The following is a 129226-nucleotide window of genomic DNA, read 5'->3' as shown; positions in this document are numbered from 1 at the left end:
TCGTTGTTTTCTTTCAGTGAACTTGTGATTGGAACCGCGGAAGATTTAGGCGATTTATTTTATCCTTGTATGTGTGCTGTCTCTCTGGCCCTGTAACTGTAAATAAGAATCTGTCCGAAGTGTGTCACAATACTGAATATTCATACTTCATTTGTATGTTTACAAATATTTATATCATATTAATGTGTTATGAGTATTTCACTCATATTTTAACGTATAATTTTTTGTAAAAAAAAAAATAGCTTGCTCAGGAATGTAACTCCTGCTTATGAAACGTTGTGCCTATCGGAAAAAAAGATTAATTCCTGATGGATCGCATTTACTATGGATTTTCAAGGAAGGCATTGTGTCATAAAACGTGTTCTGCCAGTACTCAGATTATCACTGAACCCATATGTACCAAAGAGTGTCCAAAATGATTAAAAGTCAGTCAGTCGTTTCAGTGCAGATGTGTACACCTCCAGCCATGCAAGGAAATCCATTAAAATGATCCTGCAGCATCTGATTAATTTCTAAAATTTCATAACTCTTGACCCACATGGTTCTTTCATATTCGTTTTGTTGTTTTTCCTTGCAAATTTGAGTGATACAGACCTCATCTGTGGAGGTGTTAGAATAGACTGCAAAACACGTGTTACAGAAAATCACCTTTCTCTTTCAAACAGCGATGAGAAAATGAACTTGTGAGCACAGGGAAGGGGGTGAGTACACAACTGCCTGCATCTTCCACACATTTAAAATGTTCACTTGGCAAAGAAAAGAAGTTTTCGCTTTCCGCAGCGCACCGGTTCTTACCTTATGTAGGCCACCCCAGTGTGGTCCACCCTGCGCTGCCAGCCTATGGGCACCTGCGCCGGGGGCGGATGCCCCTCCCTCTCCCCTCCCTCGCAGTCTTTTCCTCCATTCATAGCTCTGGCTGTGTACAAGACACGTCAGGTGATAATCACTCGTCCGTAAGAGTCCTCGCATCACATGTCATGTTGGTCTTCCGAAAGGGGGACCACGCGCTGCAGCTCCTCTCTCAAAAGCGTAGGGTCGCCCACGTTAGCTGGATCATGGGGAGGTGTGTGGGGGGTGGGGGGTAGGGGGTGGGGGTGGGGATGGGGGGGGGGGTGAGAGACTGGCTCACTGTAGAACCAGGCCTCTGCAATCCTTCATTGCCGTTCCCTCTAAACGGCAGCGGGGCTTCGCAGCATTGTCTCTGTTAACAGGAGGGGGGGGGGGGGGCCCAAAACAGATCGGGGGGAAAGGGGGAAAGGGGAGGGGAGGGGACGAGGTCTGCGCGGACGAGGGCCTACATAGAGGAGGATCAGTGGCGTCTCATTCCCGCGGTGGGCGCAGATGTCTGGGGGAGCGAGCGGATGGCTCAGGCCGTTATCTCTCACAGCGTTTGGGGCTGCTGTTGACCGCTCTGGAGGGCTCTCATCTCTAATGAAGAGGGCGCGCGCTGACGATTATACTCCCGGAGCTCCTCATGGCCTTCGATTCCTCACAGCGAAATCCCCGGGACGTGCGGCAGGCTACACCGGGGCCTTCTCATGACTGCCTACCTGGGAACAAACATGATTAGAGACGGGTAAGACAAACAGGATTTTTTTTCTTGTTGTTGACACCTGCTGAAGATAAATTAGATGCGCGTTTTTTTGAGTTCACCAAAAATACACGTTAATGAGACGGACAAGTTATTCTCGAGCTCTGGGCGTATCGGTAATGAACTCACTCATGATGATGTAAACTGACTGTAAAACATGCCAGTAGCCCTGGGCAAAAGCTGCCTTCTTCTATCATAGAGCATAAAAATATGGGCATAATTAGAGAACACCTACAGGTCCCTTAGACTAAGTTGAAAGACACATAGGGATTAACAGTACTACCTTCAGGTAAAATGACTGCTTAACACTAACAGGTAAATGAGTTCCACGGATTACAAAAATTGTGACACTCTTTAGCATCACAGGAACACATATTTGTCATCTTCGGAGCTTCAACGGAACTCATTATTTTCCATAAATGTACTCAATTCACAGTTAAGTGAAAGTGACACTGACATCAATACAAGGAAGGAATACTAAGTGCATGCATACCTTATGACTACAGTGAGAATGATATGAGGTATGAGCACTGTGTGCATAAAAGGATATGTGCAGCACAGGGCAAATGCTTCATCCCCAGCTGTTCTATTACACATAGGTTACTCTTTACCGTAACTCATATTAGAAGTAAATATTAGGGGTAAATTAGTTAATTTCCACATCTTATCTTGGAGGCAGAATGTAAGTCTCCAGAGCTATAATTCTCTCCTGTTGATGTCATTTATGATGTCTCTCGCTCACAGACACACCCTCAGTATGCATTTTACCACAGAAGCTAGGGCTGACCTACTGCATGGGGGGGGGGGTGCCAGGGAAAGCACTATTGGGCGTCTGATGAAACACAAGAGTGGAGAAGAGAGAGGCACTTCTGATGCTCGGCCTGCGGCATGTCTGTTTAAAACAAAGAGACCACACACACAAAAACTTCCACAAAAGCCTCCTGTGGACACAGAGAATCAATCCAAAGGGGGTATTCATCTCCTCTCACTGCCAGCAGTGGTATCCTCGTAAAGGTATCGGCAGAGCTGTTGTATCAGTCCTAAAACCTGAATAATCTACTTTGTTCAGTGTCCTATAAGCAATCATAGCTTATTCAGTCACCCTGTTCACAGATGGACAGGCGCATGGGAGCAATCACAAAGCCTCTGCTCCACCTACCGAGGGGGGAGGGGGGGGGGGTGGGGGGGGTTGATGATAAATAAAGCAGCCTTTTTACTGCTGCTTTCTTACAGTGAGTGAAGTCCTATCTCAGCGCTCACAGCCACACTGGAGGGCAGAGCAACAGTGTGCAGGGCAACCAAGCCTCTAGCAGTCAGCAAACACACAGCATTGTGAAAATGCACCAGTCTTCACAAACCTAGCACATCCTCTCATACAGAGACAGTTGAAGGGTATCTAGAATGACGTTGTGGCAAAATAATGAGACGGAAAGTGTCAGGTTGAACGTTACCAGACACCATCGTTAGGGCCATTGATTATGCTTGGTATGTCCAAATAAACACAAATCTTTGAGTTTTCTTTTCCAAGCTTGCTGCCTTTTATTCGTGATCTCATTCCTTCAACCCATATTTTAAAAGCAGGTTCTGACAGCCAGAGAGCGACCGCTCCCCCAGAGGTAAAGCACGGGAAAGGGAACGCCCAGCACCCTCACCGGTTCCAAAAAAACGACAGTCGCGGCCGTCACGTGACTTCTGCTGTTTCGCGAGACGTTCCTTCCCCTCCGCCGTCGGTTCGGACAGCTGATTTATAAGGCAGGAGCGGGCGAGCGCTTTTCATGGCGGCCGCGCTGGTGTTATATTACACACGCTTCAGTCTGGCAGGGTGTGAGTCACGCTCGCAGCGCTTTTCCCCGGCGCTCTGATGACTAATGCCGGGCCGTGCGCACACAGAAACGCTGCGAACAGGACCCGGGCGCCTTTCACCTGCCTCCATGTTCATCACAGCGCCATACACCGATGTGTCTGTAATTTTATGATAATGCTCAACACTGTTTAATTTAGATCTCTGTTCCAAAATTACAAAAACAACATAGAGAAAGGCTATATGTAGGCAAATGAGTCTTTAGAGGACTCAAACAATATTATATTCCTTTTAATGTTCCAATGTCATGTGATTAGCTCATCTGTTAATCTATTCAGAATGTTTAGCCTGCTATCTTGCAATACCAGGGCAATTCAATATAAGCTAAACATGCTGGGGGGGAAAAAGCACACCTACAGAGTATGACACTGTTTCTTCGCTGCGATAAATCAACAGTGTAAAATGCAACACCCCTGAGTTTACTCCACTGGTTTAGGCTTGGAGGAAAAGAATCACTTGAAATATAGGGCAGGCCAGGCAGTCCTGGATGGAAGGTACTGTCCCTCAGGAGGTCAGTAGTAGATTCTGCTGCTCTGTAGTATTTTGGCAGCATATGCTCAGTGTTTTAGGAATACAATATCACTGCTCTGTGTACAAAAATAAACCCCTTAAAGGGCACAGAGAACGGCTGCCTGGAAAGCACAGACCCAGGGAAAAACACTGGGATCCAATGCGATTGGATGCACTTATGATTTGTTTATACTGAAGGCAAGCATTTTACTGGACACAGTCACTTGCACTCGTTTCTACTATAATAATGAAATCTACTGCATTTCATCCTCTTTCCTTGAGCGATTTTTGTTCACCATATAATAGAATGTGGAGATGCTGACATTCTTAATTATAATGCCCATCTTTCTAACTTCGTAAAAGCTGTAAAATCAGCAGAATCTCTGTACATTATGTCGCTCTTTCTAATAAAATGAAACAAACCTAACAGCCCTGCTCCCCCACCACCCCCACCCTCCCAAGATTAGAACTTTTTTTGGGCAGGAAATATCCTGGAAAAAACACTGCCTCCGATTCTTACTGTTAAAAGGAGAGAGGCGTGTGCACTCATATTCTCTTACGAAACATAACAATGGAAGCCCTAAATATTTAAACCAAAGTACAATATCTTTAAAACATTTTTTTGACCGTTGGCTGCAACTTCACAATGCCGAGCGGAGAGGACGCACTGGCACGGTGTTGGGTCCCTCCCCCTTCCTCCCCGGGACCTGTGTGTGAGCCGCCGAGCTGGCAAACACACATCCTGCACTCTCTGCACTGACACACAACTTCCACTCACAGACGTCCGCCACAGGACTCTGCCTTCCCAGAAAGGAGCGCGCGGCTCCGCATGACTCTCTAACGGCTATTCAAAGGCTCCAGTGGGCTGGCGCAGACGCTAGCGAGGGCGTGTGGCGTGCTGGTAAGGGGACGGCATTCGTGACCAGAGGGTTGCAGGCTCGAATCCCAGTGTGGGCACAGCTGCCGTAATTGCGAGCGCACCATTTAGCCTGAAATGCTACACACCCAGCTGCTGTAATATGCAGCCTGCAGCTTAAGCTCTGTGGGGCATCCGAGTGCCTCAGACAGTAAAAACCCTTGCTTCAAGCGTAAGATGAGCCCTTTAGTCCTGGTTTCGAACTCATTCGCCCACAATGACCCCAAGCATACACTGGCTAAACAATCTGGCTTCACTGTGCTGGGGAGGGGAGGTGTGCAACCGTCCCCTTGTTCTATTCTTGGCACCCTGGAACTCATATGAGTGCCGACGAGCTGCTCAGATAGCATCAGGAGGACACACCTATCCTTCAACACTGTTGGAAAATGTGTGAAAATAAGTTTGTGTGTATGTACTGCAGGACTGCGCATGCCTCACCCCTCATGTCTATATGGCTTCAAAGGTTGTCATTGCAGGGGGGGGGGGGGCTTAAATGCATAACTGATGGCTACTAAAGTTGGAGGAAAAAGGGAAAAGATGCAAAAAAAATATAAATGACAAAAAGGACCTACAAGCGACCCTCCGCTTAGTAAATACGTGAAGTAATGCAATGGACAGTTAGTTTCGCTGTCCCCCAGACCACATCCCGCATCTGGCTCAGACAGTCCAGGAGGGAGAGTGTGCTAGGACAGGATGACATGAGGCTGAGGGACATTCCGCTGCCTTTGAAAAGCACAGTCTGATCAGTGCGCACAGCCATCAGCTTGGAACAGCGGACAGAGGCTGCCAGCTCTTATCACAGAGTCTCTGGTTTCAAGGTCTAGGGCAGTGAATTCCATTTTTTTGACCCATCAGAAAACATTACAACCCGGTAAATAAAGAGTGGACAGAGAAATATTTTTTATTTTTTTTTTTAGTTCTTTAGAACCATGTACAGAAATGTCAGACACATTTTGCTGTGAATGCAAACCAAGTAACTGTGACCAACTCTGTGCCACAGCTGAAGCATCTCATGGGAGTTTGTGGTTCTTTTACACAGCAAGGTCCAAATTCAAACAAACCTCAATGTTACACTAACGTCACACCATCACACAATGCACACTAACAGCAGCAGGGGCTTGGTGGTTACTGAAGCACAGTAGCTGAAACTGAGGGGAATTTTGCATTAAGCAGGGTTTTCGCTGGGTCTTGGGAGGAGCTATGCAGTGCAGGCTGGGGGGCTGGTTGTTGGGGCAGGCCTTAGTCTTTAAGAACTAAGCAATTTCCCACGTAGGTGGTACAAAAACTGAACAGGTCTCCTAGTGCTCAGATACTCATTTGAATTAACCGTTGCTCATTACATTTCAGACAAAGCACATCACAGTTTTCATCAGGGCTTTAGTGAGAACACATCTTAGCTACACGTGTTCATAGCTCTGCCCTGTAATGACTTGTAATAACACTCCCGCCATGCTTATGTGTGTTCATGCTCATCTGTTCATGCGATGGCGCTTGTGTACAGCCCCCCCCCCCCCCCCCCACATCACATCACACAGCACCAGAGAAAAGGTGCAACCTGTAATGCAGCTTGCGGGTCGTCGCGGAGCACTGCGCGTGATGCATGCAGACGGAAACGCAGGGGTGAAAATGGATGGTACTGCACTGCATTTCCCGGCTCCTGATTGCGAAACGAGCGACGCGACGCACGGCTTTCCTCTCTGTAAGTGCAAAATTTCCAATCCATACATTCGCTGCAAATTAATGTAGCCTATACAACAGAACCGCTGACGAACAGCGTGCGCACTCTTTCTCCAGCAGCCTGAAAGCCAGCCTTACAATCCATGCGTCAGCTGGGCGATTTGAGGATTTCCATGGTGAATGTTGATGCTCACACAATAATAACTCAGCTAGCAGCGGCATATACGGAAATTACACCACGTATACACTTGATAGCTAACCAGCTACAGGCATAGCCACATAATTTAGGTAGTCAGCTACCTTTCTGCAATTTACAGAGAAAAACTAAGCACACACATGGTGAAACTTACCAGAGGACCACCTACAGCAAAATATTGGGTAAAATAAGATCCTGCTGGTAAATAGCTCATATGCAAAAGTTCAGACAGGAAATACAGGCTTTGTTTGACCTGTGTTTTAAACACAAGGCTTGAAAAACTGTAATAATGTCTTCATGTCACGCGTACAGTGTGCTGCATTCAACAAAAACAAAATACAATAAAACAAACAAAAAGCAATAAGCTATCAAGGGTCTGATTTTAAGAGGCTCTACAAAAAGAGCTGGATTCAAGAAGACAGGACAGGCAAAAACAAACTGTGGTTAATCTTACAGGTAATGAAAAAATGTGATAAATAGAAAAATGTGATAATGTGATGTAGAATTCAAAAGGTGATTAAAACTTTGGTTGTAAACTTTTGGAAAAAAAAGTAAATTAGAGCATAAATGCATCTTTAAATGTGAACCTGTATTGAAAAAAATGAGTTTTTAGACAGTTGTTAAAATGACAAAAGCAAGAACAAAATTGCTAATATTTTTGATTCAAACATGATGAACAAATTCTGTAATGGCTAGATAGGTAATTGAAGGGAACCAATTTGTAAGTAACAACAGCATTGTTAACGATAGTCCAAGTACCAAAAATTATTTTTTCCTGCATTTAGAAAATTACAACGCATTCCAATAAAATTACTGTCCAAATGATAATTTGTGCCAAAAATTATACAATGCAAACTAAAAAAAGTATTTCCTTCTCTGAAAATAAAGGTTTTTTAACAATTATGTGTGGGTGGAAGAGGGTAATGTTCAAGCAATTCTCAAAATTGACAAAAAAAAAAAAAAACCCACTGAGATAATGCAAATTAGAGCAGCTGGGTAGAGGATGTTAGCTCTGAGCTGCCTCGAGCGACCACTCCAAAATTTCTCTCCAGGGGTCACTTAAGGCTGGCCATTTCTGTAGGCTGCCGTGCTAACGCGGGGGTCTTTAGGCATGACACAGAGGTACTAAAAACAGGATATGAGGACATTGACTATTTTTCAGTACAAAATACAGGTCTATCTTGAGCAAACATCAGAGTATGACAAAAGCCATTGTATGCAACGAAACCATGAAAGACAACCTGCTACAAACGAAAATGAAACTCAACGTGGAATCTAAGATTCGGCTCTGACTGAGCGCAAACCCATGACATTCACACATAAATGATGCACTATTGTGCACAGGAGTACATCAAACCAAACAATTAGGTCCACAAGATGGAAATCAATATCAGTCAGCCTATCAAAAAAAATAAGCGTGTGCCAATATACAACACAGCAGAACCTATATAACATATAAGACCTTTCCCCAGCTTTCCCTTATTTTATTCATACAACATGCCCATACCAGGCCTGTAGGGTCTGATTTAACAAGTACTGCAACAGGCCTTACAATAAAAAGCAAAGGCTGTATTATGGTATGTAGGTAGGTAGGTAACCTAGATTCTCCATGTTCCATCTCCCTGCTACGAATCGCAGACACCTTTCCTGATTCTCACAACAAAGAAGGACAGAGAGGAATACAACTGACTCCGAAAGCGCCGGATTTATGAGACGCACATTTGTGCTGCTTTTTGGCTCAGTGCCCACCTCTCTTGTAACAAACTCCACAGAAAGATGCACTATTTTGGAATCGTTTTTTAGAAATAAACAAGGAAGACACGTAAACGTGGATGGACATTCGGCCAGTGAGTTTAACAAATTAGGATGCTTGTATAGTCACAGATGCAGCTAGGTAAACACAAACCTCACTTGGGGCATATGGGAAGGTCTCTGGGAAAATAATGAACCCAGGGAAAGGGTTTACTTGAACAAACCAAGCTTTTATTAATTAGCACTACTGGGGTAATCGACATGGCTTAGAATAGGTACACAATATCACTTCAATATTTTTACATGTCCAAAACTTGCTTAATTTTTCTGAGAATATAAAATGAATAATACAATGAATGATATATAAATACAATGAAACAATGAATTTCACACTTCAAACGGACTGTGTATATATAACGATATAAAATACAATGACAGGTATGGAGTAGTCCTATCAGCAATCTCAAACTAAACACATCTATTGGAGAGGAAAGTGTGGCATGGAAAACTAAGCACAGATGACTTCTCACAATACACTATTAAATTCATTAATAGAACACATTGCATTACAGCTGTGGTTCACTTAACATTCTTGGTATCATCTAGTCAAATCCATAATCTTACAATCTGGGGCACTGTTCCAACCTCAGCCAATATCCAAGTCCTGAGATTCCTCAAAAAAACGATCTTTTCCAAATGAACAACCATGGAGCTTGAGTGAAAGAAGCTCAGGAGTCTGCTGAGCGCCATTCAGACTCAATTTTACCAACAGTCAATAAATAAGCTTGTAATTGTATAGACCCTTAGCAATGCAGAGTAGATTACGGAACTAAAACTTCACCCAAGGCTGCCCTGCTCAAACAAATTACCACACGTGCTTTGATCATCGGGAAGCAAGTAGCTACCTTTTTCAGAGAGTAGCCACTCTGCATTTCATCGTTGGCTTCATCAAAAGAATACCTTATTTCATTGGACACTTTGTAATGGTACTGTACATTTAATGTTTCTGTGTGTCCACACAAATCTTTCAAGTGAGAAGTAGGCTATTTGTAACACGACATATGGAATTCTAGGAGACTTGAGCTCTGTCTTTACACTGCATCCACTTCACAACACATTTAGACTGCTTTGGTTAACCGTATACCAATAAGAGGACTTCCATGACCACATTTCATTCTCAAATAAAAATCTTGCCAGAAAGTCAAAGAACCTTAGAGGCTTTGTTTACATATTGACACATATTTACCTGAGCTTAGCATCATACATACCTAACAATGTTAACTATGCATAGCACACTTTAATTTCACTGCCCAGTCACATTAATACTGTCAATATTATGAGTCAGTAGAATAGAACTGAAGAAGAGGTAGCGGTTCAAGTATTTTCTACCAATGGTATTCAAAACCATTTAATAAACATGTTTTCAGAATAATGTCACTGCTCTTCATCACTGCTGCTGACACGAAGGAACTGATTACAATAGGTGCGATGCTACGCAGAGTGGAATTCTGGGTGCCGTATCATTTCAAAGACTCGGAGAGAAACAGAGAAGAAGAAACAAGACTCCGTTTCCCATAAATACCTTCTTTCTCCCAGGCATTTTATTTCCATGATAAAAGTGGCAAAATGATGTCACCGTCAGCCGCTGAATTTTCCTTCAGACGCTCTCAGAGCAGCAGCACGGGTAAGAAAGGAATATTCATAGAACATCAGTGAATACAATACAGTACATATGGTGAAGCAACATCCAGGGCACCAGGTGCAATACTCCTTCTTTGCCGTTGTCCCCATCCATCATTAAGGAATGGAAAAACAAACACACGCACACGCACGCACACACGCGCACACAACAGCCATCGATAAGCATTTCATAATCATCAATCGTAATCATGGGGCACAAACTGACAAAAACAAAAATGCATTTGCAAAAATGCATTTGAATTCAGCCCCCTTTTTCCACTCTTCCAACAGGTACCCACAGAGAGAAAAACAGAAATTGGTACCTACCCAAGTCCTATCCAAGCCTTAAAGCAGGACTCGTATCCGAAAGGTTGCCGGTTCGATCCCCGCTGGGACACTGCTGCTGTACCCTTGGGCAAGGTACTTAACCCGCAGCTGCCTCGGTAAATATCCGGCTGTACAAATGGATAACATTGTAAAGAGCTGTAACCTATGTAAGTCGCTTTGGATAAAAGCGTCTGCCAAATGAATAAATGTAAATGTAAATGTTAAAGCAACATATTGTTACGCACATTGTTACGCAACATCTGTTAGGCAAAATATTTACATTATGCTTTACGCTGCAGATGCTATTAGCCAGAGCAACTTAGCTTACAATTTTTAGATATTATCCATTCATATGGATGGATATTTAATGAGGCAGTTCGAGATGAGCATCTTGCCAAAAAGGACATGGTACAATAGCAGTGGCCTAGCGAGGAATAGAACCAGCAATCTTTAGGTTACGAGCCCTGCTCCTTATCACTCTATATTGTATTGTATTGTATTGTATCACTAACAAGTAATAGTGTCTCACTATCTGAGGGAAAAAATGAAGTTTTTCTCATGAAGGACTGTTGCACATTAGACAGAGGCTTTTGACTGGATTACTGCTCCAACTAACCGGCCTATAATCAGTAACACTGCATTTGCTCCTCAAAACGCTCTTCACAGGAGTGTTATAATCACAGAGGCTCACACAATCTTGCTGTGACAGGAACCAGCAAACCATAATGAACGTATGTCACGGTGGGCCTAGATCAAACCATGACCGGGCACCATTGCTTGCTGTAATATTATTCCGATGGGGTTCAAAAGCAAAATGCATGATGATAATTTCCTCCTTTGTGCATTTGATTTAAGGTCATGGCGCACCACAAGAGATACACAAGAATCTATTAGGGAACATCCATTCAGTGAATTTCAGATCTGTGGTACTACTGTATTCAGCACCTAAGTTAAAAAAACTATGCCACATTAGCAAACATACTGTGTATTTGCTCAGAGCAGGAGTAACATCAACTCATGCACAACACGGTATTAAGGAACAAAATGCACAAAAGAATGACCCAAACTTGACCTGCAACCAGCGAGACCAACGGGTCTGCAGAAATGAAAACTTTCTGAAGCCGTTTCCTACGCTACTGTCCCCATTTTGATATTAGCTTGCCGTTCGCTTCATAAATGTGGTGGAATGAACTATACTCAGTATATGAGCTTGTGTGAACCTGGAACCCAACTTCAGAAAGTCTAGCATAGATCAAGTATATGTCTGATACCCAAGACTGATACTGTTCAAAAATGCCACGTTAACTTCATCAGTGAACGGCTGCAATGTTTTGAAGTATACTACATTTCTCTGATAAAACAATTTCCCTCATTTTCAGGTCTGGCAGCACTGGAATTGTACAGGAAATGCTGGAATGGAAAGCTGACATGCTGAGTGTATTTCTTTGAGCAGGGTATTGAACAGGGTAGGTGCTGTGGACTTGGTACTGGAACTGTTTACCCAATGGTGATTACACAGATGTTTCCCAGGGCATATTTTGTCCAATCACCTCAGCTCTTAATTGTTTAACTGATGTCTCATTTGAATGGGCAATTAAATCATCTTGGACAAGTTATATAGGAAAATGTTAAGCATCCGTAGGTGCTTATGGGAAATGAAGTCCAAAGCTAGTGCACCACTAGTGAAATGGAGCAGGATCATAATTCAAATTAGCCTGAAAGCACCCATTCATGCACAAGATGATATTATCCAGGGCTGGTATTAATCATCAGTGGATGTCAGAATTTTGAACAAAAAAACAAAAAGCACCTGCAAGTCCCAAGAAACAAAAAAAAAAAAAAAAAAACACAAAATGGTAATGCTGAATACCCTTAAAGGCATTAATAAAAACTGTATTAATGCACTGTGCTCCTCCACATGCATCCAACAATGGGGCCACCATCTCCACCTCTCCACCAGAATCCACCATCATTCAGTTTCACTAGCACATTTACCCCTTTCAGGGGTGACCGCCCCCCAGCTGTGCGTTGGCGTACAGCAGCATGCCATTGCATCTGGGTGCAATATAATTCTGAACTGTAACAACAAGGTAATGTTGAAAAAACAGCACAATAAAAATCTAGCAAACACGCTACTGACATAGGTTGCACACAGCCATGTGAGACGCAGTTCAGGTTCAGCACAGATGATCACTTGAGGCACAGATATTAACACAAGCCTGCTGTTTAGAGGGTTAGTACTATGAGGGTTAGAACCATTTGAAATTTCAAAAGAAAATGCATGTGCTCGAGTGTGTGTGTGTACGTGCGTGTGTGCGTGTCTGAGATCTGCATTTTCTGGCAAACAAAGATCAGAGAACATACCACAGTAGGAACTTGCGGAATGTGCAACTGGCGGGAACAATATTCCAGGCGAAAATGTGGGATAGTTTTCCTTGGCATCATGATGCAGTCATTACAAGACGAACTGTAAGACTGGCTTCTTAAAAAAAAAAAAACAAAAAAAAAAAAAACGTTATTGCTGCTTATCTCCTGTTTGCAAAAACGGGGCGGGGGGATGCGCAGCTTTCGTTAAAGCAAGGTGCTGACAGATCAATTCGATATCAGCCTTTAAACCAAGCACCGGGTCGTCAGCTTAGCATCGCACCAGGCTGCAGAACTGGAGCACCACCATCTCCCTAACAACTTGCCTGTCTGTGCTCAGGTGGATGCAACCAGCAATCGCAAATTGAGGGGAAAATTGGATGGGAAGGAAAGTACATTGCAAAGCGCCGATTTTGAAACAACCCACAAAGGAAATAAGGCAGCAGTGAAAGAGCGCCACAAACCAACTTCTTTGGCAGGCCGACAAAGATTCTAGCAATGCGTGAAAGGGGGGAAAAAAAAAAACAGGGAGACTGAGGTCACGGGGCCTGAATGCCGTACCCAAGCTTCTGTTGCAGACAACATGCTAGTGCGGTGCAGTGCAGTGTGTTATACCTTGCACACACAGTAAGGGGCTGGGCTCCTAACTTGCCTCAGACTGTAGATGTGGCATCTCAACTGCAGGGGTAAAGGGGGGGGGGTGGATGAATCACAGTATTTTAAGTGGATTAGACCAAACGCTGTTCGTACCATCCAAGGACCTTCAACTAAGGAACGCTTATGCAAATATGTTTATGGAGGAAATGGGAAGAGGAGAAGAAATTGCCCACCTTCGAAAGCCTCCCTCGCTTCCCTGCTGACAGGTTGGGGCTGTAGGCAAGGGTTGATTCTGCCATGCAGCTGCTGGAACATGAGCTGAGCTTATGGAGTGGGGGGGGGTAGAGTATAAGTATTCTTCACATGGGCTCTGTTAGGTGAACTTCTTTGCTTAGGAAAAACAGGCTTACTTCCTGCTGCGATGACTTCCTTCATATTTCAACCTTGCATATTATGTCTTCTAAACGCTTCAAAGTTTTCTCCGTGCGTCCTTTATCATCATTACTCTTCTGTCACAATGTCTATTCTTGGAGTTTTACTTAATATGGAAAGGCAAAGCACGTTAAAACCTTGAATGAAGTGCATTCCCATTCACATCACGGCAGAGCACGAGAAAAGTTTCAATAATGATTTAAAATTTCATTACTGCTCAACATGCAGTTGAGAATTACTCTCAAATATGCATCGCCTAGGCAAAGCTTTAACTGAATAAGTATTTCCTTCTCCTCCTCTTTATTTGTTAAGATTTACTACAATAAAGACCCATATGAACGGCAGTGTAGCTAAGTGGTAATAGGAATCTCACTTTTCATCATAGGATTCAAAACCCAGGAAGGAACTTCAGATATGTGTTGGGTACTAAACCTGAACTGCCTCAGTAATCATACAGCTGTATACCTGGATAATATGTAAACATGGACTATTGATAGGGATGAGCTCTTCCAATATTCGTTTTCATCTCATTGCCATTATAACTTTTTCCACTAGCTGCTACACATACAGGCACAATGAAGAGAACACAGCTGGGTATCTGCATTTTCTGTAATGCAACTCCCTTAGTATGCAAACAACATTATGTGTTTAGATGCATCTGGTAAACAAAACATGACTTAATACTGTTAACACTGTTTCATGTATGCATAGAACATAAACTTAAACAAGACAACTAGAGAAAAAATATTTAGCACATACAAAAAAATTGACAAGTACAGCTTCTCCACAGCAATTAAAGGAAGTTGTTCCAGCATTTACTTCAAATTTATATTTTAAATGTTGGTAAAATCTAATGCAATGGAAGTATTGAAGGTTATTCAGGATTCACATTTCACTAGCATTTGCTGGAATGCTTTGATTACCTGATGCATACACAGCCATACAGCCAGTGTCAAACAATTTTCATCAAAGGTTGCAATGGAAGAACAATCACTCCAGTGTAGTCCTTCTGTCGGTAGAGTTTAAAGCATGGTTTGCACTACATTCTGAGAGGTTTAAATATGTCATACATTGGCTGTTCACTCATTTATAGTGGTTTCAGGTTCCTAACTCAAATATTAGTGAGCTAGCTACAACAGTCTTGGATTAAAGAAGATAGCCAGCTAGTTTGCAGCAAAAATTAACAACTGATGTACCTACTACATCAATGTTACTGCATGTTCACTGTTTTCAAACAACCACCATTTTGAAAATGTTGTTGCTGCAATTTAATGTAGGTACTGTCCTTAGCAACTGATCCTGGATGAGGATAAAATTTTACAGTGCATGGCTGGGATTAGGATTGGGGGTCAACAAGATGATCTCAGATCTGCTGGCTACAGCAGAAACTTCTCAGGATTTCAGCCGAGTGACAGTCAGATAGTGGGGCAACTGCATTATGAGAATGTCATTCAAATTTTGAAGGTAAAGCAAAATCATTATTCCTAACCATGGTTCTGTAAAACAGGTCCAACAGATGTGTCACCAAATTTCAACATCCCATTTTCAAGCAGTATTTTCTGTGCCTGAGCAATATATCCTCATAAGGATAACCAAGTAATTGATCCCGTCCTTCCCTAACTACTGGGGTAATCTTCAGAGGGACTACATGGGCGTTGCTGAGCCCTGTGGCCAATGGGCCTGCTTCCCCGACCTGCCCTGGTCCCTCCTCAGTATCCACAGCACCATTCTAAGGTGGCAGATCCTACAGAGAACTGCCTTCTCCATCATTAAAGGGCACCTTGGGCCGTTCTCAGACGCAATATTTAGTATTTCACAGTTAACATGGAACATATATGACAGTTGGGGATGGGAGGTCTCTGCTGCTTTCAGGATCACAAGATGCGTGTCATCTCCAGAAATCTCCACCATACAACTGGTGACTAATCAGATCGCAGCACAAACCATGGCTCCGGCCCCCAGCCTCCAAACAGTGAGCATATCACTTTAGGAGTTAAGGATATCTGCCAGTGGAAGATCAAAGCATCACTGATGTGCAAAGCAGGCCTTTACAATCCGTAAGCAAGCAAGAGCATTTAGAGTGAGCAGATTCTTCAGTACCACCCTGATTCCTGGGAAGCAGATGCATCACTAATAGCCCAGCAAAATAAAAATAACTTAATGACAAAAAAAAATGTTGAACAATTCAGAGCAATACAATTAACTACAATGCAACCGCTCGCCTGAAGTCTACCCTTAGAAGAGACATACTGCAGAAAAAGTTTTCACTGAACTTGCGAGTCTTCAATGGCAGAAAACCTCCCACGCACCACAATTTTTCAAGCTTTTATTGAAATTGGAAAATTTTCCATTTTTCTCCCTCTCAGTGTTGTTTTAAACTGCGTGACACCGAGTTTCAAAACTTACGTCATAGCAAGTAAGTTCAACAGTAATTGAGGCTATTGACCTTGCGAGCTAATGTCACAGTACGGACAAACTTTAATTTTTGTAGCTAGCTTCCTATTCTATGCAGAAGTAAAGAAAAACAACCAGTTGGTGAGCACGATGAAGTTCTTCTACTTAATGCCCATTACAAAGTGACCATTTGTAATTCTTGAGCCAACCAAAAAACAACTTCAACACTCCTCAGCTCCAAAATAATCCCATGTTACACATTACATTACCTTACAGCCTTGAGAACTTCATATGCCATGCAAACTGGGAGTAACAGTTCAGTGAGTAGCATGCAGTCATTTCACCTCATCAAACTGATCACCTGTGATGCACTGAATGAATATGATTGCAACAATTCAACAAAAATCCAGCATTTGTGAGTATCAAGTTTTCTTCTTGACTCATGTCCAGCTTTTTGGCATCTATGCCATTTGGATATTTAGAAGGTCACTCATTTATACACTCCTGACTTTAAACCTCTGGGACAGGAGAAGAGAAGTGTTTAGTAGCATTAGGAACACATGAAGTATTTTAGCCATGCTTTTTGGCACACATTTATAAAATTAAATGAAACCTGTCAGTTGAACCATTGGCAATCTCTTAGATATGAGTTTGTTTCATCAGCTACTTTTATGAAAAGCCTTATTTGGAGTCAAACAGCGCACTAAATATGATGGTCGAATTTATATCGAGCCTAGTATGTTTTTTTTTTTTTTTTTCTCCAGGCACGGGCAGCATTTTATGTCTGGTTGTTGACTTGAACTTGGAGGGTGATTTTTTTAAAAGAACTTAAGAATTTTTGATAACATCATGTCCAAAAATTAGCATGCCCAGTTCCTTTTTATAAAATAATCTATGGGCAGGTTACTATCATCGTCCACTTGACATGAAATGACCTTTAGCTATTCGCACTGGGCCGAAAGGTTCGCCTCTGTGGATCACACAAGCCACGCTGAAAGAAGCACCAAACAGCTATAAACTGCGCAACCACCTTGTCATTGCTGATGTTAGTATTAACGACGATGACGGCATGATTGAGGTCACCATGGTTACTGTACGGGACAGTACATTAATACGGTACACTGAGGAACTGGCCGTAGAGTTAGCTGGTATATAAAATGATACAGTTAAGATAACGCTTTCATCAAAGCTTAGCATTAACAGAACTCATCGAGTAAAAAGTATTCGATGTGATAAGTGCATCAGCATTTTCACTGCAGTACAATGAATGCTAGAGGGAAAAGTGCAATCTACTGTTTCAATCGGTTTCTTCAGCACCAAGAAAGTATCACTTAACTCACAAATTGGACTGGCAAAAGGCCAAAGAGAGATTCGCACTGTACGTCAACACATAAGAGAAAAGCGTTTCTTGAAAATGAAACGCTGAAAGAACTGTGGCACTCGTTACATGCAGCAAGCTTGCGTCCAGAGTGAAGTTGATTAGCTAGCTTGATTGGCAGACACGTTGTAGCAGAAACAGCTGGTGGGCATGCAAAGACTATCAAGAAGAAATCACAACTGAGATGCTGTAGTTGCCGGTCAAATCGCTATGCAACAACGCGAAATGGCCTTATGGATAAAACCTGACCATCCTATGCCACATATCCAAAAAGCATAACTAGCTATTTTCACTACTTGCTGCATTGACATTGTAGCTAGACGGAAATCAAGGTGGCGAGCAGCGGATTAGACTATAACGAGTAGCTGCTCAGAAAGCTATAATTTATTTTTTTTATTATTTTGAAAATTCTGAGTGAAATGCTTGATAGCCAATCTTCTGTCAAGTTCAACAAATTGCACTGAACTGGCTGGCTATCGAACTGTCATGTATGCATGTATCTGGCGATGGTTACAGATAGCCAACTAGGTATAAAGTAGAATGCTAACGATATCTATGCACATAAAGGTTGTTAGCTGGCTAGATGGAAATAGAATTGTAGCTTGCTACCTACGTAGCGACACAGAAAGCTTGCCAACTGCCTAGTTAGCTAGCTGTGTGTATGCAGCTAGCTAACTAGCTACCCAGCTAGATAGCTCTGAGCTAGCTAAATAAAGCTAGCTATAACTTGCTGGAGCTAGCCAACCACATAAATCCGTAAACATGCACATTTCGTAAATATTTACAGCTAACTAGTCAGCAAATTTAATAGCTATTTTACTAGCTAGTCTAACCCCGTTACTGCTGGTAACGTTAGCTACAGATAAAAAGCCTTTGAGAAAGATACCTAGCCAGCCAGCCAGCTAGCTAGCTAGCAATCTTCCCAAGCCAAGCAGGAGCAAAATAAAGCTAGTTAGCAGCTGTATATTTAAAATGATTGGAAGTGCCTAAAACTAAAAATGCACACCTACCTTTGATATCCTCCCATTGTAAGACAGAGTCAAATCACGACTCGGGCGCCCGAAAATAACGAAGTTTTATTCTATGTGGACTGAGGTTCCTTTCCTCTGTGCAATGTCTCCAACCAGGGCCAGAGACAGAGGGAGAGAGGAGAGCAGAGGGTTGTGTGCTGGAGGAGCAGGAGACAGAAGAGAAAAGAGGGGCTTTCTGGATTTTTCTCCTTAATATAATAACCGAACAGCCGTTTCCCCCATTTTTCCTGACCAGTTGAGTTCCTCGAAGCCTAAGGGTGGCCGAACGGCAGGTTTGAGCTGGTTGAAATGAGGCTCTGTCCCTTTAAAAATAAAAATAAAAAGCTTCCCCATCAACTGCTGCTGCTGGCTCTCTCTGGGCTTGTTGGGATAGAAAGATGGAGCTCTCTATCACGCCTGCGCCGCAGCCAGGAGCCTGGAGGAGAAGGGGGTGTCCCAGTGTGCACCGCGACGCGACAGGAAGCAAAGGCTGAAGCCGAGAACGTTTCCAGTCCTCCCAATATAATTTCTGTCGGAATGGGAAAAGTCTCGCTTCACATAACGATCTGATAAGGAAGATACAGGTACACGAGTGCTGTGCTTAATTGTGGACGGCTGTGATTTTCTCTGGAAATATTGCACTTTGCCTCTCTCAGCGCTGTGCTTGTAGTTAGCTAAACGTGATGGACAGAGTCATTTTGGTACATGTTTCAAGATTTGGCGCACGTTTTTGCACTACGTTTGCCCAAGAAAAAAAAAATCGAGCATCAGTTATGCTCTCTGTTTTTACAGAATGGAGTTAGCTTGCTAGAGATAGTTATTTAGTTGTACAGCTAGCTAAACGTGGCGGGGTCAATAGCACCTGCCTGTATTACCAAGATAGCCTTAGGTGGCTGGACTATTTGCTTGGCATGACATGTTTCATCCTCAGAATTTTTGCTATGTAGCTACTTCACTAAGAACGTACTTAACCTACTTAAAGGCACTCTGCAAGTAACCGAAATTCTCCACCGTGTAGCACTAGACCACCACATCACCATGTCACTTAGATTAACTCTGTTTTCTGAAGCCAAGGCTGAGGTCATCATGAGCAAACGAAAGTCGAAGGACAGCCACTTCACAGTTGGAGAATGCGTCTCACAGGTTTGTGTCAACGAGTGTGTGTCTGATGCACCTGCTGTTAAGAGCGTAGGTTTTCGGATGCTAATATTGCTGATGGCATATTTAATCACACCCCGTTGTGGCCAAGAGTTTGGCTTTTAATGTAAATGGATGTTACACTTAAGTGTACGACGTACTGTGCAGATTCACTGATCTTTATAGTACATGGATGGGCAGATACATTGAATCATAGGATCGGGTAAATGTTCAGATTTGGGTTGTGTTTCATGCTTCATGCTGTACAGATTTTTCATTTTACAGATTTGTTAACCTCAGCCTCATCCAAGTGTTTCAGTGCAAACACCATACCTATTTTATGAGGTGACCCAAAGTGTAAAGATAAGGGAGTAAGTATATAGAATTTAACATATTAATTTAACGACTCCCAAAAACATAGGTAGTGTTTGAGTGTCATGCTTCTCAGAATGATCAGGTGAACTAGTATTTTTTTGTTCATTACGTAGATTCCTCATCCTGCCAACGTTGCCCACCACATCAGTCGACAAATGGTCAAAAAACAGTAAATCTAGCCAAGAGTGACAAACTCAAACATGACCATAATCATTAAGATTTTTGAGTCTGCACAGAATCTGGGCAGCATTAGTTAAATAGAGGAGCCACTAATTGGATGTCATCTCCTACTGCTCCAGGTGTCAACCAGCTTCTGGTTGAAAGACGTCACTAAAATCCTTGTAGATTGCCAGGGCAAGGATCGGATCCCATTCTGTTTATGGGATTGCGATCTGTATTTACAAGTTGTTGCCAGTCATCACAAACCAAAGCTACTTTATTTGGAGTGTCATACTTGCAACATATACCTATTTGATTAGCGCAAGGGACCATCAAGACCAGATGAAGCAAAGATGTACAATGTGTGAAAAGTGACAACAAGAACCTTCATTGAGTGACAGTCCAGCAATAATAGGTATACATCTCTGGCCTTTTGCTTGTGTGATTGCCAGGTGCAGAGATTACTACGAGAGCGCTTCTGTCATCAGCAGCTTCCCACGAGGCCACTAGGGATGGAATCGCAACACAAGTATGTTTGATTGCCTTTGGTCTCTAACAAAACTCTCCTTCTGCAGATGTTGGCTTGATTAAAATTAAGTATCTATTGAACTGCTTAATGAGGACCTGGGCCTCAGAGTGCAATGTCTTAACTTTAACAACGGGCTGGTGTTCAGTTCCACTGTGGGATTGAGTAATCGTACCTGAGCTCTTTAAAGTTTAACTAGAACAATTAAAGAGTCTGGAGGGGAAAGTGGTGACTCTGTAATCACTCCCCTGGCAAGACCTGATGATGCTGTTGTAGAAAAGTAGGCTAGCTTATCTCCAATGGATGCTTGGTATGCTTCAGTGTGCTGTGTTTTTCTTAAAGTAGTCTCCAGGTTATGATAGTATTATTAATCTCTGTGTATAATTATTCAAGGGAATAATAAATTATTTTTCTTCAAATACATGCTGTGCAAAATGTGCAACAATGAGTGCCATGGTGGTTCTGGAGCAGGACATTATTTGAAAAGAAATAATCAGTTGAAGGTATGTGTACATATAGGGGGCACTAGTTCTGATTTATGGCTTTTTAACATGCAAAACAAAACCTGTGCATCTGTGCTTGGAGAATAAATGCCATAATCATTTTTTGTATTAGAATCATGTGGCCTATTTGGAGTCCTCCTGCTTGCCATCATGGTTCCCTTAGGAACTTGCCATAGGTTAGCAATTACTTTGTGTTTGAGTCTGCATGTGTAAGGTATGTTATTTGTCATTTAGCAGATGTTCTTATCCAGAGCGATCTACATAGGTTACAAGTTTATCCATTTATACGGCTGGATGTATTTACTGAGGCAGTTATGGGTTAAGTACCTTGCCAAAGGGTACAATGGCAGTTCCCCAGCAGGGAATTGAACTAGCAACCTTTTGGATATGCACCCTGCTTCTTACCACTGTGCCACACTGCTGCATGTATGTATAATTACGCATGCATGTCTGTAGATCTTACAATCAGCAATGTTTTGAATCAAATCAACCATAACTTCAGCATGTAAAATGTGATAAAATCTCCTCAAAACCGAATAAAGTAAAACTGTAATCTTAAGGGTAGAGATTTGACAGTAGGTCCATTATGATGTCAGCTGGCCCCATTTGCTGTGAGGATGGTATGGTTTAGACCTCGCACCTGTTACCATCAGCACTGTGTAGTGTTACAGAGCGCCAGGTTGGCTGAAGGCTTGTGGCAGGGGGACATTATGGATACTGTCGCTGCCTCTCTTTCAGACACTTGCTGGAGCTATTGAGGAGGACAGCTGTTCATGGGGAGAGTAATTCAGTACTCATCGTGGGACCCAGGGGAGCTGGGAAGACAATGGTATCCATGTTTGGACCTTTTTTTGGGGGTTGGGGTTCAATTTCCTGAATTCTGGGTCATGCCTGGTGGTCCAAAAGAGTATTTGAGTTGTTACAGACCTCTGATAGCTGTCCAGAGAGTTTTCCTTCTTCTGCAGTTAAATATACTGTACAGAATAAATTTATACAATGATGAAAGGGCTTTGCCCCATTTCTGTCAAAGTTATCTGTGAAGATCACGATTAAGGAAACTTTAGGTTGTTTTTCAAAAGCAAAAACGTTTGAATGTACCATATCATTTCAGCATGTGTGTACAAAACTGTCTTTATATTATTCATGTCAGGCTTTTTGAAAAATGTTTATATATAGTCCAGCTCTTCTTATCAGAAATAGTTTGTGGCGCAAAAGCCTAACCTGTGTCATTTTCAGAACGAACATTAAATGCCAACTTAATTTTACTGACTTGCTTCAAGACACATATTTGTGCCAGCAACAAATGGAAAAGTGTTCAGTTTTTGCACTCTAAAAGACAGGAGGGAGGAAGAGATGTTGGAAGTGCTGGGTAATTTAGTTTCAAGCACATGAAAAGGTAAGGTTTACAGTGTTTTAAAGACAGTTATAAATTTAGTTTACAGCAGGGCAAACACACATCCTCCATTAACTTCACCAGTATTGGGAAATGTGAAATCTAGTTTTGAATTAATCACATGAGATAAATGTCTTAAGTAAAAGTTTTCATCGAAAGGATAAACTTATTGGTAGTTCAGAAATGACTTTGCTCTGCATCTTGTAGAATGACATAAACCTGACTTGCGTTTACTTTTTCAGCTTCTGAACTGTGTACTGAAAGAGCTTCTGGAAGTGAATGAAGTAAAGAAGAATGTTTTACTGGTTCACTTGAATGGCAAGTACTGTTCAAATCAGCCTCTGCAGCACATTGCTCTGCATAAGGATCTGACCACCTCTGTGGAACTTTACAGGTCTGCTTCAAACTGATGACAGGATAGCCCTGAAAGAAATCACTCGCCAGCTTCACCTGGAGAATGTTGTTGGGGACAAGGTCTTTGTAAGTGATCTTCTGGTTGATGTTGCTATTTGGCTATCAGTAATAAAATATAGCCTTACTGCATTTATTTGATTCATAGTTTTTTGGGGGTAAAGTGAAAACACATTATCTTTCCTGAATTATTATTAGTTGTTTTGTTTGATACTTTTTGTTTTTGGAAATTTCAGTGTGTTTAGTCAGTTACACCACAGTCTACAGTGTGTAACAGTAAGTGTAAGTCTATTTGATTCCAACAAACCTGTGTCTTCTGTATAACCAAGAGTGATTCTCTGTTTCAGGGGAGTTTTGCTGAGAACCTGGCCTTTCTGCTGGAGGCTTTGAAGAAAGGTGAATGTTACAGTGTGGCACATTTTCAATAATCAGGGACTCTTATGGAGATGAGTGGTAGCTGCTTAAGTGTATTCATGTCTCAACTGTAGTGACTGCTTTTTCTTGTAATAGTCAACCCAGGGACTTGAGATGGAAAGTAACTAATGAGGTAACTCTAAAAAAAACAATACATCATATGTGGTAATATTTGTTAATCCCAGCGAAAGAGACACAGATAAAAATAAAATGTAAAACTCCATGGATGCTGCTGTATGTCAGGCTTGTGGCTGCATGTCCATCCCTCTCTTGCAACCAGCATGTCTGTATCTATGGAAGCCATATCTGGAAATAAAATAAAATAGGAGCAACATTTTAAGAAAATGCTTGTTAGGGCTCCCATAGCATAGGGCTTGTGGTAAGCTAACCACTGATTTGTCAAGTCACTTATGTATGGAAAAGGTTATGCTGTTAATGTTTGGCCTTCCACAATCCGTGCTTATAGTTTCGACAAGATGTCTGATTGGATATTGTCTGGTGTATCCAGGCAAGGGTGAAGAAAGACTGGAGAGGGTGAAATTTTCACGCTGTGATTGCACCCTTGCTCTGATAGGTCATCCAATCATAGATAAGCAACAGGTCAGGGCTGAATCATGTGTGTTTAATATCTGTTGCTCAGGTGACCGTAGCACCAGTCGCCCTGTGCTTTTCACCCTGGATGAGTTTGACCTCTTCGCCCATCACAAGAACCAGACGCTCCTCTACAACCTCCTGGACATCTCACAGTCTGCCCAGACGCCCGTCGCCGTGGTGGGCCTCACCTGTCGCCTGGTGCGTTCCCACGGCAGCTTGGTGTGGATAAATGAGGCTTCATGGATCAAGTAGTCCATGACGTCCTGTCATAACTGGCTGATCCAAGCCAGTCGTAATCCTTGGGGCTCTGCTGCAAAATCAGATAAGCAAGTTATTGACCTCACACAATATCTCCTGGTATTATGATGTTCATTAAGTTTCAATTACTTGTTGTTGGATATGAGTTCCGTAGTGTTCAGTGCAAAAACTTCTGCGGTAGTCCATGCACTATTGTTCTAAGATTGATTTAGAGGCCACCCTCCAAGCTAAATGCTGAAAAGGTTTGACATTATGCAGTCTAGGCTAGTCAGATTTTGAAAGCTTTGCTGAACCTAGACCCTAGATGGCACAGATTTGAATTCACTGATTATAAAGAACTATTTATTCTGTGGATGTAAGAGAGCTTTCAAAGTATTAGTGTGGTACAACTAGTAATACAGTCACTGCTGGGAAACAGAGGCTCCATATGTGACTTTGGGATTCTGAAACATTGAAATTATGAATGGGCATATTTCCTCTCAAAACCAGTGTCTAGACACGGCACAACAGCTGTGTCTCTCACCTGTCATCCATTTCCTCACGATAAGAGAATGAACAAAAAAAACATTAGATAGAGAAAGCACATCACAGGAAGGAGGGGGGCATTCACAGGATGGTAATGGCTTTTAGTATAAACACACTCAAAAGCAAGAAAGGCTTTTCTCTGGTCTCTAGCAATCAGATACCATTTTAAGCTTTCTCAGAGCTTGGCTACTCCGGTTCCCTTCAGATCATGAATCTCACAGCACTGGGGATTGTGTATTGTCTCCCTCTCCCTTTCCCCACACTGGCTGTAGCACGGTCATCGTAAACAGTTTTAGGGTGGTAGACCACCCAGAACATCAGGTTCCATCCCAAGATTGCAGCCAGGCAGAAGGAGATATTTAGTAAAACAATGGTGGTTAAGGACAGTAGCCAGCTAACTCAAGGGTACAGTTGCAGTTCAGGTCACATGGCCAGTGCTCTGACCACTGCAGCTGAATCATGTGCTATGACCTCATTTACATTCTTGAGAAGGTGCACAGGGTAATGATGGTCAGCAGATGCCTCACGCAGAAAATTCAGGAAAATTCAGGAAAACGATCAGACCACAGGACAGGACTGGCATTCCAAAAAATGCTCCTCTCCCCTCACAACTCCCCACCACATCTCCACTGATTTCAGAACAGGGGAGTGAGGGAAGGGGACATTTATCTACTCTGCTATACTATACTGGATGGGGCTCAAGCTCACTATGCACGCTCATTATACTGAGGTGATGATAATTTGTAACTGTATGTTTCACAGTATTTTGATGTGCCTCATGATATCTTATTCCCAATGACAACTACAAGGCTAGACAAGCAAGCATGGCTACCTGCAGTCTGGCTCCCCATCACTGGCAGTCAGGGGGAAGGGGGCAGAGCACACTGACCTCTGGTCCTTCTGTTAGGACGTCCTGGAGCTGCTGGAGAAGAGGGTGAAGTCCCGGTTCTCCCACAGGCAGATCCACCTGCTGAGCCCGCTGCGGTTCAACCGTTACCTGGAGATCGTGCAGCAGCAGCTGAGCCTTCCTTCGGACTTCCCCGACCACAAGTTCTGCGAGGACTGGAACGCCAGCGTCAAGGTGGGCTCTGACCCCATGATCGGCCTCTGTGCATAAAGTATTAAAGGGCTGGGCCAGTTCTCTGGAAAGAAATATCAGCCGTTATGCTCACAATTATCATTTATCATGGCTATCTGTTTGGAGCTAGAAATACATTTTAGACTGTTGGAAAATTTCAGTTAGTATTTGAAAATGAACATCAAGGGAAATGTTCAGTAGGACACACCAAGGGCACGGTGGCCTTTACAAGGGTTATCCACAATGCAGTAACCACAGATGCCTCTTAATGTCCTTAGACTGAAGAGCTGTGGCTTTTAACTGATAAGGAAACTCAAAGAAGCTGTAACTCTTAGAGATTTGACCAAAGCCTTTAACAGCCCTGTTCTCACAGACTGAAATCCCACTGTAGACAGTTGCATGCTTTGTGTTGACATTTGTTGTCTTCAGCAATAGAAAAAGGTGCTAATAGTACCAGGCTGGTAAGGAGTGAGTGGTGACAGAATGTTCCACTCTACTTTCGCATGATTTCATTGGGAGGAAAGGTATTGCACAGCATTATTTTAGCATTTAGTAGAGGCTCTTCTCTGGAGTGACTTACATAGGTTACAGGTCTACGTGTTATCCATTTACACAGCTCTACTGAGGCAATCTGGGTTAAGTACCTTGTCCAGAGGTACAGCAGCAGTGCCCCAGCAGGGAATCAAACCTGCAGCCTTTCGGTTACGAGCCCTGCTCCTTACCGCTACACCACACTGCCGATACATTGTTTTGTTGTCATTTGGTATTGCTGATGTGTTTAGAGTGAGACTTTGTAAAGAACATGTTGGGCAATGGTATATAACTGTTAACCATTAAATGCATAGTGAGATTTCTTTATTATTATGTTATTTTGCACAGAGTGTAGAGCCAATTCCTAAACTGATAGGAGAATAATCTGACAGAGATCCATCACACCTCACATCTAGTCTTTCCATGAAGTGAGATGTTTCACAAATGTTTCTCCATTCTTGTTTTTTTTTTGTCTTACAGGCATTGTGTGAAGACAAATCAGCAGAGGCCGTCTTACAGAAGCATTTTAACGCCAGCAAAGACTTCCGATCTCTGCACATGCTGTTGGTAAGGTTGGCGGGGTCATTCATACAATCTAACACAAAGAAGCTCAGCTGAGTTTATCAGTGCTTTTGGACTAGACTTAGGGTTATGGACTTCAATCTCATGACACATCCTGTCTAATACAGTGGGATACAGCTCTGGGAACAAGTTCTAAGAAAAGAACTAAGATCAGCTTGACTGGTCTGCGGACCTAAGCTCGCCCATCTCGTGTAAAGTAACAGTTCTGATCCAGGATCAGGGGAAGTTTGCATTAGACAGATTTGGGGAGATTGAAGGCCTTTGGTCTGTCCCTCTCCGCTAAGCGACGTAATTGTGTAAGTCCTGTTTTTCAGATGCTGGCCTTGAGTCGAGTGACCGTGTCCAACCCAGCTATCAGACCCGCTGATCTGCTTGAGGCCAGCCGGCTCTGCACCGCCGACTCAAAAGCCAATGTTCTGCATGGTAAATCCCTCTGTATCCTATAGTTACTGCAGCATTATAGAAATGAAGCTCATTAGCTGGAGACTTAACTGGAATGGAGGGTGTGAGGAACATGGAAGACATACACACACTTCTAGCTTTTGTGGGTACTTGGTTAAATTTGAAAAATTGAGACAAAAAATACTGTCAGCACAGTCATACAAACTTATTACGAAGAATGTGTAGCAAGTATAATAACAAGACCACACAATGATTGCAACGTTGTGAATTTTACCTACCCTAAAATAAGAAAACAGTCAGTGTACAGGGGTAATATGGTTATACACTGTACTCTCCTCCGGGATCCATGTCACCCACTCTCACTTTATTTATCTGAAAGTGTTGCAGACAAAATGATACAATGAGTAGTAAGTTTTATAGTCCATCAGTCATATTTCATTTGATCTGGCGTCCTTCAGTGGAATTATCTGAGTGCTTTTCAAATCCAGACATTGATATGCAATTACAATCATTAGGTATTAGTGGGGAGAATGATACAATCAGGATGACAGAGTAGTTGTGTGAAGTGCTAAGACAAATTTAGAAAGGATAAAATGGACAGCCACAATCGCCGTCTCAGCTGCAGTTTTGTTCTGCTTCCAGGTCTGTCCATTCTGGAGCTTTGCTTGATCATCGCCATGAAACACCTCAATGACATATATGACGGCGAGCCCTTCAACTTTCAGATGGTCCACAACGGTAAGGGTGCCCAAATGATGCAGGTTATTAGCCTGATCTTAAACTGGTCCTGATTTTCGTAACCTGTATGTTTCACTGCTTACTAAGTGAACTAGTAAGCAGTGTACTTTTCTGTTGTTTTCATGCCCCTTAACAATATTCATTTCTTGCAGAATTCAAGAAATTTATTCAAAGAAAATCTCATTCGGTTCATAATTTCGAGAAGCCAGTGGTTATCAAGGTGGGTCCATTATTCTTTATGTTCAAGCTTGATTCATTTGTGAAAACATACACTTTATTTTTTCCGGGGGGAAAATGTATAGGCTATATGGCTATCTTTTAGCTGTTCTTTGGTCTTGAACATTTCTAGATTAGTCTTCTCTGCCATCTAGTGGACAGGAAATGAAATTCTTTGTTTATTCCAGCCCCAAGGTGGATGAATACACTCTGAAGTTTGACATCACTACTAATGAACACCACTATATACACAGGCCATAGTAAACACACTACTTATGCATGAATAAGCCACAGTCTAAATTTCAGCCACCTAGGACATTTTCAGTCGGTGTATACCCTTAAGTATTTAATACCAATATTGATTTGTTTTAGGCCTTTGAGCACTTGCAGCAGTTGGAACTGATCAAGCCGATGGATGGATCCACTGCTAAAACCCAGAAGGAGTACCAGCTGGTGAAGCTGATGCTGGACCACAGCCAGATCATGGAGGCCCTACAGAAATACCCACAATGCCCCACTGATGTCAAACAGTGGGCTGTTTCTGCTTTTGGCTGAACTCATGTGAAAATGCTCACACAGAAAGATGCTGACACCTCATATGCCATCCTCTGGTGCTGTATATTGCATTGTAAAAACAGTATACAAAATGAAATGTTTCATGTTTTCAGTGATTTGATACCCCTATTTGTACTACTCTTGTCTACTCTTTTTATATTGGAAAATGTAATAAAACATCACCATTCATTAAAATGGAAGTGTTCATTTCTCTGTACATATACAGATTAATCACAGAATAGCAAATATAGTCTGCATCCTCAAGATCATGGAAATTTTATTAATTTGATAAAATCAGTAAAAAATAAAAAGTATATCATTTCAGACACCTCAAAAAGCTCTAAGCTATCATCTTTTGGATTGCTTTCAACTGTCCCTCCCATATGTCAAAATTATTTTTGTATTACAGCCATGTTTAATACACTAAAAACAATGATTCTCTAAGAATCCAGTGGGGATGACATTAAGCCACGCAATGGCTGAATATTTTTATACTCATATATAATTTGAGTGTGCTGATAATCTGATGAATCAGTATCCATGTTGGCAACAAGATACTCAAAACAGTTTATCTCAGACTTTGTGGGTTTTACCACCACCCAGTGGAAGTCATTGTTAAGACTAACATGGGACAAGCAAGTCCCAGCCAGTTATAAACATACACTGTAGGTGGGGTGAACAAGGTGATGTGTGTTTGGTAAGGGCTATGTGGTCTGTTGGCTATTTAAGTAGACCAATAGCTATTGTTTTTGTATTGATATCCCAAAAATATAATCATGTATTTACACTCAAATGCTACTTTAAGCAGTTTCCACAGTTGAAAGACCTCAGTCATTCACAGTGACATGAATTACAAGTAACACATTTACACATGATTTTTAAAAGTGTGATTTTTAAAAATGCAGATAGACCAGTTAAATGTAAACAACAGTATATAAATGCACAATTATACTAATGGATCCTATCCTGAATATAAGTTGGATAACTGTAGATAAGAAATCTGCTATATGCAGAAGTGCTCTCCCCAAATCAATCCAAACCAGGAAATTATGTATATAAACCTACTTACCCTATTTTTCTGTTGTATCAGCTGTTTGTACGTCCCGCCTCTTTCTCCTCTCCTACCTGCAGGCCACCATCCTAGGCTGTGTCTGAGGGTGCTCTGTCTGGCCTTGATGATCCTTCTCCCAGGGCAGATCCAGTGTTCCACTGTCCCCGTCCTCAATCCCTTCTGCTCAACAAGGTCCACAGTAGGGCCTCTCAGCATCACCCCACAGCCATGTTGACCCATTTACTTCCCTGAAGAACTGGACTCCAAGCCAAAGCCAAAGACACCAGTAGACCTGCATCACATTGACTGTAATATTGTACCTTTCCTCTAATGACCTTAAACTCACTAAAGTCATCTTACTGTTAATGACACACCAGGAAATCATGCTAGATTCTCACAAAGAGATGGTGAATATTTTTTGGGAAATATTTAGTAATATCTAGTATTTGTTTAATGATGATGACTAAGTAATTTCACTATTAATAGTATGTGTTTTTCACTCAGGAGCAACAGCCTTTTGAGATGCCTACCAACAAAAGGTTCACAGTAATGCTTTTGTATCTGCATATGCCCTATAGACATTCAATAAATTAATAATTACTTGTCCTTAGTGTTACTGGGATGTTCAACTAATTTTAAACCAAAGACCAGAGACCATTACAGTAGCATCAAACACAAAGGGCACACAGAGCAGTCACTATACTTTATTTTAGGGGGAAATAGCATACCATTTATCTGTACAATATTAACAATCAAATCCACCCAGGCCTCTGAAACAGTTTGTTAAATTTTTGCAAAACAATAAAAATGGCAAGTTCACTTTGACAGTAGTACAGTTGTTTTGTGCCCGTGACGCACTGAATATCGGCAGATAGAGAATTCAAGGTAACGTGGCTGAGCCATGTTAGCTTTCTGGCATAATATAGAGGTAATGCGTTTAACTTGAACTGAAACCGCTGTATAGAAAAAACACTGCTGGTCAAATCCCAGTTAACGTTCTTGTAACGTTAAAAGAACGCTGCGCTGGCATTACCGCGTCGCTGCAACATTCCAGCAACGGTGCCAGAACGTTACGCAATAGCTGGGATGTCTGAGGTAAACGATGTGTCGATCCAGGGGTGAGAATTTAGTGTTTCGTTGGACCGATTTAAAATAGAGAGCCTTGCGCCATGGAAAGGAAAGATGACTGTTTGGGCCTTAACATAAATTAATACAATTAAAAATATAGATATATAAAATAAACAATAAAATCTTATTTTGGAATAATTACTTTATAAAGGACTTTTTTGCTTCGTGATATCTTAGAAAAAAAAAAAAAAAAAACATGCTAAATTCACAATCTAAAAACGACATTCATATTTACATAATGTGCATTTTCCTTGAAGTCTGCTGCCAATGTAATGGGGAACAATTTTGGCTTGTATAGCTGGGAAACACAGAAGTAATTTTTTAGAACAAAAAAAACTCAGGTCGCTTCCCACAGAAGGAGGACGTGAGTTTTTATGGGGTTGGGGCATCTGTACAGCAGTTGGTGAATATCAGAAACGTGTGTCTATGAAATATTAGTGTTTTTAAAAAAAGAGGGAAAACAGACACTCTAACAATACCAGCGACTCTGAGGGGTCCAGTCACATGGCTACATCAGAACTTTTTACTTTAGCACAGGGAACAATGACAAAACGATGCACGGCGCCACGGCAGGTGTTGCGCGCACAGCAATTGGATATCCGCCTTCCTGCCCCTCCCTGCTTGGAGACTGCGTGACTTTCTTTTCCACGTTCGACGAGGCGCAGAAAAGCTTGCAGAGGTCCAGTGGTGTGAAAGCATTCACAGTGATGGAGGTGTTCTGAGCTGAGGTCAACCCTGCCGCATTTTGTCTCCCCGCCATTTTTTTACGTTACACGAACAAGATTGCTTTCTTAACTATAGCGCAGTAGATTTAGTGGGGTTGGTGGGCCTTTGCAACGCAGATCCGCCGATGCTGTTTCTCCGAACCTGCGCTCTCGGGAAAGCCGAGGAACGTTTACACGCTCGTACAGTAATATTGGCACCCGCCCTTGTGTTACGTTTAAGCTCAGGTCCGGCGATAATAAAATAAACAGCACTTGACAAGTCCGTGGTTGTAAAAAATGCTACAGTTTTTTAAGTAGTCGGTAACGTTGCTGTACCTGCGATGATTGCATATAGTTAACATTGTAAAGCATAGTATTGTATCCCTGAACGTTGTTGCTGTAACAGTCACTGTTAAAACAGTGAGCGTGTCCAAGAGGAGAAAGAATACAAAGATTAGCATAATCGCGCCAGCCTCGTCCGCACCGCTGCAACCGGTAACCTAATGGCTCGAATACAACTGGATATCCGCACTAAATCGCGCCACTCATAACGTTTTCCACCTCTTAGTCCCCACAACTGCAATATGTTCGTTTCTATCTGTCAATACTATATCAGGTTTTTGTAACAAAGTTGTTTCCTTTTTTGGCTTGTATCCTATCCCGCAGGGTCTGAGAATGATGCACCGAGAATGTTGAGGATTCACTGTAAATAATGGCACCCGGATGAGAGCGAGAGAAGTCACTTGCGGCTCTAAGCAGAGAGAGGGGTTTGAGAGACGAAACTTCCTGAGGTGTATCAAACAGCGATACCAACAGATCTTGATCGCTAATTCCTGAAACAAACGGGGGAACTAGCGAGAGACATGAACACGCACAAAAGGGGAAATATTGAAAAGAAATGAACAAAAATCAAAAGGTTTCCGCTACAGATACGTGTCACAACTCACGGAGGGCGGGGGGGGGGGGGGGGGGGGGTTAAAAAAAAAAAAAGAATAAAGGCATGCACATTGTTTAAAATGTTAATAGACACAGCAAACCTAAATAAGAAAGTGCTTTCAAATGTTATTTTGGAAGTTCAACTTTTTTTCGGGGACTTTTTCTTATCGTCAGGTTTTCAAAAGAAATACATTTCTCCAGACTATTCAACTGCTTAAAAATACTTGAAAACAGCAGGGCAAAACGACACTACACGAAAACGCTAAAACTGAAAAATAAAAGAATGAAAGGCAGAAACACTGGTTTATAAATGGCCATTTTGTGTTGGCATACTGTTAAATGCTGTTGTCATCTGTCATTTCTAAATGCATAAATACCAAAGAGATGTCAGATCTGAATATTTGAGATTGTTTTTTTTTAGTGTTATCAGACAGAACTGAGGTATTCCTTGTTGAGGGAGGTTTACAGTTATTTAAAGTAATGCTTGGAAGCAAATCCCAACAAATAACCTTGATTACCATTTTTTGTTGATATATGTACAGCAGCAGTACACTAAACATTCAGAAGCTGTTTCTTATTGGCATTACAATATTCATTTATATTAACACAAAAACAGCAAATGCATTTAAAAACAAGTTGCCCTTTTTATACTGAAATGAAATGAACTGTGGTGGGGTTTCTGGTATGTTGTCATTTCTTTTTTTTCTTCAAACTTCTCACGTCATAGAAAAACCAGCAGATGTTCGTCTGAAGAAGTCTTTTGCTTACTCTTCGATAAAAAACAAAAACACCTGCCAAAAGTCTGATTCAAATGACAAAGTCCTGTTGCCAAGGAGACCATGTACATTTTCTACCTTCGGTTTCTTCCTGTAAAGGATCCTGATTTTGTTTTTTTAATTCGTTGTTGTAATGTTCCTGGCTTACAGTAAAAAAGCCACAAGTCAGCAAGTCTTCAGGCACACATGTAACTAAACGTAGTGGGTAGAAACCAGTACGGGCGCAGATGCTCCTGATAGCCCCAGGCACGCCCTCTGAGCACAGTCTTAGGGCAACTGGCCCTGTCTGGATTACAGCAGCTCGGGAGGCGAGTCCCATTGGTCAGTGTTTGTGTTTGTGTTTGTGTGTGTGTGTGTGTGTGTGTGTGTTTGTGTATGTGTGTATGTGTGTATGTGTATGCGTGCACATGTGTGTGTGTCTCCGCCACCGGGGGGAGGGGCGGGCAGGAGTCCGATCCGCCCATCATAGGCTGGACTCCTTGGGTGGGAAGTCTACGTTCGTCACCATGGTGACCACGGTAACGATCTCCTCGGGGCCGATGACGTTGGTCTGCCGCTGCATCTGGATGACGCGCTCCTCCACGCAGCCGGCGGAGAGCCGCGCCTCCGCCTCGTGGTCCCAGCACTCCTCGATGGTCTCACACAGCATCGTCAGGCCCTGCGCCCATGGGAAGAGCCGTCACCTCTCTCATATTAGGGATCCAGGGATCCACCTTCCCTCTCACACTGCCACCATTTCATATACCATGCTAAAGATATGCGTTATCACGTTTTTTGCAACCCAAACAAATATGTATATATGATTTACCACTTGTGCCATATATGGCAGTGCCAACCTGAGTGACTTTTCAGAGGCAGTGGGGAAAGCACTGCACTCAACAGTAATTCCAGACAGACAGTCTACAGACGAGACTGAGAAATCACTCCAGCTATAAATACAGTTACAGTTCCCCAAATCAATAATTATTGTTTCAGCACACACACTGACAAAGCCAGATAATATATTAAACTGCCACTGAGTGTGTGTGAATTCTAGTCCTCCTCTGCTCCCGAGCAGTTTTTAACTTTCACGAATCTACTACAACAGTTCATGTGTGAGGACTTTGTGTCAGGTGACTGTTTGGGGTGGCCACTCACAGCGTGTTTCTGCCAGCACTCTCTCAGCACTGGCCGGAGCTTCTTGTGCACCACCACCTCCTGCATGTCCTCCAGGGATGGGTGCTGGCCCACCTCCTCCTCAAATGGCAGCATGTACTCATCCACCGGGCCTGAGGGCACAAGGGCACAGCGGTGAGGTCACAGCTCTGCCCGCCAGCTTCACATGCAGGCATCGAGCGGCATTCTCACACATGCAGAGAGAGACATGCACTGATACCCAACACAGAGACAGACACACACACAAATGTAGAGGGACAGAAAAAAATACATATGCACAAATGCACACATACATACATACAGATAGATAGACTGACAGACAGCCAAGGATGAAGGGAGAGACAGAAGGAAGGACAAACACTTAGATACACACGGACATACAGGGAGACAGGTGGACAGAAAGAGACACACACACACACACACTCAAGTTTAAAAACATGTATCATCACATGTTCATTGACTCCTGCATGAATTCATCCAGTCTGGAGGGGTACCATGAAAACTCCTCTCAGAACAGACTAATTTTCCACTCTTCACTGGAACATCTATCCAGCTGTGACTGTGAATGGAGAATTACTACACGCCCACTGCATGGTGTGCAGGGATCATGTTCAACACTGGGAAGCCTCTGGATCATTACACACACACACACACACACACACACACACACACACACACACACACACACACACACACAGTCAGCACTGTCCCCGAAGGAATGCCGCTGACTGTCACAGAAGACACAGTGGAGTCACTCACAGGGCCACTCCACAAGAACTGGCTCCATCCACACCCATTTCCACACTCTGAAACCACACCTGCCAATATCAATATCACTGCAGTACACCACACAGGCTCTGCACTGGAGCTCTACTGATAGTTATCCTGTCTACTGGCTACTGATGTCCAATGTAGGGACACTACACTGTTAACCAAACAGGCATGGGATGAGCTCCTTGGCCAAACTATATGTCATATAATTGTCATATAAGATGCTCAGAACAACGGGGCCAGGACCTGCAATTATTCTATATGCACTTTCATGGTGACTGTGCATGCATATGTGTGTAATTCACTGGTGACAGTGAGAGTGCTGTAATTAAGTGATCCACACTCTCGTCCCAGCTTCCCGGGGGGTTTGCAGGCATCCAGTTCTGTCCCTTACCGTCAGCCGCGGTGCAGCGGGATGCCAGCTCCCACAGCACCAGGCCAATGGCGTACATGTCTATCCTCAGGAAGGCGTCCCGCTGGAAGTTGATGGCCCCCTCCAGCACCTCGGGGGCCATGTACCGGCGGGTGCCCACCTGGAACAGACACATTCGGGGGGGTTTCGTGAAGCAGTAAACTCCAGCGACAACAGACAGGGCTGTCTCTCCTCGCCACTATCTGGCTCCCTCTGTTCCAGTACAGGAGACTCCACATCAATCGTCTTCATTAAGCACAGACTTTGACAGCCACCAGGGCCATTTCATGGACCAGAATTAGCCCTGAGTGTGTGTGGAATTCCCCACTTGGGCGTTTACAGCATCCTGATCTTATTCGGTCCTATATCACCTTGTCCACGTTGCTACCCTAGACTAGCCTTCCTCATCTTTCGGGGATTTACAGAGTCTGGGCCACCAGACGCCCACAGGTGTAGCAGGATTAATATTGACATTATTATTTCTCTAGTATTTCATATCCATGTTCCTGGGATTAGCTATTTTTTAGTTATTCATTTCTTTGTGGTCGCCTATCTGCTTTTATTTTGTTGAATTGTTTCGGTGTTCTTCCTGTGATGAGGCATTTTGGGATTTTAGTGATTCATGGGAGGTCACGTGAAAAGGGGGTGTGGCTAACAAAGGGTTAAGTCCCCTGCGCATCCATATTTCTCCCCTTTTACTGTACCCTCTGATGAATGAGGTCAGTGTGACATGTGCTCCATGTACAACTTTTTATAAAAGTTGATAATATCCATCTACAATCAACATGTATAATCCCGTCTCACATAGGTTCTGTATGGTTTTATTATCTGTGTATTGAGTGCAAATTTCGCTTTTTACTTATTATTTTTAATACATTCAATCATATACCGACAACACATGCTAAATGATTGACAAGCTAACTGCAAGTGCAGGATGTCAATCAGCTACCTTGCTAAAATTTTCCTGGCTTGTCAAACATGAGTTTGGTAACATGGATGTTCCATTATAAAAAAAAATTATTGCCGAATCGAGTGTTTGATGGTTGTGTCGTCGGGGCTATTGAGAGTGATTGCTGCGATGGTTTATTGACAGGTGGAAACGTTCATTCCACCTCGTGGATCCTCTTCTTTTCTGTTACATGCACTCTTATGCAGGTATGCATTGATTTTCTTTACTTTTACAAACATTGTGTTTCTGTATATTTTATTTTAGAAAGTGTAAAGATATGGCGATCACATAGTTTTGTTTAATCACTAGGCTATACGTATCATTATTATGTATCTGGTCCACGTGGGTGTATGTGTTAGCCACCTGCGCTGCCCCCTCGTTGCGCTGTACGCCCCCCCCCCCCCCCTTTTACTGTACGCTCTGATGATCGAGGTGGAAACGTTCATTCCACATCGTGGATCCTCTTCTTTTCTGTTACATGCACTCTTATGCAGATGACTGGCAATAAATACGAATGCAGCTACGTCGTCGTGGGTCTCCGTCTTTAAAATACATCGCAGAGTACAAATTGAGCCGGTTACACAGGGCTCACCTGCCCGTGAGTGTCGCCGGCGGACTTCCCTGCCTCGAACCTCAGGGCCAGGCCGAAGTCAGCAATGCAGGCCGTCAGGTTGCTCTTCAGCAAGATGTTCTTGCTCTTGATGTCCCTGTGTGCCGGGGGTTGGGGGGTGTCAGAGGGGACACGTGAGTAACAGGGACGGCACTGAGACCACACCTATGTATTACTAGGGTAGGTGCTTTTGGCCGGGGAGGAGAGTGTTAGCAGACTGGGGAGATGAAGCAGGAGATTAACACAATATTTGGTTCATAATGATGCATGCTATGACTGCTTCTGGCTGTAGAGGAAGATACATCTTCCCTGCAACATCAATAAATCATGTGACATGTTACATGCAGAAGTGGATTAGTACAGGGACAATAGTGAAATGACCAATGGAAATAAGGGGGGGAGGTGGTCAGCATGTGGATCAGTCAATAGGAACACACCTGTGGGCAACGGCGGGCTTGTGGCCATCCTTCAGGCCGGGGATGTCCTCATGCAGGTAGGCCAGGCCCCGGGCCATCGTCTGGGCGATGTGACACAACTCATTCCAGGACACCACATTAGCCTTCAAATAATCAGTCAGCGAACCCTGCAGAGGGAACACATTTTCAGTATCTCTGTGGTACATCTTGTGCCAACACATTACATGGCTGTAGCTGTGGCTTTTAACCACAGGAGGGCAGCTGCACCCAACCAGCCCTTGCCAGTTAGGCTCCCAGGGAGGAGGGTATTTTCGTTTTGCAACTCTTTGGCTGGAAGAAGACAAATGGCTCACTCTCAGAGGCATTTCATCATCAGTCTGCTGCAGCCTCCCAGCAGGGGGCGCCGTTGCGCCGGCCCGGTTACCTTCTCGTGGTAGGCGGTGATGAGCCACAGCTCCACGTCCATGCTGGTGCCCCGCTTCTCCGCACCGATGAAGTGCAGGATGTTCTCGTGTTTCATGCCGCTCAGGCTGTAGATCTCGTACTCATTCTGCCACGACTGCTTGTCCTGCGGGGGGACAGAGTACAGCAGGAGAGGGTCACGCCCACACCGCTGCCTGGGCGACAAAGGTCTCACAGCGCACAGCGCTTCAACATCACGATTCTGCGGCACGACCGAGCACAGCTTCAGAGCTCCAGCCCCTGAGTAAGGCTTACTGCAAACCCAGGGACACTCTCAGCACGCTGCAGTCTACCTTAAACCTGGCATTTAACATGAGCAGAGAACTGAAACTCCAACTCAATTTATAGTTTACTGTAAAAATATCTAAGTAAGGTGTTTATGTGGGCATTCTATGCAAACACAAAGACAATGGCCCTTAAGAAGCCTGACTGGTAAATTCTCAGAACAACCAAATGCTTTCCCTTTACTTTATTATCTGACATAATCACCCGAGGTACTATTTAAAGAAGCCTTGAAAAAGACCTTGTTAAGACCATCTGAGAAGAGCTAAGTGTTCAGATTTAAATGCGCAGTGGCCTGAGTACCCTGAAGCGACACGAGGAAAACCACTTGGCACGTACCTGAATGGGGAAAATCTTCACAGCCACAAAGTCGTTGAGCAGCTGCGCTTTCCACACACAGCCAAAGCGCCCCCTGGCTTTTATCTCCAGCAACTGCAATGGCTTCTGTCCAAGGATAGGAGAGGGGGGTGTGGGCCCTGGGTCCTGGAAGGCAAGAAACGCGGCACGTCAGGAAGGACTCGCACATCTGTTCTCAGCTGGGTGACTGGCAGCGGACAGCAGGCCACTGGCCTACGCTGAGCACTGTTCCGGAGCACACAGAACCATCTGCATCTGGTGTTTGGTCCATTACCATCACACCCCTCTAGGGGAAAAAAGCTGATCCTCAATCTGGAAATGAACTTTAATAGTTTTTACAGTAATTTATTTTCCAGCTACCAAGTTCACTTAAAACTCAGTATTTCAATGTATAGATACTTCACTCGATCAACAGTACAAAGATCTCTGGACCCGCAACGGCTGCCCTTTCGCAAGAATACCCAGGCAGCTCCTTCAGACTGTGGGTGTTTGCTCATTGTTTTAACAAGACCTTTACTACTGAATGCCAGCGGTAACTATGACAGGGTCAAGGAAAAGACCAACAATGGCAGGCTGATGATATTCCCTCCAGCACAAAGACACAGAAACAGTAGCTGTTTATCTTTTAACCACTCCCAGGTTTGACGAAGTTGCACAGTTGTGTAACATTTGTGCTTTTAATTCTGGTCGGGTGCCGCCGATAGGCTGCATCAGGTATCCCTCTGTCAGGATGTCCCCTGTGTGACATCCTCCTGTTGTGTGCTTTATAATGCTTGCATTTACGATGCTGCTGACGATCCAAATTTCTGCTCGCAGGGATTAAAGTTCATTGTATTCTGTTTGATTGTGTGGACTGGTGACCCTCACGTGCAGGCTGGGTAGATTGTGTAAGGGCTCAGGGAGTGATGAGAGCAATCCATATCCAACCAAACTTTTACATCCCGCTCCCTCTGTCAGCGGCACCTGTGTGTGTGTGTGTGTGTGTGTGTGTGGGTTGGGGGCACAGACCCCTCACCATACGTGTAAGTGACACTCTCGAAACTCCGGTCCTGAAACTTGTTTGAACACTGAGTGGGGAAGAGGCAGGGTGCCGTCTGGGCGCCCTCCCTGCGTCAGCGCTTCTCTCTCCGTGGGGGTCCCATAAACAGGCCTCAGCGGGAGAGAGGAAGAGCCGCTTACGTGTCTGCGCCAGCTCATCCGCCCTGACCTGCTGGGAACTCCCCCTCGGCCAATCCCGAAGTGGGACGAACAACTGTGCAGACGTGATGCAGCTTCCATACATCAGGCAGCGTCACTCACATTTACTGTGGGGGGCAGGACGTGAACGGTGGCATGCGAATTATACGAGAGGGCAAGCGATTTCAATGCTACGGCTGGCGGGTCACTGAAGCGTCCAGCCGGTGTCCTGCGGGCGCTAGCCTGCAGAGCACAAAGAGGCACAGCTCTAGTATGTGAGAGGAAATGGCAGCTTTGAGCACCAGCTGACTTAGCTCTGCAGGTGTTAAAAAAAAAAAAACAACAACAGAAAGCCATTGGGTTTGGGTGCTTCGTGCTTAGGTGCCATCACAGCTCTGTGTCTGGTCTTCTGGCACACACCAACACAGCACCAACTTCACAGGAAACAAAGGAGCCGCGCAAAACCAAACGACTTCCTCAGAAAGGAACACGATAAAAGGGCAGAGGGAGGTGTTAAGAATGTCTGCAAGTGACTGAGTTCTGTGTGCGTGTGTCTGTTCCAGCAATCACTCCTCCGCGGAAGTGTGTACAGAAGGCCTAGGACAAGCCAGACCACAGTCCTCCAACGCAATCCCGGGGCTCAATGCACACCTATCTGCCATAACCACAATTCAGGCCTCTGTAACAAATGACCTCAAGGAGAGTGTGGTGGTTTGGCAAGCTGGGACTGGAGGACAGGAGGGTTCAAATCCCCACAGAGACATTAAAACAACGTGCTTAATGTGAATTGCTTCGGTACATATCCAGTGGTACAAATGGGCAATATCACATATAAGCTTTGGGATGAGAAAATTACTTAGCATTTGAATAATATGTGGGTCTAATCCAGACTCAAAAAACATTTTGGAAAATTACATGCGTAACAGAAAATGTCAGGTCACCTCAAAAAAAAAAAAAAAAAACCCACAACATGTCACTGCAGAGAGTGCAAGGAGGGTGTCCTAACAGAAGTGAAGCAAAAATAAACAGGCTTGCCTGTATCTAGGGGCGTAATGTGAGGGGGAGCCAATCCATGCGGCTCTCGGGGCAGCGTGATCGCATGCAAACATAGACGAGAGCATTCCAAAAATAAACGGGTTAAATCAGCCAGCGCACGGGATTAAACTAATCGTTTCCACGTGCAACCTCCGACAGCAAGGGGGGGGGGGGGGGGGGCGGGGGGCGGAGAAGGGGCAGGGGAGGGGGGGGGGGGGGGGGGGGTATGAAATATAAATGAACTAGCTCAAGAGAAGAGGGGAAAAACAGCCGTGAGGTTTTTTCAAGACCGCGCTGTTTGGTAGCACACCGTATTTGTTGTAAGGGCAACACGCAGAGGCCGACGTCGCGTAGGGACTGCGGGCGTGAAGGAAGAAAATGAGCATTCGCCAATAAAAGTGCCCGGGCCGGAGCAGGGGCCGGTGGCGGGCGGTCCGCCGGCTGTAAACAACAGCCACTGCAGTGACATTGTTCAGGGTCAGCGCCATAAACACGCGCCGCGCTACATGCTTACGTTTGGGGTTTCGCGAAGTTTCAATAATTAAACAGATGCCGAGTCGTAAAAATTGAATTGAAAGCCATACCGCTTTTATCGAAGAGACGTCCCTGGGCGGTAATGGAAGCGCGGATGGGCCCATAACATAATATCAGGGGTTTTTATGTCTTTTTAAGAGGAAATACACCAGCGTGTTTTACAGGCCGGTCCTGATGGCTCTATCCCAGCATGTAGAGGCCGAAGCAGATGCCGTCTCAGCGCAGGTTACGACCTTTTGCTTTGTCTTATGGGGTGCAGTCACACCATTGGTAGCCTTCCCACACTGAAGGGTTTCGTGCCACTCGAGGTTCCATTATCCATAATTAATGGGAATGTACAATGGCGATAAGGGAGGGAGGTGAGTCTGTTACCAGGCAGAGCGGGACCCCGATGCGTTATTCATATCTGTCACTTCAGCGAGGCGCCTGTCAAAAATGTCCTGCGCCAGCACCTTTGTGGGGGGGGGGGGCTGAGGGTGCCTGGGGGGGTGAGCAGAAAGAGCGTTGCCCTGAATAAGCTTATTCCCCATAATTTAATACAGTGAAAGAGGAGGGAGCATGAGTGCGAGCCTCCGTCCGGGAATGCTGGGAGAGGGGGGCGGAGGCAAAAGAGGGCAGGGGGCGAAGCTCAAAAAAAAAAAAAAACCAGGCCCCTCCTTGCAAACATTGTTCCGCGCTGCATCTGTCACCCCCCCACCCCCCACCCCCTCCTTGGGGCAGCGGCGCACGTACAGTGGCCCGCTGAAGTGTCAGTGTCACCGGATCCCGACTCCAATCACGGGGTGGCTGGAAGGGGCGCATTACACTTTGTCAGCAGACGACGGGAAATGAAAGAATATCTGTCGCCTCTCCCGTTTACCCCCCGCCTCCCTCCCTCCCTCCTTCCCTGACTTTTTTTTTTTTTTTATTACAACAGGGCTGGCCTTCTTCCCCGGGCTTTTTTTAAGTGCTTTCTCAAAGTAGCGTCACACTTTTCCAACGGGTTATCAAGGACGCCGCCACTATTTATACGCGCCACGCGCTCAGAAAATAGATCGTTTAATAGAGAGCTAACCGCCAGTGTGACACACGCCTTTTGACTCAATTAAGCCCGTGTATGTATTAAGCCTTTTAATCTCAAATTTCTGGCATTCACATTAATTATATATTTCATGGAAACTATTGCGGCGCGGGGAAATATAAAAGGGAGGCCGTTTATTTGACATCATTATCAAATTTAGCGCACAAAGCTGTGCTGCTCATATTTTTAGGTTCTCTGTACTCAGTGCATTAAGGCGCTACGTGTCAGTCTGATGGAGCTTAAGTTGCTCTACAGAAAAGAAAGAAAAAAAAACCACAAAAGGCCTTTTTCATATTTTCACAAACATGGTTAAATCCAATTTGCCTTAATTGCATTACATCCGAACGCTAAAAGAGCAATGCAGAAGACAACGCTCACAAGAGGACATCCATGCTCAAGGAAGTGCGCAGGAGCGCCAGACGCGGTCTCATCAGTGCATGCACTTAGATTCAGCTCGGGTTCTGCAGTGCTTTCAGCGCGGGCGACGGAGAACATGACAACCATGCAAAACAAGGCTCTAAATTAAAAAAAAAAATCATTAGGGTGCCAATGTAACTGCGAGCGGGCGAAACATGTTAAAAACGTAAGGGTATCACCATACAGAAATGAAGGGGGTGGGGGGGGGGGGGGGGCGTACAATAAGCAACGGTCAGAATATCAGGCTCCCCTTTAAAAAAAAAAAAAATGCATTGGAAAAGTTGGAGTTAATTAAACTTATCTTACCTCTATCATTATATGAAAGGCGTGCTAGCAAAGGAAAAGAGGCAAAAAGAAATTACAGTTTCCAGTGAGGGTGAAATGGAGGCAGATACAACAGCTTCAGTGGGTGATTGATGACAAAGCCTGAAAAGTGTTTTTTTTTTCCCCCTCCCTCTCTTCTGCACCTGATCTGGGAACAGTGGTCTGCACAGCCTAGGGCTGAATAAATCCCAGCTGCATTGACCTCAGCTCAGGATATAGAAAAATTGAGGTGTGATAACAAACAGGACTCTGCAGGTAATGTCACAGCAGTAGCAGCTGCAAACCTGGACATCAACATCGGAGGGGCTGCAACCTGATCCTTCCCTAAAAAGGTGGACAGCTTTGTAAATCAGAGCTATGAGCCGTGTGAAGACTGGTCACGGACAAGGACGAGCCAAAGCACTCAAAACGTAGAGGCTATTACAAGAAAAGAACTGACAAGTTATAGCCCCTTACTCCATTCACGCTGAAGAGCAATCTATTGTTGTAGAAGTGAACCACTCATGCTATTAAGAGGAAATGAGGCCCACATGGTAAATGAAATTAAACCGGCGTAGCACAGCAGCATTAAGGTATAATTATTCCACATGTGTTTTACTGGATCCTCAGCCTATAAAAAGCTATAAAAATGAGACGGACTTTGTTCTGTAGGTATTTCAGATGCCAGGACAGTGAGACTCGATAAACCCTCATCTTTGGGCGGGTTTTCATTCATCCCCATCTCTGAGTCAGAAGATGCAGAACATTCCCTTTACGTTCCTGTGACGCTGCAGCAACCTTGTAACGCTGCAAGCCGCATAGCAGCGCCACTGTTCGGTGACGAGGGTCTTTTCAGAGTAAGGGTGAGCCCTGAAGAGTGTGTGTTCTGCGTTTTTATTGTTTGGGCCGCTGGACCAAAACAGTCTTGACCTTTAAAGGTCACCCCCCCCCCACCCCACCCCCACACAAAAAACCCTCTGCTGCTCCGCAATGCTCTCCTGATAAGCATTCCTAACAGGAGCCGCCTATAAAAAGCGGATCAATAATGAATGAGCGCTTCCTCCTCCCCCAGTGATTTGGATCACATTGAGCGCCGGGAACGGTGGCCGCGGGGGCGAGGTGGTGGGCATGTCTGAACAGCCCCGGCCGCTGCACGGGGACCCTGCACCTTTCAGCGGCTCTGCTTCTGGAAACCTCACTGCAGGGACCGTTCAGATCCCGGCTCCTGCAGATGTGACACGAGACATGTACCTGCCACAGAAATGGGGCGTCTGAGCTACTATAAAGCATCCTTTTTAGGCTTATATTGTTACCGTTCAGAAAGTGAAAACAAAGACAAAATAGGGTAAGAGTATCAAGCGGCCAGAAAATGCGTCATACAAGACTATTCAAGAGGGCAAAGAAACCTGGGACACCCACAGTGCAGGCTTGGCTTGTCCATGAGTGAGCAAAGTACATTTTTCTGAGAAAGTGTAATGCCAGAACAGTAGAGAGAACTGGTGTACTATGCTCTGCCTTTTTAATACATTACAAAAGTGTTTGTAATGATTACAGACCATTTCCCATGGGCATTATCAGTGTGGTGAGCAGGCCCCGAAGTATGAATGACTTTCTTGGTTTTATTTTAAATAATTTATACAGAACTATGAAAATGTTAAATGCTGACAGTAAACTAGTGTCACAGCACAAATTATTACACTTTGTGGGTGTTACATTGGTCAATATCAACTAATTATTGCCAATTAAGAACGTTTTGAATTCAGAGCTAACAAATTCTGAGTTACAGCATACAGCAGTTCTTTCACACAAACAGCTTACATAATGTTGCACAGACATTGTTTCACAGGGTTGTTCAGGAACAGAGTTCAGTAAGATCCTGCATAATCTTAGTGCTAATACGGCTACATGAAATGCTCTTGCACTCAGACTGAAAATCCTGCCCCTTTAATGGCTGCTTTTACATCTAACGTGCAAAAATGTGCTACTTCATCATTATTGCTGTACTTTCTGCACTGATTCACCTCCATTGATTAGGGTTTGGCATTATACAGGAAAACACTTGCAGCGACATGAAAGTAATGTGCGTCATTCATCAATCGCAACATTCCTTCGGAGGCGAGCTTTCGGCATAAAACGCAGCTATTTCCAATTCCATCTGTGCAATAAAGTCATATTAGAGGCAGTATAGCAATTGAGAGTGTAACCGCAGCGGGTGGGGGCAGCGGGTCCGAAGTCAAAGGTCAGCGGGAGCGTGTGTGTTCCGAGCAGATGTGTTATTGATTAAACTTTGATGTTGACGTGGGCCTGCCTCAGAAGAGGCCTTTTTATAGTAGTGGAGCTAAAAGCGTGCGAGCGATGTGCCTGCATTATTTATCCGTTTACTCCTCTCTCCTGCCTCTCTGTTCGGGACGCCCGCCGTGGAGCCGCGGTGCAGAGGAAGTCATGAATGGGAAGGTACGCACTCCACCGCAGCCTGCTTTTGTTACGGTGCCCCATGTGAAGAGGGGCCATGGGGGGGGGACAGGGGGACAGGGGGACAGGGGGAGACGGGCGTCAGGACGGTAAAGAGCGTGGATGTTGAGAGGCTCGTGATGACTCACCGCGGTCACGGCGGCCTGCGTCTCTGACCTCGGCTGGTGGGGTGGGGTGGGGCGGTTGCGGGGGGTACCTCAACCACACGACGAGCCCTCCCCTTCGAGGGGGTTTTTATTTCCCAACTCGTGGCATGACTCCACTTGTTGTAAACACACGGCCATGCCAAGGAGGAGCGAACACGCAGAACTCTTGTCCAGGTAACATCCTGGAGCAGTTACCGCGCGGCAAACCTGCTTAGACTCTGTGTCTTGGGGGCGCTGAGAGAGGGGGCACATCGCTGAGAGGAAACTGCTCCCAGACCATGCGGAACTGATTCGCAACAGATTGAGCCTCTTTGTTACAAATAAAGCGCTATTGTTGACGCAAGAGCTTGTTTTAAAAAAAAAAAAAGAAAGCCTGCTACTGATCGCATTTTTTGGGGGTGAAGTCATTTTCCTCTGCAGCCTACTGTGGCCGTGCTTTCATAGCCTCTTGTACAAACTGTTGTGTTTCTTACCAGCAAAAACATACACCAACCACATCACTCTCACCACCTCACACACACACATACATGCGCACGCACAGACACAACACAACCGTCAGCAGGGACAGTGGTGGGACTGAATCATTTAAGAGGTCAAAAAAAATCCTCTTGCTCAAAATGCCAGATAAGTGTTACAGTAGGGCATGGTACAGTAGAGTCTCTGACTTCCTGTTGCTTACAGGCATAGTAACTGTTTAATCAGAGGCTAGGGTCAGGGCTGGCAGACACCTTTTCTGTCTCCTAACATGGTGCTGCATAACTATTGCAGTATATTTTGACATTTTACAGTATGTACAGTACATGTACAGTAATGGAAACAAAGACTGTACTAAATGTATTTGTTAGGATTATTTCCCCATGTGCCTGTAGCTCCTTGTTATAAACATAATAGGTTTTCTTGCCAGTTGTCAACTGTATGAAAATAAGCTGCTGTGTATTGTTCAGTCTTCCTGCACCAAGTGCTTTTTCTTATTAATTAACCCCAGCTCTCTCCAAAGAATTTGTAAAACGCTGTAGGTGGACTCCTAATTAAAACTCATTGATGGCTCTGCATCGCCATTAGTGAATGAGGGCTGATCTATCTGCTCTGTCGGGGGTGTGCGCCATATTGTTAGCCATGTGAATAAATACCTGGATGTTGCTGTGAGAAGCTCTCTGCACCAAGCAAGTGTATAAAATTGGCATTTTCTAGCCATTTTATTGAAATAACATCAAAATCTAAAACAATGTTCTACAAGCCATACTTGGAGCAAGTGGTTCTCAGTCTAATGAAAGCATGCTAGTGTGGGGCACACAGGGTAGTTCTGAGAAAATGAAACCCAAGGGAGGTGTCTAGATGGAAGTGCCAAGCATATCTAAAGAAAACAGCTTGCTCGCTGTGTGGTTGGTATGGCCAACAAAAAACTGTCCCTGGTACTCCTTGCGAATTTGAAGACCTCTTCCACAAAATGTAAACTTCATTTCCAGCCCTTATCAGAGTCACATTAAATGGTTAATAGTGAGGCTAACTACAAAGAAAACTCCTACGTGGCCTCAAGAAAACCCAGGACCCTGAAGCCTCCGGAGCCATGGAAACACGGGGCTGGATTTCTAACACTATAAGGCACCCATTTTGCTACGCTGTTGCGCACAGTGTTTTTGTATAAGACGAGGTGAAGCTGAAATCTGACCAAGAGCTGATGGACCTTTCATAGCATTCATAGCAAGCTGCTCCCATGCCATCTTGGTACATCTAAACTGAGGCCAGGGAAGTGTGCTCCAACAGTGCTGGAGATGATCCTGGTTTTTGTTCCACCTGAGCTCTTAACTGGATCATTTACCACACTAAATTAACGCATGTGACCGTGTGCTCCAGGTACTCAGCATTTCTTGTGCTGAACACTGCCACCTGCATTCATTTAGCATAGTAATCAATCCAGTCATGCAATCCCCCTGGGATGTACCATCTCAGGCTCTCTGGGACTGTGGGTAGGTTTTAAAGGAAGTCAGCCACTAAAGCAGTCTGAATGACAGCATTTCATCAGCTGACACCTTACTGGCACCAGTTGCGTTCTGCCAGATCAGGACATAAGGCTGAGGCTGTGCCTTTGCATACTATATATCCAATATGACAGGCACCAATCAAAAATAATGAGTATGCAAGTTATGGGGGCCTGGTGAATGTGTTTGGGCATGTCACGTGAGGACCAGTGACACAGATCTGCTAAGGCACAGGACCGAGGCATGACAGCGGCGGATTAGATCACCGTTATTGCCGTCATGTCACATAAAGCGGAGGCGGTTTATCTCCGGGATTCTCCAAACAAGATGGACACACACTGAACACTGACAAAGCCACTGTACACCAGCATGGCCTGCAACCATTATGAGCTTACATAGTGACGCTTAAGTAGTAGCGGTAATACTGCTGATGTTGTATCTGTTCAGAAGTGTGGCTGAAATGTGGTGTTCAAATGATTTGGGCGAGGGTTAGACTTACTTGGGTTGGCACCAGGACTGGGGGGTATGCCAGCTTGTGATGGCGGTACATCCAGAAGGAGAAGAGGATGATGGCCGCGATGGCCATGATGGGCACCAGAGAGTACAGCAGGGTGTTAAACAGCGGGGGTGGCTGCGTGAACGGGTTCAAGGTCGCTGTGGAGAGAGGAGGCAAGAGCGGGACAGGGGGAGAGCAGGACAGGAGAGAGTCAGAAAGGAGGGGAAGAGAGTGGGAAAGGAGGGAGAAATGGGAGTAGAAAGAAGAGGGAGAGAGGGAGATGGGGAAGAGGGGGAGAAAGAGAGGGGGAAAGTAAATACATGGGGGGAAGAAAAGAGAATGGAAGAAAAATGGAACAATGGAGAGAGGAAATGAGGGAGCAAAAAAAAAGCAAAAAAAAAACAGAGGAAAGTGAGGAAAGAAGGAGGGGGGAGAGAAAAAAAAAGCAGGTCAGTCCACGTGTGATAAGACATTTCACTCTGGCGGAAGTGCGCACAGAAAATACAAAAGAGCAGATGACTAAAAAAACAACTCTTCAGAGAAGCGTATCAACACCTATTCACACACAGAGCACCTTTATCAGAACAAATCTCCAGCACAGAGTACAGAAATGTTATCTGGCCCATCTCTGATAAGTAGGCGAACAAAAATCTTAAGACTCCTGTCAGTTCCTGTATGTTAGAGCTGAGTGCCACCCCCCACAGGGTCATTTTGCTTGTGAAACAGCCAGGCATTCTCAGTTTGCACTGAGGCTGCCTGGATTTGTAAACAAGTAGCTTTCAGTTTTCCCTTCTAACACCGCAAGTCCTGGGTTGTGTGTTACAGCCCGTAGGAACGTTTACACAAAGGCACCTTCTTGCACTCTCTCACACACTCGCACAATCATACCAATGATGTGGTGCAATGATTTTTTTTGACAAATACATCCAATTACATTTAGCCCAGAGAATGACACCTGTCCCAACCCCCTTCGTAGATTTCAGCAAGATTCACAAAGCCTCCAGTCTACAACAATGTGGCTGCAAAAGTCCTGTTAAGAAGTCCTTAAGGAGTAAATCTGGGGATGATTCAAGTTTGTGTGACGTGGTAAGAGGGCAGGATTTCCGCAGTCCCACAGAAAGCCGGTTCATTTCACAGGGCTGTGTGCGAGGGCTACATCTGATCAGGCTCTCGCTGCCATCCCGGGCGTTTCGGTTACTGCCACGGTTTCCCGCTCCCCGTCTCTGTGACAGAACCGGTTTGGCTCCTGAGCTGTGCTGAGCCCGAGATTAGAGACATGCGGTGACCGCGGCGTCCCCTCAGAGGACCGAGTGGTTAATGCGGGCACTGGCGTGACACCCCCTGTGGCGGCTCACACCGCTAAACGCCACCATGTTCTCTAGATTCCTCCATGCTAACAGAGGCTTTCTGTCGGTGACAGGAGCTATAGAAACATTAGAGACCTGCTTTATGTACTAACGATTTTCTACTTAAGTACTTGTTAACACATTTCCTGTTCTTCAAAGGTGAGACATACTGCATGCTCATTTTGGGAACACATATTTTCGACTCCTAACGAGTCACGAGTTCAGCTTTAAAAATATGTCCATGCCAACAAAATCCTTGTATGCCGTCAATGAACTCATAATTAACAAGTCCTCCAACCCTGCACTTTATTGTTGTTTTGTTGTTGATATAACACAGTATCAGCCTATTTTTCATCTCAGCTTTTGTGTTGTATATGAGATGTTTATGGATGGGATTGTTATAGCGCTCCATGCGATGGTCAAATTTACATGAGCAAATACAATTTTTTTTTTTACATGTGTTACGCGCAACACCACACACAGTTTTTCAGTGGTTTACTTGCATCAGTTAGATCAGCTGTGAGACAGACATTTGACCACATTGCACTTGTTGCAAATGTAAATTTTTAATTGTGTCATTTGCGTCAAAAAAACACGGGGGAATTTAGATGCGATAGCATCTTTTCCCAAGCCTGACTACGGTGGCCTGCTCCCGACCCACATGGGGTTTTTTTTTATCTTGTCTGGCTCAAAGTGCGCACTATGCTCCACTCATTGTGTTTGAATGACACACTTATCTGGCACGATTAGCACTTACCATTTTACACCTTCCATATTCGGGCCCATTTATCCAGCTGGGCTCTTGCTGGAGCTGCTGAGGTAAAGCATACACCTTGCTGAACTCTGGGGATCAGCAATGAAACCAAGAGTTTCCAGTTTCAAACAGCCCACATAGTTCAGCAACACACAACAAGTATCCATGTTGGATAGTTTAGCCACAAGGACTAGGATTGCAAGGGCAATGAGAGATGTTCTCTGTAAAATCACGCTATTTGCTTTAATTGGATTATTTAAACTGATTGATTATGTTCATCTAATTTGAGCTTGAAATTTGTTTTAGAATTTAAAGGAAAAGCCAAGAGGCATTTGAAAATGTAACCCATGGAATGCGTTTACTTGGCCCTCCCTTGCCTGCACTGAGTCAACAGCCCTGACGAGGCTGGTTTGGAAATGCTTGATACGTCCAACCAAAAACTTTTCCAGAGATGCATTTTCTCACAGAGCCACCCTTCATCATAAAGCTATCAGTACCTTTCAATGTCTTGCCTATGAAGCCACAGCGTACACAAGCCTGTTTGAAGCGTTGTATTTCCACAACACCGAGAAAAAAAAACTTCGACTTGTTTAGAAGATCAGGTAAACAATATGATGGAAAGATTCCCTAAATGAAGGCACTGCACTTACAGTACAGTGATTATGAGACAGCTTTCTTCCTTGGCTATTTCAGTTGAGTTATATTAAAGACTAGCGGTGCAAGTTCAGACAGGATTGTGATATATTGGTACAGAGACCAAAGGAGATATAGATATATTTTACTGCTGGCTGAGGATGTTGTGACCCTGTAGCTAAATATAAATGATGGGTGGGAAAAAATCTCTCTATACAAGCATACCGACATAAAAAATTAAGATAAAAAAAAATTTCATGAGTGGTTGAACAGGGACTTCCCTACTCTGATTTAAACTCTGAGAGGTGTTCTGTGTAGTAATGCAATGGAAAATCATACCATTGCCAAAAAAAAAGCCTTTTCTGGAGTAAGAAGAAAGGCACTCATTCACAGTCCTCTGTGCTTTACCTCCCAAAATACATTTATTTATTTGCTTATCGCGCAACTTTTAACAACGATCCCCTTACAAAAGGTGACACAGAAATGTCTGTTTCTTAGCTGAGTTAGGCGTTTGTCAAGAGAAAAGCTAATCAACTCTGGCAATATCAAGACCATGCAAACGATCCCGAAGGCTAAGCTGGCAGCAGGCAGGGGAAATTCGGGACTACATTACACACCACATTCACCCCAACGGCAGATCAAGTTTAGACTAACGTTCTGCCCTGTAGGCATTATGGATTAGTACATCTGGATAGAGTGAGAGTAGGGGAATCACTGTCTTTCCAAAAAGAGTCCAAGACCGACAGCCTTTGATAAAGGCTCAATTGCTTTTCTCATCATGTTTCAGGGTTGCCCAGAGAGTATCCCCCAAAAAGCCTTTAAAACAAAAAATCATTTCTGAATTAAATCTTCTGGTTCTGTAAATTTTCACTTCAAACGCTTTACTTTTTTTTTTTACTTTGAAACATTTTATAAACAAAAATGGGGGTGTTGCTTTCTGGGCAACAGCTGTACGAGGCCTGCTTGTCTTGTACCTGAGGCACGTGAGGTATCCAGGGAAATTAAGAGGCGGGAGCCCATTTTAAGCACGGAAGGTAACTGCCCTCTGTTCAGGGCTGTGCTCGGCCATGGTAAATCTTAAGGGCCAGAGGTCACCTATATGTCCGCAGTCCTGTCAGATTTCTCCACCATGCCCTGTGGCCCCGCTGACGTGCTCGCGCCCGCCGCTGCTGCCGATGACGGGTCACGCCATACAGACAGAGAGGGTTCCGCCGTGGCGGGAAGGAACACTTACTCTGCACTGCCTGGGTGTCGGGGCTGTAGAAGAACTTCTCGTTGCACATGTTCCCCTCGCAGCAGCAGAAGAAGACGTCCGGCCCCTCCTTCTTCTCCACACACTCGCTGCTGTAGAGAGACAAGACACAAGCGCACACATGCGCGCACACACACACACAAAATCCACTGTTACCATCACAAAATAAAAACCGTCTGCCTCAAACAAGACTCCCTGGGGACATGGGCTACACTGTTCTGCACTATGCATGCATGTACAATGATACTAGTGAGCGAGATGAGTGAGAAAACAAAAACACAAAAAAAAAAAAACAAAGGTCACATACACCTGCATTTCCCTGCAATATTTTATTCCAGGAACTAGAAATTCTGGCTGACTGTGTCCCATAAACTCCAAGCCACAAAGGGCCCGGGGGCAGCGCATCTACGTGACTGTTTACACTGTTTCAGCACGCGAGTGCCTGTGTATTAATAAGCATCTGTTAGCGTGCAGCGATAATCCTGCAGTGCCGAGCGCGGGAGCTCCCCCGGCGCAGATCGATCCTGCGACCGCACAGCGGGACAGCCGCGGCTGCGCCGACGAGCCGGGACAAGCGCTCGCCCTCGTTTGAAGCTCTGTTGCTTTTTTCCCCGTGCAGATGCTGGCGCACAGGAATGTTTTTCAACTTGGCTCCGTTGCAAGCCGAATCAGATAAAAAAAAAAAAAAAAAAAAAATATGGGGGACTATTATCAAAAAGCTTGATCACCTGGAAAAAAAAAAAAGACTCCACGCTGCCAGAGAGCGATTACACAATCACCGGGATATTAAAATGTTTTCATGCTTGGGGTGGGATAAATATGCGTCAGCTGTACAGCGCGGCGAATCGGACACAGGCGTCCACTGTACCCGCCGGCGGGCGCGGAACACTGTCCCCCTTCTGTCTCGTAACGTCTTACTCCAACATTTAGCCGTGCCCCCTAATTGGCAATTACGGCTGTCTTGGCAACGGCATTTAACTACACAGCTTATAAAGCAAAGTTTTATAAACAGACAATTCATTTTAGCATGTTGTAGCGAAGCGATCCATACCGGCTGCGAGATCCTGCAGTTAAAACACTTTATTTTCTCCACCACATCTGCACTTGCAAGCTGTCACTCTGAATTTGAGCATCGTACGCCTCTACTGTAATATCTATTACTCCCTCTGTATGATCGCTGCCTCTCTCTCTCCCTCTGCGGCCAGGCCGTGAAAAGGCGGGAGATAAGCGCTGGTTTATCTGTTTCCCTGTCCTTTCCTTCCCAGAAAAAGGCTCATTCAGCGGAGGGCGGGGGGAGGGGAGCCAGGCTAACGCGGGCGCCCGGCCTACCTGTCGTAACAGTTGACGTCGTCCAGCCAGCAGCCCTGCTTGACGATCTCGATGGAGCCGGAGATGTTCTTCCAGGTGGCGAAGCAGTGCCGCCGCTTGTCCTTCTCGCCGAAGCAGGGCTCGATGCCGCTGCGGTTGGTGCGGTCCTTCTCCCAGCTGGTGTTGTAGTAAACGCACTCCTGTGTCTCAGAGCGGCCCAGGATCGCGCCTGCAGGAGAGGGGGGTGGAGACGGTGAGTGGCAATCCCGAAACAATTCATTAAGGTGCAGTAAACTGTGCAGAAACACTTATTTCATACAAGGGCCACTTAAATCAATGGACTACAATATACTGAACACATACATACTGCAATATATACAAATACTTATAGATGTATAATACATATCACAAAACAGGCTACATAATGTGTGTACACATATACATAGATATATACTACAGTAATATAGACAGAGTAAATATATGTAATATACATTTATTATGCTACACATCAAAAGAGACTTATTCGGCATAAACAGTTAAATAGTGTTAAATAGTAAATCTGCCTGCGTGTATTTCGAAGTTGTGTTTCCAGAGCCCCACACATATGCGCAAGCCCATACACATGTGCACGCCACGTGATTTAGAGGTGCACAGGGCCGCGGAGGACGGCAAGCTCGCTGTCACTCTCAGAGATGGTGCCCTAATTTTAGAGATGCTATGCATTTTACAGCAGGTCTCACTCCCGACGGACCCGGAGAGTTAAAAAAAAAAAAAAAAGAAACAAAAAAAGCTGAACGGTAAATGGAACCGTCTCTCTGTAGCGTGTGCGTGCGCGCGCACACACACACACACACGTGAGAGGGATCTCCACACTGACGCTGGCATGCTCTCCAAGCCACTCTCACAGCACAGTGAAGGCAGGTCACTCCTCAGACCCTGCACAGCATCCCTCTGCTTCTCACTGACGCATACAGGCCAGCTGATACACATGGGGACCCCTCCCAGTTCCACAGACACACATATATATGTACAGATGCAAACAGGGGCGGCAGTGTAGCATAGTGGCTAAGGAGCAGGACCTGTAACCGAAAGATTGTTGGTTCAATTCCCTGCTGGGGCACTGCTGCTGTACCCTTGGGCAAAGCACTTAACCTACAATTCTACAATTGCCTCAGTAAATATCAAGCTGTATAAATGGACAATGTTGTAAAAACCTGTAACTGATGTAAGTCACTCTGGATAAGAGTGTCTGCTAAATGCCAATAATGTAATGTCATGTAGTATAAATACACACATACATTCGAAGGACAGTACTGGTTCCAATATAAACATCAGTGTGCACACCTATACAGAGGCATGTTATTAATATTTAACTGTAAAGAAAAGTAATTTCAGGGCACTATGTGACTGATGCGTGTCACATGCTAGTGTCCTGAAACTACAGGACAAGGTCCAGCAGTGCGTCCATAAACACATTTCCCATCATGCACCAGAGGTATTGAGGACAGAGTGAGTGTATGTGTGTGATCGTGTGCACGCACGTGTCAGTGTGTGTATGTGTGTGTGTGTGTGTGTGTGTGCACGCTGTGGACTCCATAAATTTTGGGGATTCTGAGAATGGTACCTGGCTTGTGTTACATTCAAGGCACCGATTGTTTGTGATGCCAAAATCAATCAAATTTACAGCGAAAGCCTCTAATTACCTACACCTAGGCTCAGCCGGCTTCCACACCACAAGCACATATGCAGGCCGTAAATCTCCTCTCCAGTTTAAACCGGACAATCACCAGTTCCGTCAGACATGCGGGCAGCACTGTACAACGTAACCACATGATGCTACACGGTGACTCCCGGTTACACGTTATTAGCAGCAGCAGAAGAGATTCGCCATCCCCGCTTCCTGTGTCTCTGCAAGTGGGCCAAAGTCACAGGCTCTTAGGAAGATGACGGGAGGCTGCCGAGGCCCTGAGGGTTTCGAGGACCTCCTCACCTCAGCACGCGGCCTGACTGATGCCATGACCACGCCCGGATTTTAATGAACATTTAGCAGATGCATGAACGAGGGTCACATCAAGGCCTTATTTAAACCCACACGCTGCGCTTCGTGCTGAACAGGCAGAGCATCAATGGAGCGATTGTCAGGCCGTGCACCGCTTGCAAAGCTTGCAAAGCTTGTTGACCCTCACCACAATGGGCACTTTTAACAACACAAAGGCACAGGTTCATTGTCAGATGTTTCCCTGTTTAATTAAGGCAATGTCAAGAATTGCCCGTGTTAATTACAGAGGAGAATAAAAGGGCTGGCATAAATACCTATCGAAAACCACCGCACCTACCCACAACCCAGCACTTCGGCACTAGAGGTGACAGAGCAGCCACAAGAATCCCCTCTAAATGTAACTGTCTGCAGCCGAACTGAAGAACTGTGGAACACTAGTACACATTATGCTCTGACAAGACCGCAATTTAACACAGAGGCTTGTCCAAGTTTCCTTTCAATAGAGATGCGCCGTGGCAAAAGCAAATCTTTCCGTTAAAAATCCTCCAGAATGAATCCAATCCAGTGACAGGGCACGCATTAAGAGGCATTCGGTTTACAATGCGACAATATAGCCAGGAGCAAACATATCGTTCAAAACCAGACAATGCAGACTGGGTTTTGTGGTATGCCAAAACAACATATTATGAGCGCACATTTAGTGACAAAACATCCCTCCTGTCAGATGTGGTGGCCTAACCACAGGCATATCCAATGATTTACAAATCTGTACACAGCTGAAAGATCACATGGGCATATAAACTTAATGCCAATGCCTGCATTTCTAAAAAGCCATTTCTTCTCCCTTGCAAATACTGGACGTCAAACTTGCCAATAATCTGCACTGTGGGAAAATTTTCCATATTAACTGCACTCTAATGATCTTTTTCTAGGTTTTGTTATTCCACATTTCATACGCTGAGAGTCACACTGGACAAGGGTTTCCGCTGAGTGACATAATTATGACACCATTTTGGTGGAATGGTTGTGAATGCGCAGAGAGGATGAAAGTTTCTCCTTAAAGACACAGTGTTGTCCCAGCAGAAACCGTGCTACTCGGGTAACTACATTGGGGCAGCAGTGTAACGTAGTGTTAAGGAGCAAGACTCATAACTGAAAGGTTGCTGGTTCAATTCCCCACTGGAGCACTGCTGTTGTGCCCTTGGGCAAGGTACTTAACCCAGAATTGCCTCAGTAAATATCTAGCTGTATGAATGGGTAACGAAAAAGTGTAACCTATGGTAGTTGCTCTGGATAAGAATGTCTCCTACATGCCAATAATGTAACAATGTAATATGCCGTCTCTGTGGCCCGGCCGGCTGCCACACTGATCGGGACAATTGAGCAGCACCGATGGGGGAAGGTGGGACAGGCAGATGACTGGTTAAAAAAAAATAAATAAATAAATTTTAAAAAAAAGCGTGGGCTTGCCACAGAACGCTCCGAGCCTCGGGCAAGAAAACCTGGGCACAAACTCGTTGCGCAGGTCCGCCAACAGAATCTTGGAGCCGCAAAAATGAAAAACTCTCTCAACGATCGCGTGCAGGCAACCGGGCAGACCGGCACCAGACTTGTTTGCTAGATATTTAAGTGGAGTCACTTTTTACAGCGATATTGTCACCTTTGCAATGTAAACACTGCGCTCTGGCACGTGCTCGGGGTGGATTTGTGTAGTAAAGACAAGATGGTTATCAGTTCTGTGGTGCTCTGCGAGTTAACCACTCAAAGGCCACCTGGGGCCAGTCTAGAAAAACCGATCACAAGTTTAACACACACAGGCGGTTTGCCATGCGCATATAACAGCGGCTTGAATTTCAAAGTTTTCTGAAGAAAGTAAATATTCAGAACTTGATACCAAGTGAGGTTGTTCACTTCAACAAACCAAGCACAGAGGAAGTCAATGTAAAAGGCCCTGGGCTTTAGTTCTCATGGAGCCACGCAGAGTGCCTGTTCATCACAACTTTCACCAGGCAGCTATTAGTAGCTGTGAAATGGAAGAAATATGCTGCAATGGAATGTGCCAGGTTCCAGTTCAGCCGCCTCCACAGCGTCATCATGTTAAAAAGCATGTTGACTTCCTGGGAAACACCCCCCACTGCATTACTGTGGTCAGCAGAGGTTGTAGTTAAACAAACATGGACATCATGTGGGCTTCCTATCGTAGCCTCTGTCTCCCTCACCGTACATTCTAACATCTAAACTAAATGCTCCCAGGGTAAAACAAACTGCAACCCTGTGATGACCAATTTAATAAATAGCCAACCTTCCCAGAAGTGATAGCAGTGATTGTGTACAGTATCTGATCAGAGGAGCTATGCAGACCGACTCAGCCATGGAGTTATGTAAACGTATTCCTAAGCAAACGAAAGGTCAATGGCTTTTTATGGAGCAAACGGAGTATTAGCCAGCGCGCGACCTCCCTGCTCACGTAAGCCGGGTTCACTGCCGTGGCACTTGGAGGCTGACGGGACAATTACTTGGACTTGGCGGCGTCTGGACTCGACAGACCCGCCCTGGGGGGGGGACCCTGGCATCTGCTCCGTGAACTCGCTTGCTGTCCAGTCTCAAAACGTGTCACAACAGGCCAGCGGCCGTGGGTCCAAGAGCCAAAACGGCGCTTCGCTACAAAGCCTTGCGCTTGGTTAGCGGGAGAAGGAGGAGTTTTTCCGCAGTGTCCAACTCCTCCGTCAGCAGGAGTCCCGCCTCCACCCCAACCAGCTGGACATGTTTGTCATTACATTAGGTGACGAACAGAGTACTGCAACAACCCCCATTCCATTTATATGGACTATACCGGGCCCGCCGCACATATACAAAGCACTTGATTAAAGACAGTGGTTCACTGCTGTGGCGGCACAGGGTTAGGACCTTGCTGGGTTTTTTTTCTGGGAATTAATTTGTTAATTGCCTTCAGCAAGGGATAAATCCCAGGGATTAGTTCCGGCGCATGTAGTCGTAGACACAAGTTGCTCTTATCGGGATTACAGGGGAATCTTCCGGAATTTCTGTCGCATCTGCACGGGGGGGAGGGCAGACGAAGTACGGCACAGAACCAAACCGCCGCCTGTCTTCCAAATGAGGAGCCTGATCCGACTGCGAATTAATCAGACGCGCTGACCCCACAGCTGAACTCAAATTACAGTCCCCATCTGACAACTTCATTTCCTTGTTAACAGGCTGATTTTTTATAAAAGGATAAATATGTTTATACACAGTATACATATAAAATTAATGTATATAAAATAAATTAAAGGGCCATGGACCTGGTTATATTGGACATCCAAAAAAAAAGGGTGTCTTTCGATCAAAGTCCTTTGAATAGAAACGTTACACTAGTTAGACCAGGCGGAAGTGCTGGCCCGCTCTCCTTTGCAAACTGAGAAGGATCCCTCCCTTAAACAAACTCAACAACCTCACTCCGGTGCCCCCAGACACCGCACAGATATAAAGGGCGCCTGCCGCACAGGACACGAGGGCTGAGAGACTTGAGATTGTGGCGCCATCCCAATCGAAGGTTGCGTGAGGTAAACACACTGTAAATAGACCCGGGCCACCCTGTCACTGTAAAGCAGCTCACGGGGCCGGCCAAAAGATGCAGCGCGCCCGTTTAGAGCTACGTTAGTCCCCCGACCGCCGGAATTAAAATACACACGGGGTCTTTCTTTAAAAACGACGCGGGACCGAAAAGGCCTACACACACCGCTTCCAAGCCACATAAAGGGTGTCTGGTTTCGGTCGCGTCCCGCGCTGCGCCGCGGCAGCTCCCGAGGAACGCCTTGGCCCGGCGCTCGTGGCTGCATTGTCTTCTCAAATTGGCTCATTACATGGCGCCCAAGATTAAGTGAAAGGGAAGTCGTTTGAAAAACTGCCAGTGCGAGTCACTCCCGCCGCCGCCACCTCTTCCCCCCGAGCCCTGCTACGTCACCGATTGGACAGAAGGAAACCTGGGGCCACTCCAGCGCAGCAATTTCCACCTGCTTGGCGGCGACGATTCCAGCGCGCGCAAAAGAAAGCGGGAGGGCGGGGACTCCTTCCTCTTTCTCCCACAATGCTCCTGGTGCCTGACGGGGAGTGCTATCAAAGGCCGCCATCGAATGCTTCATCTTTCCTTCCATCTGAGCCACATCCTTGCTGTGCGGCGCAAGAAAAGTAGCTTGTGCACAAGTTTGTTATTGAGGCGTGGCCCTCACTTTCGACCACAGCATCAGTAGCGAGGCTCAATGTGTTTACTCAGGCTCAGAGCCTAGCACTGCTTTTTTTTTTTTTGCTCTGTATCTGCCAATGGTACCAAGCCATGAAGTAGGAAGTCGAGGGGCTGCATTAAGTTGCAAACCTTCTCCATCTCACTTTTGGGCTGGTTAACACAGGGGTTTCTTCAATTTCTTACACAAAAGCATCTGCCAGCACCAAGGCCTAATCTTTCCCAGAGCCAGAGGCAAACTCTGCTTTGCTGTTCCCTCACTGACACGGTCGAAACCGGCCAGCTGCACTCAGCCTTTTTTTTTTTTTTTAACATCCTAATCAAACCGCAGCAGGTGACTGGCACAAGTGCCACTGCTGAAAGATACTCAACACAAATCGACTGCAGTTGAGGCTCCGCAGTCCTTTTTGAGCATGGATACTAATTATTATTAGGTTACGACAATTTGCTCCAGGGAACTACGGTTTCGCCGTGTTTTCAAAACCACTGTGGTGACTAAGGAATGTCTATTGTGTTTAAATTAAGAACTCCATCATCACAAAAACAAGTTCTCGATACTTCATCCAGCCACAGTGGCTGGCTCCAGGAGAGGGAGGAGTGCTCTCAGGGTGCGTGTGGAATCGGCCTCTAATGTCAGTTCCGAGCAGCCCAATCTCTGACCTTTTCCCGTTTGCTTGATTAGATTAACGATTTCCCCCCGTTCCCCCCCACTAGCAATGGCACGGTCCATTTAAGATGTGTCCACAAGTCGGCCACAAGCTTCACATACCCACGTAAGGAAAACAACGGAGGGGAAACGTCTCTAAGTGGATTGTTTATAAGGCGTCAACCGCATGTTCACTGTTTAAACTTCGATCATTTCCCATATCCTCTGGAGGAAAGGTGGGGGGGGGGGGGCAGAATTGTGGTGGAGCAGCTATGCCCTACAGGGACTGCAGGCCCCGGGGAAGTGGGAAGTGGGAGGTAGGGGCGGGGGTGTGGGCGGGGCAGTGGAAAAACACTGGGCCCTGGGCGGATGGGACAGCGGCGAGCTGAGGGCCGCTTGACCCACTGCAGTGTTGGGTTGCTGCTGAGTCTGGGCCAGATTGCATTACTTGCACGGCGAGCGAATCCCCGGCCTCCGGCGCACGCTGTAACGCCATCCCATAATACCTTTTTCAGGGGCTCGAAATTACATAATGCATCAAGCACTACCTCGTCGAGGATATTGCTTTCCGCCCCATGTAATCACATTACCGCGAGGATGTGGCAGGGAAATGGGGGTGGGGGGGTGGGGGGGAGGTTAGGAGGGAGGGAAGAAACCGTCCGAAACTGTGTGTCCAAGAGGTACTGCTTCATAGGGATGGGGCTGAGCTGTCTCCCTCCCTCTGAAACAAAGCCGATTGAGGGCTTGCCACGACACTAAGCAAGGCTCTCAAACTGCAAGCCGCACTACACACTCCTAAAATGAGTGGCGGCCTCAGTTGTGGAGTAGACAAAGCAGGCCTGAAGTCGGTATTCACAGCCTCTGCCTCCGGCTAGAAAACCGAGCTGGGACGCAGTATGTGAAAGAAACCTCTGACAGGAGGAGTAGGCCTAAACCCCTCAATGCTGCATCAACAAGAGGGGCAGGGAGTAGAGAGGACACAGGAGCCCTCCTCCAAAACAAACTCACTTTAGTGTCACCCAGTGCTGAGGCACTGTTAAAGCAGAACCAACAAAGACTGATATGTACTCGGTGGACTAGTATAGTTTCAGGCCCTCCCCTTCATGGAAAACGGGGATCTCTTCTCTGTTCTCCCGCTGCCTGCTTCGCTCACTGCTGCTAATGTCAGCCAACATGTGCAGGAAAGTAACGGTGCGCACTGCGTGAGGGCGCAGAGGTGCTTATTATCCGTCCTGTAGTTGTGGCACAAAGCCTTTCTGCAGACTTTCCGGCACTTGGCAAAGTGGGGAAAAAAAACACAAAGAAAAGGATGGACTAATTTAAAGGAGTCAAGGACATGCGTGGGACTCCAGGGTTGTATCTCTGTGCAGCAGGTCAAACTGCACTTACCACTCTGCAGTGAGCACAAATTAGCCACGGAGTCAGAGTGCCTTTATCAAATCACGGCTGTAGAAAAGAGAACCCTCTCCTACTGCAGAGCAGTAGAGCTCAGTATGGGGGTCAACTGATGCTCTGTGCATCGGGAGAATGTGCCGGCCTTGCTACAAGCCACTGAGGACAGAGAAGGGGGGGGGAAAAAACAACCAGTCACAAAGGCTGCAGTCTTTCCATCTGCGAATTAAAACAACCCAACTCAGCAAGAGAATCCAATCCCTTAATCCGTGCTGGAATGTCCGGCAGCCTATGGGTCTCCGGTTCAATTATGCTGCTGATCGGCGGGCGCTGACGTGAGGCCTGTGCATGCAGGCCCTGGTCAGCCATGTACTGTACGCTCCACACCGGCTCTGCATTCCCCGGCTCCTATTCTGCCGGAGCACGCCAGCGATGGCCCGCAAACAGGGCACAATCTCACACTTCATCCTGCAGGAACCCGGACAGCTTTCAGATGGCTCATTACCATCCGTGTGATGGTGGTGGTGGAGGGGAGGGGTAAGATAACCACCGGTGGTTGATGGGATCAGCCGATGAGGCCGGAGAGGCCTAGGAGAAATTCGATAAACGTGATTTACGAGATGGCGGAGATAAACTGGTTCATATTCGTCATGCAACTGACTGCGCTTAGCGTGTTGAGCATGTCAGAGCTCGCGGCTGCAATTTGGGGGAAATTACTGGCCACAACTTTTAATGCAAAGCACGGGGCAGTCTATTCCTGCCAGTCGACATGATGAAGTAACAGTCCTGGGGAAAATGCATTGTATTTCAGGATGACACAGGGGTGCTGCCTCCTCAAAGTCCTCATAGTGCCGGTTCATAAACAAGCTGAACAAGTGCCCTGTTTGCTACCTGAACTCTATTTGAATACTTTTACCATTTTTAATTCATTATGCAAGTTGCATTGAAGAATTGTGCGGCTGAGGATATTATTTGATGCCATTTTGGAATTCCTTTCCTCATCTTGACATGCCAAATTCAGTTTTAAAAAAGGTCAATCCCCCAACTTGGTCAATGATTCTATGATCGTGCAGTGCAGACCGAAAACAACTGTTTTTTACTTACTTTGGAAAGTAATGTATTGAAAATTCTACCATGCTGAAAAGACAACTTGACCATTTGCATTCCTAGTAAATAACCTTGCAGTATAACTTAGCTTGAAAGTATGTAATTTCAGTTAGAAACTCTAGCTAGAATCAGCTGACATGACACCTGTTGACACAAAAGGATCGCATTAAGTTGACACTAGAGCATTGCTTATAATGAGAGTGAAGACGAAGAAAGACACAACTAAGGTGAAAGTAAGGTGACCCTGCTTTGTAGTATTCATTACAAAACTACCCACATATTCCCCGTTATTGCTCCTTAAAACAGTTGGTCACAGAATCCCGATTAGTTATTACTGTGCAGTTGCACATACCCCTAAAAATCCAAATCTGGAAACAGCACCATGGCCCTGATGCTCACTGAGGTAATGATAACAAACTCAACGCACCTTGCTTACTTTACTTACTGAGAGACCTACCGGTCCATTAACCCAAAGGGAGTCAAGCTTGAACATTAAACAGGAAGGTGTCCGAAATACTTAGTCACAGGGGCTTTTCCGAAAGGCAGAGCCCCCTGGGATGTGGGAGGTGTAACCGTACGTTCACACCGGGAGTGTTGAGAGCGTCAAAATTCGCTCTGGCTGCCCTGCAAACAACGCTGTCGAAGAAGTGGACGTTCTGACGTAGGCGGCTACAAGTTTGTTCGGAATGCTTGAGCAGAGAGCGCTTCTAAATTCCGACTGGTTGCCACGGAACCGTGTCATAGCTCATTTCCATAAACTTCAACTTTATTCTGATGCCCACACCACCCAAGACGCACCGCCAACGGTCATGCCGCTGCTCGCCACCAAGAGACGCTGGCTCACAAAGAAGATGAATGACTTCCCGTCGCTTTGACGCTCTCGCCACTCCCGGTGTGAACGTATGGTAAGAGATCAGGATGATGCTAAGGCTTCACACACACTCCTCACCCACAGGGCAAGGGCCGTAGTGAATGAGGTAATGGAACACAGCATGTGAACTCCACAAAACCTGAGGTCACAGGCTGAATAACTCCACACGCATTCACCGACTAAACTGCACTTCATCAACGGCCGCAAACAATGGTGGGAATAAACAGGAATGTAATGTCTAAGGTCAGACGGCCACCACTTCCTTTCACGACAAAAAAACCGACTGGCGCGACGGGGTGAAACGCAATACACAGTAGTCTCCATGAAGAATGTTTTTAGTGCACAACGTACTTATCTCCAGGAATCCAGTTTCTGGTATGTGGAAAAACACCGGTGATTTACTGTACCACTTCCTTAACAAAATGGGGCAGACAGGCCGGGAAAAAAAACCGTGTATCCTATTTCATGTTCACTTGTCATTTGCCCCTTAATTGAAAAAAAAAAAAAACAACAGGATAGGAGGCAACTGAAAACGTACTGTACAGTCAAGCAGAAAAAAAACACACACTCCACCTCAGAAATCAACTGGTAATGAAGAAAGATAGCATCTACCCCACAGACATGGTTCAGCGTTTTGGAACAGAGGAGGTGATGGTACAAAACCTAGGCATGGGCAAAAAAAAAAAAAAAGAAAAAAAAGACACAAACAGGCAACGAGAAAAAGTCTTGAGGGACCGAGAATGAGAACATGATAAATGTACCAACAACTAGTTTTAATCAAGGATCAAAGAGAGAGTGCAGCACAGCCAGTCTGTCTAGACTGCAGTCTGTTTCAGGAAGCCCCATCGCATATAAAACAACATCTGCAAGGCGCATTAATCACACTTAGGCCCTTTCTTCAGGGGCTGCTGCGAGGAAGCTTGTGCTGAAACCGATCCAGCCCTCGCCGTTTCTGACGAGGGCTCACGGTAAAGGGGAGAGGAACAATCGAGTGACGTAGCCGGACCGATCCAAGCAACAAAAGGCAACTCACCCCCTTTATTTAATTTACAGTGCCGTAATATAGCGTAAGACTGCATTGCTGTTCTGTGCCAGCTGTTACCAGGAATGTTAGTTTGCTGCATTTGCAAAGCCTAAAAAAACAAAAACATTGGGTTGAGTAGCTAAATTATTCACAAAGCATGGTATGTAATTTTTTTTAGACAACACACATATGACAGAATGTGAAATAATTTGAGCAGCCTAGCCGCTTTCTGTTCCGAGACACACGCACAGATGCGTGGAGAAAAGATGAATGATTCCATTCACACGGAACTTGACACATTTCAAACGACGAAGTTTCAAACTTTGACACAGAAGGATGTCGAAAACGAGAGGTGCACCTCTTCCTCCAAAATCTGTGAATGCAAAATGTGTTTTGCTCCATTCCATTTCAGTCAGCCTGCAGAAAAAAAAACGCACATTGCCAAGAATTTTACTTTCTAATTACTGCTGCCGCTTACTGCCTGCAGTCTGCTTTGTTTACCCTCGCCAAAAACAAATGACCAAGAAGCTATAGCCCGTGCTTTGTCAACCACAAAAGGAAATGCCTTGTTGTTTATATGGGTACAAGGTTCACGACTCATTCAAGCGTAAACACTTCGTGCAACTGAAACAAAGATCTAGAAAAAAAAAAATGAAGAAAATATTGTTTTCCTCATTTACTGCCGGGAAATTTTGTCACTATTTTCTAGGTAATGTTTACTCAGGGTCGAAAGACTGGTGCTTGGCGGGAATCCATTTTTAACGATTATACATTTAACCTCAGCGCTTTCAGGCCATATTTTAGTAGAATTCCAAAAAAATGCCTTCGTAACCAAATGCAGTTATGTATTGCTACATTGCATTTTTTCTGAGTGATGTTAAGCAGACAACAGTGCGTTTCAGTGACCATTTTTTAGTCACCACCACACCTGTGATGAATGCAGCCATCACAGAGAAACAGGTTGTGAGACCATGGCTCAAATCAATGGTATACAGCCTACATAAGGAACCCACAGTCTATTTCTTGATTTAAATCATAACATTAACACTTACTTATAGAAAAGTGAGTTGAGCATTAGTATGAAATATTACACAGATTGAAGCAAAAAACATCAAGTTAGAACATTAGGATCCTGGTAAAACCTTGCAGCTTCTAACCTATTGCACATAATCACACCATGGTCACTTTCACATCTATTCCTCCTTATCAATACTGACCGATCATGAGACAATCAACCTGAACAACCACAGCCTCAATTCTGCAGAGAGAATCACACAGGCCCTAATCATGACCAACATAAACCTTCTCAAATAAACACCACCCTTTTTTGTCACTTATGCAGCACTTATTGCACTTATTTTATATGCACTTATTTTCATCTGAACAATCACAAATTTTATGGGTGGAGTATTTTGACAACTATATGGAGGGAAATGAAACCTGACAAGCCGTGAGGTGTGAGATTTTGTCCCTACCTGTGCGGCTTGGAAGAACTCCAGAGGAGCTGAAGTTCAGACTTATTGAGGACAACGAGTGCCAGGAATCTCAAGCTACCTGCCTGGTTCCAGTTCACACAACTGATGCTGAGAACAAAATGTTCAAAGCAATAAAAACTCCAGTCAACCGAAAACACACAACGTACACAAATTTGCCTGCTAACAATCTACATACATTATCTGTTAGTCACACTGTCGCAGGCGTGTGAGCACTGCTTCATCTTATCTATCATAATCGTTAGAACAGCAGATAACACTGAACAGACTGGTTGAAATTATGATTTACTTTACAGATTTTACACAGTCCTGAACACAAATACAAAATAAATGAGTTATGGTAAGAATTCAGCTAGCGCGGCCTTGTGCGGCATAATCCAATGCTCGAGCACCATGCGTTTGTTAATGACCATAAGTAGAACAGGCTGACGTGGCTTGGTAATGTTCGCCTCATGGAAACGCCTCATGGAAACTAGGTAGCCCTGAAGACAAAGTCACTGGCAATTTGTAGGTCAAGCTGCCGTATTGAGGTTCATATCCTTTAAAACTGTGACGAGCTACAGAGCGTGAGAAAGCAAATAACACCACAGGACGGTAACACAGGAGCAGGGCTGAGCTGACATTTGATATTGCGATGGTAAAGGACCCGCCAGCATGCCATTAATGAATTATGCGTATGCTAGGCCCTCCTAATTGCATTTAGTTAAGGATACTACATTAGGGTGAAAGAATCTTGAAGTAAATAAGATATGGGACACAGTTTTTGTGGAACCTCACCATCGCCAAAGGCGAGCTAGTTTGTGGGTGGAAGAAAGAAGAAAATATGCCTTGCGGCATTGTGGGAATTAGGATGGGAGAGCAATCCATTCATCTGAAGCCACACTTACACTTTGTGTGCAACATGTATTATTCCACAAGAAAATGCTAAATCAAGTATGGCACAGACCTGCAATTAGCCCCTGAAGATGATGTGCATGTCACCACTTTGGCACTGCAAAATTTAACCTGCCAAATTCAACCGTTAAGATACCTGGCTTGGAAAAAAACAGAAAAGTGTTTGGTTGGACACACCTAGCCCCAAAAATGCCTGAGTGCATGGCTGATGTGTCCAACTTCGCCTCCCTGCATCTTCCTTTCAAATACTTATGGAACTGTAGAATAATTTCAAGCTGCAATTAAATGCACATGTCAGATGGTAACTTGACAGTACTTAAAGGAACAGCATTAGATGCACTTTACATTTTGTGCTAAAATGTGAGAGTCTTGACTTTTTCTGCTGTTGCACAAGATTTCTGCATCTGCTCTGATACCTCAGAGCATAAGAGGAAGAATCACCAAGCCAAAAAGCACAGTTAGCAATTAAAACGATCTGCCAAAAGGGGCAACGAGAAGCTGCACCTCCATTCTTTCGGCTGAAGCCACTGGGTTGGAAATCCATTATGAGAAGCCTTGTGTACTAATGTGTTTGGATTACCCCAAGTAATAAGCTAATACACATTTTAATTGTACTCTTTCAGGGCCTCTCGTAGGAAGGCTGAGGGTAATACAGTAATTGTACTCGCTGAAGAACTACTTAAAATTCAGGACAGATGCGGGGGGATTTCAGCTTTGTTGCACAATACACACTGAAATTAACATTTAAAGGAGCAGAGGCCTTTTTTTCCACTCCACAAATTGGGCTTTGGCGTAGAGGGGGGAAAGACTGCTCCTTGGCCTCATCGCTGACCTGCAGCTTCCTAGTGCTCTGCCTGGTGAGCTGTAGTGGGGGGGGGGGGGTGCAATCTGCAATTTAAATTGTACTCAGACTCCGAATGGGAAAAAAAAAAGTCGATGTCAACAGGGCAGCTGGTGCACAGCAGAACGGGCACAAGGGAGGGAGAGAAAACGTTGCACTCGACAGTTTCACATCGATAATCTTTTACAGAGGACTAAAAATAGTGTGTCAAAACTGCCCTAGGGCAAAGCGCGAGTAATAAACTGTACATGCTTCTAGGCTGCTGGTCTAGGAGCTGTATGGATTTCAGCAGAGCGCCGAGTTCTGTGATGTAACACAGACCATTCTGTGCTACTTGTGAGTGCTACACATGCATGTCAATGGTCCTTGAGTCCTACCCCTAATCCTTTGCAAAACCTCTCTGGATGTGACCACAGATGTGCGCGGCTCTCAAAATCACCAGCCGTGCTCATGCTGGGCGATTGGCGATTGCGTGTGGGGGATTTTAATGGGTAAGCATGCATTATCCTCTTCGGGCAAAAATGGCAAATCTTCTTTGTCTCCATGGAAGCGCCGCCACTCTCTGACGGCCCCCCGCTGCGCCGTCCGAAGCTCGGGCAACACCCCTGTGTCTGCGCGCCCGCTGCGATGGGCCTGCCTGACCCAGGCCCTTTAATCGCTGTCGAGACCCTGCGTTGCGTTTCTTTCCCCTTTTCTGGCGAAAGAGTTCCGGTCATCATGTGAAGAGTTCCATTGATGGCAGCTCTATGAATATTCATGAGCAAGGAGGCCTTGGAACATATTTTAACCTGGAATGATTGGCTGTTACAATTCTGGGCATGTCCACAGTGATATTACTGGTAATGAATATTCATCAGCACCAGCCAACACCAGAATCTTAAGGTTCGACAATGCACTCACTGAACCTTTAAAGCACAAAAGAGCCTGACATCTCATTACTACAACTGCGGCATCTCTGACGTCACCTTCGCTGGGAGAACCCAAACATCACAGGGTGATGCACCGTGAAAAAATTCTGGCAGTCTTTGATTAGCCAGGCAAACAAGAGCTTGTGTTCTTCTTGTGAACTAAGCTCTGTAAGAGCACAACCCTCTGGATTTAACAAGCATAGGAGACACCGTCTTGATCAATATTCACTCCAAATGAGCCAGCATAATATTTTTCATCAAATAGGCCTCCGTTTCAGAACCAATTGCTCCTGCCCAACGTCATCAGTGCCAAAGTGGTTGTTAGGTTTTTTTTTTTTTTTTTTTTTTCCCCAATTGTGGTTCTTAACTTTGTTTTCGTTCCTTGTTCCTTGTGTCTTGAGAGACTGTGCTCTGCACTGAAATATTATCGGGCATTCCAAGAAAATGACAACAGAGTGCCAGAAATGGTTTCCAATGAGGGCCTGTCAGGCTGCTCCTCTTGCTAAGGCTGGCAGTGTAGAAGGAACTGCTAGATTGGGTGAGAGTTCTTTGTTTTGTGTAGAACTATCTGATGAAATAGGGTGACCTGAAAGTATGAGAATGTGGAGCATAGCAGCTTTGAATCACACAAGCCTCCCTCCCTCTGCATCTGAACAAAGGCTGGTTTCATTGTACCCAGTATGGCGGCCCAACCGCTTGCAGAACCACTCCGGTAATTATATTGCCACACGACTGCTAAGAACCTCCCTCTCATGGTCCATAGCTTTGTGTGTATGTGCGCGCTAGCATCAACCTCGCACCTCCACCTCACTACACACCTGACATGAGAACAGTGCTTCACTCATTAAGAACACTGGGTCTCTGATAGTGCGGGAATTAAAAGCACAGGGTGGCACTGGGAAAGGGAGTCAAATGATTCAGGAAGGAAGAAAGTCAGTCAGTCAGTCAGTCAGACAACAGTGCTGAGCCTCAAGCTGGAGCAGCCAGCCTGAATTAACAGCCCGGCATTTCTCACCATCACATTCCTTGTGACCACGGAGCATTTGCTCAGGCAAGCTTGCCTCACGCCAGCTGGACTTTATAGCCGTCTGCGCTCTGTCCTGCAATACGACAGGCTCCAGAGCCAAAAAAAAAAACCGACCTGCATGTACACAGACGTGTGCGTGTGTGCAAGCGTTTTAATGTGAGGAAATGTGTACATTCATACGTAGGGAAAAGAAAAACAAATCACATAACAAGCTCCTCAAAATAGTTGCTCTCTAAAATGTTAAAATGACGTCTTACTTTGTATGCTTTTATCTGTGAAAACAGTACGTGCCAGGGGCGGGTTTTCATATAAGGAAGGGTATAGATGTTGAGGTAGTTATTGTTGCACTGTAATTGTGGCTGGTGCTGTCACCGACTTCATAGCGTTTTTATTTTTGTGCTGTTATTAGTTATGCCCTCCAGTGAATAACCCTGTCCTCGCTTGCCCCTGCTCCCCCATAATATTCCACTGGCAGAACGCTGGCTACAGCTGGCACAGGGCTCTCACAGAACCATGCTGCAGTTTCACCTCCCTCTTGCAAGAATAAGGTCAGCCTTTACCAAGACAACTGAAGCAGCGGTGTCCATTTCTGCTCCAAGAGATTCATGGTCCTCACCGTGCCTTTCCACCTGACAATGACTGACATTTCTTAAATCCAGTGATTCCAGTTTGCTTATAATCAATGGCTCTTAATAGATAATAAAGACCTGAAGTGGAAGGCAGACCAGAAATATGAAGGAATCCACTGGACACCAGCTGGAATCTTGGTGTTCCACTACAGCAGAGAGGAGTGACCTCCTTATCTGCATGTAAAATCCTGCCAAACTACCAAAAGGGCACAGTGGACTTCTCTTTTTCACACAAGAGTGAAGGAGCAGACATGCATCAGGCTTGTGATGAAGATGAAGTGAGTTTGAACACTGAACTCCCATGTCCTGCGGCCTGCTGTTGTTTCCAGTTTTTAGTAATGTCGATGCAGAGGGGCGGATGCCAGCCTTGCAGTTAATGTAATGGAAAAGCATAGGTGCCATACCGGGTAAGCCAGCTTTGGCTCCTGCTCTGCCGTGGGAAAGGGCTATCTATGAGCTCAGTCAGAGCACAGTGCAGGCCCTGTTGGGGGTGGGGCAGCTGGGGACCCGTGTTAGTACATCAGTCATCCTCTCATCACCTCTCCCGGTGGGTGACAGCCAGGACCGCGAGCTACCAGGCCCGGGCTCCCCCGGCCACGCCTGAGAGAGAGCGCTGAAATGCCTTGGCCCTCTCTGGAGAGTCCATCATGTGAGGGTGTGTGGGGAGGGGAGGGGAGGGGGGGGTATCAGGGAGGATAGGAACGAGGTAACCCGAGACCCGCTGATGAAAACAAGTCCTGCAACACGATCCCCGGCCAGCAGCGTTCCAGCTATGTTTATTATTCGCACCGAGGACACTGAACCTCGACAGCTACTGTTACTGCAATAATGCTCCTCTCCACGCCTCCAGGTGAACGCAGGATGGAAGTGGCAACTGTACACGGCTTGGCCTCGGAAATAAATATTTATACAATCACGATAAGCTTCAAGGAGGAATTCGCGCTGGCTTCCGACACAATACTTAACCTCCATTCTGGGCTGGAACAAATTCAATCTCATGTACAGAGTTACCGGCAGAATCTAAAAGGGGACCTGCTACAAGTTATGACCTTGCAACAAGAGAGCAAAACAGCTTGGTGTTAACAGTACGCTGCAGGCAGATAAAGTACTAGCCTCATTTAAAAAATAATAATAAAACTAAAATTAAAAATTCCCACTCTTTTTCAGGCAATCTCCAACATTTAGTTAAGAGATGACTGACTTGCTTATAAAAGGAATAGGCAAAAGATCCACACAAATAAACTTCCTTTAACATTAATAAATAAATTATTACAACATCAAAAGAAAGTTTCAAATACAGTTTTCAATGCGCAAATTTGCTCAGTGGTATTTCATAGCAAATGTTAGAACCTGAAAGGTTACAAATATCAAATGATGCTAGCTGTGCCAAAGACACTGATGGTTATCTACACATTTCTATGAAAAGCCCCTTTCCTGAGCGTGTGACCATGACCACAACTGGGTAAAATGTTAACTTCGTCATTAAGGCTTTTTTTGACACCAATGCCTTCAACTCAGCTGTCACACAAATTAAAGTTTACTTTCATCTTTCATCATCACCACATCTTTCCAGAGCTAAAAAGTCAACTACTTTCAGCTGAGGTTTGGGTTCTTGAATGGCATTTCATTACACATAAAACTGGAATGATGAGAGCAACTGCAAAACAGTGTATTGCAATTTTTTCCTTGCCTGGTGTCACTGACTGTGTTTCAAGAGATGCAGTCAGAACAAAATTTCAACAAAACTTCATACTGCTGTTGTATTGTGCATTGAGAGTACTCACATCTTTTTTTAAATGTGACATGCAATCTTACTCCATCTCTCTCTGCAGATACTTCACGAAAATCAAATGGAAACTAAAAAGGCAACATTATAAGAACAAAATGGGCACACAAAAGCTTAGCTTCACAATTCCTAAAGCTCACACGGGTTAACCTAACATTTCCTGGTGGCAACTTAGTGAGGCGACCACGCAGTCTACTTTGGGGAAAACTCCATACCTAATACCATTTCCTCTTAGTCCTTAACCACCCCTTGAAGAGGATAACCTCGACCAACTGACCTTTGGGACACAGCATTTTAAAAAGCCTACATATTTGGGATAATCTTGGCAGCTTGGTCATCAAACCGAGGACGCTGCACACACACCAGATTTGTCAGTGGGCTTTGCTTTCACCCACGTCAGCAAAAAAAACCCCGTTTCACAATTCAGGACTGTGTCTGCTGTGCAAAAAAAAGATCCCAATGACCAACTCATCAATCAGGCACAGAAAGGAGGGACTCCAATAAAATTAAATCGCAGTTTCACTGGCTTTCCTCCAGTCCCTTTATTGTGCGAGGTACAACAGCCGTGTAAAATGTAAGGTGGGGAAGCAAGAAGGCCGATAAGCGGATAAGCAAAACTAAGTCACAGTCTGCTGAGTGAAGCCGGCGCTCTGAGATAGCGTTTTAATGATCGGAAGGGGTTACTCGCAGAAAAATTCAAGGTACTAATTCCATTACAGCAATCTTGCATCCTGCAACGTTGGGCGGGTAAGTGTAGCAGCCAGCTGATTTCTGCTGGTGTGGCTAGCTCTGTCCCGACAGGAGCGTCGCGGATTTTCGTTCGCTGTTGTCGGCCACACGCTGAACGCCCCTGGAGGCGAGCCGATGAGAATTTAAGACATGGCACTCGGAGGGGGGTGGAGAGGCCAGAGCTTTCCCCTCTTGGCTCTGTTTTTACACGTGTATCGACAGACGCCATCCTACTTAAAAGTGCACTTGGCCAGCAGAGAGGGGAACCGAAGACATCCAAATGTTTAATCCGCAAAGTTGGCTGCAGTTCGGCGGTGTATCTGAGAATGGTGATGTCAACCACTGAAAACCACCGCTTGTAGAGACATTGTCCAGGGAACAGCACTGGAGGGCGTGTGGGGGGGGCAAGGATTAATTAATGGACTCAAATGCAGACCCTGATTATGTTATGTGGAAAAATGACTGTGTGTGTGTGTGTGTGTGTGTGTGTGTTTGTAGAGGGAAGGGGCAGGCACATAAATCTATGACCTTATTACATAATGTTGCACCAGATCAAAGATTATTTTTAAAGCATGAACCATTAAAACTGCAGTTCCCTCCATCGAATTCCACAAATCTAATCTGCAATGGAGTTCTGTGCACAAGATAAGTGAAAGTGTAATTAACCTTGGTCCGGGCACACACCCAGCTTGGGTCTTTGTGACAACTGCACTCTTGGCCATGTCCCCTCCCATACTGTACTGTGACCTTTCTATCGAGCCCAGCAATTCAGGAGTTTTACAAGCCTGCACCAAGAATGCAAGATCCCTCTGTCCGTGAGATCCAAAGCCGTCCTGCAGATTCCACATGGGGAAAATGAGCGGCTTGTAACCATAAACCAATAAGCAGACAAACAGATTGCTTCAATCTTTTCAGAGACCAAGGCATGATTTAGGGCTACGGCACGCAACTCGTCTAAATCTCGGTGATTGAGGGCTCTCGGAGACAGCGTGCAGCTCTGCATTGGACTTTCCTGTAAAAACGGCTTTTGTGCAGTCCACGTCAATAATCACTACCAACACACTGATCTTTAAAAAAGGCGCCTGCAGCGACCATCTCAATTCAGCGACACGACCACACGCAAAGCCAAAGCACTGAATAGAGGATCAATGCCAACAGGCATGCATTTCCAAATATCTGTCTGTAATGTGGCGTTAACTCACTTAATTCGGGTCTGAGTGGTGATACAATCTTGTATGAAACTCTGGAGATCAAAGGGAGATATTAACAACGAACATCGTGAATCCTTAACAGCCAAGTATTCCGATTGCGGTACCGCTTCATTTAAAACAACAACAAAAAACTCCAGGAACACGGTTTGAAATTTACTATTACCATCACTTATGTAATTATAATAATAATAATAATAATAATAATAATAGCCACTGTCTACAGAATGGTGTATCGTTGAGTTGAACGCAGATCCCAGAGATCGAGGGGGCAATTAAACACATTACTGTGGTGCGTTACCAATTATGCAGATATTGCGATAACCATCATTCCTGAAAATTCCGCAACGTTTTTGTTCATAATGCAAAAAAAGTAAACTAAAATCTTTAATGAACAGGGGGGTAGCCCCAACCCAATGCTACGTGTAATAAAAACACTCTGTATAAAAGTGTATTAAAGTAAGGCATTGTATCCGACCAATTCAAGCAAGATCTTTTTACCCAAATACCGCGGGTTCTTTCCACCAGATAATCGGATTTTGAAATGTATTAAAAGCGCTTCTGTACAGACACTGCTGTAGTAGCTATTTCTCTAACGTTTGAACGACAAATCTGCGTTCAATGCATGCGGTCCATCACCACAGACTTGATTCGATCTCAACAACATAGATAATTGACTCCTGTTAATTCTTCAAAATGAAAAAAAAAACTGCCAAATGACAAAATACAACGGAGTAATACAAACTGCAAAGGTCAAAAGTTGCACGCATGCATTACTCATATGGGCGTATTTATCATATATGCTGCAAGAGTTTAATGCATTTCCTACGAGGCAACCTACACTAACGTATAACATCTCTGAGGTCGTCGCTGCCTTAAACATGTTTGGCTTGCCTACCACGGTGATTTAATGTATCAGTCAAGGTTATGTTCAGTATTCAGTATGCAACAAAACACTTGGTTTTAACTCCGCCCCAGTTGAGATGCTCATTTTCCGAGAAACCAATAAATTCGATGACATCCACGTGACACAGGATACACGAAAAATGATCTTATATGGCACCAGTATACATACAGGAGGTGGCCAGCAAGCTTACGTTATTGGCTGGAGGCGTCCCTGAGGCAAGTGTAGCATGAACATTAGCCAGCAAGCTACACTGCCAGCTACGCTTCCAGCTTCAGGGGAATGAACATATATATGCACGTGTTAAATTTTCATGTTTCCCTAATTACATCAGTCAGACATCACATACACACAAACAATACCCACCTGAAGAACAAGAGATCAGGAAAACGGCGAATGCTAGTTTTGTAGCTGCTCCCATTTTCAATCCAGGTAAAAAAAAATCCTTTATTTCGCCAAAATCCTATTGCCACAAATCCCAAGGATGACAATACCCTTCTATTGCGACAGTCCTGTTATTGTAAAATCGGCAAAGTCAGCGGTAGTCGATTGTTCATTCAAATAAATGTTAAGGCCAACCTGCACGCATATAAACAAATAGCTAGCAACATATAGCTCGGTATATTTTGCAAACAATTTGACGTTGGCAAAATCCCCAAAGGCCCGCTCTTGAATCCTGTATGTAGCTAGCTACAGTAGCTAACTAGTAGCTACTGCGCTCGAAAAACGTGTCATTTGGCTGGACTGAAAGCATATTCTTCACACGTGGTGGGGAAAAATAAAGAAAAATAAGATCAGTCCTAGATATGGCAAAGGTCCCACGTGGAAAATTCAAAAATAAAGGCTGGTGCCTTTTCCAGATGATAGTTTTCAGGCGATAACAACATTGTAGGTAGCTACTGCACTGTCAGGAGGATGTCACCTCGCACAAATACTTGCTACAAGCTGGCCGGCTAGGAAACTGTATTGCTGGTTGCCTATTCCCTCGCTGTTGTGTTTGGAAAACTCCCAAAAACCTTTCCTATTTTCGTTAACCAGCTTATAAATCACATGCAATATTACATTTACTAACTAGTTACACGTTATGCGATAACTAACGCTAGCTAACTTTAACAGTAGACAGCTAGCGAGCCAGTACAACTAGCTAATCACTTACAGGGATATCGAAATAGAGAAAGAAAACACTCCTCGCTCCAAAACTCGAGCGGTGATATTTTCATTTTAACATCTGCATATCATCCAAGTTTTCAGATAGCCTGTTTACGATAGATGGCAGACTGATTCACATGCCACTTCAGCGCTAGCTATTTAGCTTTCTAAATACAACACCTGGGTAAAAATAAAAACAATACTGGTAGCTAACGTTAGCAGTAGCTAGCTAAAATGTTCTCGTAAATAATTTAGTTACCTAGATACCTAGGTACTTCATACAATCCACTTTTTCTGCTTCAACGGTGATTATAAATCCACAAGAAAGTTTAAATGAGATATAATTAGAAGTCAGATCCACATTTACAAAATGCTTTGAGTAGCTACGGATTCACAAGAAATACTTGAAAAAACGCAGTGTTCTTCATTTTGCAGACGAAGAAAATACAACGATAATCCAAGTTTTAGGCAGCTTCAGCTTGCTGGTGTTATTTTATTCAGAGAAACAACACATCAGTGTCACTGTATTTGCTTGACTGGTCAGCAGGTTGCCGTAGCCGCTCTCTTCAGCTAGCTGGGACGCAATCTGGGGTATCGGGTCCAAATCAAGCTTTTCAAAATATCTTCACTTCCGAGCCACGCAAGGTCTCGCCAAACGACAGGAGCAACGGAACTGGTTGACTCTGGATATGAACTCGTCCAGGCGATCCAAAGCGTTTCGCTAAAAATCTGAAGCTGTCATGAGTCTCCTTGAGCGACAGTTAAAGTTCCGCGTCTCGTTTACAAGCTAGCGAGCTAACGAGCGAGATCTGTTCCACAGCCGTTTACCTCTCATTCACTGAATAGACTGGATTCAAGATGGCGTCAAGTACGTAGCTATTGTTTTTGTTTTTTTTTTTTTCCCTCTCTCCTCTTCCATGTCTGCCCTCCCCTGCGCATAGCGAATAGTGGTCCTGTACGGCGAATGATTTGATTGACACGATAATGTCCAATCGAAAGAGAGTAACATCACATCAGCAGCCAGAAGGTCCGGAAATTCAACCAATCCCGCGAAACACATCCGCCTGTTTGTGGGATGTGGGCATCCTCTGCTCCAACTGAAAATGATTGATAGGCAGTGTGTCTAGTCGCATTTTCAAATAAATCGAATTATTTATTTGTATGTAGCTACCGTATGAAAGAGAAATCTCTGAAAACGGGCTATTTACAACCATACGACCCGGGCGATTTGAACGCACGCATATAAATTCGCATCGAACAGCTGCATAAATAATTTAGTGTTTGCTCCGAGTTGTAGGCCAGTAGAAAAGACACAGTGTGCTGCTTATAAGCGACCGTATCAGGGATTGAAGTAGTTGCTTGTGCTGCGAGTTTTTCCTTAAATAAGAATACCCAATCAATGGTCCTCTTCTTGCTTTAAATCTCAGTAGAGATAATTTATGTTCTTAAATTATATTTCCCACTGACAAAATGGTGTATGGGAACCAAGAAAAAGGAATTGTCTGCATTTTCAATGCTGTCAACCTGTGTTTCTTCCAAATAATTCAAGTCAATGCACGTCATTTGAGAACCTGACGTTTTCTTGGTACAGCCTCCGAGTTTCATGGGATGTGTGGTGATCAGTCAACCAAAGACTTCAGAGTAAATGTCTGAAATATACTGTGATGTACAATATCATTTTTGTAATATGTTGTTTTAGGGTAGTTGTGTGAATTAGAATTTAATATGCACTGAACATTTCCCCCTGGAAATAAATGATATACTTAACATGGTCTACCACTTTTTAAAAGATGTCCCAATCACCTGATGGCCTAATGCTACTCAGTATGCAAAATTTTGAAGAAGAAGCCAAATATCTGTAAGTTTAATACTAAAGTAAATAATGAAATAATGTTTGAGGGTGAGTGGTGAACACAGATGGGAAATATTTTATGTAAGGACATGCACAAGGTTACCTAATGCTGCATATTTCCAATGGCTGAGTTGACCATCTCCTATTCGTCCTTCCTTGATTACCAGATTGCGCACTTCAGAAGTGACGCCAGTGTTTATAACTGTAACATTTTAGAATTCTAAATACAATACCCCAAGGGAAAACTCTGCTTTTGTTGATCTCTGATTCTGTTTGAATCCTTATGCTAGCATACAAAGTCATTAGAATACACAGAGGGTGCAATTTGTCACAAACAATATTAAAGCGTGTCATTTAATTTGTATGTTTGATACGTTTTACAAATATATTCAAAGATATGTGTTCAGTTCGGTTGTGTTGTTTGATTGGTAAATATGGAGCGACAGATGTCAGGCTCAGTTAATAGAATGGTCCTAAATGTTCAGCATCAAATGTGCTCACGTGGTCTTGAAGGTATCCGGTTACAGTGTGTTTAACAACATATGCAAATGAGAGTGGTAGCCTGCTAATATCCCTTGTTAGGCTATAGACCACAAAAGCTGAGAAGCTAGGCTAATTCCCACTCAGTGAAAATAAGATCAGTGTCTCATCATAATCTTAAGTGTTCTTTCATGTCACCATGTGAGGTGCCTCTACGTCACACGGGTGACATGTTCAATATGGCCTGACCTCTTTATGGTCATCTTGTGTTGTGTAGTGAAAACATTCTCTGATCCATTAACATTCCCTCATAATCCACCTCTTAATCTTCAAATGCTGTTTAACACAAGCATTTTCAATTTAATGTCATAATGCACTTCACATTTCCATCCACATAATAATTCCAGATGCCTCTCCTCTCAGCGTGTAGTGGTGTCATCAGGTGGGCAGCATTTGCACTGTTTTTGGATGCACATGTGCATAAAGAAATGTAAAAAATAAAACATTGCACTGCCACAGCTAATTCCACCATAAAGCATACTAATGAAAATCAAGTAGGCTTTGATGAAATCCCCTCCAACTGCCCAGCAGGTCAAACCCTGTATCTACAGAATAAAGCCGTTGCCCCTCCTCCAAATATTTATGCATATTTTTATCCATTCTAAGTAGAGGAAATGCATTAGACCTTTTGATGAAACATGCAGCCCTTTGCCACTGTGTAGTCCACAGGGAACATTTAGGGTACAAAAAATAAAGACAAAGACATACAGAAGGACTTGTGGAAAAAATGTAAAAGATGTCCACTGGACAACCATGATATCGCCTTCATATTCATCTTGTAAGAGATTTATTTATGGCTCCAGAAGCAGATTTCAACTTCCTAACTGATGAGCTGGCTCTCTGTCAGAGGTCTTCTTTGACTCTCAAGACAGTGGGCAGTCTTTTTGGGGCTTGAGATGGTCGGCCTTGCTTTGCAAAATTCCTGAGGACATTTAGGTGTGGAGGTTATACATCTGACCACCAAGTGAAACAATAACAACAGCAATAGCAATAGCAACTATTGGTTGAAAGGGTTCACTGTCGTTCTACTAAAAACAGAACGTGAGCATTTGCAAATTCTACAAGAAACAACAACTAAAGAACTGTGTCAATGAACAGTTCCTAATATAATGTGATAACTTGTATCTACCAGTAACATGAGAAACTTCACTCATCGGCGACCGTGCTTCATGCTCATGCCCATTGATCCAGTGTGAAGGTGTTTTATTTTTTTGTAGTTTTATTAATCTTCCTAACCCTCACAGACCTTGGTCTCCACATATTGCACATCCCCACCACCACTGGAAACCAAAAACAAATGTAATCACTTCCAATTGTCCTCATAGCGTGCTGAAGTTTATATGTTTTTGACCAGGTAGACATGACAATACTATATTTTAAAAGCCTTTGACTGCTTTCTGTATGTTAACCTTGAAGGACTTGCCATTGTGCTATATTTGTCACAGCAGTTCTATATTGGTCTTGGCAAAGGACACCATATTCACCTTGAAAGCATTAATTGGCACACAAGATACTTCAGAAATACACAAAAATCAACATTTACTTTCAGATAACTATCTGCATGCTATAGAGTTACCTACCAGAGGCCTCTGTGTCTGACTTTAATAGCCTTGATATAAATGCTTGGTTTAGGAAAGGGGTATAATGATCACTCTGGTGAGTGATGAAATGGAAGTGGAACTTTAAAGGAAATGGCTTTTATGGTTGTGATTGGAGGAAGAGGCCATAAAGATAACAGAATCATTCACTCATTCACTGACTAAGAGGGTCCCCCAAAGTTCCAAGAGTAGCTTGTTTTACCACAAGGCTGCAAAAAGGCCAGCAAAAGATTCTCAGACATTGAACAGTGCCTGTTCAGTTCTCACAGATCTCACAAACCCTGCATGACTGTTCAACAAATGTACATTGAATCTTAACTTGTCAGTTCATAAAGAGATGATTGGGCACTGACCAGCTACTTTTACATGCAACAGAAATTCTAAAACTATACCTGCATTTTGCGTACAACCACAGTGTCCTGACAAGATATGCTGGAACAGATCCACAAAATGTGCGTGATGAGGACAGAGTGAGTGGTGCTCACCCATTGCTGGTTTGTGTTTTCTTGCAGAACTCAGTGCCTCAGTGTCCCTTGTGACTTGGTGAAAAAGTTAAAAAAGGTCAATGAAGTCAAATATCAGACATGTTGGTTTTTATGGATGGGGCAGTGATTAATAGGTTGAAGGGATCAACAGATACCCTTTACCCCCTCCAAAGAGGTAGCGATGAATAGCTTCTGCATGGCCTTACGTACTGGACCTTCCATTCCACTTTTACTCCCGTGCCTGTGGCTCAAGGTATGCCAGTACTAAGATGCTTGGAATGCTTTGTTGTCAACAGTGATTTGTCACAGTGTATGTTTTTGAAGGCTGCAGTGATGTTGTCATACCCAGAATAACATGTTGCCATGCTGAAGATTGAAACTTTCATTAATGATAAATCTGGAACGTACACTCAAATGTGGCTGACAGATAGATAAAACTGCAAAAGTAAATGGAAATCAATAAAGCGGGTATTGTGTGTACTTACCTGTTCTTTGTGTTTCTTTTGTTTTGTTTTCAAAAGTGCATATGTGCTGTATATTGCGAACAGGCTTGAAATGTGTTTGTGATTAACCCAGCTTTCAAAGGAATTAAAATTAGTTTTACCTATGGAACTCATACATGACTGGAGAACAACAGACCTAAATGTGGCTTTAAGTTTTGCGTATTATGTCTGCAGCACATGCAAAGTCACTTGAATGGTAGCTGAATGTTTCTCTTAGCATAGCTATTAAAATCTGAAGGTTAAAAGCACATATTCTTTCACAAGGTAACTTTTTTCATGATACTCACTCTTTTCTTAATAACACATACCAATGTCCAAGTGTAAGAAAAACAAATTGTTTACTTACAACTATCATAGCAAGGTAGTTCTAATAGTATGCTATTTAGTTGCTTTGGAATTTCACAGAGTGAGAAAGGAAAGTATGTATTTGGCCAAAGTTTTCTTTTTAAGGGCAGAATGAATGAGGGCTGATAGTGAGAAAAAAAACAGACAACTTCTGGGGAAGATTCAAACAGGAGCTGTCCTGTCATTTCATGTTCTTTATTCTACTGAAGAACTTGAGCTTCATGTAGTCTTATAATAATACAGGAAAAAAAAAAACTATAGCAGATGTAGGCTGAAGTCGCAAGCCTGGAACTTTAAGCCATCTCTCAACACACCTGATCCTTGTGACCCAAAAGAAGGCTGTGGTATGAGTCACCCAAGATCATAGCAAACTACATTATTCATTTTCTGAGCAAACACAGTTATGCATGACACCTTAAGTGGTACAACCACCTCCGCAATCACTTCAGTCTTAGTGACCTCAAGTACAATGGCACACTCATTTACTGCCCAAAGGCATCTGTGTCCATCTAGAAAAAGTTAAACAAAGTGGCTGCAGCCTTTGATCCAATACTCATTGTACAGCATTGTAAAGCAACGGTACAGAGAAATTCCTCCACTTACAACAAAGAGGAAGGATATTGCTTTCATCATTATTGCGTTCATCGGAATGACAGAGGAGGTGGTAGCCTTCAAACTACAAGTCAAGAAAACTTAATGAGACTCCTTCTCCTGAGCTCAATATTCTCTAGCAAGAAGTTGAGGAATATCTCAAGACTCCACATCTGCTATTAGGGGAAGATGATCTTACATTCTAGAAACCACACATTTCTGTTCATCTGACAATAAGCAGACTAATATTTGAGTGTCTGCTTACACCAGCGTCCTCTGCTACTGTAGAGTACCTGTTCAGCACTGGAGGACATAACTTCAGACCCAATCGCTGTTCACTCTCTGAGAATCTCTCAGTAACATGTAATTCACATGTCAGCTGAATGGCTTGTGGTTACCTGATGAATCAGGGTGCCTGAGAGCAGAGAGATGAGGTAACTGTGCTAACAAACCCACCACCACCCTGGCATAGCAAAGCCAATATTCTCCACCTCTGTGGGCTCCAAGTCAATGTCAGCTGATGAAAATCAAATCTGGACTGGAGGACTCTGGAGGGCTCTGTCTGCACTGAAGATGAGCATCTCACCAGCTGAGCACTTGGAAGCTCCAGTATTGGAATGTATTTTGAAGGTATTTAAAACAGCATAAAATACTCATATGTAAATGTGTATTTAACCCAGATCTGCACTCACACATATCAAAGGGTTTTGAGCAGCACTACCCCCCCACCCCCTTTCCCTTTCTCTCCAAACACCAAAGGGTCATATGTTAATCATCAAAATTCTGCAGCTTTCTCACATTCTGATCATAGCACACCCTTGGTGGACTCATTAACTTTTAATCAAAGTTTCAAAAGTGCAGATGATTATCAAGATGGATTTCAAAGAGTATATAAGCTCCCATACGACAGATGTCTGGAGACAGGCGATGCCTCTATTAATGCATGTTGTCTCTCACTGTCACTCTTTGTCCTTGAACGAGCAAACATACGGCCATTCGTGATGCCCATCAGGTCACATGTCAGCCCCCCCACCCCAATGTAGGTTGAACCTGATGTCCTGATGAAAACGTAAAAAGAACATTAGTTTAACAGCCAAGAAACATAGCTATATTAGTGTTTCTCATGTTGTGAATGGCAGCAACATTTTAACAATGAGACTAGCTCGATTATTGTGAAACAAGGAGAAATTTTTCACATTTCTGCTCATTCCATTTGGAAGCATTTATGTGTTGATGCAACCTGAGCCCCTGGTGTTTTCATCAGCATTTTTTTATGATTTTTTTTTTTTCATTGAAAATGCAAAAGTCCAGCAGAACAAAATAGTCCTTATTAGCCATCCCCACAGCTCCCACCAATCCTTGTTTCTCAGAGAATATGAAAAATGGGACCATGCTGACAAAAACAGTTGGAGGTCAAGTTGCTTTGACATTTAAAAGTTTCTGCAGTGATGATTCTTTAGCCACTCCCTGTTTACCACACAACAAGCCCTCGTCTCGTGGCTAAGTCTCTTCCGCCATGTGCAAGGAAAGCAAAATGATGGATGGTTATTCAGAATGAACACCGATATAGCTGTTTTTAAGTCTTGAACAAATTCTACTGTTACATTTCAAAATGAATCCCCCCAAAAATACTTATTTGGAAACATCCATGCATCAAGTGAACCATTACAAAGCCGATTTATAGATTCTTGGTCAATCTCACCAAACATAACTCTGTAAGTCACGATGTATGTCACAAAACTAGAGACTCCCCCACCCTGTGCATTTATAAGAACAAGCAAATTTGAGCGTTAGTAGAACTGCTGAAATTTCATACCAGAACAACACGTTTGGTCAGTGGTGGCAATATGGCCAGCAGGAAGTCTTTACCACTGACAGGCTTTCGGTTTTAAAAAGACCAATGGCTTTGCAGACAGTGTTGTGTTTACTCTAGCCATTTTGAACAGTCAGCCACAATATATCAGCCCAAACAATGTGGGGCAGAAGAATGAAACATAAATTATTTATGATTCAACTGCCAAAGCTGTAAATACGATTTCAAACAATTGATTTTCCTAAATGTATTTCCTTGAACTGAAATAAACTCCCAACTGTAGGTAAATGGAAAAATACTTCCTCTGAAAAATACTTTTTTTCCCTTCAAATGGTCAACTGCAATCCTGCCTCTTATGTGTTTCTCCTTCCTCTTCAACTTTAAGCTTGGCTTAAGTGCCAGTAAATCGCATTACCTCCTGTTCTCTTAAATCACATTAATGGGAAGGCTGGCCACACGATATATGCACCCTTTCATTCACAAGTAGGGAAAATGAGGAGAATCAGGAGGGCCACCCTGAAACCCCAGAAGATCCAAAAGATTCTATACTCAAAAGGGGCTATGGAGAACTGTGTGTGTGTGTGTGTGTGTGTGTGTGTGTGTGTGTGTGTGTGTCCGTGCGTGCGTGCACACTCTCCTCCAGAGTATTCACATGCATGGCATCCATTGGCTTTTGAAAAGCACTGAATAATCTCATCATTATGTGATGAGCATACCTTTAGAAAAGATACAGTGCAGTTATTGAGGCAGAGTGTTCAACTGTGCTAGTGTGAACAGACATGCAATGTACACCCCCCCCTTGGAGTTGCCATGGTAAAATGTACTTAGCCAAGCGTACATAACCATGCCAGTCATTTCATGCTTGGCAGCTTTTCTTTAATTTTACATTATTGTCAGGGGACAGCAATTCCACGGCACATCCTTGGCCTGACCCTTGCCTTTCAATGTATAATTGAATGAAAAATAAATCATCCTTCAAAAAGGGTACAGAATGTACATTTTGTGCGATGAAAAAAAAACATTACGCAGATGATTATATGTCAAAGGTACAGAAAATGTCCTCTAAGTGATAAGTGTAGCAATGTAGCTGAAACCTGCACTTTTCATATTCCATCTGTAAGTGCTTTTAATTACATTAGAAGAGGGTGACCCACAGGGCAGTGCTCAGAGAGAAACACAGTACTGTACACATAGCATTGTACACTGTACATAAAAACCTTGATGAAGGCAAATGTGACTGCGATCGCCACAAAGATTGAACACCATATGGCGACATGTTAAGAATTTTAACATTAACAGAGAGTGCACCTGCTGTAATATTATGTATTATGTACTATATTGCTTTATGAGGATGTTCTTTAATAACAGTGGTTCAGAATTGTGCGAGTGCACAAGTTCATGCATACTCTGTGTGGTCAGTTGTCTTTCAACTGCAGCAGATAAGTGTGTCCTCATTACTTGGGTCACTGCAGAAAACAGACACTAATTGGACTTGAAAAGAGTGACCTAAGAGTATGATCGCTGCTTTAGTGTTCAGGGGACAATAGGTGACATGGGATTACTGGTGTAACCTAGGGACATTTTGGATGGGGGTGGGGTTCCCACTCTCTACTTCTTTACAATCTCTGAGAATTGAGCCAGCTCAATTTTTGTCACATATATCATTTTCTAGCAGCATTATAATAGTCAGAGTCGTGAAGTTAATTATTCTGGACATTTGTCTCTACCAGCCTTGGAGACATGAGATTGCCTTTACCGTGCTCCGTTCTCTGACCAGTGTGCTTAAAGACATTAGGGTTCAGAAGTGTTTAATTTATTGCCAGGGTTGACTTTTCTACCACCTGCATGGCTCTGTCAATAGCTGACAATCTCAGTCTGAAATTGATGAAATTGCTGGATCAGATTTGACTGCAGTCTTACTCATTTTACTGGAAGAGCAGGACATCAAAGGGCATGCCTGTCAATAACTTGTGCCTGCCCCACCTTTTCCCTTTATAGCTTATGTATAACAGGTATTGTGTACATACTGTGTATATATAGACTGATGAAGCAACAGCTTGGCTGGAAGTCCACATTTTAGTTTGTGGCGCCAGTATTTGTCAGAACAAGGGCCTGGCTAGTCATACTCCCACCCTGCAGCAAAGTGTTATAATCTGTGCAAACATTTCCCCCTGGTTTGTATCTAATGTTCACAAGCAGTTTCATTTCACTATCGAATTTCAAGGTTACTGTCCAGACATGATTATTGCTCTACAACTACAAAGCCATGAATATTTTTAAGGCTATGCTTATCACCTGCTTTGCCCACTGCATATATAAGTTTGCATGGATAAAACAAACAAAAAAACACACATGGTAAAGTTATATCTTGAAAATATGCAAAGCTTGGTGTAGATCATTTTAGTTTCCACAGTTCCTTGTGAGACTTAGCCCAGGGTCTAACATAGCTTCCAGGAGACCTACAAAAAACTTCTGAAAAATGAAACATGCTGGTGGTACATGCCACTCTTTACTGCTCTCCTTGCATTTATGTAACAAACACTATTTTGTTCTAGTGGCCTTTATGTTACTTCTTTTTATATACATAGAAACGGGTCACACAGAGAGACGCATTGCTTGGAAAAGCAGAGGACCTCAGCGCCGAAAAGGCCAAGTACATTTCTCAACCCATAGAGAGAGAACATCCTGCAGGCAGAATACCGGGACTTGTGGGAAATATTGGATCTGTACGGAAGGAAACGGCACAGATACTGAGCTTAAAAGAGTCCCTGAGCAGCTCGGAAAATATGAGGAAAAAAGTCTGCGAGTGCTGCCTCTGCAATCAAATCCTTACTGATGTTGGACCAGACTAGATTACGCCTCTGATTTTGTCCTCAAATGAACGTGCAGCTCAAGGTGATAGAGTGACATGCTGAGGGAAGCCAGCTGTTGTGGTGCACTGCCTGGTGCATTTGTTACCCGTGAATAATTTCCTAATCCAATTCTTCTGTAAGTTAATGTGTAAACACACAAGTAGCTCCGCGTGTTTGTGTACAGAAGATGGTCTGGTCACATTTGATTTGGCAGGAGGTAGCTAGGGGTATCACAGGACGAAAAAAGATAACATGCTTTAGAGGCCTGCTTTGTGAGAAACACTCATACGTGTCATGCGTGGTCCCCATTGGATGACACCATCTTGCAAATGTTTTACCCCCTAATTGAGCAAAATTGATCACATGAAGTACTGGATGTATCGTGTCTTGTGGTTCACCTAAACCAAGTTTAACCAAATGTGTATATTCTTAGAGAAATATTGTGCCACTTTTGATGTGCCGTATCAGATATTTTACAAGGGAAATATTCAGCTCAATACACCTAAATAAAAATGACTGTCATAGACGTCTTGTTTCATGTAGCACCAAATGTGAATAATGCATATCAGAACACAGCTGTATTGGAAGAATTGTGTCATTTACTTAGCAGACAACTGTAGCTGGGGCGATTTACACAGCATTGCACAAATCCACTTTACAACAGGACATTTGCTGAAGCAATTTAAAATAAGAACCATGCTCAACAGCATACAGCCGTGACCAGGACTCCAGGACCTGCCATATTGTTTTTACAAGCCTGGTTCACTAAACATGATGCCATGCATAGCACACAGGTACAGAGATATGCACTTCAGTTGCATTCTTCGCTCACACAACCAAAGGGAACAGTAAATGAAACCGCTGAAAGAAAACTCTTGCCCTCTGATGTCATTTCATCTGAATCTGAAAGTCCATCAGTGGGGAAAATTATTCCACAGCAGGATTTATTAAAGAGTGTTATCTCACCCCTGCCCGGTCATAAAAATGGGGTTTTTAAGAAAGATAAGATAGCCTTATACAGCGGATTGGAGCTTAATGATTAATAGATTTTTATTTGTGCTGGAGGGGGCCTGAGGTTTGTTCTATCATGTCACTTCCAATGCTAAAAAAATTTTCTTTGTCTTCAGTAACATGGCCCCTCATCAGGCTCGTTGACAATTTGAATTCTACAGTGCAATAAACACTTTTGGTTTCTTTTTGTGTAATATCAGCAGTTTTGGCTTTCACAAATGCTGAAAGCTGACATGCAGAAAAAGGGGGGGAGAGAGAGAGAGAAAGAGAGAGAGAGGAAGTGTGACCACAAAGGCCTGCAAAGGTGGGTCACCTGATCTCCCATTCCTTTTACACACGCTGCACACACTGATGGTCCATGACACACAGCCGACCTCATGGTCACATGGCCTGGTTTGTCTTAATCCGGGTCATCTGTAAGGCTCATTATATTATAGTTTTAACCAATCTGTATGGTTCTGTAAAGCCAATCAGCTGATTGTATTTCCTCCTTGGAAGATATCCTCTTAGTTTTAAAGAGCAATGCTGTGCAGCCCACAAGGAACAACAGAATTAGTCCCCCTTGCTGGAATAATAGTCTGAGTCACATGCCAAGTGGGAAAGCAGCCAAGAACTTGCGGCTTAATGGAGCTGAGAACCAGTAGTGCCACACCGACAAATGTCTCCCCTCCACATATCACATTCTGGGCTGCTTCTACTACTTTGACTGCTGTACTGTACTCTTGAACTTGAACTTTATCTTCATAAACCGTGGCCACCAGCACTCTTTTCTGTCACTTATTACACAAACCTCCACCCATTGAATATGTCAGCTCACATATATTCAGTGTTTGTGTGCAGACAGGATAAAAATCTAAAGATGAAAAAATTAATAAAAGGATAGACACACAAACAAACACACACACACACACACACACACACACGCACACACACACACACACACACAAGTATGATTTTTGAAGGTATAGGGTTTTATTTGTTTTGTATTATGAGCAATATTGGTGTATTCTATCTCAGATTTCAACCTACAGCTATGTAATCATTTCTACATATAGACTATACTTATGGAAAAAAAAACTATTCTTATTGTTTTTTAAAGAGCAGGCCACATTTTTTTTACAACAGCTTTGGGTGCACTTTAGCCAGTGGTGGGTTGCATGATTTGTGCCTTGTGGACAGATCTGGCTTCATGCAGACTACCCAGTGAAAGACAAAAAACATGTGAGAGTGGGTGTAAGTGTGTGTAGACGTGCATGCTGTTTATATTCATGGATTGATATAACTGAGTATGTGTATGTATACACGTGTTAAAAAACCATGATTATTTCCATTATTGTTGCCATTATCCTGGATGTTTATTTGTGTATAAAAAATAATAAAATAATACGATAAAATAATTTTAAAAATTATCAAGAAAAATCATTACTTTTGTCCTTTGCAGACACTTCAAAACAACCAGGCTGACTTCAAAACTTACATTTTTACATGCCTCTCATTTGTACAGCCAGATATTTACAGGAGCAATTTAGGTTACCTTGTAGTAACTTGTTCAGTTTTATGACTGTGCCCCACCAGAGAGTCAAACCTGCAGCCCTTGGGATATAAGCCCATTTCTTTCAAAGCTATGCCATACTGCCACCCAATGTATCTATTTCTGTGTAACACAAGCATACACAATGAATCCAATGGGGCAGGATGGCACAAGCAGGACAGCTGTCATGCCCCAGCCTGATGAATGATTTCTCCTCCAGGATGAACAGTGTCAAACTGGACATGTCTTATAGGCAACACACAAGGCTCTTGAAATGATCGTGCTGAACTGCCTTGATGTAGATAAAGGACTTATCTGTTTTATTTCATATTCTCTGTTGAATTTTTTGGCAATCAGATTGTCATTCCTGTGTATCAGCCTTTCATATGACGCTTTGCTATGTGTGATCCTAAAGTCATGTGATTGAAAGCCCTTTTATTTTCATTTTGGTTTTTGGTTATATAAAATATTTACAGCATAACAGCGAACAAGTTCAGTCTCTTGTTTGATAACATATCGGAGATAACAACAAGTCTTTATGGTTTTGCTGCCAGCTAAGCAAACATTCATGAAAAATAGTTTGAACACAGTTTAAGGTAGCAAACTAAATTCAAAGTGGCTTTTATATATATAAAAAAGATGCACTTCAATGAGTTCCCAGAGTAAAAGAGTTGCTCTGTATGCAACCGTGCCAGGTCATGACCCCAAAAGCATTTGGGCTTATTGTGAAGTGTTTGAGTACTGCACTAAATTCTTAAACTTGAAAGCTCTTTAAGTGCTTTGGCCCAAAGTGTCAATTGGTTCTGGTAAGATGACACAAACAGAAGGTCTACACCTCATAGAATGTGTTCACAAAAAGGTCACTGAAGTCCATGCAGTGTTGTAATCCTACACCTCCTCATGTACCTGGCATCTGTCTGTCTACCTAGAACAGCTATTCAGTCCTCCTTCTTTGCAGTTTGACAGTTTGCAAGTGTTGCTTTTTGACTGTATCTGTTTCATCAGTTTTTGTTGTCGCTAAACTTGTTGCATGAGAAATAAAAGGTTAGCCTTATTTAAACTTGTTCAGAATGACAAACTGCTCAGACATACAGTAATCCAGGCCTTACTGTCAGAGGCATTGAGGCTTAGCCCACGGAGTACAGGATAATTCCACAGGATGATGGTCTTCATGCGGACCTCATGGCATTGATGGGCCCAAGGGTTGCTAAGCTCTCGAGATGAGATCAATGTCTGCTCTTCTTTGTCGAGTTCTCTGGTATGTTTGAACATCGAACCACAGCTTGCAGTGAAGAGAGACAGAGAAAACTCCTTGGCTTCAAAGGGTTTATTCTCTTCCTAGCGCCAGCACAGAATCATGGGATAGATGTGCTCCCCCTTCTCCTCCAATTGCTAGTAGCGACATGATGCAAACAAGTGTCATGTGTCATGCTGAATGGAGTGTGGAATGGGTTATGCATGTATTTATTATCAGTACATGGTGATATGCACACCTTGGTGCAAATTTCGGTCAGAAGCGAATGTTATATGTAAGAACAAATTCACACAAATAAAGTATCATTACTTACAATGAATGTTATTTATGTGGAAAGAGCACTATCATGAGCCGGCCTGGTTTAGATGAAAGTCCTCACATTTAACTCAACAACAGATGCACATCTGAGGACAAGATGCATCTAAATGAAGTCTAACAGGCTAAGCTTTACTCTTACAAAACCCCAGGCAGCTGTTGTCACCATAGGAGCACTCAAATTGCTGGGGAAGACTAGGGGTGGTGGGGGGAGGCATTCCAAGTCAGCCTGAGGTCAACTGCTCTTATGTAATGAGGCAATAATTACAGTAATAGCAAGGAAACAAATTTACCCAATAGACAGGAGGAGAACGCAGCCTCTTGGCGTGTTTGCTTAAGTGCAATTTCGCAGCTTTGGAGCCCACCCTTGGAACAAATACCCAAATGTGGCTCGGAAATGACTGTGCTGCAGATGGTTCAACGACAAACGCTTGATGAGTGATTCAGTGTCCATCATAATCAGATTTCCCACAGTCCCGCGCAAAGTGGTCTTTATCATTTGTTCTCCATCTCCTATAATGAAAGCAAGAATCCCACAGGCAGTCCCGTTTCCCATTCTGTTTTCTAAAAAAATAGCTAGCGGTAGTAATTTTATCATATCTGGCAATGAATTTGCAAGTTTACCAAAAAGTTTTTCGTCCAAACAAACACTATTCTTGGGATTTATTTTTGCATAGAGCCACTCTGGGTGTCTCATTTAATGGGCGTAACTTCTAATACAGAATGAGTATCTTTCATAATTCATGCTGCTCTGCAGTTGTAATGTTAATGTTCAAGCACTCCCACATTGTCCTTTGTTATCCAGAGCATTAAAGCACAATGTTTTAAAGGTTCTTCAAGGATGAAAGCCAACAAAAAGATAAGGAAACATACGTAAACCACATCAGTATCGGTACTTGTACCCGCCTCCTCCACCCTGTCGCCCTCTGATGGCAAGAGTGAAAACAAACTAAAGTAATTCAAACTGATGAAATGCCTTTCATCTAGAAGGTCCCTGTCTCCCTTCCCTCTCTCTTCCACTCTCCTATCCCTCTCTTAACGTAATGTTTTCTTTCCCCCCTGGAAGCTGGTCTCCTGCTGCTATCCAGCATGAGTCAGGGAGAGACTGGCCGCCTGCGGAGAGCACGGGCATGCTGGAAACGGCCTTCCTCCAGTAATTAAAAGCCCATTTTATTTCATTGGCCCTTTCATTCGTGCTTGCTGTCACTCTTGACGGGCCCTCTCGCCTCATCGGCAGCCAACACTCAGAAGAACAGAGCAACTCTCCTCCTGAAAGACAGAGTGTTTAATCCTTGATCTTCTCTGCGACAGTGCTGGTTGGATCTACATCAGCTACGCGCGTGATAAGGATGCACATATGCAATATACAACAGTTTTTGTACAATGCTTTTGTTCCCAATTCCTTGACCTTCCTTCTCAGCACACAGCCTGACCCAGGCAAAGTACTAATTATTATTTTTTATGTTTCTATTTGTTTCTAATTTTATTTGTTTTAAACAAACAATATTTTAGTGTGATGCAGTGTCCCCAGAACAGATACAAATCAAATATACTCCAGCACACACTCGACTTCTGTCTAAACTTTTTTAAAGAGAAGAATCTGTGTGACCTTTCTCAAGAGCTAGTTCTTAACATCACCCAAGATACAGCACACACAGTTCGTTCTGTCTTTCACAGCACTGTGAGCAATGGAAATGTTCTCAGAAGCTGGTTGTGCTGCTAAGGAAAAAAGGTCAACTTTACAACAGTGGGAAAAATTTTCAAAAGATGCAAGAGATACCGAACTCCTTAAATAGAACATCAAACAAATGATCTGTCTACCTCAAATGAAATGTATTTCATTTATTGAGGTTTCCTTCTTGAAACAGGCTTCATTTTTTGCAGAAAAGTTTACTTTTTGCATAGGAGTCATTGTAAGAACCAAACAAAAAAAGGACTTCAAAAACATTCTATATGCAGAGTGAACCCCCTTCCCTTTGGGATTTGCACCTCTTGCATAGTGTTATTTTCACTGCTACAAAGTGAGATGTCTCCTAATGTAAGCTCTCTAATCAGCCATATGGCACATGGCCCAGTGAAAAAAAAGCTTGTGGCTTGTAAGCATTTGATTGACTTATGTGACCTGTGTAACGTGTAACCACAATGTGTGTTTTCTCATTCCTCGAGGCGATTCTGTTATTATTTACAGTAAACTGCAATGTTGTTTATACCCCTGTGGTATAAGACAGGGAGAAAGCATAAATTATCACACCTTCCCCAGTAGCACACATTTTTACAAGCATTCAGGTAAGATGATTGTTATGTCTTATGTTATGGAATGTTATGTGTGGCATGCCAGCATTATGAAAGAGTGCAACATCCATTGTACTGCATAAGATTAATTTTATGTTCCCCGTCAGACAAGTCTTTCATTCACTGCTTTTGGTGCAATGAAAAGAATGGCTTTGCTTTAAGTACATATGTTTACCTGAAAAAATGTTAAGTTCTCTGGATTCAAGGTTCCTGCATGTTTTCAAAGCTAGATTCTGTGATATTTGAGATTATCTTTGTGATTGCTCCACAAAGACCACATTCAGACAGGTCACTTGAAAAAATCAAACCACTCTGGCCAGTGAATGATTCCTGCCCATGAGATGAAAGTTGCATACACTTTTCAGACTGTTAGCTCCAGCAAGGAACTTAATTTGTGCATGACACATTTGATTATAGGAAGATTTCAGCATTGGACAGTTGCCAATGGAATGCAGTGGAATGTGGATCTGAGAAGTTCTGCTCAGGTTGGCTTGGCGGAGCCCATATTTGACAGCTGAAATACAGAGCCAGGGGTAAATCTTCCCCCCTTCTCTCCCAGTACAGAAGCAGGGAACATGGGAGGGCCTCTGAGATTTACCTCTAATCCCATTAGGAAACTATCAGACACTAAATCTCCTTAGGGGGGCATTACAGATTCAGGCATCGCAAATGATGATGCTAGCTTGTTAGCGCTTAGCACGGTGCACACAGGGAGCTTATCTACTGGTTGGAATCACGTGCAGCACCGGGAGAACGGAGTGGTATGTGTGCAGGTGGGGGTGGGGGGGTTAGGGAGACTAAACATTCAAATGTAGGAAAACTGTAGAGAATGAACCTAGTTCCCTGTAATTTTAGGTCTGATATTTGAAAAATGACTTCAACTCACTGATAGAACTTAATTTGTATAGTAATATTACATTGAAAGTTCAAAGCAATTTGAACATAGGAAAGCAAAAAAACTATTTAAAAATGAGCCTCAAGGAAAGTGCTTTTTGAAAAGCACGGGTCCAAGTGCACACAAAGCAACGGCTCTTACAGACAGATCAATACTTGGCAGAGCACACCAAACATGGTCCCTAGAACCACCCCAGGTGCCTTAAAATGCATACCCGAATGCAGCCCCAACAAAATTACAACAGTGTGGTGTGACAGTAGTGCATTCCCCAAGGCCATCTTTTCAGTGGGGCCTCATTAATTTGTGCAAGTTAAGGAGTATTTGCAGTCTAGCACAGAGATGCATGATTGCTGACCTCTCTGGGTGAACTGAAACATCTCAGTGGGGGTAGGCGTGCATCGGGATGAGCCTGTTTTAAATTAGCTCCGTGTCTAATATTAGTGGTGGAATTTGGACAATCCTGCCGGGAGTGCCACTCAGCAGGCCAGGACAGCAGCTCTGGGACCTGTTTTTAAATACAGCAGAACAGCAAGAAGCTTATTCAAATTTACAGTACGCTTTGCCACAGAAAGGGTTTCAATTAAACTGCTGTAAGAATCTATCCTCTGATGGTTCAAAAACATCTCTCACTGCTGCATATGACTAAGACACTGGTTTTAAAAGCACTAAAAAGAGGTTCTACAAGAAAATAAAATCCAAGAAAGGCCACTGTTTAGATGTATAAAACATTTACAATTTAGCGCTAGTTGCATACATCTGAATTACTGGATGGATTGTCATCAAAAATCTACTTTTTCTATAAATCTTAAAATTACTACATCTTATTACTATCAATTCTTATTTAAAGAACAATGCATGTTACCATTTAAAGGATGTTCAAAAAAACTATGGTTCTGGCATAAAGGAATGGAGAAAATGTCAGTGTTGTGATTCAGTACATATTCAGACCCAGCAGAAGTGCAAACTTGATCTTTTATTGTGTGAAAAATTGTATTACACTTGCAAACCAGGGAGTGCTTCTCAGCAGAGCATCCTAAAAAATGTGGCGATAGATATTGTGATAGCTGTTGTAAGCTAATATGAAATTGCATTATTACCAAATTACATGGCTTTGCGCTGACGGGCATAGAGAGTCAAATGAGCGTTTCTGGAGCATTCAGGGCCGTTTGTTGATAAGAGGATTTCAAGGCAATTTGCCCATCTGTATTACAGAATATTCAAGTTCTTTGCCATCATTCTGTATAAAAAAATGTTATCTTATTCAAGATACACAGTATCGGGACACCTCAATACAAATGTAATATATCTTGATTTGCATGTTTACTGAAATAATAGACATTTGAATCTGTGTCTGATTACGCTGACAACCACACAGCTTTCTGTAGAATGTTCCCACACAATGGTTTCATGTTCACTTTCAGTGTCTCTTTTGCCCTGTTTCAGTCATCGCTGTTTGCCTTTTACCTGCGAAATATTGACTTTCATCACATGGCAGATTATTTTTGATAGAAAACACCCCAGGTCTCTCTTTGACAACTCTTCCCCCAGGAAATCCCCAGTAAATTTAGAGGGTCAAAAAATCCATCATTTCTGTAACAACTGACAACTTTCAGTGCCCCTGAGGAGACAGCCAAGCAGCATGGAAAGTTGATCATAGCCATACCATCTCGAGATACAGTCTTCACTTTTCTGAGTTGAGTGGGATTAAGTCAAGTATTACTAAGGCATTAAAACTGAATACATTAATGTACATGTAACCATACTTACTCATACTCATGCTTTACAGTATAAAGCACCAGTATGAGCATTTAGTGTTGTGAGATGAAACAGGCTTGAGAATTAGCCTACAAAATGAAAAAGCTACCCTGAATGACTTAAAATGTGTTCAGAAGTTTGTGACAAGATGCAGTGTGAATCAAGATTTTGTGTTGTAGATTCAAAATTCACAGATATTCATGAAACGGGGATGACCTGGGTACCACCGCACAGAAACTCAACCCTGAAATGAAATCTGCCAGTATTTGTTTTTAGTTTGTAGAGTCAAGTTACTGAAATCTAGGATTACACACACACACACACACACACACACACAAACACACACACTCACAAATGTTTGGAATTGTTCAAGGTTGGAAGAGGTCAACCACATATGGTTGCATAAAGTCACATTCATCTTCACCGTCTCTCCATTAGCTCATTTACTGACATGGACTAGTATCTGAAAGACAGAATGGAAACAACACCTGTAAAATAAAGATTGAGGTCAATGACACAGCCCCACTTGCCACTTTTGGTCTATATTATTATGCAGAAGTTGAACAAGGTTAAGGATTACCTGAAGCTATTTTTTTGACACCAGACAATTTTCCCCTGCCAGAATATGTGCAATGTCATGATTCCTTGCATGAACTAGAAGGTTGTTCCAAGCCACGTTGTTCCTGCAAGCTAAGGCCTGACCCTGCATCATCTTTAGCTTTTTCACATTTCACTCTTCAGGCAAAGTCTTTTTTATCTCAAATCATGAGAACAGCTATGTGCTCTTTGCTTCTTTCTGGTCAGAATAAGGACTTCTGGTGGCTATTCAGACAGAATCAAAGAGTTTCAATGATGAAACTTTCAGTTCAGCAATGGTGGAGAAAGAATGTTCAATGTGAAGTATGCGGGCTGATATCTTCTTACTACTGCTAGAGAGTCTTTGTTTGGGGTTACAGCTAGGATTGGAGTAAGCTGATCCTGGATCAGTTGTTGGGGGGCAGAAAATACCCAGAGCAGGCTGAAACACAAGCTTGGTGGATGCTTCCCAGATGACTGCTCTCCCCTGGCACTGTACTCCCATATGTCCTTGCCTGAACCCAGAAACCATATCTTCCCTGTAGAAGCACTGACATGCTGCAGACTAATTCTGGCAAAGCTCCTCTATTTTTTTTTTTTCCTGAGCAAAGCCAGCATCGGTGCCTTTTTAATCTCGGCTCATCGATCAGCCAGCTACTGTGGGGCTGTAAAAGCCTCATTTCTTAATGTGAGAAATTTGCTCTCCCAAAAAACTGGCCACCTGACACCACGCTTATCGTTTTACAGGATTTTTATGGAGTCACGATTGAGATGTAATGAGATGTAATTTTTTTTTCTGCGCAGATCAAAGACCCTCTTGTGGAATTCAATGCCAGAGAAGGCTGATGGAACACGCACTGGGTGAACAACAGTTTGACTTCGGTCCAAAGGGCCTGTTCAGTCACGGTCCCCAATGATCTGGATGACTTGCATCTTAATGGTCAAAGGGAGGCAAATTTTGGCAGGATTGAAAAGGTTATGCCAGACATGTCTGTCTCCTCTCACCTAAGCAAGATTTTTTTCATGTGGCGGCATGTTTAAAGTGCCTATCAATCCATCCACCTTAGTATTATGAAACATGACAAACACTGCTATATTAATTTTGCATGAACTATAGAAACACAGCAGGATTTTTTCCTGCCTCTCTCTGTGTCTGGTGGCCTGCTATGAACAACCTGCGGGGAAAATGGACAAAAATGCTGCTTCCATAATTCAGTCATTATTTAAAGTTTCTAAATTGGTGCACAATATGTGTCTACCAGAGGGGGCCGGTCTGAGTGCCTGACTGCATGTGGAAAAGATGATGAGTCTGAGCCAAACTTAGAGGGACCGGCAGCTCTTCCTTCCTGATATATAACTTTTCAAAACACAGCCCCATGTATGTGAGCCAGTTCAGGGAATGGGATATGAGCTTGATGCCACAAACTGAAAATCATGGCACCTTCAGGAAAAGCTTTGGATCAAAGTGCTGCTATGAGTTGTCACCACAGACTGTACCATTCTTTCAAACATGAATATGAATTCATGTTTGAATGGATGTTAGTCGATATCATACTGTACACGTGAATTGACATGTTGCTTTTCACTGACTTTCCAATTTCACCTGAATGATTTCTGAAGGCTTGCTATGCAGACAACCTACTTCACAAATGCAATCAATATTTTTAAATGCGCTGAATGCCTAAATGTTCGATTACTTAATGCCAACTAGGACTTTTGCTTAAAACGTGTATGCGTTGGCCTAAAAAAGAAAAGCAAGCAGTCCTCTTAACCAGCTATGTGTGACAATGAGCAGAAAATGTAGAAATAACACAGTACAAGATAAACATATATTATTCTAGAAACTGATATAGAGTATTCAGCTTCAACAGCAACACAATGTTCTCTGTTAGCTGTACATAGATGTTGAAAAATAAATATTTTCAAGCAGGTCGTTGCATGCTGTATTCTACTGTATATATGTACAACAGTATACTACTGTTTTTAGTCTTAGTTTTAACCTTTTTGGACTTGACGTTGCTATGTCAAGATGAAAACAGTAGCAGTGGAACCAATCTAGATATATGCGTGTGATGCAATTTTAGCCAATAGGAGATATTTTCAAAAATGTAACTGTTTTCATTTGGTGTTGGGAGCATCTTCACTACAACACCAGGACTGCTGGGTGTTGTGAAGTGATCTCAGCTTGGATATAATACCTTATACCTTAATTTCCACTCATTCCAATAATTGCTGCAGTTTAAGTTGCCAAGGAGCATGCTCCATAATTCAGTGTCCTCCCCCCATTTGGGTTGCTCGTGTACACCACAGCTACCTTTCTGAGTTTAAGATACATCCACTTTCCAAAGATGAAGATGAAGACTACCCGGCTCCTGGTTCTAGAGGGCCACAACGCTGCCGTGCTGTATAGCTATGTAACTGTATGCAGTCTTAGAATGACCAGAAAACAGTTGGCTCAAAGAAGACAATGATGAAACAAGTCAGTTGGTGTATTTATTTTGTTGGTGAACCAAAAACTTGTAGATTCTGTGGTCTTCCAGATTAAATGTAGAGTAACTCTGGTGTAGATCAATACCTCTTGGAAAATAGTAGAAGTAATCTGCAATAAGAGTATTACCCCTTACATTCTTCCCTTAACAATTGTTGTCAGAAACACTACATATGGTATCTTTAGGTATCTTTCAAACTGGGTAATTGTCTCATTAATAATCTCATTCTCTGTCTCTCCTTCCTATTCCCAGGCATTTCCACCCCTTCCACCATTTGCACTCTGTGGTTTTCTAGCTTTTTAACATTAAATTATTGTCATTCAACACATGATGTTATCCAGAGTGACTTACATGGGTTACAATCCTTACATGGATATTTACTGAGGCAATTTTGGGTTAAATGCCTTGCCCGAGGGCAGAGCAGCAGCGCCCCAGTGGGGAATGGAACTAGTAACCTTTTGTTTATGAGCTCTGCTCCTTACTGCTATGCTATACTGCCAACCCAATTGCTACTGTCACTATGAGGACATCGCATTGAGAAATTGAAGAGAGCTCAATATATCACACATAAATGTTGACCTGTTTATGTTTCGCTCACCCACTGTTCACTCACACATAACTCACGGGTGCAAGTGACTACTCCGTTATTACTTATTACATTTTAAATCCCAACAGAGCTAAGCTAACCGGTCAAATGAAGGATGTCTGAAATCACGATTGGTGGTGTTTACCTTGCACCACCTTTAGATAATGACAAAGCAGATAAACCTACTGAAAAATGCTCCATTCTTGGTAAATGTAGTAGATCGTGTTGGAATCTTTACACAAAACCATTTGAAACCCTGAGCAATTACTTCTGGCCTCTTTCTAAATGTAGCACTTCTTGGTGGCGGCAAAACAGACATATTCAGTTCATTCTGCTCTGGAGCAGAGGCCTTGAAACGATAGATATAGACCGATATAGCTTATATTGGACATTGAAATATCCTTCCATTCTGTGTATTTCCTGCCACATAATTATTTCAAGTTCATACACTGTGTACTACTAACACGTCTTGAAAAGTAGACCATGGGGTGACTAGGGACGTTTCTAGCTATTGAAAAAATCAGGGGCTACGTCAAGTTTGCCTGGGGCTTGTCTTTGTTTTTGGAGGGAGATCGGCATTGGTAGGTTGGGGAGGTTATATCCGCCTTTATAATAAATAAATATTATCACACCTTCGGGCGCTGCAAGTCAAGTTCTGCTCTGTTACACAGTTTGCCTGTTGTTTTGCTATAAACACCTCCTTCTTCAGGGTGAAAATATTCGGGGCTAAGCTTAAAATATTCGGGGCTATAGCCCCGAATGATTGGACCTAACGACGCCACTGGGGGTGACACTGCATTATTGTACTGACACTGTATTATTGTAAATCACTGTGTTCGATGTGCCTGCTGAGAAAACCGGAGAGGTCACTTTAAATTGGACTTTGAGGAATAATTTGATAACTGATAAGAATTCATTTCATGGTGATTCTCAGCTTAAAAATCTGCCTTGCGAGGAGGATTGTTTCGAGTGGTGATCGAAAACACAATTTAGTCAAACAGAAATTAAAGTTCCTTGCAGCGAAAGATTGTATCCAACTAATTTATTTAAGGCTGGATAAGAACAACTTCCTCTGAGACCGTTTCTGTGGTTTCACTGCTTGCTTGCCTCTCCTCATCACCCAGACAATCATCAAGCATATTGAGCTGATTAAATCTGAATCAAGCATTTCATTAGATTATGTGCTATAATATTGGATTAGTCACCACCTTGCTTGGTATGTTAACTATTTTGATGCGGAGTCATTTAATTAAATGTCTGGAATACAGCATTAAATTATATATGACTCGATATGAAACTGAGCTATGATGAGCTTGCTCTATGAACTGTTAACAGTTATTGGCTACATTATTTTAGCAGTAAAGGGTATTTCAAATTTTAGGATGTGTGAAAGTCAGAAATTCATTGTCCCCTTGTGGAATACCACTAAGAAAGGTATGATTAAAATGTCCTAACATAGCACCACAACTTGATCAATCATGCTTCTAGATTTTATTAGCTTTACATATTGCAATCACATGACAATTGGAGGTCTCCACAGTCCATAAAGTGGGTCTTAGTGTAGCTAAGATGTTTATCAATACATGGACAGTATGAACCGTTTGTTTTGTTTTTATTTCGCATTCAGACTTAAGCTCTTTTGCAGATCAGTAAAACCACAAGACTGCATTTCTGTCTGTTTGCCTCCTTGCCCCACCCCACTCCCATTTTTCCACGGGGGTCCGCCCCTCCCCCTCGTGACAGTTCTCAGGGGTAAACAACATCTACTGTAAAAGAAACAATAGGCTATGGTTTCCGCAGATCAGAAGTCACCAACTTCACACAAGCCCTCAGTGTCTGTTTTTCTACAAGTGTCTGCAGAAATGCACCCTCTGCGTGTTCTGGATATAACGCGTTACACTGAAATACTCTCCCCTGGGCTTCAGACCTCAGATGACCCCCCTACACTCTGAACAGGGGCCAGGATGGGCTTGGAGGTAAGAGGGCTGACCAGAGACTCCAAATTAGGCTGTCAAGCTTTGTCACACTTGCAGCTCATGTGCCTTCAATGAGCTCAGTCAGTATCTTGTTGATGTTCACATGTCTCAGGAGCAGAAATAATGTCTTCGTGTTTTCTTGTGGTTTTCATTGGAGGGCTTTCACATCGACAGCTCTATATTTAAGACCCGGCTGCCCAAAATATACACCCTGCCCTGCTGCTGCAGAGGGTTCTCTTTACAAAGTTAATTGCAGGATTATATCAAATTTGCTTTAACTTGATTCTCATATGCCCCCCAAACACCCCCCCCCAGCACCCTCATTTTGTATATGTCAGTGTCGTCAAATTATTCCCCGGTTAGATCATGATTAGAAAAGCAAACGTAACCTGACACGACGTCTGGGCCAGGATGCCTGTCAACGCGACGTTAGAGGCAATTTAAGGCAAGTCACCCAAAGTAGCAAATCTACAGGCAAAGCTACAGATGGGAAAAGTACACCCAGACTATGTTTAAAGAGGGTAAATTTTTCAAAGTATAAAATATCCTGGGGTAGGACAAAAAATATGTGCATATTATTATTTTTTTATTATTTCCTCTCACGCCAGTGTTCATGACCTGTTTTCCTGGGGGCAGGCATGCAGGATTGGAATGAGGAACAGATGCACTAGTTGGAGAGACTAATTTAATACCAGTTCAGACTGGATAAAGAGGTGCAGAGACGTGGGTAATGATGACACACATGCTCTCTACTCCGAAGGTGCTGAAATGGGGAAGGGGAGGGGGGCAGTAATTTAGGGGTGAGGCTGGCCTCTAATTGTACTGGTAGACTGCACACAGTGAGGGGAATGGTAATAATATTCTGACTCAACACCCTGCATCTCTCTAATGTTACCAAGATTGGGAGAAATCAATCTAACATGTAATCAATCTGATTCAATCTAACATGTAACAAGGAAAACTTAAACTGAACTGAATAAGTAAAATTTATTAATACAGTTTAATCATATGTTACTTATTTATCTCACAGTTTTGTTGTAGAAGAAGAATTTCAATTTCCTTTCATATTTTTTCATGCTATGACTTCACTACACAATGTTCCCCCTCTCTAATGCATGTGTGAAGCTGCTTGCACTCCCTCCGCCGACTAGGACGAAGTAAGTCTATGCTAAACGGGGCGTGCATTCAAATTACACACTGCTATTTTGCCAGACAAAACTGCAAAAAACATCATATTTGAGTTTTGGTCAGAGTGACATACTGTATGTTGTTAACCACTGACAACTGCAGTAGTCTTCACAAAGGGTAATACTACCACTCAGAATTTCATACTTCTGAAATTTCTCACACCAGTCAAACATCCCCAATCACTCCTCTGAAAGCAAACAAGAATACGTGATGTCAACATTTGCATGTTTCAGGTGGTCCAGTGTGTCATAGTCAGGCCTCTCCAGGGTGGACAAAATAAAAAGTCAAAAGTAGGAGGGGAGGGCAAAATGACCAAAACACTCTGGTTGTTCACCTTTTTCATTCTGCCACCTGGTGTCGTTTTAATGTTTAATCGGATGTTTTTTCATCCCCCAAATTTCTTCACCTTTTCACCAAACCCTCATACCCCACCAATTTGCCCTGACATGCAGGCATGGGTGCAACAAAATCTGAAGCGCGGTTAGAGGGAATGGTGATGTGCAGCAAGCAGGAGCTCTGAAGCAGAACTCACTGCGGGCTACAGAAAATGGAAAAAATACACCCTGGAGAAGAGAGAAAATAAGACCTTTCTCATAGTGCAGTGGAAAATAGGAGGGAGCAGCGCGTAATGACAATGACCGATGATGCGATTAACCTTCATGTATACTGGGAGGTAAGATTTATTGTGCTGCTGTCCAAAATCCTGGTGCTTATAAATGAACTTACGGCTCTTAAATGTTTAAGGCGAGTATAATGTGCATCTTGTTTGTGGCCATATGAGATTCATAAAGACTTGTATTCACAGCGGACACAGAGCTGAGCCTGAAAAGAAGGCAAATATTGAATCAAGGGTATTACTTTATGACTTTACTCCTGTTGGGCGTTTAAATAAAACACACAGCAGTCGTGACTGGAATGGCTCTTGTTAGTTACTGCAAAGAACAATGGCCTCTGTCAAAACTGATGAAACCTTTTGCAAATTGAATTTATGAAGGCGTTATGGACAAAATAATCTCTTTATTTACAGTCAGCACCCCGTAATTGCATAAAGGATAATTGCATACTCTGCTTTATTGTGCATTTGGTCCTGTTTAAATCCCCTTTGATTTTATTCATCCCGGTTATGTGCACATTCTACTCTTAAGTGTATAATGTCACAACAGCCCTGAGCAAACAGTATGCAATCAGGAATCAACTGTACTTATAAGCAGGTAAATAAAAAAAGCTTAGTGAAGTCGTCCAAGGACACTTAGGGATACTTCAGAACACAATCCATATGCTAGTGCTTAATAACACATGTACACTCACATTGTAAATCCTGCAGAAGTGCATTGCTGATGTTCATATTAGCAAATGTGCTGTCAAGGCCATATGGTACACAAGCGAGATTGACAGGGACAACACTTACTCAGGTTAAATTAGCCCCATTGGATTAAGCATGAAATATTGGGACAAGTAAGCAGTATATTGACTATATATAGTGGGTGAGATTATTACAGCCATTTCACAGGAACTCATTCCTCACATACTCCAATCAGAGATCTTTGCTGAAAAATCCATGCTTGTAGAACAAAGATCCTCACCCCCTGCTCCCAAAGTTTATGATTACCTGAGAGACATCAGCAGTCCACAGCTAATCAGGCAGTGTTAATAGTGGCAGACGCTGCAGTGTCGTAAGTTTTGTGTTTTGTGTTGAACCCATAACTCTCTGTTACAGCCATTCCTGCAGCATATTGTTGATGAGTATTACTGTGTTTACTGGAACCACTGGCAATCAGTGAAGGGTATCAAAGATGAACTGTTAAGAAAATGGGAACTCGACATCATCACTGGTTTCTGAACTTTGCAAACTGAACCAATGAGTACTCAGCACAGAACTGCCTCTTTGCTTCCATCTTTGAAATATTGGCCTTGGCATAGTCTGGCATATTGATTAAGGGACTGGGCTTGAAACCTGAAGGTTTCATGTTTTACTTCTAGATGGGAATCTACAGTGATGTCCTTCCCCTGAATTGTTTCAGTAAAATGTCTTGCGGTGTGCTGTATGAATGGGTAAGAGGCTGGAATGTTAGCTATGCAAATTCCCCCGGATAAAGGAGTCTGGCAAATAAATAATGCTTGATCTCTTTATGACCTGGGCCCTCAGCTCATTCATCAATCTGGCATGGAATTGCAGAGACTTCATACATAACTACGACCCTCCCTGGGCCTGTGGTGTGCTGCAAAGAGATCCAGAATGACTGCTGCTGCCACCGCCCACGCATGAAACCACCTCCACCTGGCCAGCTTGTTTTTCAGCCCCTGGACAGGAAACCCGAGCGGACCCTTCAGGAAAGTCCAGGGCCGTCCGAGATCCTGCACAGATAAGTGGCGCCGGTCCCTGGGTGATCTCACCATCTCTGGATGAGGCCCATTTCACTTGACCCCCCCCCCCCCCCCCCCGCCCTTACCCATCGGCCCATTGCAGTCATGGCCTGGGCCTGAAAAATTACAACGATCCTCCTAAACTGGATGAACTGGTAAATGGCGTGGGAGTGAGGGGGTGTGGTTGTAAGGTTGTAGCATTCAACCAATCCCAGAACCTCCCTGCTATTGATGGATTGGACTGCCATGCTGTGGAGCCTTGCTTTTATGGGTTGACAGAGATTTCTTTTGTTTGTGTTGTTTGCAAATAGTCACACACCAGACCCCACTGCTGGATCACTGAACATGAACACTGCTACTTCTCTCCTGAGAGACTTATCACTTGCCCTGCGGTTTACGCACATCTCTCTCCCTCCTTTCTCAGCCCTGCACCCAGTCTCCCTAAGACAGGTCTGTGGTAGTGGCGTCATTAGGTCCGATCATTCAGGGCTATAGCACTGAATATTTCAAGCCTAGCCCGAATATTTTCGCCCTGAAAAGGGAGGTGTTTATAGCAAAACAACAGACAAACTGTGTAACAGGACGGAACTTGACTTGCAGCATCCAAAGGTGTGATAATGTAATATATTTATTATAAAGGTAGATATAACCTCCCCAACCAGCTAATCTCCCTCCAAAAAAAAGGCAAGTCCCAGGCAAACTTGACTTAGCCCCGGATCTTTTCAATAGCTAGAAACGTCCCTGGTCTGTGGCAAAGCAAAGTGATGTCTGTTTTAAAGTGAGACCTTTAATGATTCAACACTCATTATTTTACATTGTAAAGCTGTCTCACTAGATTCAATCTAAATGCAGTACTGTTTGCCTTTAACCTTAGGCAATGAATTTAAGTGTTCCTTTTTAAAATAATCACACCACATCATGAGTTTGGCAGTCACACATTTTAGCAAAACAATTTTGTTTAAGATGTTGTTTCAGAATGACTAAATGCCACACTTAAATTTATCACTCAAAATGTAAGTCAAAGTATGGAGGAGTTAGATTGAATCTGACCTTAACTGTGGCCCAGATTCAACAATTTAACATAATCAGGGGGTGGATAAGCAGATGTCCAGACTCATATCACAGTCTGAGTCCTTTTCCAAATGTTAGATTTCATTGTGACAGACTTTGTCAAGAGCACTTGCTGGGTATTCATACTCACACAATGCAGTCTGAACAATCTATAAAAGCTTGGCCTACATCCAACAGGCAATAAATCCTTCTGTTTGCTACAACAGGCAGCGGCATGTATATCTCCGCTTTCCTACGTGCCCTTAGCTTGCTCTCCCATGTGAATGCCATAGAGCTTCTAGCAAGTCCTGACTCAACAACTGCAAACATGACAAGACTGGATGGGTTCAGCTTATTTATTATTCATTTGCTTATCACATGCCCTTATCATGGCTGGCTTCCACGCTTTTCATTTTTCATCAATATCCATCTATGCAGTTGAAAAAAATGTAGGTCAGTACCTTGAACAAGAATACAACAGCAGTGAGGTATGGGGCTTGATCCTGCAACGTTCTGTTCAGAAGTCTAGTTTTAGAACCTCTGTGCTCTCTACTGGCATCTTAACTATCACCCTTTGGCCACACATGCAGACAATATCATGCAGGCCTTCTGTAGTTCCATTGTCCACTGCACGAAAATGGAAAATTACTGTTTGTACCTGAGTGCCAGTCTATTCTCTAACAGGGAGACACAAACGAACAACTGACTCCTTCACGCCATCTGCTCACTGTGAGAGTAACTGAAGGGAAACTCTCAGAAGGTGCCTCTTGTGTGTGGGGGCTTGGCAGTGACTACAAAATCAGTCAGGATACAAGTGGATGGAATGGAATCCTGGCGTTAGCTCCTCGTTTTCACGGGCACATTTATGCGAGTGGTTGTTGCTAGGAAAACATCCAGCTCGGGGAACAAGTGTCTGTTCAGCTCAGCTGCTGAGGTTTTTTTTTTTTCACTCCCATTTTAACTGTTGCTTTGAGCCAGATTGATTGTCTGATCTTGCGTCTCCTTTGGACTGAGACTGCCCATTATCAGCGCTAGACTTGTCCACCTGTGTTATACTGCTCAAGTCTGCACATGCTGTGTGTCCCATGTGTGCTGCAGTCTCTGGAGTGTCTGGTCAACTAAGCAACAGGGGCACCAGGAAGACACAAAGTCTACATGCCATTAGATTTTTTTTTTCCAAATTCTGACCACCATTCAGCAGGTTATCATGCCTGTGTCAGTTGACAGTAATTTGAACCCTCACTAAAGCCCCTTTTAGCTGGATCTGGGTATAAACAGGTTGTTGCTGGTTCTGTTTGCCAAGAGGTAATGATGTCATCTTAGGGGGGAAGGCTATTAGCTTCAGCCTGATAAGGGGATCACATTCCCTTCGAAGGGTCTACAGCAATATTAAAACACAGAGACAGAAAGAGCGTGAGAAAAAAAGAGAGGGACAGAGATGAGAGATAGAGACTGAGAGGCAGAATCCCTCTCAGAGACTGAGAGATCTTGTCTCAAAATAGAAAATTAACCCAGCACGCACAAAAGATGTTCGTAAAAGAAGGATAAGGTCAATTAAAATGGTGCAAACATTACCCTCATTCAAGCCATCCTCTTTGTAAATACAGAGAGGGAGACAGGCAGAGACAGAGAGAGAGCAATGGAGACAGAGGGAGGGGGATGGAGAGAGACGGGAGGGAGGGAGTGGGAGTTTGCTCTAATACTCCTGCCGAGATTGAAGGACTCACACCTGCAGCAGAAACACTTCCAGAAATGTAATCTTTCAGTCAGAGCATGTGGGAACAACATATTTCCATGCGTGGAGGCATAGTCTTCAAAGAAGAGAGATTGTGAGTCAGACCTGAAGAGCAGCCATGTTAGTCACTGATTTAAAAAGACCAAACGTGGTATCAATGAAATAACTCATCCCCCTAGCAGGTGGTTTTTCATGTCCAGAGATCCTTCCTGGTTACCATTTTAGTCATGTTTTTAATACCACTATTAAGATTTTAATGCACTATAGGTGTAAACATCAGGCCTGGACTGTAATAAATATTGCCATATTGAAAAATCAGATAATGGAGAGTGTACTGTACCAGAACAATGCAAACAGTGTGCTGGGATATATTGCAAAAGGCACAGAGTAGATAAATCAAACAAGGTCATATTAATTCCGAGCAATGTAATTATTAGACAACATTTATAATATAGTGGTCAGTTTTGCGCGCCACACTGTAAATAATAATAAAAAAACCCAGAAAAACAAGTGCTGTACAAAAATCATAGAAGGCCAAGAAGACAGTTATGGGTGTTACGGGTAGATGAAATTCCATTTACAACTAAAAACCTGCTGAGGATGTCTTATAAGAGCAGCCAGTACAGGTGAAAGAACCACTGGCTTGCATGCCCTTTAAAGATATGAAAAATATATGTTTGCATGGCAAAGGGCTTCTCTCACTCAGCGACACCACGCTGGGTTTGTACGTCAGGGAACCTCATGGGAACTCATGCTTGTATAATGAGATCAGCTGTGGAATGGAAAGGTGAAGTAAATTCACACGACACTTGGCTCTATGTATGTCATATAGTGGCATGACCCAGTTTTCAACTTGGAAAAAGAAATTTTTCAGTGCACTTTTTTTTCAAGGTTGTGATCAATGGGTTGCATTGAAAATGTCAGCTGTCAACATTTTTGACATGAATGAGTCAGATAAAAATGTCACCCTTTCAGGCAAGAGGCTCAGAATGCATGTGACCCAACAACGAAGGGATCCGGTCTGGATGCCGCCCTCTTGCACGGGGTCCAAAACCTCCCGCAGTTCCGGTTGGTTTTTGGAAGCAACATGCTACCCCAAAACTTTCTCCAGTCAATAGTGCAGTGATCTGAGGCATGGCTGCCATCAGCACACAGACAGTTTCCTCTGCACCACTTAGAGCTGATGGGCCTCTGATGTCATCCTTATGCCACTGTTAGCCCAGTATGTGTTGGATGGCTTTTGGTGCTGATGGTTGAGACATTCACCAAAGAGGCAGAGCAAAGTGTGAGCCACCTTTTTCAGCTCAGCGCATTACATCCTGCAGTTAAAAAAAAAAAATTCTGTATGTGCAAATTATATTTACAGATTACCTCTAAAATATTCATTAGATGGTGGATTCAGATGGGCCGTAAATTACTGCACCGCTCAGAGGAAAAGAGGAAGAGCCACTCTCACTCTCTTTAATTCATCCCTCCTCAATCAGTCCCCTCACTTCTGTTATAATTGGTGGGGATGACTGTGATATCTGCCTTGCTATCTGTTGATCAGATCAAGGGCAGAAAATGTTTTTTTTTTTTTTTTAAATGTCAACCACAGATATTCTCCTATTTTCACGCTTGGAAATCAAACGCCACAACCCTCAAAACTCAAGACCACCGATATCTACCAAGCTGAGAGGGGACACCTAATGGACAGGAAAACTGTATCAGATAATTGAAGGATCATCATCATCTACTCAGCTTAAGTGGAGTGGGGGGGGGGGGGGGTGAGAGAGAACGAGTGGGACAAAGAGATGCCTGTTCGTGTCTGTGGGAGAGTCACCAGCTGAACACGAGGCCTGGAACATTGGGACATTGGATCGTAACGCGTTATTAACAATCTGCCCTGACAAAGAACAGTTATACATGTAGCGAGGTTCAGGACACTTTTTTTAAAGCACACATGCACACTGTACAACTACACACATTTACATTTAAATTACATCACCGTAAATAATTGAGTAAATAAGCGTATATCTGAGAAAATGGATGATTTTTGCTGTCACCAAAGGCACATTTTGCCTTTTTGTTTTTCCCTTGATCCCTGAGGCTGCCCAATGGTGTGAATGTTATTTGCTTCAGAGAGATTATTCTGCTGAGTCAGGGCTTATGCATTTATTAGTTTCCCATGCAATATCAGTGTTACAGTGCAACGGGACATCTGATCTAGGGATTGTCACGTGAAGTGCTCCAATTACTTTGCAAGAAAAAAGACCAGTACACACATTATTAACGGCATCCATAGGTGGATTTAAATATAGGCCAATCACCTCCTGTGATAACACATGTGTGTTAACTTGAGTGGTGAACATTAATTGGAAATACCAACACAAACATTATATGCATAACTTTCTTTTCTGTTGTTATAGTTCTATTTTCATCCTATTTTAGATGTGAGAATTGAAAACACTTGCAAAAATAGGTCAGATACACAATGTCCAAAATCTTTTCAGTGAAGCAGAATTATGATTGATGATGGTTGTAAATGGTACTGAAAGTCTGAGGCAGAAATAAGCCATTGTTTTAGGGACATTCATATACTGTATTTTGACTAAAGTGATTTGAATCTTTTACTCTGAAAGAAAGGATCTTTTGAACTTGCAAAAGGCTATGCAAAAGTACCTGTATATTTATTGTTTAATCATATATATATATATATATATATATATATATATAATCAATGATTGTTATTCATATTTTTATCAAAGTTTCTATCATCCGGGCTTATATAGCATGCATTGTACATGTAGTGGTTGGATATTTTCAAGTTCTTTATTCAGGGGCAACTAATATTATCGTTGTATTGTGTTATCTTATTTGATCTTTTCTTGCTCAGGGGGGCTATAGAGAGAAAACAGACTTAAGTGTCAAGTCAGAATACGTGTATCTTGGAAAATAATGAGACACCTTCATTTCAAGCAACACGCCCTCATTTTTGGCAAACTCCACCCCAAAGTGCATTTACCACATAGGAGCTTAAATGGGTCATGCCTGAATGTACTTAGTAGTAACAGAGGCATGCAACTCTCTGAAGAAGCACTTAAGCAGGGTTTACATGTCTCAAGTCTCAATTAGCCCCTAAGAGTTCATATGGGACATGGTTTTCATATTGTTGAGAATCTATACGGGACTTTTTAGATCTTTAATACTCTGCCTGTGCTCTCTTGCACGCTAGTTTAAATAAGAATATGAGGTACCTCAACTCTTCCATCACCGGCTCTAATTACAGAACAGAGAATATTGGTTGAGGCCATAATCTTGATTAGGCTTTGGTCCAGAGATGTACAAAGAAAATGAGACAAATAGAATAAAAAAAAATCATGATGAATGAACTTACTGATCATGTTTCAGTTTCACGCTGTTTGTCTGGTGGAGTCTCTGCGGTCAGGAAAGAATCCAACTAGTAAAACTGTAAATCTGCACATATATTATAGATCTTGAAAAGCACTTCACTGAAGCTCAATTCTCAAATGAAAACAGGTCCTCAGACCCATGAATGTAATGTTTTTTTAATGAGGCTGATGAAGAAGGAGCAATCTCCTGAACTTCGTGCCACCTATAACATGGTGACCAGTAAAAATGAAAGTCAGCATGTTTACCCTTATGAGACCATGACAGAGAATTGCCATGTCCTGACTAATGCCATGTGAGGATTTCTGTAGGGTGGTACATTTCTGTAGGGGTCTGCCTAACAGAAGGCTGCAGTTTAAAATCCAGCGTGAGTTGCAGCTATTGAACTCTTGCCATGTTTAACCTAATTTTCTAACCAGCTGCAATATGTAGGCTTTGTCAGTGACAAAGGATGGGGGCTGAGAAAATAAATTTTAATGGAACATAATATTGCACAGCATTGTCTCAGGCAGAATAACCACATTATGAGTTTTTTTTTTTTCTTCAGGATAGATTTACCTTTTTGTGGATTACTCCCCTTGGGCTCATTAGCTTATTAAATAACGTTCCACCATATGGCAGATACAAACTGCATAATTGCGGTTCAAGATTTATTTTGCATAACAAAAACACAGTTTAGAAAAATCATTTTTCTAGAATGAAAGGCCAGAGAGGACTAGGGCTCCTGAGCGGCTCTTCTAGGGCTAGAAGATCACTACAGGGCTCCTGAGCGGCTCAGTCAACAAGGCAGTCATCTTGGCTCAGGTTCAATATTGACTGACAATGACTGGGAGCCCACTGCACCAGAACAAATTGGCTTTCCTCCACTGGGAATAGGGATGGGTGGGTTGGCCAGGGTCCCTTCATCACAATGATCTCAGCACTTTGCAACTTGTTGGGCGTCTATGATTTGCTTGGATGACACCAGTGGAGTAAAACCTAGAGGTTGCTGTAGAAAAATGATCCTAAAAAAGTAGAAATGGTAATCACAAAAAAAGTGGGTGAAAAAAGGGGAGGTCTGAAAGGTTAGGAGGCAAAGGAAAGGAGGCAAAAAGAAGGAAGGTAAATTGCCATTACTTTATTTTCTAATAGTCAATAAACAATGACAAAAATACTACAATGTTTACTGGAAAAAAGGCTGTTGATGAATTCAAAAAGACAGACGAGTAAGAACTTGCACATAGAACTTGTACACATTATACAAGCACACCTCAAGTAAGTGCCTCTAACAGGGATAATTTCTCAGCAGTTTGGTTTGTCAAATCAATCATGTGCCTCGTATTTATTTTCTCACGGACCCACCCTGGGTGCCTTTTAAGTGATTAAGCCACCACGAGCTCCTCGCTGTGCAGTGTCCGGCCGGGCTGGGGAGATCAGGTGCAACATGGCCGCTGCAGGGGAAGGATCAATGTCTGGCAGGGAGCCAGGAGGACGGAGTCACATTCCCCCTTCTAACAAGGCATAGCGCTAGTCCTAGGCATCGCCATGGTGATGAGGCCTCCAGGATAAAGAAACGAATGTGAAACAATACTGCCCCCCCCCCAAATACACACACATGCACAAGTTCTCAACATAAATCCCTGGGCATCACCAAATCATGCCCTGTCAATAAACTACAGAGGAAAGTTTGCCCTTTATTTCTATTTCTAGTGTATTTGATTTAATAAAAAGAGCACCGAGGACATATAGAGCATTCAGTTATCCAGAAGGAAACAAAAAGTCAATGTAATGAATGTAACTATCAAGCTCTGATCTTTAGGAAAATTGATAATTAGTGGCTCAACGGTCTACCAGGAAGCACATATCCTATGCAGTCAATCCAACTGAAAAAGTCGGTTGTGGTATAATGAGCGCTGGATGACAAGCTAATTCAGGTTTTTTCCACACTCTGGCTGGGGTTTAAATCATGTGGTCTCATGCTTTTTCTACAGAGTCGCTGTGGGAATTTCCCAAGGTGCACACCTTGTAATTTGAATTGATGATGACTCCAAAGCAGTTGCAGTGCGCTTGTGCACTGCAGTGCACTGCCTTCAAGCTGTTCAATCAAAGCAGCCCAGCGCAGGAGCCACAGTTTGAAAGTCATTTCGGGGAAGCACTGAGGGGTAGGTTCTGACCCAGCTAAGTCAATGAGGAGACCTCCTGGGAGATACTGAGGAGGTACCATTACATTGTAGTGGCCCTGTGCCTGTGAAAAATTTGGGTGTGGATGTATGACATTGTTTCTGTATTGTTTGCTTAAATGAGGTTAGATACAGAACAAAAATAAATGTTTGTAAGGACTCACACCACAGGGACATTATGGTTATTTCTGTCGAAAACTCTGAAAGATTCCAAACTGTCAATGCTGTATAGGTATGGTGTATGCCCTACCAACCGTATGTTGGTAGGTATATTTGTATACAGGTGCAGATATCTGTTTATTACACTGTGCATTTTCACCATATACTGAACGTAACTGCTTTGACAATTTTACTGTTAGTCTTAATAGTAAAGCTTTGAATTTAAATGAATGTTAGAGAACCCGAGAAAGAGTGAAAGAGCAATAGAGAGAGCCAGAAGGGAAACAGATGTATTTTTGAACAGCATTACTGGGAAAACTCTACGGAGAGACCAAGGTTATAGTTCACTATTCAGTCTGATACCCAAATAGGTCAACATGTACCATCTATAACTTTTTGCTAGGACAAAAATTTCTAGAACGACTGAAAAGACTGAAAAAGGTTTAAAGGTTGTTATTGCTGGAAAGGTAAAGCATTGAAATTACTGGGAAGCAGGCCTGCAGGGATTTTTGCCTTCACATGAAGTTCAGTCCTTCAGGGAAGCAAGCATGCCAGCACAGCTTTAGGACTCTGCTGAGAGCCCCCCTAAAAGAAGCTGGTGATCCAGAGTCAAAGTCATGAAGCAAGTTTATGTGAATGACCATTTTGTTACAATGGTGCAATTGTCAGTAATGCGGTTTTGAGGCTTTGAAGGTCAGAGGGGGGTGTATGAGGTGAAGGAAGCTGAGGTCCATCTGCTAAGCTGTTTGATGAGGTGGTCGAGTGAGCACTGCCCTCAGGTGTTTGTGGAACCAATGTTTGGTGCTTTTCAGTGACCTGTGGTTGAGAGGGATATGCCCACGGGGAGTGTAAATGAAGTTCAGAAAGGATTACGAAAGGTTCTTTTCCTTGTTAGTCAGATGACAATTTAAGGGTAGGTGATTTCTGAGTAGGGGAGAGCTTCAGTGGGTCTGGGATCTGGAGCATCAGTGTAGTGTACTGGTAATGCCCAGGGTATATAACTGAAAGGCTGCTGGTTCCATTCCTCGCTGGGGCACTGCTGTTATACCCTTGGGCAAGGTACATAACCCACTATTGCCTCAGTACATATCCTGCTGTATAAACGGACAAAATTGTAACCTATGGAAGTTGCTCTAGATAAAAGCATCTGCTAAATGACAATAGTGTAAGGTAATTCCCAAAATTTCTGCAGACTGAAATAGGATAGTGAATCAACAATTGTGAGAGGCCAAGAGGGTGGAGCTGGTGCTGGTGGATAGAATGAGTATGCACTGTACGCTGTCCTCCTGCCAGACTGGAAATGATTGCAGAAGAAACAGCAGAAGGAGTGGCTGTGGCAACAAGCGGTGCAAAAGATGACACCTGGCAAAACACCTGGCAAAGCAGCAGTGATTGCAAGTAACATGCTACTAGACAGCAACAGGGTGGAGTCATAACCAGTGAGTGCAGCAGGAAACAGAGGTTTGTAGGCAATTTATACATATCATTTGTAGGTATGGATGTATGAATTCCCTGCCCCCCTGAACTTGTTGAGCTTTCATTTTCTTTGATCTCCTTGCCCATGAATAGTGGAAGTATGAGGACTGAACATCACTTGATTAAACTTTTCAGTGAAGATGAAACAATCTCGTGTGTAATATTATGAAAATGAAATGATGTCACCAGAGTTGTCAATATATTGTAAATGTAAGGGTGTTCCTAGCACACTTTACTAAACTCAAAACATTCTGCCATTGGGACCAGATTTAAGCTCATAAAAGACTGCCAATAGGACAAAGGACATGGTTGAACAGTGCAGGGCATAAATAGAAGCGAATGAACCAGACAACCTTGTGTCTAAGGAGGCCTGTGTATACAAGTTTTTGTGCTCAATTTGTTTAAAACAAAACTGTAAGTGGGGCAGTTTTATGACAATATAAAACCCAGAGAAAGTGTTTCTTTGGCCAAGCGAGTCACCATGTAATTAACCTTGACTCATGTTATAATGTATTCTTCTTTAGGCTCTTATCCACAGATACACTGTCATTGATCTCTGCAGTGAGTGATGAATTGCATTATTAACAGTGGATTCAATATGTTGATTAGATTCAAATGGAGGGAGGGAGGAATATCCATCACAATCTGTGAAGATCAGTGCTGATAAATGCAAGCGTACCAGTTTATTGCAAAAATTGTTATTTGCATTGCTATTTCCCTGTGCCACTATCCCAGAATTCAATGGTCTCCTTGGATTAGGGTGACTGCTAAGCAAATGAAAGATATAATTATATTTTTACTTAACTGCAAGGAGCATTATTTGTATAGCAAGATTCATTCGTTATCTCTTGCATATGATGTATGAAGTACTATTTCATGTAAAGAAGAACATTTTATGAGTCACATTACAAAAATGTGTTTTAATATAATAAAAACACATCTATGACAACCTAACCATTGTTATGGTTTAAATCTGTTTTTATAAGCACTCCTAGGGGCAGCTATCATGCACGTATCAGTTGGAATGAATCACTTATGGTTTTTGTGTGTAATTCTGTATTAAGAGAACACTGGATTTTTCAGGGACCTGCAAACTCACTCTGAGCAAGATGCTCATTATAATTGAACAGAAATGTTCAATTACACACACACACACATATATATATATATATATATACAACTATAATTGCAGAAACTAATTTCATTAGCTACATTAACATACTACAAAATCAAAATTTAAACTGTAGCGAGAAAACAAGTTAAAAAGTTCAAGCCCCGGCAGACAAACTGGAGTTGCCTACACACTTCAGCAGATTGTCTGACTAATTATTTTAATCTCCAATATCAATGTTGTCCTTGTAATTAAATATAATATCATTATCTCTCACTGAGGGAAAGCCAAATCTTGTAGATTTGACAATTGTCCAGCTTTTGTGAACCACAGAGGTATTTTTTCATGTGTGCAAACATATATTCAGACACACCACCTCAACCTCAAATGCTTTCCCAATACTTTGAATTAAATTACATTTATTTATGGATTTCTTTCTATAATGGTGAAATGACATCACTATGACTTCACTAGGTTGGAACCTCTGAAGTTTCCTTGAGGAGCCTTTTTTCAGCCCTTTCTGGCTTTCATGTCGTCTTCAGAAGCATAATTACTGCAAAACTGTTGAGGTAAAATGAGGATTTTGTGTTTGATGCACCATCCATTTCAATCAGGTAAATAGTCATATAAGGTAAGGCAAGATTGCAAGACAGCATTTCAGGAGGCTGCAGCAGTGTCCTACATATGGTAATGAAAAAGAAAACTGCAGGTAATTAGGACAGCTGTCATAAAATCTATGACCATTATATCAACATAAATGATTTTTATAGATGCAGTCTACATTTACTGCCTTATCCGTGCAACATTTTGCCTGCTGCGATGCACAACTTGTGCTTTAGGACATCATTCTGCACAAAAAATCTGCTCAGATTCACGCATCTTCATGATGTGTGGATCGGTTGACGTGGAGGGCACATTCTATGAGTCATCCAGGTGGTTTGTGAATGAATGTGTCTGAATCTTGAATTTTGAACATAACTTTGCATGATGTGATGTCTTTGCATACAACCACAGACAGCTACTGTACCACAAACGTCTTTCAAGGTTCTCTGTCGCCCCTCTCTGTCTTACCATTTTGCAACTCAGGGGTGGAACATGCCCATAAGATGTAAGATGGGCATTTGCTCGACGTCTGGGTCAAAAAAAAAAAAAAAAAAAAACGATGATATAAAATCTGATTTGTACACTAAGCAGACATAGGTTTCATTTGGGGCATTCAGGAGTCATAGCTATAAGCCTGCTAGGGAATAGGTGCATGGCGATACATTCCATAGGCAAGGGAGAGCTAAAGTTCATAGTAGAGCTTGCTGTTTATATCCATGTAGAGACACTAGCATTCAAATTCCTCCTCATGGCTTAAACTTAAGCTGCTTATACCACAAAGGAGATGTAAATCGTATGACCCAGACACACCCCTCAGGATTGCAGGGTGACTGTCAGAAAACACTCAAGGAGTTCCCTAAAGTGCAAGAATACGACGTCAAGCCTAAAAGCACGTTTGGGCACATTCTCAATCAGTCTTTGGAGCATGTGTCAAGCATCCTGCTTTGTCACACATAATAATAATAATAATAATAATAATAATAATAATAATATAACAGTGGACAGTTTGAGTATGTTTTTGAACTGCCTGGTGATCACAGCTGGTGATCGCAGCTTGCAATAAGCCACCACACTGAACTTTTCACTCCTAGTAAATTGTCCCAAACTACTTGGCTAAAAGGGTTGAGTCTCCTGGCGCATGTGAGGCCTGCCAGGGCGAGATGGGAGTGTAATGTGTTTGCACCCCAGAGCCCCTGGCACAAGGTCCTGCTGGCAGAATCGTTAGCCCTCTTGTGTGTGCGACTCCAACCCCGCGGGCTGCCAGCACTGTGCTGAGTAACCTCATTACCACGCAGTAGCATGGAGTAGTGCTTCGGGCACAACACTCGTTCCCGAATTGGTTGCATCTTATAATCCTGAGTGGGATGCTACTCTTGTACCCCTGGGCAAAGGACAATATAATGAGTTATAAAACCTAAGGAAGGTAACAATGGGTAAGGGTCTCGGCTAAACAAATGAATGAGAATAGCAATCTGCACACAGTGTTGACATCATGATCTTCAGTCACAGAGCTGAGCAAAAAAAAGAAAGAAGGTTTGATGACTCAGCTTTAAAATAATACCTTTCTAGAGGACTCATCATCCTTCATGAACACGTTGTCCGTGGACATTGCAATATCATTATGTTTATAATATACAGACCGTGCATGTGGTGGGGTATGTAATGTGTCAGCAAATTACTGATGGAATTCAGCAAATTTTGGTTGAATGCAGCAGGCAGTTACAAATCTGCCTTTTAAGGGCCATTTAGTTATCTTGTGTGGGGCACTTCAGGCTAAACCCTTTACCTAGGAGATCATTTCAAAAATGCTGTATGACTTTCTTCCAGCACACTCATTAATACAGAGCATCAGTTTGATACATGCGTTTGATACATGATAACAGCAAACAAATGTAAATTTCTGTAAATCTGATTATTTTTTTCAACAGAGATGAGGCCTGGGCTCTCCTTTAATAGATGTCTCAGTGACTGAGAGCAGCCTTTCTCCTGGTTGTCGCGCAGATCTGGCCCGGTGAGCTGGATAGCCCTGGCACTGGCTAACGGTGTGCAGAGCAACCCGGAGGGCGCTCGTCCAAGCTCCGCTGCGCGCACAGCCTGCGAGGCGCGGCTCCCATCCAGCAGTACTTCCCAAAAACCGCAGGGGGTGCATTAGCAGCTACTAAACACGCGGCACGCCGAGCGCTCTGTGGCCCCGGCCCAGAACAGCGGCGAATTTTCCATTTCCCTATGACTGCCTTTTTTTGTGGCGGGGAATGTAAAGTGCGCCGAAAATGAGTGGATATGGCAGCTCTTAGAACATTTTTTTTTCCCTCCAGAAGAGCACACCCACAGCGTGTTAAGAGAAGGCATTATAACACTCTTGTTGCTTTAGAATCTATGCATGAAATTAATTGTGTCTGGTGTCTATCACGAAAGGCAGTCCAACTGAAAAAAATGAGATGTAAACCTACAGTCAAACCAAACAATCAGACTGTGTGCCATACATATAATATATACTATATGTATATATTGTATACATATATATGTATACAATCCACTTTTAGAAGAAAGTAATGGTACAATAACACTTTTGGGGCCTTGCTGTCACTGATGCTGCTTGTTGCCTAATGACAGAATTTGATGTGTGAGGTTTGACTGACCTGTGCAAATTCAATACCTGTCCACTGCGCAGTGGCCTTAAAGTCAGCAATGAGTAAGCCCAGGGAGTGCAGCTGTTTCATCTCAGGGCCAAGATCACAGGTTTGAACAGAAGTGCTGGTTCAGTGTTTCTTTAGTACTGTAATTTTGTGCCCCCTCTGCTGGTCCAATAATGGCAAAATATTCAATCCTACTGCAGAAGACTCACAATGCTGGCTGGGAAAAGTGTCTCCAGGTTTCAAAAGAAGGCTTTCATCCTTTTGCAATTCAACAGATAATATTAGCCAGGCTCCATCTAGGAAGGCAGTTTAGAGTAGGTCATGCACCAGTGATACTGGGTTGTGTAGCCTGGTTTCATTCATTTGTATTTCTTAGACTTAGACCGTGGCTGCACTGTGGCATAGCAGTGGAGGAACTGGGCTTTAACTCAGAAGGCTGCAGATCTGAATTCCTGAACTGCTCCGGTAAATATCAATCTTATCAATTCTTACATAATGTGTAAAACCTACGTCATGTAAGTCACCCTGGACAATGATGTCTGCAAAGCAACTAAAAATATTTAATTTAAATTTTTTCTAGAAACTCAATTTTTTTTTTACAAGAAATTTGACTAGATTTAAAACTAAAGAGTATTGATAACCCCCGTGACATTAAAAACAGGTTGTGCGTAACCACCATGATGGGGGATAAAGAAGGATGAGGCCAGTGGGCTGGTGTTTTAGTGGCTGTCTCTGAATTAAACCCTTGCACAAGCCACTTGTTTATGACACTTTCGGTGTAGGGGCTTGGAAATTACACTTACTCCTGCAATATAACCTTGCATGTATATGACATGATGACAAGCAGCTATCATTCATACAGTGGACAAGGACAGTCTGTTGGCTTGCACGCACGGCCAGCTGTGTGAGGCTTCATTACTATTCCTGTGCTTGTGCTGGGCGTGACAGTGTGTGTGTGTGTGTGTGTGTGTGTGTGTGTGTGTGTGTGTGTGTGAGTGTGTGTGTGTGTGTGTGTGTGTGTGGGGGGGAGGGGTTAATGTTAAGCTTGATACATTTCCTGACTGCAATATGTGGGTCATGCTGCTCTGTTGCCCGCAAATGAACAGACCTGACTTGTCTCTCTCTCTGCAACAGACAAATGAATTTGCATTTCAGGTCAGATTCACAGGAAAAAGAGAAGTCTAAATTCAGGCCTTAATCCTTTGGGGATTTTGCTATTTGGGGTGTAACAATTCATCAGCGCAATTGATCAGTCAATCTGAATTCTTATGATACACCTCAAATCAGGTGCCAGGAAAAAAGGAATGAAGATATAAATGACACATAAATGTATTAAATGTGTACATAGAGTAATAACAGTCAAAAATCAATTTGAGTGATTATGCATAATTTGACCCAAATAAAGCCAAATTCATTTGCTTTGAGGTGGCCTTTTCAAAAAACATCTGCATAAAGTTGGCTATATTGGTGATGGAAAAATTATTTACACAGAATGTGCTAATTATTACTTAGGAAGATGTGTTTTTGCATATGGACATCCTCTGTGCATTTTATTTAACCATATCAGAAAGTGCTGCAGAAAATCAGTGTACTGCACTGTTTTAATTTGAATCGACTTGGTTTGTCCTATATTTGGTATTCGACTGCATGTATTGTGCTTCTTATAGATGTACATGCCAGCTGGCAAATATGTCAGACATGTATGTCAAATGCTCTTTACATAAACCCTTTCATTAACCAACAGATCCATTGGCATGCTGGGGGTAAACCTTGTAATCTGGATGCCTGATTGTATCTCTGGTATGGTAATGCATGGGGATTTGCCTGCAAACATAAGTATTCCATATTTAAGCACAGCAGTTTCAACTGTAAAGTTCTTAGACAGCTCTTAGACACTTCTGGCTTAGATGTTATTTCGTTAATTGACAGAAAGCCTAATGCTGATGTGTGTACTTTATAGGCAGTGCTGCTATATGCTGAGCGTACTCTGAGGCAGACCTGGGAGCTCAGTCTGTTAACAGACACAACAAATTAATCAAATTTATTTTATTACTGTTCCTATGGCAACTCTGAACCCCTGGGTCATTTTCACCAACCAAGACCTTATTTGCCTTTGGGTTTCCTCTAATTTATCACTATGACATAGACAATGTACACTGTCTTATCTACACATTCTTAATTAAATGCTATTACTTTTATAAACAAGTGGTAAGAACTATTTCATTTCAATTGACTGACCCATAGGAAAGAGTCAAAAATTGCCACTTGAATGAAACGGAAAATAACCGCCAGAGAACAGCCGCTGGCTCGGAGCCTGGCTTCCAAGAAAAGGGGATAGGGTTACAGATGAATAGGTCCTACGTTTTGACAAAATAATAATTCCCGAAGACCTGAGCACTTAAGTCCATTTGCAGCTACAGTGCTGGCAACATCATTTAGATCAATAACAGCCTGTTCACCCTCGCCAAAGAAATTGGATAGAACGATGTCACTGAAGTAGTGTTCAGCTTTTCATTTTTCACAGATGTGAATAGAGCCGTACAGTGAAACAATTTTGCTGTCCAAATCAGGCGTATGCCAAATAATACTCAAGCTTTTTTCTGAACAAAAAAACAAAAACATCTGAAGACAGGCCTAGTTTTCAACTTGCTGATAATGATGAACTAAATTAGACAAAAAAATGTGCTGTCCATGTTTAACAATGACTGGAAGGTTCTGGTGCACCACTTTCACTATAATTGTATAACATTCAACATTTTCAGCCCATTTGATGAACAAATAAGGTTGTGAGCCATATGGCTTTGTTATATTAGCTTTATTTAAACACATACATCACAATCAAATTGTTGTATGATGATGATTTTTTTCATCAGTGAAGGTAAAATCCACTGGCATTAGCATACAAATTGACTAACTCTCCCTTCAATACCTTGAAAAGATACATAATTGGAATAAATGAGGTAAGGGACACAAAGGCCTCCATCTAATGGGGTTCAGAAGAGGCAAAAAGATCAATTCAGTGCTGGACAAATCTTTCATTAAATATCATAATTTTGTAGTAAGTGAAGGACATTTTTGGTGACATTTTTATAAATTGTATGACTAACAAATTTCGGATCTCTATTTATCATTCAGTGAAAACACCCTTCTGCTGTTTGCCATCTTTATGCATTTACTATATGTAGTATTTTGCAGGGAAGAGCAATGATTCTCAGTCCTGGTCCAGGGGACAGAATGTAAATATACACACACTGCCAAAAACACACATATGCATCAAAGTTAATTGTATTATAGCAGATGCTTGCTAAGCAATTTTAAAGACAGGTTCACATTCAACTAACAGCTAAATCTTTTTTTTTCGGGCGAATCCGGACTAATTGATGACTAATAGAGATAATGAAGTTACCTCAACTGAATGTGAAAATGTGACCTTATAAGGAGGGCTGTATCAGCGCTAGAGGACTAAATTGCAGGTTTCAGAATCAAGTCACAAAAACATGCTTTGCCACTTGTCTGACTCCACTCAGTGACCAATTATCTGATTACCTATTTGCAGTTGAAATGCAGTGTCCTGGGAGTGACCCTGGGGTACACCTTCACACACCTTCACAACCTTTACGACAAACTAGGAAGGAGTAAGACAACTAAGACATAAAGGAAAATGATAAATTAAACCCTAAATAATATATCAAAATAAATATATCAAAGTTCAGGCTGCATGATATAGCTCTGTGCAGAAAGTGTATGTGATTCCCTTGTGTCATAATACAACTCCTGACAGCATTTGGCCTTTTATGTAATCTGTGAGTTTGACATCTGCCTTCAGGCATAATCCTGTTTGAATAAACATCTTAATGAGGTTTGGGGATTATGGGTACTTAATATATAAAAATGACCTCTTAATGGCTGATACAATTAGCTATAAATTGTAATTAGACTAATTAGGCAGCACATTAAGACACTCCAGTGAGGAAGGAGCAATCATCGGGTAATTGACTGCAGACGTGGGGAAAGTGCTCCCTTCACATTAATGAGCCAAATCAGGGAATTTGTTATGTGAAGGTTGTAAACATCATGCTTGGGGGAGTAGCATGGGTAACATGAAAGCATGCTCAATGGTCAATCTCATTTTACAGAAAAAATATTGAATATTGTATCAGGTGTAGCCAAATACAGTCTTGGGTAAAAATAGTCTTGTGGGGTTTCCAGCCTTTAAACCACTGACCCTCAGAACCTGAGATGAGAGTAGCATTGGTTCAATCAAACTGTGATTCACTGGATTAAGTGGCTATCCCTGCATACACTATGGCCCTCCAGCAGCACGGCTTAATTATTCTGTTATACTGAACAGGTCAAGTTACTATTGGATCCTACAGTAAGCACCTTCTGAGGGTTTGGTAGGGCCATTGTGAGGGCCAACAGTGCATGACTTCATCAGCATCCAGCAGGAGTGCTGTTCTCATTTGCAAACAGTGAACAGTTCATGTGTGAAAATGTGGAAAAAAAAAAACTACTTTAAACTAAACTAAACTAAAAACTACATTAATCTGATCTGGCCTCAGGCCACCTCCCAATGAGATCTTTGCTACAGAAAACCAATTGAATGCCTTGAAAGGCACAACTGCATACCTACTTTACCATCAACAGCTCTGATAACATCCTCCTTGAAGCATAATGGTGATTATTTTGTGATTATTTACCATAGTTAGTAAGCAGTATAACGATTAGTCTAGTATAATTAGTATAAACAGTTTAATGGTAATTGTGTTTATGTAGCTTTTAGGGTGATTAGGGTAATCAGGTCTATCAGGTTACCAACGTGATGCTGCTATATTGAACTAATCATGTGCACATGCACACTGTGATCGTGTGTATGTGGTGCAGGCCTACTGACTGACTGGCCCATGATTTCATACACTCATACAGTTGTTTTCAGGTCAATCACTGTGCCAAGATAATTATACAAGGAACACAACTGTGATCTTTGATATACTGGTTCTTTACCTCATACCTTGGGCTCAGGTTCACTCTCTGCGTGTGACCTCTGGTCTTGTACCTCGTATTTTAGGTTTTGGTCCACTCTTTGCGTGTGACCTATGGTCTGTCCTGGGGGACATGGGTGCACACTACTTGGGTGTACCCCACAAGCTGTTCTCCCATGTCTGCCCCCACTGTCATTGCCTGTGACAGAGAGGAGTCAGATAAGCAAGTACTCACTATCAATCCAAGGATACCTTTCAGGGAATGTTTTTCCAATTAGGCACCAGTGCCCAGGCCACGCCAAGGTCAAGCAAACCCAAACACCCTGCCAGGCTTGTGTAAACAGTTCTAACTATTAAGGTTGCTGTTGGGTTGCTCTCGGGGGAGACAGGATAGAAACGGGACCACGAGAGGGTTGAGGAGTGTGTAAGGTGTGAGACTGTGAGCGCAAGACTTTGTGAGTGTAACATCTGAAACTCTGCTGAGCTGACCATCGCCTGTGAAGCCTTGCTGTATTAAAGACCATCAATAAACAGTCTTTCCTCTCTCCTTTGAGGTCCAGACTAAAGTTCTTTGTGTTAACAGTTTTAATATTTTATTAGTTAGCTTACAAGTACATTGATATTGAAGCAATTTCACCAAATTCCAACATCCTTCATCACTGCTGGAGGCCACCCAGTTCTCCACAATCTGGTGTGAGTGCAAGAGAAGCCAAAACATCACTGGACTCCACTGTATCAGCTCCAGACTGGTCACCAACCTCAAGGAGAAAGAAAACACCTAGATATATTTCAGCTGCTCTGCAGCCCTGCTCACCAAAGCCATACTGGCCAACACAGCAAGGTGTAAAAAGAGTTTAGATACAATCCGTGTTTTCACAGTGAGGATGTTTTTGATGTGAGTCTGTACAGATATGCAGTATTGAGTGCCATCAGCTGATCCACTCTAATCTATAGCATTGATCTACAGCTTCACAAAATGTATTTCCACCTGCCGTGAGCTCCAGGTTCTGTCCTTGTGACTTATCCCAGAGGCTTTTGCCTTCCTGACAGCTCCCAGTGAAATTGTTGGCGATGAAAACACCAGATTTGGTTTTCTCTCATTCTCTCCTCCAACCACTTCTGGAGTACATTGAAAAGATGAGGTAATGTATACACATGTCTGTATGGATATCATAAGCAGTTCTTCTGACACCATAAAGTAATGAAGGGCATATTAGGATTTTTGAAACTTGTTTGCTCGACAGGCACCCTTATACACAACAGTTTACATGAGTTACATCTGACGTTACCCACACATACAGCTGGGTATTTACAGGAGTAATTCAGGTTAATTGCCTTTGCTCAAGGGCACAATAGCAGAACCCAACCTGGGAATGAAGCCCAGCTGCTTTAACAGTAAAATGCTTCCATTTGTGTAACGCTTACTGTGCTATAGTGTACAGTACATACACCACTTATCCTCACCTTGTGCACAATGGTGGGCCAAAACCATGTCCTTCTCTTGTAATTTGAATTGTATTGTATGTCCCGTGATATGTACTTTAGTGTGTATGGCAGTCACACTGTAAGTCCCACCAAGGTAGCAATCATCAGCTGCAGAGCAGGGCTATAATTCTTACCAGCATCAATAATTAAAGGGGTGTGCTGTCACTCAGACTTTAGTGCTATGCATGTATGGGGCATTAAGCAATAGCAGAGCCATGTTTATTTAATGCTAAAGGCAAGCCATGCGGAGCCATAATGTACGAGTTCTCTCTCCTCCATAGGAGTAATCACGGGATGACCTATATGCTATGCATGCCAAACAACGTTCAGACTTAACCTCTGGTTATGCTTCTGGCATCTCTGAAATGAAAACACATTTTCCTCTGAAAGTATATTGTACCTTACCTTAAAATCATTTCTTAATACACGTACATACAAGTGTGCTGTATATATAAGCTCTCAGCAAGTGCTCTCATTTTGTGAGGTGAAAAGAAATCACCAAGTGATCAGCCCAGAGCCAAAGAGATGAGGAAAAAAAGTGATGCATTGGAATGTACCCTGAAATAATCAGGAACTTGGCACCACTACCCTCACCTTTACCAACAAATTAGTGCCACTACAATATGCACCTCACGAGACTTTTGAGAATTGTAGTTTCAGAGATTAAAGTTATCTAGGCATATAAATTTACAGTGTTGTACAACATGTCCATGTTATGCACTTCACTGCCCATTCAATAGTACACTCTTACAAAAAAATAAAAAAATTAAAACATCCATGACCAGAGACAAAAAATGATCAATACTAAAAGCATATCTTTAACCTTCATTCTCAATTATGTTAAACACCTGTATTGTACAAGTGTTCACTTCTGTACTGTACAGTTTTAGACAAAGGCCATCAACTAGATAATGGAGTCTTTTTTCTTTAAAAAAAAATGTGGGAGTGCAAACGCAAAAGATATTTGTGCTCAACAGCATCTCTGGCTACAGACTAAAGTTCCGTAAGAAGAAGAAGAAGCAGGCAGGGCAAATGGATTCTTTTTCACAAAAAAGTCACAACTTTCCTCATCTTCCCAGCAGCATAAGCAGCAACGGGGCCAGCTGGCATCAGCTCAGCTGTAACCCTCTCAGTTCCCGATCCCACTCCTGCTCCGATTCTTTAATTTAAATCTATATATACAGCTACACCCTGTGGCTGGTCTGACATTGTTGTTCATGGTGGTATATGGGATATTTGTGGTGGTTTCTGGGTTCTTGTTTTGATGCTGTCTTGCTCTCTGCCTGGGGGAATGAATTTTCTGATCCCTACAATGAGGGCCTTAGGGCTTTAGAGAAAAATTTTGAACTGGCTCCCTATAAGTGACCCTATCAAAGGTCATCTAGAAATGTACAACCAAACACTTTACCCTAGATTTTATACTAGCTTTTAAAGTAATTTTGTTATAAATTTTGCCATTCATGTGCCATCAATATGTATGCCAGATCCAATCATCATGTCACACATTTGGATGGAAGAGTGCTTCTGGAAAAAAAAAATGATGCGTAACTTAACTCCTCATGTGACAAGGAATACTTTAAACAGTTTTGAAACTTTTGTAAGCTATCAGGAGACCTGGTTCTGCCCCTAATATACCCCATAAATACAAAATATGTAACAGGTTTATATCTTCCTCGTGTTCAGTAAAAACTGACCTAGTTTAAGCAACTTTAGAAAGATTGGAAAGTATGTTTAACTTCATATTGTACATTATGTATTAGCCTTTTGGGTCAATGGCATCAGGTGACAAGGATTAGATTAACATGTGCGTGCTGTTGAATTTTTTAAACTGCAACATTAGATCTAGACACAAATTTTGGATTGACTGAGAGCAGTAGACTGGATCATCCCCTCGCTGATCCCAGTCTAAATCTCTTGCTTTGACACTGAGAGTAAACACATTTCTCTCATTATCACAGAGTGGCACAGCACATCAGCAGAATCCACACCATCTCAGTGATGTGGTGTGTGGCCCTGTGTGTGTGACATGGCTGATCATATAGAGCAATCGTGGAGTGGGGCTCCCCTAAAGAAGAAACAGTTAACTGGTTGTATAGGACACCAATTGTGTGTGTGAATGTTTGTGTGTGTGTGTTTGTGTGTGTGTGTGTGGCGGGGGTGGGTCTCTGTCTGCCTCCACACCCACAAACCACCACAGGAGATTGGGCTATGTTATACGACTGCAGGCTATGTGCGTATGTGTGAATCCAGCACCACCACGTCCAGATTTCCTCTAACAAGCAGCCAGCCACAGTTGGTGCCAACATCAAGTCCAACAGCAAGCAGCTTCTGGTTAGATTTCTTCAGTCTGCTGTACATCTGACCTATAACTTCATACACTGTGTATATCTTCTACTCTCACAAGGTAGGTAGGGAGCATTTACTTGTGATTGCATGGTGCTGTTGTGTGATCAGTATCTCTTTTTTTAATTACTCACCCAGTCACTATGAACTTGTTCACACTCGAGCTTAATATGCGTTCACGCAGTGAAGATGGATTCTATTTTCGGTCATATGACTAATGCTTCCCGGAATCGTGAAGATTCTGCTAGATGAAAATTGCATAATCTGAGCAGAGTGGGTGGGCTATAGAAAGCACCAGATACATAATAGATGACTTTCTGAGCTGTGGATTACAGACTGTGCCTGCAGGTCAGGGTGAAGGACATGGTGACCTACGCCTCTAAATATGCTACCTAGCTAAACCTGGTGGCAGGCGTCTTTTACTCGGTAACAGCGC

The 129226-nt window shown here is 43.1% G+C and overlaps 3 protein-coding genes across 7 annotated transcripts in view; 1 reads left to right on the top strand and 2 right to left on the bottom strand.

Moving 5' to 3' along the window:
• Positions 1 to 993, bottom strand: part of LOC118789170 (methyl-CpG-binding domain protein 5-like) — a 20613-nt gene extending 19620 nt beyond the window's left edge. Inside the window, exon 1 of the mRNA XM_036545497.1 lies at positions 796 to 993. Coding sequence (XP_036401390.1) covers positions 796 to 908 — 113 coding nt within the window. The 5' untranslated portion in view covers positions 909 to 993. The remainder of the gene's footprint in view (positions 1 to 795) is intronic.
• Positions 994 to 19161: 18168 nt separating this feature from the next.
• orc4 (origin recognition complex, subunit 4) lies at positions 19162 to 29229 on the top strand. 3 transcript variants are annotated; one of them, XM_036545686.1, is made up of 14 exons: positions 19162 to 19269; positions 19760 to 19828; positions 20809 to 20885; positions 22124 to 22214; positions 23021 to 23096; positions 23173 to 23258; positions 23537 to 23585; positions 24244 to 24395; positions 25888 to 26061; positions 27070 to 27156; positions 27486 to 27594; positions 28216 to 28311; positions 28464 to 28531; positions 28900 to 29229. In XM_036545686.1, exons 2-14 carry the CDS (start codon positions 19772 to 19774, stop codon positions 29080 to 29082), a joined length of 1305 nt encoding a protein of 434 aa, XP_036401579.1. In that variant the 5' UTR covers positions 19162 to 19269; positions 19760 to 19771; the 3' UTR covers positions 29083 to 29229. The 3 variants fall into 3 exon arrangements, with proteins under 3 accessions (XP_036401579.1, XP_036401578.1, XP_036401580.1); XM_036545685.1 differs by having other exon boundaries at positions 19755 to 19828; XM_036545687.1 differs by lacking the exon at positions 19162 to 19269 and adding an exon at positions 20108 to 20193 and having other exon boundaries at positions 19781 to 19828.
• A 4320-nt stretch (positions 29230 to 33549) lies between these two features.
• On the bottom strand, positions 33550 to 77676 carry LOC118788862 (activin receptor type-2A-like). Of its 3 annotated transcripts, none has more exons than XM_036545020.1 (12): positions 76067 to 77676; positions 54024 to 54231; positions 52677 to 52786; positions 48713 to 48867; positions 43620 to 43643; positions 39074 to 39217; positions 38415 to 38558; positions 38012 to 38157; positions 37557 to 37671; positions 35998 to 36136; positions 34815 to 34945; positions 33550 to 34335 (listed from the first exon to the last, which is right to left on the bottom strand). In XM_036545020.1, the coding sequence occupies exons 1-12, from the start codon at positions 76119 to 76121 to the stop codon at positions 34141 to 34143; spliced, it is 1566 nt and encodes a 521-aa protein (XP_036400913.1). In that variant the 5' UTR covers positions 76122 to 77676; the 3' UTR covers positions 33550 to 34140. The 3 variants fall into 3 exon arrangements, with proteins under 3 accessions (XP_036400913.1, XP_036400914.1, XP_036400915.1); XM_036545021.1 differs by having other exon boundaries at positions 52677 to 52783; XM_036545022.1 differs by lacking the exon at positions 43620 to 43643.
• Between the last annotated feature and the right edge of the window lie 51550 nt (positions 77677 to 129226).

Source organism: Megalops cyprinoides, chromosome 14, assembly GCF_013368585.1.
Source record: "Megalops cyprinoides isolate fMegCyp1 chromosome 14, fMegCyp1.pri, whole genome shotgun sequence".
NCBI classification, from domain to species: domain Eukaryota; kingdom Metazoa; phylum Chordata; class Actinopteri; order Elopiformes; family Megalopidae; genus Megalops; species Megalops cyprinoides.
The sequence above is the reverse complement of the archived record's forward strand: the minus strand, read 5'-3'. Positions and strand labels throughout refer to the sequence as shown.

Coding starts and splice junctions, on each gene's coding strand:
- orc4 (XM_036545686.1), top strand. CDS start 19,772: ATGAGCAAACGAAAGTCGAAGGACAGCCACTTCACAGTTGGAGAATGC. Junction 24,396..25,887: donor TGGGCCTCACCTGTCGCCTG/GTGCGTTCCCAC, acceptor TCCTTCTGTTAG/GACGTCCTGGAGCTGCTGGA. Junction 27,595..28,215: donor AAAAGCCAATGTTCTGCATG/GTAAATCCCTCT, acceptor TTCTGCTTCCAG/GTCTGTCCATTCTGGAGCTT.
- LOC118788862 (XM_036545020.1), bottom strand. CDS start 76,121: ATGGGAGCAGCTACAAAACTAGCATTCGCCGTTTTCCTGATCTCTTGT. Junction 43,644..48,712: donor CAGTCCTGGTGCCAACCCAA/GTAAGTCTAACC, acceptor TTCCTTTGCTAG/CACGCCTTTCATATAATGAT. Junction 37,672..38,011: donor AAGCCCGCCGTTGCCCACAG/GTGTGTTCCTAT, acceptor CCCGGCACACAG/GGACATCAAGAGCAAGAACA.